Here is a 144,179-nt window from a genome sequence, read left to right as displayed (position 1 = left end):
CTGTTTTTACACAGCAATACCTGGTAATCAGACAATAAAGTATGGTGTATTTGTTCCCAGTTTTTTACACAATTGATAAATAGGCCCCATAGTGTATGAATAATACACAGATACTGTATTGTTACTGGTTCACGCTGTCAGCAGGTTCTATTGTAGAAGGTATGTCTGCAGCTTAATACTTGGAAGCTTGGGCCATAGCTGCTAAACCAATTGGAGGCAAATGTTTTCCTTTAGGTAGGTCACCTGTTATTTTCATTGGTGTACATTGGCTTGGGGTCTGCTCTTTTCTGGCAGAACATACTTCTGTCTCTCAGTTGCCTCAGATCTGCAGTTCTTTTGGGTTTGCAGCTTCTCACCTAGCTGTAAGCTAATATCTAACTTTTTATTTTTTTTGTCAGAGCTTTATATGGTTGATGTTCACACAGACCAGGATAGGATTAAGATTAATGTAGGATTAATAAGTGGGTTATATAACAGAAGACCTGTAGCCAGCTCGGGCTTGGGTCCCCACTTGCTGCTGATCGGTTTAAATTCCCTCCTTCAGTCATATGGCTACATCAGGCATAATGCTGAAATATTACTTCTTAATCGAGCTGTGGCCACAAATATATCAAACAAAATAGGTTGTTTTGTGCCTTTATTCCCACCTGAGACAACAAGAAAGCCTCACTTTTTGGTCAAACAGTTTAGTCAAGAAGAAAAAAACAGTGTCCCCTAATCATAAATTAATTACATGCAATTAAATAAAACATTTACTTCACATTAGTTAGACCTTAAAGGAACAGTAACACCAAAAAGCAAAAGCAAATCAAAGTAATTGATATATAATGTACTGCTGCCCTGCACTGGTTAAAGTTGTGTGTTTATATAAATACCCTACTGTGTAGCCACGGGGGCAGCCATTCAAACTGGAAAAAGGAGAAAAGGCACAGGTTACATAGCAGATAACAGATAAGCTGCATAGATTTCCATTGTATTATACACAGTTATGTTATCTGCTATGTAACCTGTGCCTTTTCTCCGTTTTCCAGCTTGAATGGCTGCCCCCATGGCTACACAGCAGGGTATATATATAAACTGTAGTAGTGTTTCTGAAGCAAACACACAACTTTTACCAGTGCAGGGCAGCAGCGCATTATATTTTAATTACTTTAAAACATTTGTATTTTTTGGTGTTACTGTTCCTTTAATGTCCCAAATATAAAGTATTAGACATTAAGAGACTTTCTTTAATACTTATATATTCTACAGTTTAATAAAATATGTATGCATAGAAATAAAATTAACACTTTCATTATATACATTTTCATATCCTAATCATCATGGTTTTTTCCTACAATGCAATGTTAGAAGCTGCAGGGTTGCCTAATGTTAATAGGTACACTTGCACAGCATAATCAAAGCAGCTTTTAAAATGTGCTTATTTTGCAACCAATCTGCGAGTAGTGATTCATTGCAGTTACAACTTTTATTACATTGTCCATATTTTTTCTGTAACAAAATGTCCAAAATTTTACCCAATAACTATAGCAGACAATTATCACAGCAACTGGTCACCTGTTCAGGAACCTACTACAAAAAATACTCTTGGATAACATAATAAATAATAATACCAAATTTATCTCCAGTACTAGTGTTTGTGAACATTTAGTAAACAGTGAACATAATATGGGCTTCTTTAAAAGTTTATGCAGAGACATCTGTTTAAAGGAGAAGGAAAGGTTCAGTCACGAGGAGGTGCCTTCTTATTAAAAGAGAAGGGAAGAAGAAGATTGCTCCATAATGCTTTGGAGAAGCACTCCAAGCTGGTGAGTTTTCTGCTAACAAAAGCACTATCATGGGTATCAAACAAAATCATTACCAACACCATTGTGTTACTCTTTAATTGAGAAGTTATGTTTTTTGTTGTGGGCAACAGACTGTGCAACTATATGCAGTGTTGGTCTTCATTTAGATCCCTGGTAAGGCCTTGCCTTAATTATACAGTGCAGTAGTAGGATCCAGTCTGTAAGAAGTATATTAATAAACTGGAAAGAGTGCAGACATGCAACAATATTGCTTAAGGGAATGAAACAATTAAAATATAAGCAAAAAATAAAAATGGGGAGACATTTTTGCTAGAATAAAAGGGGTATGCTTTGCTTTAGAAGTAATTAGGTGAGGAACAGAACTTTCACTTAACAACACAAATGGTTCTTCACAGCAAGGAAAATGAGGTTATGGAATACCCTGAGGGGCGAGGTTATAATGGCAGATTCTATTTACCATTTAATGAAGGCTGGTAAAGGTAATGTAGTAATAAACTATGAGCAATGACTATGAATGTTTGGGGTGTTTTCCCTATAGAAAAAGAGCTTTAGTTGGGTTTGAACTTGATGGCTGTTATCTTTTTTTTAACACAAATGAAATATGTAACTACTATATATATATATATATATCCAAAAAAGACCAGCAACACCGAGTTATGTTCCAAAAACAATCAATTGTGTATTAAAAACGCATGAACAGGCTGTTCATGCGTTTTTAATACACAATTGATTGTTTTTGGAACATAACTCGGTGTTGCTGGTCTTTTTTGGATATTTAAATCATTTACCTTGCACCCAAGCTAAGAGCTGAAGCAGAGTGCCACCCTGGGTTCGCTATATATATATATATATTTATATATATATATTTCCCTTTTCCCTTTTTTTTTTTTACCAAAAGCAACTACGATTAGATTTTATTTGGTACAGTTACAATAATAAGGCAAGGCAAGAATCTGACTGATGGGACTTTGTATATTATTACACAATCCCCCAAAATGGACATGTTTAACCAAATCAGGACAAAGTACAAAGCTACAATCTGAATACTGTGGATATAATATGCAAGAATGTGGCTCTCCGTCTGATGCCTAATGTAGTTCAGAAATGGCTGAACAGTACAGACTGCACATTCCTGCTCTGTGTACTGCATAGGGCACATTATTTCTTTTTGTTAAAGCAAAAATAGAAGTAATCATTCTCAAAATTAAGAGAGTAGAAACAATTGATTCTAACAGATACAAGATAATTACAAGATAATTACCCTGTATTTAACTCTATTCTCCTTTCTATGCTCTTTTTATTAGCTACATAATTTCCCGCATTAGCATTATTCTGAAACAAAATGGTACCCATGAAATAGTTCCCTTTTCACTGATGACAAGCTACAAAATGTCTGATTAGGGATCAATTTTCCAAGCAACGATTGCATGCAATCAAACAAATAGAGTTTTCCATTGTTAGATATTAAAAGAGCTGTTTCCTTTTGAGTGCTTAATGAAACTGTTTATACAGTATATTTTTTCAATGGAGTAATTTTTCATAGAATGGAAGTGTGCTATCTGGAGTAAAACTCAATTGAACTGCTGTAGAAAGACCAGAACAAAAATGTGCTTAAAAGTAAAAGGGAATTAGATGCAAGATACTGAGAGTGTTTCCTAACAAAGAAAATGGCAGCTGCAGTTTTTTTAATGAGTAATCTGCATGGGAAAAATAGGCAATCATTTTTTCCTTAACTGTAAAAAAAATTCAATTAGATTATTTCTTTCCACACTTCACAGCTGCACTATTTTATTTTATGTTGACTATCATTTATTTCTCATTTCTAATGTTGGAATATTTCTACCAGCTCTGGCCAATAATGATACTGTCATAACAACCAATCATCTCTTTTTTGTACATGTCAAAAGTTCTTGTGCGTGTCCTAAATAGCAAACTAGTAGAGTAAAATGCATTAAAATGATCAGAAACCAAGCTTGCTTGTTTGTCCTCCTCATTATATATATTTTACACCCAGCACACCTACCAATCAGTTTTTGCAGGTAATTCAGTATTTGTTGAGCAACAATATTTCTCATTATTGGAAAAAAACTCTATTGTTATTCCTGTGCACCTTATCACTAAAAAAATCTGGAACATGTATGCATCCATTCCACAAAAAAAATATGTATGAGTGCATATTTATTAGGATGATGTTTTGTTCTCCCTTTCTCATGACTTAAAAATAATATATATATATATATATATATATATATATATATACACAGTATATATATATATATAAATAAATGTATAAAGAAATACTGCACTCTCTGTGTTAAATAACAAAATGGCTTATTGATCTAATCCACTGTTTCCATCAGTCAATATCACCTCCCTTGAGGGCAATCAGACAATCCTGTGCCTGAGGAAGGTCACATTAAGTGACCAAAACTTGGAATTATATTAATTAAGCACTTTGTTACTTCACTAAATAAATACTAAGTATGTAGTACAGGTATGGGATCCATTATACGAAAAACTGTTATCCAGAAAGCTCTGAATTACTGGCCATCCCCCATAGATTCTAATATTAACCAATTTTTAAAAAAAAAAAAATGATTTCCTTTTTCTCTTTAATAATAAAACAGTACCTTGTACTTGATGGTAACTAAGCTACATGAATCCATATTAGTGGCAAAACAATCCTATTGGGTTTATTTAATGTTTAAATGATTTAAGATTAAAGGTATGGCGATCCAAATTGCAAAACAATCCTATTGGGTTTATTTAATGTTTAAATGATTTAAGATTAAAGGTATGGCGATCCAAATTGCAGGGAGATCCCTTATCTGGAAGACCCAAAAGTATTCTGAATAATATATCCTATAATTCTTCCTCTTTATCTTATCTTTATCTATTTGTTTTACAGGTATTAGATCTGTTACATGGAATGTTTGCAACTTAAAATTTTATGGATAAGGTTGGAATTTAGAATAATAAATCATATGTTATGTGACTTGAACCATAGATTTAAACTCAGACAACTTTTACATATATATATATATATATATATATATATATATATACATATATATACATATGTATATATAACACTGTTCTTGTTTTGGTTTGGAAGACTTTAGTAAATGCAGTAAGACTGCTCAGTGCAGTAATTGCTAATTGTTTTGCTTGTTATTTATTAACATAAACTGAAAGTTCAATATGTTTAACCTTTTCAGACTGTTCCTGACATTAAAGTTAATAGCATATGAACCCATTATTTATTAGCTGCAAACAAGATTTTTAAGCTCAGTTCTTTCATAGAGAAATTATGTGAACTGCATTCTGCCAGAGTTTAAGAGTAATTGCAGGCCTTGTACGATAATAACGGTGTTTAGCTGCTATAACCTACCAGTTAGTTATTCCTTCCTGTTTACTTTTTGCAAGTCTGAAAAGCAAAGAATTTGTCAAAATATCAAAATATTATTAAAAAATATTGTCATCTCTAATATTGAAAACCAATACAAATTGTTATAAAGAACACCACTATCCCTAATAAAGACCATAAATCGTTTTGAATTCAATTAATAGTATATCTAGCCCCCAAACTGTGCAAGTACTTCTTGCTTTGAAGAAAATTACTGTCAAGAATATCTTAATATAGATTTCTGGCGTGATTTATGGTGTTTATTTTGGCAATCCTAGAGGGATCATTTAATGACTAAGCCATGTCTGACAGTTTTCTGCTCTGCGTTTGCAATGTTTAAAAGCGATCTCACATTTTATGCAATGCATGAAAGGCATTAACAGCTTAACTGCTTAATGACTGTTTTGTGAAATATTGATAAAACACAATGGCTAGAACACACAGAGTGCTCCTAATGAGCCAGAATATGCCAGGGAGATAAGAAGTCACATAAGGAAAAGAGCAGTTGTTATAATGCCATCTGCAGTAGCTCATTAAAAAAGAAACCAAGAAAGAATTAGGTTAGAAAATACTGCTGATCAAGGTGTTCATTTTCATTGGTCATATGAATAATTTTAATAATAATAAATAATAATATTTGATGGAACTATACTTTAAGATTAGAGTATTAAAACAATACTACTAATACACTAAAATTGCCAGCACAGTGGTGCAGTGGTTCCCTCTGCACTCAAAATACATACAGATAGGTTGTATAGCTATAAAACTGACCATAGTGTGTTTTATGCAGTAGGGACCTAAGATAGTAAACTCCACTTGGGGAGAGACTGCTATGAGTGATGTGTAATCCTTGTAAAGCACCGCTCCTATTTTCCTGATAAAAAGAATAATAATAATATTCAACCATTTCTTTATTCTGACTGATTTATTAATATCATCTTCATTCCAATTAGCCTTCCAGATGAAATGGTCTGTGTTAGCCCTAGCTATTTATCAAAAACTGTTCCCACTCGTCTGTATGACATATATTATTTAAAAGACATGTTAAGTTTCACTGGGGGCTGCTAAAATGTTAGGCACCCCACAGTGAAACAGATTGCTAAACTTTGCCTTGGGCCGGTGCTCCTGCTAGGAGAAACTGTACCAGGCCATGGAAAAGCTACCTAAGTGCAGTGCTGGCATCTCTGCGCCTTCGATATTCTATTCTTTGGTGCTTGGCATCTGCAGTACAGATCTGCCGGGTTTACTCTACTGTGCATGCACGAACACAGATTTTCACAAGGGATGCCTAGGATGCTGGTGGAAAGGGTAAGTAAAATGGCAGCGCAATGCTTAGTGAGGTTTTTCCATATGCTGGTGCAGTTTTCTCCGAGCCAGGGGAAACAACTAAGCAATCTATTTCAATGGGCGGTGCCTAATATTTTTGGCACCCCCCCCCCCAGTCAAATACACTTTTCCTATTCTTAAACATCAGGCCCCTAGAGCAATAGACAACCCCAGTATACAAGGGACCTCGGCATTATATTTTTTAGTTGTTGAAGGGAAAGTATTTGCTGGAAAATCCATTTGGCCAATAATTTTATCTGTGTGTGTATCTATATAAAACTTCTGATCTGATTGATCTGGCCATGTATTGGTGACTTTGGCTACCATAGTGTGTAACAAAATGACTAGCGGTCAGCCTGTGCAGCTATTGGGTAAATTGGTAGAACTGCTGCATTATTTGCTGCCCTAATTGCCTTTTAAAGGAATTCTGTTTAAACAAGTTTAAAGTAATTTAATGGGTTCAGGCCTATGAACCCAAACTATATTTAACAACCAATATGTTTATAAGTACAGTTATAGGATGCATTATCCAGAATGCTCAGGACCTGAGGTTTTGGATTAGGGGTCTTTTCATAATTTGGATCACCATACCTTACGTCTACTAACAAATCATTTATTTATTAATTAAACCTAATAGGGTTGTTTTAGCACCAATATAAAGATATGTTGATACTGTTTTATTATTGCAGAAAAAAAAGAACATTTAAAAAAAAATTTTTAAATTATTTGTTTAAAAGGGATTCTATGTAATTTGACCGTCCTGTAACGTAAACCTTTTTTGTATTTTAGAATTCCATATAAGTGATCTCATACCTGTAGAAGCAGAGAAATGTCACATTTTTAGGAGTTTCAAAGTTGTTTTTGGGCATTAAAATGACCTTTTAAGGATAACAGACAGCACATATGCTTAGTAATGGTTTGCAAAACTAACCTAGTAACTCACTTCAAGCATTTATTAGTGTGTCAGGAGGGATTGAAGTGAGGTATGGTGTCAGAGAGAGGACACTGTCTTGTGGTATGCAATGATATAATGCATTTAAGCTTTTTGCTTGGATGTAATTTTCTGTGATTATTTGCATTAATAAATGCTTGAAGTGAGCTACATGTTATTGATTTGATTATTTGCTAAATGCTACTGGACCCAATGCTTAGTACTCACTTACAGACAGTATATATCCTATATATCTAACCTAGTATGCAATTTGCTATGTTAACTTATGACAAATATTTTTTTTTCCGCAAGCCGCTTGAATAATTTAATTCTGAAACCAAAACAAACTAGTACACTAGCAGTCTGAATTTCTAGGAAACCAGTTCTTTGAAAGGTGTGCAGTGCTTAGGCTCATACCTAGGCTGCCAGTTTCTCCATCACATGTTATGACAGCTTTATACAGGGCTTTTAACTAGAGAGAATCTGAATAAATGAATAATAAATAAATGTAACATAATATTAATACGTTTTCCTCCTTTCACAATATGAATATGATGTACAAGTGCAAATACAAGTTCCACAATTTGCACAGCTTATTCTATCAAAATATACACACCACAAATAGAAACAGGAGGAGCACACTCGTATAGTGTAAAACAATTCAAAGTGTATTTATAACAGACACTAATGGAGCTATGTAATAAAGTTTGGGTGCAGTAACCCATAGCAACCAATCAGCAGGTAGCATTAACCAGCCACCTGTTAAAACATAAACATCTTATTGGTTGCTATGGGTTAGTGCTCCTGGGCAAACTTAGTGCCATATATTACATATGGGGACAGTCCATATTAAGTTTTCACCAAACAATTCACCACTGTACATTTCACAAGATTTTAAACAGAGGACCTTAAATAAAATAAGACCAACTCTCTAAAGTGCTTACTTTGGAATTCTACACATTTCCTTGGTACTAGCTGACTTTATCAGGAAAATACAACAAATGTCTACTTTATTATTGCTGTGTTTATGTCTAATCTGTGCACATTGCATGGGGCCTCATTTACTAATAGCTGATAATGGCAAAGGATTGATTACATTTTCCATGTGTTTTAAAATATAAATACAGCATTGGACAATTGGCAAGGGTAAATTGCAGGGTTCCCCTGGGCCATAGGACACTGTATCATGTGCATACCCTGTAATAAATGCAATGGATCCAATAACAAAAAGGTGCAAATGCTTTCAGTACAGTGTTTACTAACAGGCTAGTGACTAGTTAAAGCAACTGCAACAAACAAATCAACAAAAATGATCTTTTATTAACTGTTAAAGTAAGGGTTGTATATTTCACTGTTGTGGTTTAACTTCTTCATAGATTTTGCTGTCTTAGCTGCTAAATAACAACATTTGGTAGGTTATAGGGCTTGCAGAAAGTTTTCAGAAGCTGCTGATCACTTGGCAAATTTCACTCAATTTGATGTGGGTGGGGTTTGATTAGTTGCGACTCTGTAAAAAGAACCCCTGGAACTTCTGTGGAGCTTGCTTATGGGTAACTGCTCTTTAGCAAGTAGTGATAATTAAATTTTTTCGCCAGGCATGGATTCACAGTGAAATTCCACATTTCACCTAGTTTCGCAAAACTTCTGTGAAATTTGACCACAAAAAATTCAGGGTTGTGTCAAAAAAAGGTGTAGTTGCGTCAAAAAGTGCCAGGTGATATTTTGGTGGCAGATTTTATTAATGCCTTAAAGAGACTGGCTTGGATGATTTCCTGAAAAAGCATAATATCCAAGGCTATTGCGATCTTAAGATCTACAATCAGTTAAATGTTATAGGTATTGGTATATATAGTTTATTTATGTGAGTGTATAGATAAGTCTGGATATGTACTGTATGTGTAAGTCTATATACTGTATATGTGTAAGCCTAGTATGTGTACTGTATAGAACTCCCTGCTCACCATATAAATGAACATGGAAATCTGGGATAGGCCCTTGCGGAGTTAGTGGAGTAAGTCTGTGTTGTTCTTAAAACAAATGATATCTCTTTATTAACAGAAAGAAGAACAACCTCTTGAAAGATAGTCACAAATGACGCAATACAATTATTTAACACAAAGTGCTTGAGAGTGAACTATTACAAGTATCCTCACACTAACTTCACCAACTGGGCCTACCTCCACTTAGGCTCTAAGTTCATCCACCTTCTCCAACACGTGGAATACAAAGCCGTGAAGCACATGTGACTTCCCCTTTTAAAGACTATAACGTTGACATCTCTTGGGCAGTTACTGAACTGCCAGGCAAATACTCAGCAGAGGGAAAGATCCCCTTTTCCCTACTGTAAAATAAGGCCACACTTAGTTGCCCCAAATCTAAGAGGACTGCCTGAACAAAGAGTGAGTAACTAAAACCATCAGTCACCTACATATGTGTTAACTGGGGTTCATTTACAGGTGTTGAACATGATGGTCTTTAGTATTTTTTCAACCCAACTTAACTATGTAACTATGACAGTTTGCACATGATTCATTATGTAAACAATAAATAAAAGTCATATGGTTTATCTCTAAACACTGGGCAAATTTGCAGTTGAACAGTAATATAGCAACCAATCACTGATTAGCTTAAAGGTCCCCATACACACTGAGATCCGCTCGCTTGGCGAGATCTCCAAGCGAGCGGATCTGCACCCGATATCCCCACCTACGGGGAACGTGTAGTTAAAAAAAAAATAATTCAATCGTTTGGCCCTGGGGCCAAACAATCGAATTAAACTGGAGGCAAGGGGCAGTCGGTTCGGGGGCCGCATCAACGAGCCGATGCGGTCCCTGATCTGACTGAATTTTCTAATGGCTGATCGAGATAACAGTTGGCCAGGCCCCTCGTTTCTGCCCCTACACAGGCAGAGAAGCTGCCGAATCGGTTCAAGGGACCGATATTGGCAGCTACAATCTGCCCGTGCATGGGGACCTTTAGTCAGCCAGCTGTTGGTAGAACAATGAAAGCAAACATCTAATTGGTTGTCATAGGTTACTACCTGACTGGAAATATGCCTAGTGTTTATAAATTACCCCCAATGCCCCTCTAACTACTGCCATGTCTTCCTCTTATCTCTTCAAAACTCCTAGAAACACCCCTTCTTTAGCGCCTACATACTAATAATAAACCAGGCCCACAATAGTCATGGTTGTTGTTTTCAATGCTTTTTGACACACTCTCATACACTAAAACTGGAACAAAATCTATTGTGTGACTAAGGCTTCTTTTCTGTTCTTTTTTCCTTTAATTTATTTTCTGCTTTTGATACTGTTCTCATTGCCCTTTTTTCTACCTTTAACCAGATCCATTTTAAGTCCCATTTACCATGGTATTCTTTAAGGCTCTGATTTAGTCCTGCTTTTTATATAATCCATTAGGCATAATGGAGTTGAAAAAATATCTCCAAACTTTCTCCCTTGTCACCTCATTAAAAAAGGACAGATTGAATGGATAATTAGCTATTAATTTAAATGCATTCTGCATGGCTGCACAGAAATCAATTCAGTCTGCAACTTCCATCTAATTTATTGTTAATTGGCAAGGCAGGGTGTGGATTAAATATGTGTCTGTCTTTTAAAGGGGATGCAGCGTCAATCTTACATGGCAGGTCAAATTCATCTAATGTAGGTCGTTTTTGCATTATTGCTATACCTGTAGAGTAGAAAAACTGCAAACTGCAACATTTTTACATGGCTCTTTTATATATAACATGGTCTATATATTTCATACACTGAAGTGATGTGAATGTAATTTTAGATGGAGCATTAATTAACTGGTTTGATTCATGCCTTTTCTATCCATGGCAATTACTTTATTACAGGTTTTGAATGAAACTGCCTGTTGATATCTCAACTCGTTAAACCTATCTATGTGAAAATACAATACTTTAAAATCTTTCCAAATTACACCAGTTTAATATAAATTTGACTTTACATAAGTTTTACATCTATCTCTCACAGCTATATTTTTTAAAACCTGTGGCAGTGACCATACACTGATTTCATTAGCTATTTTCAACTCATCAAGGGGGGGGGAGTTTTTATTTCAGTACACGTGTTTAAAAGCGATTATCTTATTGATTGCTATTGGTTACTGCTTCTGGGCTAACTTAGCACCTTTTATTACATATGGTGAATTTCAAGTACAGGTATGGGACCTGATATCCAGAACTCTTGGGACCTGGGCTTTTTCGGATAAGGGATCTTTTTGTAATGTACTCACTTGACAAAGAGCATCTAGCTGGAGAGCTAGTTCTGCTGTGGTCTTGTCTCCTCATTCATCTTTGTATCTATATATCTTTCTGTGATTTGGATCTCCATACCTTAAGTCTACTAAAAAATAATTGAAACATTGATTAAATCCAATAGAAAATAATTTTTAAAAATGCAAATTACAGGTAAGGGATCTGTTACCTAGAAACCCTTTATCCAGAAAGCTCTGAATTATGGGAAGGTCATCTCCCATAAATTCCATTATATTAAATAATTCTAATTTTTAAAAATGCTTTCCTTTTCCTCTGCAATAACAAAATAGTACCATGCACTTCATCCTAACTACACAGCATGAATCCATATTGGTGGCAAAACAATCCTATTGGATGCATTTAATGTTGAAATTATTTTTACCAAATTCAAGGTATGGAGATCCAATTTACAGAAAGAGCTTGAATACCCCAGGTCCCAATCATTCTGGATAACAGAGCAAAATGTGTGACTTGTGGCATTCAAAACCACCATCATGGGTGTATGTGTAGACCAGTCAGGAGCCCTATGGCAGAGGAAGCCCCCAAAAGATACAAGAGCCAATTCATTGGTCGTGAAAGGGGTGTGGAAGTATGGGTAAGGTTTAAGCAAATCAAAGGCATGTTCTGTGTGTAATGGGAGTAGTTGGGACAAGTTGGAATTTGTTGCCTAATTATTATTATTTATATTTATTATCAGAGGCCCCTTCAATTTAATTGAAAGCACCCAACCCATATTGGGACCAGGTGGGCAGTGGACTAATAACTGGGGCCTCCCAGGGGAAGGTTTAGATAAGTGTTATGAAAACCCATGATTTCTGATGGCGTCCCTGCTGGCATTATACAGATAGGGAACAAATTAATGGCAATGTCATAACACCCCTCACATGAAATCATGTGACATTTACTTTAAATATATTTACAATGTAATAGATGTAGGAACATGGGCCAGCTTAGTGCTAAATGTAGCAAAATGTGATTTTTTGTCCAATGGAGGAGACCATACCTCAGCAAACACAGATTTTTGATAATCTTAAACATTAAACTAGCACACGTATCTTTTTTTTTTGCCAATATGGATAGTGCCGAAGGAATATACAGACAAAACAGTTTTTCAACCTGGGGTCCGAGTTTGAGACCTATTAATTTTGCAGTCACACATATAAAACAGGTTAGGGGTTCCATAGCAATGGCAAATAACAGGGGTGACAAGGGGCACCAATGCCTAGTGCCCCTGGAGAGGGATAAGTCTGCAGATACAGTCTTAAGGTGTTCTATATAAAGCCTTTTTCCACTTCATAAAGTTTTCCTGGAGGCCAAGGTGTTGCATGGTGGACCAGAGATAAAGCCTAATGTTTTCTAAAGCTGCTATAACCCTTTCCCCTGAGCTATCATGTTTAACTGGCAGGTTGGTAAACAGGTTTACGTCTGTTGACATGCTTGGTGCATACCTGGGCAATAATGGAGGGGAGAACTCTGGATAGGCGTCTGGCCAGCACCTTGGCAAAGATTTTCGCATCACTATTTATGAGAGATATAGGCCTATATGAGGCGCACATGGGGTCCTTGCCCGGTCTCAGTATTTGAATTATAAATGATTTGTTGGCAGATAGAGGCAAGGAAGCACCATCACAGACTGGATTGAACATTTTAGTTAGACATGGAGCCATTGTACTTTTTGATCCACTTCATTGGAAGGCCATTGAGACCTGAGGTTTTCCCAGAAGGGCAGGAGTTTAAAGTATCTATCACTTCCTGGACAGAGATAGGGGTTTATAGTTGTTGGCTTACAGAAGCTTTGAGAAGGCATAGGTATACTATAGACATAGTTACAAACTGGCTCTTCATCTAAATTGGGTTTAGTATGGTATAGGTCAGAGTAGTACTGACCATTATTATTACAGATACCTGGTATGGTGGTGGACTGGCAAGGGTCCCTGGTCAATAGGGCAAGTAGTTTACCGGATTTATCTCCTATTTCTAGGAGGTTTGCCCTGAGGTATAGTATTGCTTTGTTAACCTCCTCTGTTTTAAAGACACTTTGAGGGGTGATCGCAATCTTTGCAAATAAGTTGTAAATCTTACCAATGGTAAAGATGGGTCCGGGTGCTCATGCCCCAGACCTTTCAGCTTAGGGAGCCATCATGGGAAAATCATATGAAGAAAAATGCAGGCAGGCACTCCGAATTCTCAAAAGATGTAGAGAGAAGCAGCCAAATCGTAATAAAAAGTATAACGTTTATTTAATCCATATGTAAAAAACAAAGGAAGCCTTACACGTTTCGTACCAAAGGGTACTTAATCATAGGCTACTCTGTTTATGCTATTAAAAGCTTGTTTAGGTGGAGTGAGTATTTTCATTGGGGTCCCCACTGTTGGTTTCTCAGAGTCCAGTACTGTTTGTGTACGAGTAGTTATCTTTAATTTATGCTAAAGATAGTTTTTTCCCTGATGTAGGTTTTTAAGTAGTCCCATACCACTGGTTACTCGGATAAGAACTCGTTGACTTCAATATTTTCCTTGGAATTCAGCCGTTTAGTGTGGTTTACCCAGCATTGGCTAAGCCTCTATATCTTGTGAGGCGTTTCTCAACCCAGGTGGATAATGACCAGAATTGGGGAATGTTCTGATATACCCCTTGTCAAATGCTGGATTTCTACCTCCACTTGGTTAATCCGTGGGGAGCCTAGGGCCATATCAATACACAATAGGGTCAAGTGAGCTTGGTTATAACAGGTGTATTGGGTAATACCCGGGTTCCTGTAGTGCCACAAGTCAACTAGACCAAATATCTCCAACCACGTAGGGAAAGAGCTCTCAGAGTGGGTAGGTGCGGGAAGCCCGGCAATAGATAAATCTGCCACTGCATTAAAATCACCCATAATAAGAACAGTAGGTAGGCCAGTGACTTTGTTCATTACTGTATAAGGTACTGTATCTGAGAATGGTAACGGCATATAAACATTGACAATACTAATTAAGGACTCCATAACTCGGGCTTGTAGAATAATGAATTTGCCCCCTGGGTCAGAGATCAGATGTTCCAGATTAAATGAACAAGATATAATTTTGCCATTCATTTGTCATTTACCTGTGCTGCTTTGCATTCATCCATGAAACATGAACGAGGCCTTTGTATAACTTTGAAAAACTCTCCACTACACAAACTTTGCTATTTTGTTGTACTCAGTCCCACTGGTAATTGAAAAGTAGAAGAGGGATAAATCATTAAGCAGGTGTTGAGGAGCACACTTGCTGCTGCTTCTCTTTTATCTTCTTTATAATCACTGCAACGCTATATCGCTCTTTTGAATTTTTAATGCACTAGTGAGTTGCTTAGTTGTTGCTTAGCCATATATTTAAATATAAAAGAGCTTTCAAATATTATGCAGGTTTCGGATCATTTATCTTGAAAACTGTTATACAGAAAGCTTTGAATTATGGGAAGGCCATCTCCCATTGAGTCCATTTTCAGGAATATTTCTAATTTTTAAAAATTATTTCCTTTTTCTCTTTAATAACAAAGTAGTACCTTGTACCTGATCATAATAGAGCTACATGAATCCATATTGATTGCAAAACAAACCTATTGGGTTTATTTAATGTTATTTTTAGTAGACTTATGCAAAGACCCCCTTATCCAGAAAACCCCAGGTCCCAAGCATTAGATAATAAATCCCATGCCTGTAGTATGGGATATAAAAGCATATATCTGTACATTTTGCCAACTGCGTAAATGTACTGTGTGATATAGTTACACAAATCATTTGCAGTTTAAAAATACAGTGATGTCCTATGGAGTCTCTCCCCCTAAAGTTCAATCAGATTAACTCCCCACTGTTCCAGTACTTGAGAAGTCTTCTTTTTACAGTACTTCTATGTTATTTCCCCTGTGCTTTCTAGCATCCTTTCATGAAAAATGGTAAAAAAGCCTTGGCAGAATCAAAGATGTTCATATCAGTATTCCCCAGAACAGAACAGAGTCGGTTATACTGGAAAGGCCCTGTATACAATAATTTAGTGCTACAACAAAATGAAACACCGACTTAGCAGCATGAAATTTTCATCATTCTGTCTATTTTTATTATTTCTAACTTCGATTAAATATATCATTGTGTTAACAATTCATAAAACAGCATGTTACAAATCATTTAGAGATACCAAAATCTTAAGGAACTTAAAAATTTGCATTTAGAATAATGTAGAAAACAGTATTCTAAGATCATTTGCAAATGGGCTTTATTTTTTTTTCTCTTTTTTTCTTGTGGCAACCAGGCTGCCATTTAATATTTAGAGTAGAAGATGGATAGGAGAGAGGTTTTACCAGAAGCATAAGCAATAAAATGTAAAAATAACAATCAAAGTAGCCTCTCAGAGAATCAGTTTTTTAATGCTGGAGTCAGTGACCTGTACAAACAGATATGGGGTATGTAATAAAACCAATCAGTAGGCAGAATTTACTAATCACCTGTTTAAAACAAAACATCTCATTGGTTTACTGCTACTGAGCAAACTTAGGGGGTGATGTAATAAAAGTTTGCGCAGGTGCAATAACCTATAGCACCCAATCGGCAGGTAGCATTTACTAGTCACCTGTTTAAAAGCAAACATCTTATTGGTTGCTATGGGCTACTGTGCCTGGGCATTTTTACATATGGGGATAAGTGCCTTTTATTACATATGGGGGATAGTATGTAAAACTCCATTCTCACATTTAATTTTTTTTTTTTAAACATAAGGACCAAATGAAAAGTTGATCAACAGAACAATCTATAACATACTAAAATTAATTTTAAAAGTCTTTACATTTAAAATGCCACTTAGAGCTGCAGAAACTGCAATAGATAGATATGCGATATACAGTATATAATATAGCAGATGTTATCTTGGGAAGGCTCCCTAAATCTTTATTATTCTCTGCCTATGCCTAGTAGGTATTAAATGATGTTGGGTTTAGTTCCTCTGTAACCCCTTTTAACTCTCAGGTACAGTGTTTAATCATACTAAGCTATACAAATTCCCATTGGTGTTAGTATTAGCTAAAGTGGAGCAACATTTACATGTTAAGTGAATCTTAACCCTAGCATTAGATGTTTATAATTATGCATAATATTTAAATTAAGAGAATTATTGAAATTCTATCCCCACAGTTCAATCTGAAAGTATATTTTCCACATGTAAAACATTAAATAACTCTTAATGCAATTATTTCTTTACATTTTAGAATATAAGCTCTTGTGAACAGAAACCTCTAATCTACGTTTTTTCTCTTTGTCACTAAATATAGAGAGCCTGTATACTAGGTGGATGGTGCTGCAGGTTAAGTTGTCTTTCTCTTTAACCCATGTACATTTACTTTAAGACCTCTATTTATTACATAATAATGATAAAGAGCAATATATAAATAAACGATGATGATTACAAGTTTATAACTAAGCCTTTGTTAATGTAAATGATTACTGCCACCTTCTGGAGCTTACTCTGCCTGTCTGCAGAATTACAAAAAATGTTAAGAAATGTCAGCAGTTCTATTGCATTTTTTCAGTTTACTCTGCAGATGTTCCTGTTTGCTGTGGCATAGAAAAATATGCCATGTGTATGATTTTGTTTATTTAAATATTAATGAGTTACAGATTTTTTTTTTCATATAGGCTATTCCAAACTTTATTTTTGCATATTCTATTGCCATCCTTATTTTACCAGTTTTAAATATTAAAATATTCAGTGATACATGAAAAACATTATTAGACATTACTTTAATATAACACCAATATTACCTTAATTATTATATCTGTGACAAGCATTTTGTATTTATTTAAAACCTGTACCGTATATACTCGAGTACAAGCCGATCCGAATATAAGCCGAGGTACCTAATTTTACCTAAGAAAACTGGAAAAACTTATTGACTCAAGTATAAGCCTAGGGTGGGAAATGCCGCAGCTACTGCTAAGTTTCTATAATCAAAATAAATACCAATAAAATTACATTAAATGAGGCATCATTGGGGTATACGTTTTTAAATATTTATTTCAAAGAAAAACAGTAAACTAGCTGTGTAAGTGGAGAAGAGGGTCAGCAAAAACCCCACGCTCAATGCGCATTGGCAAACTGGCATCAGACCCGGTCCCGAAGGACATGTAAGGGGAAATAAGTATTGCTACAGGGAGCGGGCCAGGGCACTGGAGGGTCTGGTTGCGGGTGGCCTAATTTGCACACAAAGGACAGAGGGTGCTAGTCTGGAAGGACCCATGGCACCCGACTCGAGTATAAGCCGAGGGTGACTTTTCAGCATATTTTGGGTGCTGAAAAACTAGGCTTATACTCGAGTATATACAGTAGTTAAAGACATTCCTTTTCTCCTCTGTGTAAACTCTGACTTGGTAAAAAACCTGGGTGATTTTTATCATTTGTTATCCAATTTGCTCCTGGATTCAGGATAACTGAAATTACAAGTAACAAATGAAAGAAACAAAATCGAAATCTGAAATCGGATCTTCTCTAAAGTTTTGTTTTATTAATGTGGAAAAATCTTTTATTTATTCAATTTACAAAATACTAATGTGTTGAAAAACATATATACACAAACATGGTTAAATATTAGCACAAAGGACTGGAAAGTATGCCCAGTCTTGAATAAGATAAACAGTTTACATAAAAAATCCTAATAGGGGTTATAAAAATGCACAACACATATATATTAGTTAGCAATATTGCAGTTTTGATGGCCCATGACAATATTGAAAACCAGAGTAAGTAATACTACTATCAATGTTCCCATACCATATACTGTAATGAAAGGTCTGTATAGGCTCCACTACTGAATAAATATCAGTTTAACATTAAACAGGATAAACCAAATCACTCAAGCTAGAAAATATATATATGAGCAGTGGAACAAATAACTCCACATCATTACATCATGACATAGCCAAAAAAAGTGTAATCAATGAAGTAACTATAGATTAACAATGTCCCTGGAGGTTCATGACCTGAATAAGTTCCTCATGCAGGCCATGATGCATGGGCGTCCGCAGAAAATTTTCCAAGGGGGGGCAAGTAAGCTAGCATCATCCTGCAACAGATAAATATATATATATATATATATAAATATATATAAATATATATATATATTTTTTTTTTTTGCAGGATGATACTAGGGGAGGCTAAATATGGCCCATACACAGACTGACCTACAGCTAATGTGACACTTAGTGGATTCGCTGCTGACGTAAAAAGTTAACCTCCCAACTACCTCTTGCCGTTCCCACTGACTTCCAGGGATACTGTACAAAAGTGCGGGTGGGGGTGCTTTTTTTTTTACCCTAAAATGTTTAGTATTAGTAGTAAAAGTATTCATACGCGCACTTCTGTTAGGGGATCTGCAAACATTTGTGTTTGTGATCAGTTAGCTTAAAGGGGTAGTTCGCATTCGAATTCACTTTTATTTTTAATGGTTTTTCAGTTATTTAGCTTTTTGTTCAGCAGCTCTCCATTTGGTATTTCAGCAGCTATCTGGTTGCTAGGGTCTTATTTACCCTAGCAACCAGGTAGTGATTTAAACAAGAGATGGGAATATGAATAGTTAAGGGGCCTACTTGGAAAAATAAGTAATACAAAATTATAATAATAATAAAATTGTAGCCTCACAGAGCAATATTTTTTGGCCCCCATTTGAAATCTGTATAGAGGCAGAAGAGAAAGGCAAATTATTCAAAAAAATTAATTAGGAAGACCAATTGCAAAGTTGCTAGGAATAGGCCATTTTATAACATACTAAAGGTTAACTTAAAAGTGAACCACCCCTTTAGATGTGTTTATGTTAGTTTTATAGCAAGAAAGGCAGTGGGTACTGACTCCCCATTATATACAGTGAGACGCAGTCCGTATTTACAAACCCAGCACATTATATACAGTGAGACGCAGTCCGTATTTACAAACCCAGCACATTATATACAGTGAGGAGCAGTGGGTACAGATGGCAGATATTCAGGCCCTGGCACTATAACACTGGCACTGATACACAACATTGGCCCCACTGTAACTTACTATAAATGAACAAAACAATGACAAAAAAAAATAAAAATAGTAAGTGCAAAAAACAACAACACATATATAAACACACAATGAGCTTTTTCAGAGGGAAAGAGTTAACTTACCCTCCATGTGTTAGGGTAGGGGATAGATTATAAATTATTATAGATGTCAGGTCAGGCAAAAAACAATTTAATGTCAGCTAGTGATTCTTTAGAACTGTATAGTACCTGGGTATAGTGCCTGGGTATAGTACCTGGGTATAGTACCTGGGTATAGTGCCTGGGTATAGTGCCTGGGTATAGTACCTGGGTATAGTGCCTGGGTATAGTGCCTGGGTATAGTGCCTGTGTATAGTGCCTGTGTATAGTACCTGGGTATAGTGCCTGTGTATAGTGCCTGGGTATAGTACCTGGGTATAGTACCTGGGTATAGTACCTGTGTATAGTGCCTGGGTATAGTACCTGTGGGATGAAAACTGCAGCAAAAGTTGAGAGTTGGTTCTTAGGTAAAGTTACAGGGGCAGATTCTTCTTTTCAGTCTTTATTTCTGTTTCCAGTTTGCAAAATCTCCCGATCCCTGTGTGCATGTGTGCTCTGATTGGTCAATTTTACTGTCTGTCAAGGAAGCTGTGCTCTGATTGGAGAATCCTCAAGAAGAAAGATCCAATCGGAGCACAGCAAAAACGGGCTTGAGGGGACTGCAGAAACGGAGTTAGGTTTTTGGTTTTTTTGCTACTTTTCCAGGGGGGGGCAAGTGCCCCCTCTTGCCCCCTTCTGTGGACGCCCATGCCATGATGGGTCACCGCCTAGACAGAAATGTCAAACACTGCCTGCTGAAGACGGCACCCCAGATTATACCCTTGGGGCAATATATAACTTGCTCTAGACCAACCTCTCATGAGATTCTCATTACTGGCATAGAACAAATGAAAATGCTTGGACAACAGTGAGTTATCTGCTTGTTATCATGACAAGGATGTTTTTCACAGTAGTTGTGGATATGCAGTGTTCTAATATGTGGATCCGCAACTCCTGAAAAGTCTGCCCAATTTACATCAAGTTGCATGGACACTTGCACCAGCACAACCCCCATGATTTAGCAGTTAATTTACAGGAATAAACTTACATCCCAAATCTAATCCCCCACCATATCTACAGACAAATGTTACATGTCCCAACATGCCTTTAAATGTAACACCACTTCCCAAAGTTACCTTGTGTTGTTCAAAGTGGCTATGCACTAGCATGGTTAAAAGAGTTTTGACCCTTCTCATCGTCAGTATGGGTGAGACTTAACTGTACCTGTGTGCTCTCTCCTTTGTTGTCACAGACACAATTATGATGTAGAAAATGGTCCCTGTTGGAATGAGCGCCTCTCCATATCGCTTTTTTTTTTTTGTCACAGAATTACTGTAACCTTGTACTCTCAAATGAACTACAGGTTCATTCTTATCTGGAAAACCAAGTAAGAGGGACAATTAAATATTACCAGTAGAAATTGGCCCACAGTGATGCTAGCTTTTAAATGGATTGTATGAGCACTTTGGAAATGGAAAGATAATTAGTAACTAAGTTGTGCTAAATTGTGAGAAACTGATAAGGTGATTCTGATCTGAAGTTGTTCTGATAGTTCTGATAACACTCTTCTGCACAATGCAAGGAGATTGAAATATCATCTATATACCTGCACCACCTAACAACATAATGAGTAAAGGCCAAAGTATCAGCATCAAACACCACCTCAGTGTGCATCTAACCCATTAACAGATTGGTGTAAGAGGGGACCCATTTAGTCCTCATGGCTGTCCAAGTCAATTCACTTTATGTCAAACACAAATTGTGTCACAAAGCAAAATCCAAGAGTCAAAATAAACAATACAAGAGGGTGTGAATAATTACTCGTCTGTTCTTAAAAAGAACAAATAGATCTAAATCCATGCTGTTAGTGAACTTGTCACTTTTGAAAGTAAATACAAAACCCATACACTTATGAAGTTCTGAAATTTGATGATCCTTGAGGACTACCTTACTCAAGTTTATTACCTATAAAGCATCATCAGATGCATGGGTCTGAGTGCCAACTACTGTTTCAGTTGACGGAATGCTCTCTGGCCATTCCGGAACTGATGTGGCTTTTGATATTGAAACCCTCAATGCAGTTGAGTCCCATTGCCTTAAAAAGTTAGATATCTTTCTGCATGTATCGTCTTAAATACATTGATATTTTGAAGATGGAATACATAAAGTATGTTAGCATATTTATAAAACCAAAGTTTTGGTAAAGTTTGAGGGGTTTGAGGGGTTTCCTTTCTTTATTTTGTTACTTCTTTGCATTATTTCCTCTCCAGGAGGTTCCTTCCCTTTTAATGGGTTATGGATGGTTTAGATTGGTATAACTTGGCACGCATCTTTTAGGTCAGGTGATTAATAAATGGTTTTTATAACTAAAATTACTCATAATGACAACCTAAACTATTTGTGAGTCAGCAAGGCCTGACTCTCCTCACTCATTCTTGGAGGTTTATAACGTATTCTTAAATCATATTATTTTTATATAAAATCTTTACCAATAAGGCTCCTGCAATGTTCCCCTTGATGGCCTAGACAGTGCACGGCTATAATTCTGATTTTAGAAAAAAGAAATTACTTTTATCTTTCATTCCCTCTGTTGCTCCTAAGGGCACTGGTACACAGGGAGATTAGTTGCCCACGATAAATCTTTGCTACAGCGGTAATCTCCTCAAAATGCCTTTCCACCGGCAAGAATGTGAATTGTGGTGCTTCGCTTTGGGTTTCCGAAGTCACCTGAAGTTGCCTTACGAGGAAACTTTGGGCAACTACGGAATACCGAATTAATATGTATGCCATCCCCATTTCAGGGAGATTAGTCTTCAGCGGTAGCAAAGATTTATCGCAGGCAACTAATGTCCCCGTGTGCAAATGCCCTAAATAGGTATTATCTAAATTTACAGCCCAGTCATGTGTTTTTTCATACCTCATCACACCTGTTCTCAGTAACCAACTGTATGATAAATCTCGGTTAATCTGTACTTGCATGTAAAGGCCATGAGCACACAGAGCATTTGTGTGCTTTTTTTCAGGCTGAGAGAAGTGGATCCACTTCCTTCTGCAGCTGATTCTGCACGCTGATGCTAGCTGCTAATGGGAAAACATGTTTTTTCAAACACATCAGTTAATAAAGCTTCTCTGGCAGAATACTGCATTGAAATCCATTTTTTAAAGCACAAACAGATTTTTTTTTATATTTAATTTTAAAATATTACATGGAGCTAGCCATATAAGTAATTTTCCAGGGTGCCTCAGCCATGTGACCTGTGCTCTAATAAACTTCAGTCACACTTTACTGCTGTGCTGCAAGTTGGAGTGATATCACCCCCCCCCCCCCAGCAGGCGATGAGCAGCACAAGGGAAGATAGCAAGATTGCAGTTCCCTGACACCTACATTGCTAAAAATGGGAGATATGGGAATAGCACTCGGTAATAAGAAATTCAGCTTGGGACTCCAGTTACATGGAAGTAGGAGAAACAATAGGTTATCTGAAAGCTGGCTCTTTCTGAAAGCTCAGAATCAAGCACAATGCACTTAGATGGCTGCCTACACACCAATATTGCAACAAAAATGTATACATTTGTTGGTTCTAGAATAAAATGTTAAATGATATAGTGAATTATTTGCTATGTAAACAGTGTAATTTAGAAATAAAAAGTTTTTATAGGCAGTTTTAGATGCTACGTAGGTGCTGTAGAGAAAAGAGAAAAATATTAACTTTGTAAGTTTAAATGTTGCAACAGTTCAAACATATAAGACCAATCTTATGGTCAAAGGCCTTCTCCGTGTCCAAGCTAAGTATAATAACTGGGTGGCCATGATCCGCATTAGTCAGTTGTGCTAATAATGAGGCAAGCTGATTTGCTAAAATTTTAGAGAAGATTTTAAGGTCTGAATTTAAAAGAGCAATCAGCCTGTAATTGTAATTTACCCTCTTTCGAGCTAAGAGATAGGTATTATGTAAGGTCTGAGGAAGGTATGGGTTTACCTTTCATGTACTTATTATAAAGTTTGATCAGGTATAGGGAAAGGATATGTTGATATAATTTGTAGTACTGGTATGGGTACCCATCCAGGGCCGGCACTGTTCCATTTAAATGTTTTAGTCATTTCTTGGTTCAGTATTTCGATGTCTCTATGTTGAAACTTGGGTAAATTAGCTTTCTTAAAAAAGGGATCTAAGTTGAGTGGAGTCATAGTGTTATCAAGTTGCAAATTATACAATGTTTAATAATTGCAAAATTGCTCAGCAATGAGATCCGGGTTGTATACTAATTGGCCCAAATTACTTCTAAAGGATCTTATAGTAGATTGTGATTTTTCATCTTTTAGATTCCTGGCAGGTATTGTGTGGTGCTTGTCACCTTTTTTGTATATCATTTGTTTGGTCCAAATCAGTGCCTTCTCAGTCTCTTTAAACTGAAGTGTTGGTTTTTGGTAAATGGTTTGGAATTGTTGCCTCTGTGCCCATTTTTTTGTGAGGCGATAGCAATAAGTGAGCCCCTTGGGTGGTCTATACGACATATATCTTATAGGGAAGCTTCATTTATTAAGTGGCGTGCCTCTCAAGATAAAGTGTGAGAACTAGAGTCTGGGGAGGGGTGTGATCATTGTGACAGCAGGACAATGAAATATACCTGATCATTTTGTAGGGTGTATTATAACTAGCTAATTTGTTAAGTACCTTTTTTAAAAATGTAATTTGCCCCTTATTTAAGGCATAGACATTTAATATTAGTAGGAATTGACCTGCTGAAGTGCCTTCCAACATAAGATAGTGGCCCTTCGGGTCACTTATTGTTTTTGTTACCTGTAGGGGGCAATCCTCTGATGAAGCACTCTGTGCGAAACGCGTTAGGAGAGGCACTAGGATGCACCTTGTCACTGTTTGGTATAGTATATATCTGAATTTGTTTTGTATTATGTTTTGAATGAATTTTTGAGCCATTAAAATGTGGTTTTATTTTCACTGAATCAATTGCTGTTACTTGTGTATAACAATAGCTACTCCTGCTTTCTTTAAGATGCATAATAACCCATGGGATAGTATTTAGAATACAATTTACCTAGGATGAACCTGGAGAAGTGGGTCTCCTGAAGTAGTGCAGCATCCACGTTTACATTTCTAAGTCCTTTGATTGTAAGATAGTGTTTTGTAATTGCGTTTAAAGCTTTACAACATTTATTATAGTCTAAAGACTAGTTTATTTTCTCTGATGGAAATGCACTACAAGGGACCCACTTGGAAACGCAAGTAGTACAGAGAAGATAAGAGCATATCATATTATGTGACATCCAGCAGTCAAAACATATTAGATATAACATAGTTTAAGGAGAAAGGTAAAAACTAAGTAAGCTCTATCAGAAAGGTCTATGTAAATACAGCCATAAGCACTCACAGAAACGCTGCACTGAGTTCTCTGAAAAAAGATTTGTGTCTGTAATTCCTGTGCCAGAGACACACAGCTTTCTGTTTTCTGCTCTTTCCTGCTCCCCCCTCCCTCAAGAATGCTAAGAAGTCACTCCCCCCCGTTAGGAATGTGGATCTGAGCCAATCAGCAGGATTCTGACTCATAGGGGCTGATTTACTAATCCACGAATCCGAATGGTAAAAAATCAAATTGGAAACGAACATTTTGCGACTTTTTCGTATTTTTTGCGATTTTTTTCGTCGTCGTCACGACTTTTTCATGAATTGTCGCGACTTTTTCGTAGCCGTTCCGACTTTTCGCGACAATTTACGAAAAAGTCTCGTCAATTTACGAAAAAATCGCAAAATACAGATCATTACGAAAAAAACGCATTCGGACGTTTTCTATCCGTTCGTGGATTAGTAAAAATTAGTAAAAATTTCCAAGGACATAATGTGCTCCACCTACCCTATATGCTATACTTAGGGGGCGATTTATTAACCTTTAAATTTAAGTTTTTACCACAATTTTAAATTTTTTTGTGATAAAACTCAAATTAGAATTTCAAAGACTCAGAAGTTCAAGATCAGGCATCTAAAATGTGATTTTTAGCTAAATTTAATAGTAGAATCATGAGTAGTATTGATTTTGCTGCTTTTTTTTAAATTATTATGTGTTCTGGAGTTGAGGTTTTTAATAAATAAGCACACATGCAGGTTTGGTGAGTTTTTTTTAAATAAATAAATAAATACATGTGCAAACTTAATTTTTTAAAAACTGTCTATTGTAACAATGATGTAATATTAAATAAAATAAAAATTAACAATCTGCCAGCTGAATGTGGCAAATATGTTCATAAAATGATTATTTCTTTAACATTCATGCTGCCTGCTTCCACATAGTTTCTACTGCACTATCATGTCTGGCTGTTAGAACCCTTTCCATGCTGTTGAACATGTTGTTTCCAGAGGACGTGAAACTGAATATCTGCAGCACAGACTGTGACCTGTGTGACTGCAGGGGGTGGGACAGATTAGTGCTTGAGTAGGGGAGAGGGAACAAAGTACAGGGAAGTGCAGAACACATTGTATAAATTCATGTGTACAATGAAAGGGGTGGGGCTTTGAAGGAGTTAAGGTCTGAGGGAAATTTTACAACCTAGTTTGCAGAAGAAAAATCTGCCTATTTTTCAGGGACTGCTACAGATATGCTGAAAGTTTGTGTTCTGTGCAAACAGCAAGGTGTGGCTTGATCTGTTACTTTCCTAAAGAATAAGTAAACTCTATATAAATCATGTGTAATCTTGATGTGTGGATTGCATGAGACACTAATTCAGCACAAGATGTTTGGATTGCAATTTAACACATTAGAACCTAGTACCAAGGGTCAGCGACAAGGTAGCCAGAGCAATGTGTAACAGGAATGCTGTCTCTCCCTTGCAGCTCAGAAATCTGGCTTCTGTATTTATTTTCCATCCCTGCCCCACCTCCACTCACACAGCTCTGAGGCACAGAGAAAAGTCTCTCCCAGCAGCTCCCAGCTATCACACCCAGTGAGTGTGCAAACACAGCAAAGCATTATCCTACTGGATCTTTCTCCATGGGTTTTTCAGGCAGAGAGGTCTGAGGGCACATCCACTACAGAGATAAAACTCCCTGCTAACACCTTGCAGTGTATATATAACTATATATATGTGTATTTTTGGTAGAAAACTTTCTCCACAAGTTGTCTCTCCCACAAACTCCAGCAACTCTACACCAGCCAATCGCTTCCTTTTTGTAGCTGCCAGTCCAACCTCTGTCCATAAGGAATGGGAGGGTTCTGGTTGCAAGCAAAAACAGGAGAAAGGTTGGGGACTGTAGAAAGAGGGAGGATCGGGGGAGGGCTTGGGTGCTGGGAGACTGGCCTCTCTAGCTCTTGCCATATGACTGACACTCACTGGCAGCACAGACCCAGCTGCAGCCTCTGCACCAAAGCAGCATTTAGGGAACCTACTACAAGGGGCAGCCATGGACAACAAGTATGATGTGATTGTCATCGGTGGGGGAATTTCAGGTTAGTTACACAATAAAAAATATACGTTTCAGCTTTAATTCTGTATATTAAACATTGTATCTTGATTTGGGCAAGTTTGCATTGGCTGCAAAACAATTCTAACATCAGCACAGAAATATGCTATCAAGCCAGAGCAGTGATACTGAACTTCCTTTCAGGCACATTTCAGTTATTTGTACATGTCTAATTCAACTTTATTTGCAGGGCAAGTTAATGAGAAAGAGTTGGAAAGGTTCCAGCTGAGCTGTCAAAAACAACACAGGATAACAAACAAGCAATGAAGAAGACTTTAGCAACTGTTATCATAAAAAAAAAACATTGGTGCTTGAAATCAATGCATTATGTTTAGCAAACCGGAGTAGTTTTAGTGAGAACATTTCTATTAATGTTAATAAAGTTATAATTGCATTATACTTGCATATAAAGGTGCAATAAAGTAGTTATAAATGAACCAGCTGGAATGAGAGAGGACATAGCATAGATCTGAACATATCCAAGATAGTAGAAAAGCATTCACCCTCAAGTTTCCTGATAACTGACCCTTCAGGCTTGGCTTCCCTTCTACTACTTTGGGCCCCCCACTGGGCTGCTCTATAGCTTGGATTCAAGCTATCGTTATACTTTGTACCAGAGCACTGTTTGAGCATCTTTAACAAAAGTTCCTGTTTACATCACTGTAGAATTTTGAGCCCTTAACAGTATTAGCACTGTGACTAAGATAAGAAAGCTTAGAAAGTCATAGGAAAAAAAAAAACAAAACAAACAGTAGATTTAAAGTGTATGAAATATGAATGTTTTGAAAACTGGATGTATGTTTTTACAGAAAACTGGCCAATAATAACTGCAAAAGTGAATAAAGAATAAAACAGTAATTTTGAGATAAATATGTATGCATATTTTTGCTATTTTGTTTTCATAATAGACAAAGTGAACAAACTCACAAATAACATTTACAATAACACTAGCATTTACAAAATGCTAACAATAAAAAAGTAATTCATAGCATATCTAATTATGAATAATTTAGCACACAATTCTTTGGTTCCCAGAACAGTGATAACGAGTATCTGGACTGCAGAACAGGGAATGGCACTTGTCCTTTGCAAGGTCTGACACTGTAATTAATTTACTTTGCACAATTACACTTAATAGTACACAGCCATAAAAGTGCATGATAATAAAAATGTTTTATGACATTTTGTTATTTGCTGTAACAATATTATGTGTACGGTAGGTAACTACTACTGTAAAATGTACTGTTTAAGTAGAACTGCTTATGACCAAGGCACAATATATAATTTCCTTATAAGACCCAGTCATTAACAGGAGAAGAATTAAAAATCAGATGTCCACAATGGCTGTGTGTTAACAATAATATTACTTGGCAGTTGGTACAGTGCATAGTAGCGGCAGTCTTTGAGAGTATGTACATACCAATGTATTGGAATTGTTAGCAAATATTCTCAGTTAAGTGGAATCTTGATTGTGGAAGACTGACTTTACTACCCTTAGTGATACCATTGTTCTTAAATTTGTTTTTGTTTCTAGCTTAGAAATCAGTGCCATGAAATACTTTATTTAACACTTCATAATAGTCCATACCTCTGTTGGGGGAGGGGGGTTATTGCTAATGAGCAAACTTAGAGGGGGTCATTTATAAAATTTGCACAACAGAGAATTATTTGGACAGTGAACATATTTGCCCTGCCTGTGTTTATATTTGTTAAGCTGGACAAGACTCGTGCATTTAATGTGCAAACATAATTGTGAAATTTTCATTCGCAGTGCAAATGTCCTTTAAGCTTATTAAATATGGCATGTTTACAAATTGCGAATATTTACGGTATGTGCACACTCTGCGTCCAACTTATGCAACAATTTTAGTGGAGGAAAAATATTTGCTAAAAGGTTTTCACAATTTGTACATTTCAATTCGCAAAAGAGGGCATGCTCATGCAAATCGTAATCTCATTCACAAATTTCTGTGCGCAATTTGCATTTCACTGTGATTCGCCAAAAAAGGAAAAATGGGCACAGCAGTGCAAAATGTAAGCGTTTAGGGAAAAACATGCCCAAATAACAATTTGCAAAAAAATATGGGCTGAGGTCAGGGCCCTGTGCAGGCCAGTGAGGTTCCATCACTTTAATCTCAGCAAACTAAACTAGTTCTGCATAAACCTTACTTTTTGCATGGGATTATTATAATCTCCTCTGCCATGCTGCTCTGCCAATCCCTGCACTCGCTTCTGCTACCATTTAGAATAAATTTCTAATGACCTTCACATTTAAATCAGTTCATAACTCTGCCCTATCCCACATCTCTGAACTTATCTCTAGATACCAACCAACTTGTTCCTCTACTGACCAGCTCCTCAACTCCTCTCTCATTATCTCCCTCTGCACGTGCATTCAAGACTTTGCAAGAGCTTCACCCCTTCTCTGGAATTTACTTCCATGCTCTGACATTCTCCCTTTTTGCCTTTTAAAAGCAATAGGGATTTTACCTCCACCTGGCCATTCAAGTGGAGGTTTTGTATGATAATATCGGTATGTGTATGGCCATCTTAAAGTGCTTCATAGAATTAAATGAAAATTAACATTGAATTAATAAGATTCATAAATCCACAATTTAAGCAAGAATTGTGAATCCATAAAATGACAGAATACATGCTTTTATTATTATTATCCCAATTAACTCCATAGGTATGTTTTATTGTGAGGTGCCTTGCTGAGTTTACAACCAAGCTTCAAAGACATCACAAATGGCTTAACACAGAAAAACAGACTAATTTGGGAAGATAGTTTATACAAACGTGTTGATATTTCCTTGCTAGAATCAGTACTGGCTTATATAAATGGTTTAATAAATGGTGAGAAGGGGGTAAATGCAATCATGTACCTTACTACTGTTGGGCAGTTTCGATGTGGACTCTGCACTAAACTAGTAAACTGTATGGACAGACAAAGAACAAAGGTCCTTGTTGACAAGATTTTACAGTTTATAAATGTAGAGCAAGGGTTCATTCTGTATCATAAAGTAGCAACATAGCAACTGCAATGGTATTTCTTCATATAATTAGGCTATGCTGCTGACCACACTGTCTATCTCTGAGGGCCTTACTGGGAATAGGTCAACTTTGTGTCTCTACACAGGAACCAGCTTTTGTAGACCTTTACCAGTCAACCCCTGCCCTTGATTTGAATGGATACATAAACCTGTGGTACAAACATTTGTGTTTTTATGAAGCTTTTGAATGGAGTGGGCAAGCTTAAACTATCTTGCCTTACAAAAAAAAAAGTAATGTCTTAAAGGAGAAGGAAAGGCTAATAAAGAGTTAATCTCAAGCTGCAGGTTTACCTTCAGTTCTCTCAATAGTGCCCTTAAGTCTCCCCATATTTCACCTGTTGAGATGATCAGAAGCCAAACAGAAAGAAAAAACGCTGAGCTGTGTAAAGAAAGTTCCCATAATGCCTCACTCCTGCACAGACACCCAGACCAAGTGAACATGCTCAGTTTTTAAGACTATGAGTCAGCTTCCTGCTGATTGGCTCAGATCCACATTCCTAAGGGGGGGAGTGAGTTCTTAGCATTCTTGAGGGAGGGGGGAGCAGGAGAGGGGAGAGAGCTGCGTGTCTCTGACACATGAATTACAGACACAATAAATCTTTTCACAGAGAAGTCAGTGCAGCGTTTCAGTGACCCGTAGAGAAGTGTAGGGAACATGGGGCATGACAGAGCCGTAGGGGTATAAGCCACGCCCAGCTGGTAAGGAATTGGTAATTTTTGAATGAGGCAGGCAAGGGGTATAAATAGGGGGGTTTGGAGTTTCCCCGCTCACTTTCATCTTAGGCAGTACATGAAAACGCCCACCCTCCCTCCGTCTGTGTAATTTATTTGGGATTCGAGGGATAGGTGGTGTGGTAGGTTGTTAAGGGGCAGGGCAAGTCCCAACGATGCGCCTGTCATGTGAGTGCTTATGGCTGTATTTACATAGACCTTTCTGATAAAGCTTACTTCGTTTTTACCTTTCTTTCTCCTTTAATTAAAAAGTAACAGAATCATAACAAATTTAGAGACTATGAGGTTTTGGTTTTATAAAAACCTTTACTAACCCTTGCATACTTGTAAAACAAGCATTGTTGACTTTTGTCACTTACCATCAGATAAAGTTGAAGATTATATGCAAATTAGAAACCTTGATGCCCCCAGTGGGACCGTCAGAACAACAGAGGTCATTTATGATGGGGAAAGCAGGGTGCTCAGTGCAAAAAAAAAAAGTGAATTCCACCATGTTTGTGCACTTGTGCTTGTTTTTGCACTTTGCCCCATCCATACAGGGCTTCCTGTATGCAATACATTAACACCCTTACTATGAGCATGTTTATGTGTGTGTATGTTGAACAAGGCTGGTTCAATGCAGGGGGCCAGTTCAGTACATACTGTATCTGTGTTTCAAATGAGGGGTGAAGCCAATCACAGCCCTGCCCTCAGACAAGCAAAGACAGGCTTCAGCCTAGCTGCTGATTGGTTCCTATTCTACAGTTCAGCATGCCGCTGGTTGCCTTCACAGCCTGGGAAAGGAGGCAGCAGGAAGTGAAACAGGTGGGTGGGACTAGTGGGGTTTTTGTAGAACTTTTGAATAAATCAGCACAATACAAATTTTCTCAGCACATTCCTTCTATAATTAGAGGAGTTTAATGCACTGGCATATTCTTGTTTTTCTCACAATATGTCTCCTTTAAGATGAGAGACGGGGAGCTCAGCTCTGCCTTCTACCAGGCCATCTCATTCCCTATTCTATATGTTTATTTATCTTTATACAGCATTCCCCTAATGTATCTGTTCTTCATCTGCCTGATGACTCCAGCACATACCAGTCATTCCATATATTAATTTTACATCTAAAACCCTCTATTCCAAGCTACATAACATGCTGATGATTTGTTCTCTTAATGTTTTTTCCACATTTCTACTTCTGTGATTTCTGCAGTTATGCAACAGCTTCAGTAGCAAGTATAGTGGTAAAACAACAAGAATGCAGAAAAGAAAGAAATGACAATATAGTAATATATCTATTGAAATTATATTAGAAAATCACTTCTTAATATTCACACCACTTATTTTTCATTTGCCACTGCATTCTTTCTAAACCAAGACCAAAATGCCTTGCTATATTCTCTTTAAGGGGACCTGTCACCTTAAGAAATAATTCCAAGTTGTTTTCTATTGTGTTTGTCAAGCAAAATAAACTTTACTTACACTATATAAATAATTGTAATCTTATTTTGTTCAGCCATGGAATTCACAATTGCAGCAAGCAGGCAGGGGGCATTTTGTGGACACTGTTATCAAAGCAGGCATTGCATCATGCCAAAATCTTGTTAATGTGCCAGTATGGGGGGACCTAATGCCCATGTCCATGCACTGGTTACACAATTAGATGGTGAGGAGGGAGGGGGACTGTGAGGAGCAACATCTAAGAAGTTCTGAATTGAAAGTGAAAGTAACTCTCTGCCCCACCTCTATGCTTAAGGCAGGCAATATATGACTGACAGCTGGGATTTTTAAATGCCTTTATAATGGGTATGGATGTGGTAATAAAAAAATGTTTTTGGGTTTCATGTTTAATTTGAAAATGGCTTTTATTATACAGCTTTTTATGGGTGACAGGTCCACTTTAAGGGTTTGAGGCCCATATTGGTGTTACAAATCTAATGAAGGAAGCTTCTGATATGTCAGACTTGTGCTGAGAGTATAATTTTTCTACTGTAAGTGTTTTGAACAGCTACAGTATATTTGCTTAAATTTATGTTCCAGCAACATCTTGGAGCTGAAAGTTAAGGACTTAAAATGCTTAACCAGATTTTCTGAATGACTTCAGCTAGAGTCTTTAGACAAAATTAACTTAATTATTATAGTTCCATTATTTTGTCTACTTACTCGCAATGACACTTTCCATGCCTGACATTAGAAATGACATGGCCTCAGATATAATGGACTAATGGAAATGTAATTCAAATAAAACAAATTATTAGCAGCAAGGTTAGAGGATAACATGTTCTCTTTTGCATTTAAACTAATATTGCTGTTTTGCATCATGGGCCCTGTCATTCAAATTGAATGAGTATGTGGAAGTTGTCTTCTTTACGTATTTACAAGGTTTGCATGTAATGGGGTAAGTGCAGAACCATTGCGTTAGATATTTTTATCTACTATCTATGTGGACTGGGCAATAGCTACTACATGAATGCACATGGCATGTTTCCTTCCCAACCCAAGGTAGGCAGTGGGGTTGTCAAATTTTTATCCTCTTGGAGGTTAAACATTTAGACAGGCGGAGTCACTGTTCAGGAGATTCAAGAGAGTCTTCCAAGAGTACATTATTGTGTCCAGATGGCATTGAAATGAATTATGTGCAATTTTAAGTGTTTGGCTCTTGTCTGCTGAGCTGGATATTTCCTTAATTGACAAAACACTATGCATTGCCTTGGGTACAAGGTGGCAATAATACATGGGCATGGGTAAGGATACACAGCTTAACATATCTCTAAAAAGTGTTTGAAGTCTTTGGTGTCTGTTAATGCTGCCTAGTTGCTGATCAGTGTGATTAGTGCTCATGAATTCATTTGTGATATTCTCAGTATGCCACTAGGTTTGGGCCATGTCACTGGCAGTAATTATAAGCTATGTAATATGCACTGAGGAATAGTTTGGGGCCCTAAATGAAATTTGTTGTGGGGCCCAGTAACATCTAGATAAGCCAATGATAATTATAGATGCAAATGCATCATTTTTTAACTTGCAGTACTGGAACACTTACATGCTCAGTAATATGCCACTTACATATTGTCCATTCATGTGCTGGAAGGGCTTTGGATTTCCCTATGCTAAATTTTCTAACTTGTTCCAAGATTACAGATGTCACTGTCTATTCCTGAGAGTGTGGTGGGGCCATTTATGTTTGTGCACTGTTTAAGAAGATATCACTGTATGAGACCAATGTTGTTAACTAACATATATATTTGTTTATAAACCATCAGCATTATCAGTAGGTGCCTCAGGTGTATTTGTACAGGTATGGCTCAGCCACATTATACACTGTATTCTAATAAGTTTAATAGTTTTGTTTGCCTATGTTAGATTTGAATGCAGTGCAGCAGTAACTTGCCTAAAGCTACAAGTTGCATGACGTCTGTGATGCCTCGTGACCAGCTAGTGTGATTTATGCTTAGAATCTTAACATTCCAATTCAATTATCCATAATACATTCTTGGAAAAGCTAATTTCCTGTAACAAGTCATGTAGTAAAATATGTATGCTATTAATATATTTTACAACATAAGTTTGAAAAATTTTTTACATTAAGTTCACATTAATTTTATCTTTTTTTAGTGATTTACCTTTTTATTGTTTTAACCAAAAATTATTTTATAGCTGCCTACATTTTTATTACAATGGAATCCTTTGCTGTCTCATTATACACTGACCCTGCTACCTGGAAGCCCATGCAACTCTAATGGATAACTACTCTAAACAAATGGGTATTCTGGCTTTCCTACAATTTCAGTGACTTGCACCTTGCTAGTGACTATAAGCAAATTGAAAAGAGAAAAAAAAAGGAATTTTTTTAATACCTTGCCGCACCTTTTCCTTCTTTGCCTCTACGATGAAGCTCATTACTGCAAAAAAAAAAAAAAAAAAACATCCCGCTTACTGCATGCATTGGTCACTTACTCAGCATCCCACTCACTGTGTGAGCCATAACTTGCTCAGCTATCTAATTTATGGTTAGCAGATCATAGCTTTGTAACTGAACAGAAATTGCAAAAGTCAAAAAACACCTTTAACCTGGGCTATAGTGAAGAATAAATATCTTAAAATTCAAGTAAGTAATTTATCAAACTATGATTATTTTAGTTATGTGTATTAAAGGTTTCATTGAGCTGCCACTGAGCCAGTGGTAATTAAAAGGTTTCTTGAAAAGAAAGTTTGCAAACGATAGCTTTAGTGCCCAGAAACACAGCTAGCCATAATTATTAGTTAGTGCTAAAATTAGGAAAATTAATATTATGATACCGTCTATACAACAAAACTTTGTTTTTTCTGCTATGTGTATCACGTGTTATTCCGCATGAAATATATAACTTATTAAACCTTTTTTCTAGGTCTCACAGCAGCTAAGTTACTTGTGGAGTCTGGACTTAACGTTATTGTGTTGGAAGCTCGTGACAGGGTTGGTGGAAGAACCCATACAATAAGGGTAGGTGTGGGGCTTTTGAATTTAATAGTACATGAACATAGAGTAGAATTGTGTTCATTAAAATCATAGCTTACATGTAAATAGACATTGGAAAACTATATAAAAAGATGGTTTGGCCCTAATACAGGAATTCCTGAAGCAGAGTGGCTTTAGTTGCAGCTTCTGAGTTCTGAGGCCCTAAAGTTGGGGGTGGTTTTTTATCTATTTTTTAACTGTGCTTCCCACTTGGATTTCATGTGTTTGTCATGGCAGAAACATCTACATCATCCTAACCTAAAATGTATAAAACTATTGTTGTTGTTGTTTGTATATTAATATGTATATTACTATTTTTCAACAGAAAAAAGAAGTTCAGTATGTGGATGTTGGTGGTGCATATGTTGGGCCAACACAGAATCGTATACTGCGTGTAGCCAAGGAACTGGGTATTAAGACCTATAAAGTAAACATATCTCAGCGCTTCATCCACCATGTTAAGGTTGGTTAAGGAGCAATTTGAGTCTGAACTAGGATGCATATTGGTGTTATACCCTGCCAAAATGTTTCATAAAGATATGTTAACAGGTGTTCATATGTTTTTAAGAAGAAATCTATTGGCAGCACGGTGTAGTAATGGTTAGCACCGTTGACTTGCAGTGTCGGAGTCCTAGCCACTATTTGCAAACAGTTTGTAGTTCTCTTCATGTCTGGGTGGCTTTCCTCAAATGAGATGGGGTAAGTGTAGAGGTTAAGTGATCAGTCATGCTAAAGGTTCGATTTCATGTGCCAACTACTTGCAACCATTAACCAGTCACTTATTGGTTAATTTACCTAACTGTTAAGTGCAAGAGTGTGCTGTTTAGTGCTTACTTAAAGGGGTGGTTCACCTTTAAGCTAACTTTTAATATACAGTGGAGGAAATAATTATTTGACCCCTCACTGATTTTGTAAGTTTGTCCAATGACAAAGAAATGAAAAGTCTCAGAACAGTATCATTTCAATGGTAGGTTTATTTTAACAGTGGCAGATAGCACATCAAAAGGAAAATTGAAAAAATAACTTTAAATAAAAGATAGCAACTGATTTGCATTTCATTGAGTGAAATAAGTTTTTGAACCCTCTAACAAAAAAACTTAATACTTAGTGGAAAAACCCTTGTTTGCAAGCACAGAGGTCAAACGTTTCTTGTAATTGATGACCAAGTTTGCGCACATTTTAGGAGGAATGTTGGTCCACTCCTCTTTGCAGATCATCTCTAAATCCCTAAGGTTTCGAGGCTGTCTCTGTGCAACTCTGAGCTTGAGCTCCCTCCATAGGTTTTCTATTGGATTAAGGTCCGGAGACTGACTAGGCCACTCCATGACCTTAATGTGCTTCTTCTTGAGCCACTCCTTTGTTGCCTTTGCTGTATGTTTTGGGTCATTGTCGTGCTGGAACACCCATCCACGACCCATTTTCAGTTTCCTGGCAGAGGGAAGGAGGTTGTCGTTCAGGATTTCACGATACATGGCTCCGTCCATTTTCCCGTTAATGCGAATAAGTTGTCCTGTGCCCTTAGCAGAAAAACACCCCCAAAGCAAAATGTTTCCATCCCCATGCTTGACGGTGGGGACGGTGTTTTGGGGGTCATAGGCAGCATTTTTCTTCCTCCAAACACAGCGAGTTGAGTTAATGCCAAAGAGCTCTATTTTGGTCTCATCAGACCACAGCACCTTCTCCCAGTCACTCACAGAATCATTCATTGGCAAACTTCAGACGGGCCTGCACATGTGCCTTCTTGAGCAGGGGGACCTTGCGAGCCCTGCAGGATTTTAATCCATTGCGGTGTAATGTGTTTCCAATGGTTTTCTTGGTGACTGTGGTCCCTGCTAATTTGAGGTCATTAACTAACTCCTCCCGTGTCGTTCTTCTCTCACGAGGTGAGATCTTGCGTGGAGCCCCAGAGCGAGGTCGATTGATGGTCATTTTGTGCTCCTTCCATTTTCGAACAATCGCACCAACAGTTGTCACCTTCTCTCCCAGCTTCTTGCTAATGGTTTTGTAGCCCATTCCAGCCTTGTGCAGGTCTACAATTTTGTCTCTGACATCCTTGGACAGCTCTTTGGTCTTTCCCATGTTGGAGAGTTTGGAGTCTGCTTGATTGATTGGTTCTGTGGACAGGTGTCTTTTATACAGGTGACTAGTTAAGACAGGTGTCCTTAATGAGGTTGACTAATTGAGTAGAAGTGTCTAACCACTCTGTGGGAGCCAGAACTCTTAATGGTTGGTAGGGGTTCAAAAACTTATTTCACTCAATGAAATGCAAATCAGTTGCTATCTTTTATTTAAAGTTATTTTTTCGATTTTCCTTTTGATGTGCTATCTGCCACTGTTAAAATAAACCTACCATTGAAATGATACTGTTCTGAGACTTTTCATTTCTTTGTCATTGGACAAACTTACAAAATCAGTGAGGGGTCAAATAATTATTTCCTCCACTGTATTATAGAATGACCTACTCTAAGTAACTTTTCAGTTGGACTTTTGGACAGTTTATGAATAATTTGTCTTCTCCTTCCAACTCTGCAGTTTTTAAATGGGGGTCACTGACTGAGCCAAAAACTGTTGCTCTATGAGGCTACAGTTTTATTGTTACTTTGTGTCACTTTCTTTTATATTCAGGTCCTCTCCTATTCGTATATCAGTTTCTCATCCAAACCACTATCTGGTTGCTAAGGTAACTTGGACACTAGCAACCAAATAACTGCTGAAACTTCAGACTGGAGAGCTTTTGAACTGAAAATGAAATAACTAAATAACTACAAATAATAAAAAATGAAGACCAATTGCAAATTGCCTCAGAATATTACTCTCTACATCATACTAAAAGCTAACTTAAAGGTGAACAACCCCTTTAATGCATGCTTGAAGCAGCATGGGGGCACAGGTTGGCCCTGCCCCTACTGCCTTCTATAGGGCAGGTGCAATGTTCCCCTCTAATTCCTTGCTGGCTTTGTACACAAAAAAATAATTTTGTACGCACATTTTAAACTTGTGTGTGCATTTTTAAGAACTGTGTGGTCAGGTCATAATAAATGCAAAATTAAAGGAAAACTATATCCCCAAACAATGTAGGTCTCTATAAAAATATATTGCATAATCCAGCTCACATGTAAAACCCTGCTTTATCTAAATAAACCATTTTCATAAAAAATATACTTTTTTAGTAGTATGTGCTATTGGATAATCCTAAATAGAAAATTGCCATTTTAAAGATTAACTCTTTTACTGCCAAGCACGTATGGCATACGTGCTGGCAGTAAAAGGGCTTAAACGCCAACGACGTGTCTCATACGTCGTTGGCGTTTAAGCGCTGCCCTCTGCAGCGGCGGCATGTGCCGCCGCTGCAGAGGGCTTCTAACAATGACAGCCCCCCTGGGCAATGTGCCAGGGGGGCTGTCATCAGGGTCCTGCGAGCCGATCGCTCGCAGGACCCTCCAGGAAGCAGCAGATGCGATCGCATCGCATCTGCTGCTTCCTGCTTCCTCCCTCTCCCCCAGCGCCGGCCCAAATGACGAAGGAGGCGATCGGTCTTCAGGAACAGGTAAGGACTTTTTTTTTTTATTGCATTTACACACTTTTACACACTTATACACACATTTACATACATTTATACACACTTACATACATTTACACACACTTACAGCACACATTTTAGCATTTTTTTATTTTATTTTATTTATTTTTTTTTTTTTCATTTTTCACACTTTTATACACTTATTTACACTCATATACACACTTACACACTATCACACAACTTTTACACATGTACACACATGTATACACAAACACTTTGGTTTTTTTTTGTTTTGCTTTTTTTTTTTTTTTTTTTTCATATTACCACTTTGTTTTTATTTTCTTTTACCTAAAAACTGTTTATTTTGACAGCGTAACTATTGGATCAGATATTCTGGCCACTAATTACACTGTCATGTAACTTATTTTGTTGTTTCACTGATTTGCACAATTTTTGTGGTTTTATCACATTTTATCCCTATATAAGTGTTCCTGATCTGTTTTTAGCGTAGCTTTGCCAGGTGTAACTTTGGTGTACAAAAATAACTTTACCTATTTTGAATTCATCAGAATGTGTACTTTCCAAAAATATATGGTTTTCTGGGGGTCACTGTATAGTTAGGGGGGGGTTACTGCACATAATACACTGACGGGGGGCTCTGTGTGCAAAAGCTGAGCTGGCAGGCGAGAAATCCTTATGCGCTATTTTCATTTTGGGTTCAGTACATACCGCAGACTTTGGTATATCTATGCATATTGGGCATCAAACTGTTCAGTAGGCCTCTGGTGTTCCTATTTGGGGTGACTTGCCTTTGTACGCAAGAAATTGTGTGAGATAAATGCGGCAAATTGCAACATTTTTAGGCGATTTTCTGAAATCTCATAAAAACCGATAACTTTAGGAAAGCTTTGCGGCTTGGTACTTTGGTGTAGAAAGGACTCTTTACCCTTGTTGGATTTGTCAGAATGTGTACTTTCCAAAAATATATGGTTTTGTGGGGGTCTCTGTATAGTTAGGGGAAGTTTTGGCACATAATACACTGACAGGGGGCTCTGTGTGCAAAAGCTGAGCTGGCAGGCGAGAAATCCTTATGCGCTATTTTCATTTAGGGTTCAGTACATACTGCAGACTTTGGTATATCTATGCATATTGGGCATCAAACTGTTCAGTAGGCCTCTGGTGTTCCTATTTGGGGTGACTTGCCTTTGTACGCAAGAAATTGTGTGAGATAAATACGACAAATTGCAACATTTTTAGGCAATTTTCTGAAATGTCATAAAAACCAATAACTTTAGGAAAGCTCTGCAGATTGGTACTTTGGTGTAGAAAGGACTCTTTACCCTTGTTGGATTTGTCAGAATGTGTACTTTCCAAAAATATATGGTTTTGTGGGGGATCTGTATAGTTAGGGGAAGTTTTGGCACATAATACACTGACAGGGGGCTCTGTGTGCAAAAGCTGAGCTGGCAGGCGAGAAATCCTTATGCGCTATTTTCATTTAGGGTTCAGTACATACCGCAGACTTTGGTATATCTATGCATATTGGGCATCAAACTGTTCAGTAGGCCTCTGGTGTTCCTATTTGGGGTGACTTGCCTTTGTACGCAAGAAATTGTGTGAGATAAATGTGACAAATTGCAACATTTTTAGGCAATTTTCTGAAATGTCATAAAAACCAATAACTTTAGGAAAGCTCTGCAGATTGGTACTTTGGTGTAGAAAGGACTCTTTACCCTTGTTGGATTTGTCAGAATGTGTACTTTCCAAAAATATATGGTTTTGTGGGGGATCTGTATAGTTAGGGGAAGTTTTGGCACATAATACACTGACAGGGGGCTCTGTGTGCAAAAGCTGAGCTGGCAGGCGAGAAATCCTTATGCGCTATTTTCATTTAGGGTTCAGTACATACCGCAGACTTTGGTATATCTATGCATATTGGGCATCAAACTGTTCAGTAGGCCTCTGGTGTTCCTATTTGGGGTGACTTGCCTTTGTACGCAAGAAATTGTGTGAGATAAATGCGGCAAATTGCAACATTTTTAGGCGATTTTCTGAAATGTCATAAAAACCGATAACTTTAGGAAAGCTTTGCGGCTTGTTACTTTGGTGTAGAAAGGACTCTTTACCTTTGTTGGATTTGTCAGAATGTGTACTTTCCAAAAATATATGGTTTTGTGGGGGTCTCTGTATAGTTAGGGGAAGTTTTGGCACATAATACACTGACAGGGGGCTCTGTGTGCAAAAGCTGAGCTGGCAGGCGAGAAATCCTTATGCGCTATTTTCATTTAGGGTTCAGTACATACTGCAGACTTTGGTATATCTATGCATATTGGGCATCAAACTGTTCAGTAGGCCTCTGGTGTTCCTATTTGGGGTGACTTGCCTTTGTACGCAAGAAATTGTGTGAGATAAATGCGACAAATTGCAACATTTTTAGGCGATTTTCTGAAATGTCATAAAAACCAATAACTTTAGGAAAGCTCTGCAGATTGGTACTTTGGTGTAGAAAGGACTCTTTACCCTTGTTGGATTTGTCAGAATGTGTACTTTCCAAAAATATATGGTTTTGTGGGGGTCACTGTATGGTTAGGGGAAGTTTTGGCACATAATACACTGACAGGGGGCTCTGTGTGCAAAAGCTGAGCTGGCAGGCGAGAAATCCTTATGCGCTATTTTCATTTAGGGTTCAGTACATACCGCAGACTTTGGTATATCTATGCATATTGGGCATCAAACTGTTCAGTAGACCTCCGGTGTTCCTTTTTGGGGTGATTTGTCTTTATCTGATCTTTATCAAGAAATTGTGAGAGATAAATGCGGCAAATTGCAACATTTTTATGCGATTTTCGAAAATGTCATATAAATCTGCAAACTTAGGAAAGCTTTACAGCTTGGTACTTTGTAGCAATAAGAAATATTTACCCATTATAGATTCGGGGGGATGTGTATTTTCCAAAAATATATGGCTTTCTGGGGTGAATGTACTTTTTTTGTAGCAATATCCCACATAAAGGATGTAAATGTGTTGATTTTGCAGGAGCTGAAATGATAGATCATATGGGGGTATGTTCCCATTGGGGCCCCTACATGCCACATACTTAGGTAAACCTATACATATTGGGCATCAAACTGTTCAGTGGACCCCTGGCGTTCAAATTTAGGGTGTTTTATCTTGGTACCTAACACTATGTGGGAGATAAGATGCTGCAAAGAGAAAGCTTTGAGGGGATTTTTGGAAATGTCATCAAAATTGCTAACTTTAGAAAAGCTGTGCGGCTTGGTACTTTGGAGTAGAAAGACATGGGTACCCATTTTAGATTCGGGGGAATGTGTACTTTCCAAAAATATATGACTTTCTGGGGTGAGCGTACTTTTTTGTAGCTTTATCCCACATATAATGATGTAAATGTGTTGATTTTGCATGAGCTGAAATGACAGAAATGACAGTATATATGGGGGTATGTTCACATTGGGGCCCCTACATGCCACATACTTAGGTAAACCTATACATATTGGGCATCAAACTGTTCAGTGGACCCCTGGCGTTCAAATTCAGGGTGTTTTATCTTGGTACCTAATGCTATGTGGGAGATAAGATGCTTCAAAATGGAAGCTTTGAGGGGATTTTTGGAAATGTCATCAAAATTGCTAACTTTAGAAAAGCTGTGCGGCTTGGTACTTTGGAGTAGAAAGACATGGGTACCCATTTTAGATTCGGGGGAATGTGTACTTTCCAAAAATATATGGCTTTCTGGGGTGAGCGTACTTTTTTGTAGCTTTATCTCACATATAATGATGTAAATGTGTTGATTTTGCAGGAGCTGAAATGACAGAAATGACAGTATATATGGGGGTATGTTCACATTCGGGCCCCTACATGCCACATACTTGAGTAAACCTATACATATTGGGCATCAAACTGTTCAGTGGACCCCTGGTGTTCAAATTCAGGGTGTTTTATCTTGGTACCTAATGCTATGTGGGAGATAAGATGCTGCAAAGTGGAAGCTTTGAGGGGATTTTTGGAAATGTCATCAAAATTGCTAACTTTAGAAAAGCTGTGCGGCTTGGTACTTTGGAGTAGAAAGACATGGGTACCCATTTTAGATTCGGGGGAATGTGTACTTTCCAAAAATATATGACTTTCTGGGGTGAGCGTACTTTTTTGTAGCTTTATCCCACATATAATGATGTAAATGTGTTGATTTTGCACGAGCTGAAATGACAGAAATGACAGTATATATGGGGGTATGTTCACATTGGGGCCCCTACATGCCACATACTTAGGTAAACCTATACATATTGGGCATCAAACTGTTCAGTGGACCCCTGGCGTTCAAATTCAGGGTGCTTTATCTTGGTACCTAATGCTATGTGGGAGATAAGATGCTTCAAAATGGAAGCTTTGAGGGGATTTTTGGAAATGTCATCAAAATTGCTAACTTTAGAAAAGCTGTGCGGCTTGGTACTTTGGAGTAGAAAGACATGGGTACCCATTTTAGATTCGGGGGAATGTGTACTTTCCAAAAATATATGGCTTTCTGGGGTGAGCGTACTTTTTTGTAGCTTTATCTCACATATAATGATGTAAATGTGTTGATTTTGCAGGAGCTGAAATGACAGAAATGACAGTATATATGGGGGTATGTTCACATTCGGGCCCCTACATGCCACATACTTGGGTAAACCTATACATATTGGGCATCAAACTGTTCAGTGGACCCCTGGTGTTCAAATTCAGGGTGTTTTATCTTGGTACCTAATGCTATGTGGGAGATAAGATGCTTCAAAGTGGAAGCTTTGAGGGGATTTTTGGAAATGTCATCAAAATTGCTAACTTTAGAAAAGCTGTGCGGCTTGGTACTTTGGAGTAGAAAGACATGGGTACCCATTTTAGATTCGGGGGAATGTGTACTTTCCAAAAATATATGACTTTCTGGGGTGAGCGTACTTTTTACTAGCTTCATCCCACATATAATGATGTAAATGTGTTGATTTTGCAGAAGCTGAAATGACAGAAATGACAGTTCATATGGGGTATGTTCACATTGGGGCCCCTACATGCCACATACTTAGGTAAACCTATACATATTGGGCATCAAACTGTTCAGTGGACCCCAGGCATTCATATTTAGGGTGTTTTATTTGGTTACTTTATGACCTGTAGGAGATAAGATACTATAGACTAGAAGCTTTGAAGCGATTTTTAAAAAAAATCACAAATTTTGATAAAAACCAATAACTTTAGGAAAGCATTGCGACTTGATAGTTTGGAGTAGACAGACAGTTGTGCCTATTCTGTATTCCCCAGAATCTGTTCTTTCCAAAAATGTACAATTTTCTGGGATAAACCTTCTGTTAGTGGAATTTTGGCCTTGAAATCCAAAGTATGCAGTTTTTTTGGAGCAGTGCTTTGGGAATTTGGTAGTGTACTGCTGGGAGTTTTTGACCTATACAAGTGAGAAATCTCCATAAAACTATATATATTTGGTATTGGCACGTTCAGGAGACATGGGACTTTCCAAATCAGTTGTATATTCGTGCATAAAATAATTTTTGTTTCTAGTATGTGTGATTATATTATGGAAAATTTGATTTTTTTTGCATTTTTAGACATTTAGAAGCCTATATCTTGTTACAGAATTGGAATTACACAAAAATTCTACCATATTTTGAAAGCTTAGGTTGTTCTGAAAAAAACGATATATTGTTTTCCTTGGTAAACTAAAAGTCCCCCCGAGGAAAGGCCCCTAAAGTGAAACAGTGCAAAATGTTCAAAAACTGTCTGGCAATACAAGTTCCGCTTTGACCAAAATGGCTGGCAGTAAAAGGGTTAAGGGCCACCTCCTGGGATCATAGGATTCACAGTGCACACAAACAAGCCAAGGCACACATACATGCTAGGCCACATTAGCCAATGAATGGACAGAATTCTGCCTTTTGCTTCCACACTACTTCCTGTTACAGTTAGAGCTGCATTATTTCTGGTCAGGTGATCTCTGAGGGAGCACACACCATCACTAAATGGTGGCTCAAGGGAAAGGATGTAAAAGGGCAATATTTACTGATATTTGTCTTACTGTCATTTGTCTTAAATGTGCACTGAAACATATGAGGATCGGTTTGATCAGAAGCCTTTAATGTAGCAGTATGTTTTGGTATGAAACTCTTTTGGTATGAAACTCTTTTGGTAATATACCAGTATGTTTTGGAAAGAAATTAGGACTCCTGGTGTAAGCCTGTGTGATCCCGTGTACAACATACGTACAGTACATAATCCATGCAGTTTGTTCCAATCAAACCCAAACTCCAAGGTCCATAATGAAGTGATTTTAACCAACTAACTATAGAACTGCCTGGATGTGCCACTTTACATATAAGAATCTGTTAATTTTAGGTTGCTGAAAGTCTGATGAACATGTATCTCTCTGAGCAGCTATTAAAAATGCAACTAACCATAACAAATTGTAAATTATATGGCTGTATGAATATAACTCAACAACAGTGCACAGCAAGAACCATGTTGGCCTGTTACATAGATGGAAAAAGTAAAACACCAGCAGGCAGGAGGGTGTCCAGTCAGGAAGGACTCTTTTCATCAAGTGGGTGAGAGGGAGGCCCTGATCATGCAAGCCAAGAATGCCTCTGGGAATACAAGAAGAATGAAGGAGAGGGTGGGGTGCAAGGACACAAATTAGAACTGTACTGTTACCATTTTGAACCAAAAAGAGCCTCTTGGGGAGCTGCATCCAGTTCTTCTGGTTGGACAGCTTTCCCCACTACAGCACTAAACTTCAAATTATTGGAAATTATAAACTGCTAAATGGCTTTTGTCTACGATTAATAACAACATACTGCATTAATTGTACTGTAGCCAATCCATTTTGTTAAGAATTATTTTTAACATTTCAAACCTTTTTCTAAGCATGTGTCAAATTATTATCACCACAGTGCATATCAGCATTCTGGCTTTGGAGTGTTGCCTTAAAAAATGATCTATTCTCTTAGCTTGGGAAAAGCTTGTACATTCTTTGTTAATTTATGGAAAGAAAAACAAAGGGTGGAAATGGTAATATCCTTTGCTTAGCTAAAAGATTCGGAACACCAAATGTTTATACATACAGTTTATCAACTCATTTCCTATAATAAATATCTTGGGGAAAATACATTTAATTCTATAACTTTTTGTTTACATACTGAAAATGTGATAGCTGATAAAGTTGTATATCTGCAGCCTAAATTAATTCATGAAGGGATCTGGTGCACTGGAGTCACTAAATTACTGATTAATCTCACTTATTGGCTCTCATTTACTGATATGTTCAAGTCTGCACCAATGCAAGTTTTAACATAAATATAGACATTTGCTTTCATTGCATTGTTACTGTCCTGGTGCAATTTTGTTGTTGAGGGAAAGGACCATTTTATTTCAAGAATCAGATACAGTAGCCATAAGGAGACAGTATATACCTAAAACACCTCATATAAAACAAGTATATTAAATAGGACTTAAATAGGTGTTGAATTTACATTTTGCCTATTGTTTTAATTTAAAAAAACCCAATATTTTTCTATTTTTGTCATTATAAAGCACTTATTTGAAAGTTTGCCTATGTTCACTGAACTCATCACTCCCTTGCTTTTTAAACAGGGCAATTTGTTCAGCGCTCCCTATCTACCTAAAGGATATATAAAGTCATCCCATTAAGTAGAATCCCTAAAAACATGCAACTTTCCAATATACATGTTTGTGAAGATAAACTTGGTGTATTTTGCTCTAAGGCAGTGATCCCCAACCAGTGGCTCACGAGCAACATGTTGCTCCCCAACCCCTTGGATGTTGCTCCCAGTGGCCTCAAAGCAGGTGCTTATTTTTTATTTTCTTGCTTGGAGGCAAGTTTTGGTTGCATAAATACCCAGTATAATGCCAGACAGGGCCTTCTGTAGGCTGCCAGTCCACATTGGGGCTATTAAATAGCCAATTATTGCTCTTATTGGCACCCCTAGGAACTATTTTCATGCTTGTGTTGCTCACCAATGCTTTTTCCCATTTGAATGTGGCTCACAGGTATAAAAGGTTGGGGATCCCTGCTCTAAGGGCTCAACCTCATGGGCATTTCTCCCTGCAGTGGAAAGCAAAAAACATGGGCAGTTGCCAGCTGTTCTTCTCTCTCGGTGCAGCCAGACCCAATGGGAAGAGAGTATACACAGAAGCAAACAAGCATTCTTCCCTCTGATTGGCTCCTGTTGCACACAGAAGAACATACTTGCCTCTAATTGGCTCCTGCTACACACAGAGGACTGCGCAGTATGAGAAGGATTGGATTACAGCAGAAAAAAAGCAAGGGGCTGAACAAAAACTTACTGGGATGACTTTACATCCCCTTTAAACAAACAAACCTTTCCTTTCTCAAAGCAGCAGCCTTTGAGTTGCTCATTATCAGGGGCTCCTCTGTGAACTGGTAATTGGTTTTATCAGTTCCTTTAAAGTTCTTTGGGACCAGAAGTTAAACAAAGTACTAAAGTGAAACTGGCTTCATATGCTTGTTTAGTGCAAGAAAAAACTGAAACCATAAATATTTATTAATTAAAACAATAGGCAAAAAGTATGCTCACAAGCCATATTTATTCAATTAATTTTGAAAAGGGGTGTATACTGTCCCTTTAACACAGAACCACTATTAAAATAGCTGTGTTTTACTGGCCAGCGGTAGGTTTTATCATATGATGTGCATGCACTTTTCAGAGACTGTATTTCAGATATTTCAGTTCCTGTTTGTACTTCTCATTCAGTTCTTATGTACCACAAATGTATGTATTGGCAAAGATGTTTGCTTCAGTTGATCTTTTTACACAGTGTCAGCAAAATAAAGGGCAGACCTTTTTACAGGGCTGTGGAGTGTTTTGTAATTATGGGTCTGGGCAATAATTAACTAAGATTTCTCAAGGGATATCTGAAAATACTCTGTCTGTGGTTAAAGTCTCTTCAGTTTATAGCAGATTTGTGCTGTAGCATGTACTAGTAAAGCAATAAAAAATGGGATACTTTCCTTTATGGCAGCACTATTCTATAGAAAAACAAGTGTCATCCTTTGCTGACTTAATTACTCAGTTGGTTGAAGGAGAGCTGCTATCAATTCTGTTTTTAAAAAGGGTGATGATGGAACACATTTTTCAGTGTTTTTGTGTTTTTTTTTATATTAATAAAACAATACATTATACTTGATCTTAGTTAGCCTGCATGAATCCATATTGGTAGCAAATATCCTATTGGGTTTAGTTAATGTTTAAATAATTTTAACCAATTTAAGCATGATGATAAGCTGATCCTAAGCATTCTGTATAATACGTATACCTATATTATAATTCCTTTAAAATAAAACTGCTTATGGTGTGATATAAAACCCAAGGTAATGTGAGTTGAAATAATTATTCTTGTAGTCAGGAAAAGCATAGTCCAAACATAGCATTAACAGGAGCAATTGTGTCATCACAAATATTCAACAGTATTAGACACAAGTCTTAGTAAATTTAACTTGCCCACCTTTTTTCTGGTCATCAGAGCTTTCGCAGCATAAATTGCCTCCTGATAATCTGCTTTATAGGAATTTATTGCATGGGCCTCATTTACAAATGGAGCATTAAGGAGTTTCAGTTCGTAATTACACAGAAATCCCCATCTCAGCATGCTGGTCAGATTCATGTGGGGGTGTATTTAGCATGGCTAGCTGTGCTATGCTGGGTGACAAAGGGCTAAGAAAAAATGTGTAATTAAAGATCTTCTTTGTTGGGTAACTCTGCATTTGCCTTGGGCTTGATTCCTGGCTCAAGGCCAGATACACATTGCTTTCTCCAGACATGGAACATTTAATTCATCGCCTGCCATAAGGACAGTTTGTATTTAAAAAGTTTTGCTAACAACAAGCCTGCATCTATGTGGGACACAAGTTTAAAGGTGCCATGTTACCCTAAGATGTAATTCCAAGTCCTTTTCTATTGTGTTAGTCAAGCAAAATAAACTTTACATAAGCTAAATAAATTATTTAAACCTTGTTTTCTTTAGTCCTGGAAGTCACAATCACAGAAAGCAGTCAGTTGCCATTTTGTGAACACTGTTATTAAGTCAAGCTTTGCATCATTCTAAAATCTTATTTATATGCCAGAATGGAGGATCTGATGCCTAGGACCATGCACTGGCTACACAGTTATAGTAGGGGGGGGGGAAGAATGTGAGGAGTGCAGTAACATCTAGGAAGTGCAGAAATTAAAGTGAAAGTAACTGCCTGCCCTGCCAGTATGTCTGAGGCATAAAAGTAGGGGCAGGCAATATATATGATTGACAGCTAAGATTTTTAAATGCAGCTATGGAGGTTTTAATAAACATGGAATTTGGGCTTCATGTTTGAAAAGTATTTTTATTATATAGCTTTTATGTCTGGGTGACAGGTCCCCTTTAAAAAATGACCTGCAAAGGCAAAATGGATGCAACAGTGCAGCAACAGTACTTTACTAATGGTAGAGAAAAAAAATATGCCACTATAATTCAAGATACAACTACAAAAAAAAATCAGTGGTTATTTAAATACACAAAAAATGGTAAAATTTTAAACTTTGTATTTATTGATTGTTTTATGACAGATTCTTTTACATACAAACCATGTAGGGGGGGAAATTAGAAAGAAAGAAAGGAGTTGAAAATCCATTTTTAGAGGGTATCATGGGGAAAAGTAGGGTGGGGAAAGGAGGGGGGTGGTTTGACTCTGGCCTGTTTATTATAGCAAATATAGATTTTCTTTATTTCTTGAGTATGTTTTCTGAGTTTATCCAATATTGGGCAAAATCGTCTTCTGGTTAATTAGTGCATTTCTTAGGTGGTGTGGTGGGTTAGTCTCTGGGTATGCTGGCTTTCAGTCCATACGGTCCATGGGGACCATATCTCTTTGTATGCCTCCATTTTTTGGTGAATGAGTGCTGTCAGTTTTTCAGACACAAATATCCACCAGATTTTGGCTATTATTTCGGAAGTTTGTGGTGGAGCCGACTTCCATTTTTTGGCTATTCCACATCTGGTTGCTAAGCAAATTTGGGCGCAGAGTTTAAATTCTGTTTTAGTTAAGCATTCTGGTTTATGGAATAGTAGCGCAAGCTGAGGGTCTGGCTAGATTTCCTTATTGTATTATTATGAAGATGTCCTTCCAAAGTCCTGTTATTTGGTGAGAATAAGATTATTTAATGAATTAAATAGCCTAGCATCATCAAAGGCTAGAAAATGTGTGTTTTTGGCTTCTGTCCCAGCCCAAGGTCCCCTCATTCCTTTAGGGTTACTAAAGTAAGTTTATTTAATAAAATATAGCATTTTTAGCCATAGTCTTTTAAGGGGTTAGCTTTCCTTTAAATATAAGGTGCATTTCAGGACCATGGGTATGCAGCAAATGTATAACATCAAAAAAATAATTTTTGGAAGAACAGTCTCTGGGATCTCAGCTACATGTTATTTATTTTCAATATAGTATTATTGTCACAGAGTGAGTAGCTGCATGTGGGGACGTATGATTTGATTATTGCTGTTGCTATTAGCCAAAGGGTTTTTGGCATGGAACTGCGATTAGATAGTAGGCACTGGAGAGGATAGCATCTGGTTGCTTCTTTTGATGGCAGAGACTGTTGGACATTGTTTTATAGTGGATGATTGTGGTCTAACAGCTCCGTGTAGCATAATTGACTACAGGGCTGTTAATAAATGGGCAAAAGGGGCATTTGCCCAGGGCCCACAAGGATAGGGTGCCCATCAGCACACCTTTCATCTGGGATAACTTTTGGCAGAAGAATCATGCCAAAACTGAAAGAGCTCTACAGTATGGTTATTTTTATTTTTTGTCTTTTTTCTTGTGGCATCACCATTATGTCATTTTTCTGCTCCCAGGGCTGTTGGTCCAGGGAGGCACATCTGTAGATCAAGTCTGCTTTATTAAGCACAGACCATTTCTTTACTGCCCACCTTACTATTACTGTGCTTGAGGGTTATTCTATCACAAATACCTTGGGACAGTTGGCCCAACATTAAAATTTTGCCCAGACCCCATTGGTACCTTAAAGCCACCTTGATTGGTTATAAAGGCTGGCTTACAGGCTGAATGGTGCAGTTTGTTTTTACATGTGGATAGTCAAATTTTACTGAGAGACTGGCCTGCAGTCCAGGATATACCTTGATGGACAATCCTGAAAAAGAAGGAGCATTTAAACTAGCATTCACATTTGTTACTCCTAGTTTGATTATTTTTACCTGGTAAAATCAACCTTTAGTGAATAGACCCCTTGCAGTTCTGTTGTGTGTGGGATTTTGTGTGCTAAGCAGTATTTGCTACCTATAGCAAATAGTGTGTGAAAGTAACATGTGACCTATTTACCAAACTAACCTTGGAGAATATAATGGATTACTTTCATCATTCAAAAAGATAAAAGAGACCAAAGGACAGATATATTTCTACTGTGCTGAAGGTCCCTGTACTTTACAATATGCTTTAGAAGTGTGTCACTTCTAAGCTACAAAAACTGCACTCTGTATATGTAGAATTCAACAATCTCTAAAATGCAATAATATGGATGTAGAGCCTCTGTGTTTACACAGTAAATATAGAGAATGCAGTAGTATTAGAACTAAGCCTTTTATGGGCCTGTGTGCATAATGATTTCTTGGAACATTATTCTCTTGGACGCAACTCAAAATTCTGTTTTGAATCACTGTTGTCTTCTCTTGCTGAGTTTGATTAAATCCCTGTCATATGTTATTTAAATAATTCTCACAAATACACCATAATGTTATGATTTCACATAACTGTTTTTCAAATAATCAGCCTGGCTCAATTGATTTGGTGAGGTTTTTTTTGCAATTGTAATTAACAGTTGATATTCAAAGGGATGGAAACGTATTGAGGTCTGCTGACAGCAAAGCCAAATAATGGCCTAAAAGTACTTTGCTTATCTACACTGCACAATTTAACCTAATCATTACTATTCACTTGCAGGACCAATATGAAATTCTGGCTATATCCTCCATATTCTGGAAAATAGCCCTGAATGTCCAGTTTACTATTCTGGCAGTTATTATTAGGCAGTAAATGGACTAAATATGCAAGTGTATGATTTTCCATTCATCTGTGGATTAATGCTACAAAGTCTACAAAGTGTGGTTGTCCAGCTCTTGAAACCCCCTAGACCCATTTAACAAATAGGTCACTATTGCTAGCATAGAGCTATTATTTCATTACAGTTCAAGAGCTTTGGAAGCACAATGTAAACAGTTGAAAGACATGCTACTATATTATTTTTTTCAATTACTGACCAGCATATATAAATTAATTTGGCGTGCTGCTAATATAAAGATTAGTGGACATTCCCATAATATATGTATATGATGCAAAAGGTTCTAGAATTAAGACTGTGCTTGTAGAATGTATGTAGACTCATGCAGATGGATCATGCTAACTGCTCAGCTACAGAGAGCAACAGCACAGCCAGTGACTCTTGCAGAAAGGCTTCATTGTTTCAGGGCCATTCACAACTACTTGCTAATTGGAAGGCCAGATTTTGAAAGGTGACAGTTAAATGGAGCATGGTCTGTCATCTGATCCAGGGTCTCCAAAGGTACATGATCCAGATTATGCTACTGACTATACAGTACAGTATATACAAATACGAGAAGCAAGGAAGTAGAAAATGCTTGTGTGCATGTTCAGGGCAAATCCTATATAGTGTGCTCAGTTACAGGCAGTTGCTATTAATGTCAATTGCAATTTCTTTCAAGTATTAAAAGGTTTTATAGTTTGTATATAATAGATGTGTACCTTAATTTAATATATGCTCAATGATATTTTGTAGGGCAGGACCACTGCATTTCATGGCTCATTTCCACCTGATTGGAATCCCTTTGTTCTTCTGGATTATAATCATTTGTGGCGTACTATTGACGAATGGGGGAAAGAGGTAAAAGTACTTTTACAAATGTACACTATGAAAAGTTTGTATAAAAGTTTGATATTTGCGAGTGTGTGAATTTTAAGCCTTTGTTTTCAATACTGAATCATAGTTGGTTCCCTAAGAAATATAGGCTAAATATCTGGAAGCATATAAAAATATTCCATAGTGCATCTTTTAATTATTATGGCTCAGTGGATAACACTTCATGCCTTCAGCACTGGGGTCCTGTGTTCAACTTCCATATGAGCACTATCTGCAAGTGGTTTGTATGGTCTCTTTTTTTGTGCTTGGGCTCTGGAACAACCTCTATATAATCTGTGAATAATAATAATATTGTGATTAGCTGATGTTTGAGAGTTATTATGTATAAGCATTTAAATATTGAAACATAATGAAGAAGATGAGAAGGCGGCTCCAAAGGGAGTATTCTCATTAGAATCAGGTTATGTAGTAATTTAATTTAGGCTTGCCCAGTTTGAGCAGGTTCATTAACCAAAGTAAACATCTAATGTACTCTCTGAGTAACTGGAACATGGCACACTTCTCATGTCACTTTATAATTAATGTCAAAATTAGGTTAGATAGAGTTTGTTACTGTTATGTGGAATGTACCTTTTAGCTAGTAGGGGATTTTGCTATGCAGTCTTCATTACCTGAACAACTACTGCATGCTGTCTTGAAAGTGACAGCTCATTATTTCGCAGAATGCAAAATATGCATTGTTTAAGACAATAGGACACTGGATCTAATTTCAGATTCCTGAAGATGCTCCATGGAAGGCTCCTCATGCTGCAGAGTGGGACAAAATGACAATGAAGGAATTCATAGAAAAAACATGCTGGACAAAGTAAGAAGTAATTTGAGTAACTTTGTATTATGTCACTTTTTTAAAAGCCATCCAATCCTTTCTTAAAACTATCTAATGTATTTGGCAGTACAACAGTTTAGGGCAAAGAATTCTTTCACTGTAAGTACTCTTTCTTCTAATCTGAATTAGAACACAGGGGTTTGCTGGAAGGACCTGCTGGTGAATAAATCACCAGAAGGTTTATTTTATGGTCCCCTTGTATATTTATACAAAGCAATTATATACCCCCCGGTGAGCACCTCTTATACAGCATAAACAACCACAACATTACCTTTATCAGCTTAGTAGCTTTTCTTTGGACTTTCTATATTCCATTAATATCCTTTTAAGGACTAGGAATAAAAAACTGCCCTTTATATTCTAGATGGGGATTTATCAGTACGTTGTAAAGTGGGGAAATTACCATCTCCTCCCTTGAATCTATACCCCTTTAAATACAGGACATTATATTGCTACCCCTTACTTAATCCCATTTTGGGTATAGGAGACTTGCACAATATTGAGTCCCAAATTTACAACCTTAAACTTATTAACATTTAGGGGGCCATTTACTAACGCTCAGATTTGTTTCTTTTTTCCCGATACGGATTTTTTTAATACTAAAATTCGGTGAAAAAAGATGCAACTTTTTCGTGATTTACTATGTGACAAACCAGCTAAAAATCTGAATCCGACAATTTGTCAGCTAAAATTTGTCAAGATTGTGTAGAAGTCAATGGCAGAAGTTTGCTTTGAAACTTTAGAGGTTTTCAGATTTTTGACACTGGTTTTTGTGTGTGCAACAGTTCAAAAAAGTAGAGGGTTCAGTGCTACAATTTGAAAAAGAAATTGACTTTTCTGCGACTTTTTCCCGCGTGTACTTTTTCAGTTCAGACTTTTTAGTAAATGTCAGACATTGGTGGAAAATAGTTCATTCAAATTTTTAAAAAGTAAAAACGAGAAATGTTAGAGTTTTAGTAAATTTGCCCCTAAATGTTATCTGCCACGTACCTGCACAGTCTAAGGGGCAGATTTATCAAGATGTGAGTTCAGAGCTTAATACATAAAAACTCACTTACGCTCTATTCATTCCTATGGGATTTTAAGAAGTACAGTATATTTATCAATGGGTGAAAGTTAGAACTCACTTTTTGATAAATACACTTCTAAAAAATCCATAGGAATGAATAGAACATGGGTGAGTTTTTATGTATTAAGCTCTGAGCTCACATCTTGATAAATCTGCCCCTAACAGTTTGTCAAGGATGCCACATCCTGGATGGAATTAAATAGCTTGTATATGTTTGTGGCATCAGAAAACACAGATACACTGCTTACAATGCCCTCCCCAGTTATTAATGAACAAATTAAATATAAATGGACCCAATAAAGTACCCTCAAGCACCCTACTAAGAACCCCAACTCTGTTTAAAATGCTTGTTGCTCTTTAAAGGTGTAGTTTGCTGCCCCCTCTATGTAGCAAACAAATCCAGGCATTTTCTTGTCCTGGCTTTTATCTGGAAACTCCCCGTATCCACCGGAATCCTTCTGCACTCTATGTGGTACCATGCCGCTGGCTAGCTAATTAGCCAGCCAGTGCCTTGTTTGCAAAATGATATGTATTAAATAAGGAAATATTTTATTTTTACCTTTGTGACGCAGTCTCAATGGGTCTCTTAATGGGTTACCAGTTATGTTTTTATTTAAATATGAATTGTTTGCTTAGCAGCTGGGTGGAGTAATGAGAAAGTTTGTGAACACAGGAAAAGGAAGTGAGGTAGAGGAGCAGACAGTGTAGCGAGAACAGCCAGGAACCAAGTTCTACCCTGCAGTCTAGCATCTCTATGTGGATTTTTCTAGTTCTGCTACACCCTGCAGTAGGTCATTGCTAGTCTGTTAGTGCTCTTTATGCAATACCAAAATTGTAAATTAATTTTAAATGTATTTGTGACCATGGAAGAAGCCTTAAAAATGTTCATGAGCTGGTCTGTTCACTTGATAATATTAATAATGTGTTTTTATTTTAACAGGAAAGCTAAAAAATTTGCTCAGCTTTTTGTGAATGTGAATGTCACCTCGGAAACCCAGCAGGTGTCCTTACTCTGGTTCCTGTGGTATATAAAGCTTTGTGGTGGTACATCAAGAATTTTTTCTGTAACCAATGGAGGCCAGGTACTATAAAAATCTGTTCATTTTATTTGCCTACTGTTAGGGGTGCATACATGTATTGTCATTTGTTGTGGAATTACAAATGATTCTTATCTTTCTTCTATTAATATTTACAAATGGGCATGTTAAAACAGAAAATCATTTTTAAGGAACTTAATACTGTACTAGTTTTTTTGTAGAATTTATAACCTACTGCAATGCAGTGCACAAGTGCACAAGTTTTAGCCATTCAATTCTGCCTTATGTATGTTGATTTGCTTCCCAAACTTTACTATGGGTGAATTACACTGATAGTGTGGCAGGCCTTTGCAGGACTACAAATATGTATGCAAAGTAGTGATGAGCGAATTTTTTTTGCCAGGCATGGCAGTGAAATTCCGCATTTTGCTATTGGCAAACTGTTTCGTGAAAATTTGCTGCAAAATAATTTGGTGCACATCAAAAAAAAAATATGCCATCGCTTCAAAATAGGCGTGGTCGTGTCGAATTGGGTGCAGGCACATCAAATCGGGTGTGGTTGCATCAAAAAGTTGCGCAACACCCATGTTTCGCAAATTTTTCAACAAAGTGAAATGGGACAGATTCGCTCACCACTAATGCAAAGTTTTTTCTTCCCCTTTATAAAAATACACAATCTGACATATGCTCCATTTATAGATTAAAATATATAGGGATCAGTGATCAAACTTTGGCTCTGGCTGGTTGCTGCAGGGCTCCCTTGTAACCTCTGCTGCCCCCCCCCCCACCTTGTTTTAGCTCCAAAGCAGTGCACTTCCCGGGTCCTCCTCTTTTCCCAGAAGTGCCCTGGGGCTCCCAGGCAATTGGATTTCTCTACAGTCTGTAACTGGGCTGGATGATGTCACAGACAGCAAAACAGGGGAAAGAGTTCTCTTACAGCTAAGACTTCAATTGTCAGAATGTCTTGCCTGTTCTGTTAAAGGAGAACAAAAAGCTTTCCCGATCCACTGGAACATTAGGTTGGCCATTGGGACCCTTGTCAAAGGGTTTTCAATGCATTTTGCTTGTGCTAAAGTTTGAATGTCTAGAGCAGGGGGCTCAAACTCAATTTACCTGGGGGCCGCAGGAGGCAAAGTCAGGATGAGGCTGGGCCGCATAAGGGATTTCACAAAAAATTGGCTTTCAAGGGATAATGCAAGGCACGGCGGGTGGGAGCTGCTGATTGTGGAAATGACGTTATGCCATCATAACAGTTATTATGGGAAGACGTTCTGTGTGCACAATTAGCTCCTTAGCATCTAATTGTGCACACAGAACGTCTTCCCATAATAACTGTTATGATGGCATAAAGTCATTTCCGCAATCAGCAGCTCCCGCCCACCGTGCCTTGCATTATCCCTTGAATCGCAATAAAAATCGCGATCCATTCATTGCTTTTGAGAAGGCGTTGGTGCGGGCCACAAAATATTGTACCGAGGGCCGCAAATGGCCCGCGGGCCGCGAGTTTGAGACCCCTGGTCTAGAGAGTAGGAATACCTCCTCTCATCCTTTTTAGTGTTTAGTGATCCACACATGCAGAAAACACATTTTATTACATTGTATTACTTATTATTCTATTCAGGCCTTTCCTATTCATATTTCAGTCTTTCATTCAAACCACTGCCTGGTTGCTATGGTAATTTGGACCCTAGCAACCAGCTGGCTGCTGAAATCCCAAACTGTAGAGTTGCTGAAATTGTCCTAATATTATTCCCTTTTAAAATGTGTGGGTATGCAGGGGAGGGGTTGTGCACGCAGGGAGGGTACACTAAAGTTGCCAGACTCTGGACAGGATGTCTGGAAATCTAAACATGTTCTGAATACTTGCGGTACTGTGTGTTTTTTTTTTCCACTTTAGGAGAGGAAGTTTGTTGGCGGTGCTGGCCAGATAAGTGAGAAATTAATGGAACGTTTAAAAGGTCGAGTAAAGCTACAAAGCCCTGTGGTCAGACTTGATCAGTCGGGTGACAGTGTTACAGTTGAAACCCTAGCACATGATTTATATCAGGTAATTAAATGACTATGCTCATCTAAATTTCTTTGAAACCTCCTTATGTAAGCTATCCAATATCATCCAGAAACCTGCAGAAATTCTTTTCTGTGTTGCTAAGAGTGTACTTTTGTGCATTTTTGCCTATTGTCTACCTGGTATGAACTGAAACCCTGTTCACAGCTATAACTGTTACTAATGCTGTAAATGTGTTTTATAGTAGTATTTTGTACCCCCAACTACCCTAGATATACAGTATATGTCAAACTGCAAGTAACATCTTTGCCTAAATATTTGAATTGTACATTTCTCTACTGTGATTAGAAATTTTCAAAATTTCAAAATTCTGCATTCAGTAAAAGAAAAAATATATAGTGTCCACTACTCCTACCATGTATTTTCAGCCATTACATTCCCTGCTAGTGCATAGAAAAAGTGCCAGGGACGTAGCCGGAAGCAGCAGGCGGGTGATGGGGGGAGCCGCAGGAAACAGGGGGACACTGGGGAGGACGTTGCGGGTGAGCTGAAGGATGTTGGGGAGGACGCTGGGGGGAGCTGGCAGATACTAGGGGGGCTGGAGAATGCTGGGGAGGACGCTGGGAGGGAGCTAGAGGATGCTAGGGGGGAGCTGGAAGAAGTTAAGAGGGAGCTGGGGGATGCTAGGGAGGATGCTGGGGGGAGCTGGAGGATGTTGGGGAGGATGCTGGGGGGAGCTGGAGGATACTAGGGGGGAGCTGGAGGATGCTGGGAGGAGCTGGAGGATACTAGGGGGGAGCTGTAGGATGCTAGGGGGGAGCTGGAGGATGCTAAGGGGGAGCTGGAGGATGCTGAGGAGGATGCTGGGATGGAGCTAGAGGACGCTGGGATGGAGCTGGAGGATGCTGCAGTGGGTAGCGGCTCATAGTATGGGGACACTGGGGGAGGCCCTGGGCTGGCTAGCAATGTTTTTGGGGGTCCCTGCCCTGGCACCAATAATGCAAAACGTAACACCTGGCTACCAATGTTTTAGGGGGGCCCTGGCTACCAATGTTTTAGGGGGCCCTGGCTACCAGTGGCTGTGTGTCCTTTGTACTGATGGGACTTCATACAGCTCTGGTGATTTTCTGAGTTTTGAATTGTTTAGAAATGGGTATTAGAGATGCTGAGGGTCAATATGTAGCATGGGATGCTTGTGCTACACTGAGTCCGTCATGATATACAGGTGGCACAGTGCGTAATGAAATCCTTAGGGCCACCGTGACTGGCTTCTGGTGCACTTTGTGCGTGTTATGCTTTTCAGGTATGGTTTTGTAAAATGGACCTGTTTTTGGGGCGTGGCCATAAAGTGGACGTGGTCAGAAAATTTTTTGCCGCGCTATGCACGCCAGATATTCTTGTCCCTTCTTCTACTTTTCAAATGATGGGAGGTATGATAAACTACATTAAAACTTATGTAATTTACGTGACTTCTGCAAAAACTTCCATTACTTACCTAGCAACATAACTTACATAAAAGTAATGACAATGAAGAGAAGCTTAAAGGAATGAGCCATGTGAACTGTGCTCTGGTAAACTTCAGTCACACATTACTGCTGAGTTGCAAGTTAAAGTGATATCACCCCCCTCCTTTTTCCCTCCAGCAGCCGATCAGAAGAACAATGGGAAGGTATCAAGATAGCAGCTCCCAGTAGATATCAGAACTCAATAGTAAGAAATCCAAGTCTGGCTTGGGACCCCTCCAGTTACATGGGGGTAGAAGAAATAATAGATTACCTGAAAGCAGTTCTAATGTGTAGCGCTGGCTCCTTCTGAAAGCTCAGACTCAGGCACAATGCACTGAGATGGCTGCCTACACACCTATATTACAGCTAAACAAATACAATTGTTGGTTCAAGAATAACATTTTAAATGGTAGAGTGAATTATTTGCTATGAACACAGTGTAATTTAGAAATAAAAAGTATACCATAAAAATCATGACAGTATCCCTTTAACAGGGGAAGGCACCAATAAATTAAAAAACTCAAGGAAAATTCCACTGACCCCCAATTAACTGACTGATTTTTAGCACATTAATCATTTTAACTATTTATATGATCTGTTTAATATAGAGTAACATCAGCTGTTTATATTTAGGATCTATTTACTGAATCATATGAGCTGTTACCTAAATTAAAATGTTAGCAGTGGAAAGACTAATGAAAGCAAGATCATTGGGACCCCAAGACAAGTTACATAACTTCTGCAAAATCTTACCTTACTTTCTTTAAATACCAAGCAATGACAGCACAGAGCAGCATGACAGGGGCAGGTAGGTAGGGGTTAACTTAGGGAAAACTCCCCTGACCCCCAATAAATTAAAAACTTAAGGTCAATTTAATTGCCCCCCAATAAATTGACTGAATAGTAATTATTGAAGAAATATTGCACTATTTATATGAACTACTATTGGCTAGTTATTGGGCCCCACAGCAAGATCATTAGTCCCCTAAATGTTGGGAACAAGACATTTTCAATAAACATATATTGTAGTTATTTATCAGTCTCAAGGCCCCCTATAGTTTCTGACCCCCCCAGCAGTTGCATGGTCTCTTTTTTCTATAGTTGTACCCCTGCTTTTCAGCCGGATGATTGCTGAGTTTGTATCATAATAACTGTGGTTGAAAAATATACATACAACAACTTTTTGTCCTAGCAAAACCTACCTACCTGCTAGTTGACTGTTTGTGTAGCGTACACAATGGGCGTGGCCAAAGATTTTTCGGACTGTGTAGTTGCGTTCATGGGGCCTCACATATAAATAACCTAAATGCATAAACCAGTATATTGACAGTTTTGGTGCTGTTAACTGCATAGAGGTTTGTCCTATCCTCCTTTAAAATAACGCCCAAAGGTTCACAATTGTTCTAGGACCTCATATTAGGTAAGGGGCAAATTTGTCCAAATATTTGGACAAATATTGCAAAATGCTTATCAACATGAATTTGTAAAGTGTATTATAAATAATTGTATTCTCTACAAGTGCATTCATTTTAAACACGTTTCCAATAGAATTTAAAGGGCCACCAAAGCCCCAAAATTTGTATTTTCTAGCTATACATCTACTCAGAAGGATGTGGCACATATGTACTCACATTTAATGTTTTAAAGGGGTTTCTGTTCTAGACCCTTTAATGCCCAAAAGTACAGCCTTTCTGTCACATTTGCATTTAGGTTTGGTGCCCTGCAGTTGCATCAGCATGTGTAGGGCACCAACCCAAATCCAGGACACAAGCATGATCAGCTGGCAGCAATCCCTACAGAAGTATATAATTTAGCCATAAGGAGACCACTTTGGTTAAAAACCAGTTGCCAAAGTTGTAATAGGAAAATCTAGAATAGCCTTAAAGGACAAGGAAAAGTGCAATCAAGGGGTGGTGTCAAAATGTTAGGCAACCCCAGTGATTGTAATCACTAACCCGATACCCCAGACCTGTTAGGAGAAAACTACACCAGCCTGGCGAGGAAGAGGATCTTACACAGGTACCCTAGGCCGGTGCAGATTTCTGCTAACAGGAGCACCAGCCCGGGGTATTAGGTAAGTGATCACAATCACTGGGGGTACCCCCCCCCCCCCCAGTGATTGTACCTTTCCTTCTCCTTTAACTGTGAGTTTGAATCTGATAAGGCACTGTGAAAACTTTTTTTCTTGTCTGTTAATACATTTATGGTAATTATTACATTAATGAAATGGTAAACCACTAAGACTCAGTTCAATTTTCAGTATATCCATCTGCGCACTGGGTAATCTCAGCTGATCCTTTAGTTTATGAAAAATAGATCATGTGTAACAGAGACAATAAACTCAAACCCATCTCAGGGACAAAAACAGAAAACAACATAGATCAACACAGCTTAAGATAAAACCCTATGATAACAGAATAACCCTGGCTGCATTGCTGTCTCCTATTACTTAAACTACAGCTTGGATTTGTAACAAGCCTCTAATATCTTTCTATTCTAGTACAACAAACACTGATAAAACGTGTGCACATAAAATATCAAAGCAGTTCTGCATATCTAGTATGAAACCGGCTGCATGGAGATTACTCTTCAGGATAATGTGGAGACAAAAGCACAAACAAACTTTTGTGACACAGCAGTGGTAAAATGTAATAGCGGACAGACAGATGGGATAGTGATTGGTTAGCTTCTTTGAATGCTTAATAGTATATAGGCAGTGATTAGAATGAGAAGGCAGAGGCAATAGAAAATGTCTTAGCATAAAAATAAATAATTACAATTCTTTAGTAACATGTTACATTGTGCCGACATTGTTGTTAATTTTTATTTTTATATTGTGTTACGTTTGTAACATCAGTGTGGGAAGAGGGGTGATTAAAGAAGCATTTTGTACAATAAGATAGTAGAGTGCAATTATGTTATTACCATAGACAATAATATACAAAAAAACTGTATACAAAAGAAAATAGAACATTTGATTGGCTGCCCCTATGGCTACACAACAGCTAATGCATATAAACTATAGTATCATTTCTGTAGCAAACAAACCAGTTATACCAGTGCAGGGCAACAGTACATTATATTTTGATTACTTTAAAACACTTTGGTGTTACTGTTCCTTTAAGGATGTACACTTCAGCCAAAAGCATTTTAACATACTGTACATTAAAATGGAGAAACTCTTTTTCACTATTCAGGAGTATGCTCCTTTAATAAAGTTGTTTTTTTGTTTTTTAAATTGTAATCATTTTGTTTATAATTTGGTCATTTCTGTACCTGAAACCTTACCATTTTGGAAAAGGAAGTCACACAATGAAAGATGACTGAATTGTATTCATTACATGTTGGACAGTTTACTATTAAAAAGATTTGCAGGGTTACAAGCCAAATTAATTAGAACATTCTGTTGAAAGATTTGAAAAAACTTATTATAATTGTTAACGGAATAAGATAAAAAATATCTTGTACTAAGTGCCTTTGTAAAGAATAGCCACCCATAAATCTAGAAGATGCAAATCACCAAACTGACCTGTAAATCTCTGTGTCTAAAGACACAGGGGGCACCAGCTTGCCATCTCTCCAATGGGGGAATGTAATAGAAGTTGTAAACGAAAAAAAAAAAATGCACACAAATAAGAATAAAAATTTGCATTTCGTCATTTTCATCGCAATTTCATGGAATTTTCATTTTATTTAATGTTGCAGTGGTGTAATAAAGAATGTCTTTATATTTTTAAACTGGCCTGATTCATACTTTTATGAAACCATGCAGGGGTTAAAGGAGAAGGAAAGGCTAATAAAGAGTTAATCTCAAGCTGCAGGCATACCTTCAGTTCTTTCAATAGTGCCCTTAAGTCTCCCCATATTTCTCCTGTTCAGATGATCAGAAGCCTCATAGGAAAAAAAACGCTGAGCTGTGTAAAGAAAGTTCCCATAATGCCTCGCTCCTGCACCAAGACCAAGACCCGTGTACATGCTCAGTCCTCACTATGAGGAGGCTTCCTGCTGATTGGCTCAGATCCACATTCCTAAGGGGGGGGTGAGTTCTTAGCATTCTTGAGGGAGGGGGGAGCAGAGAGAGGAGAGAGCTGCGTGTCTCTGGCACAGGCAACAGACAACAAATCTTTTGACAGAGGACTCAGTGCTTATGGCTGTATTTACATAGACATTTCTGATAAAGCTTACTCAGTTTTTACCTTTCCTTCTCCTTTACGTCCAATTTGAAGTTTGGTATAATAATATATATAGACACAGGACACCCTGCAGGTGAAACCTTGTATTATTTGTGTTCACTATCCAATAGCAATTTTTGGATATAATTGTAAACAATAGAACTCCAGGGGCAGTAGACCTTGAGGTTTTAGAGTTGAATTTTCTTTTAAAGCATAAAAATGCTGTGGGCCATACCAATAAAAAACTTTTAACGAATCATATTAATTAGAAATGTACAGCGCACTCAAAATATATTTAAAAGAGAAAAAAACTACCAATAAAGATGCATATTATACTATCCCAAATAGCTGATTACATAGTAAAGTTGAATTGAAAAGTCCATCAAATTCAACCTTTCCAAGTACATATATGTACCTATGCAGATTTAGCTATACATTCACACATATATATATATATATATATATATATATATACACACCATATACACACCATCACTCTTAAAGGCATTAGAGAGGAAGTGAACAAATTGCTAACCAGACAATTCTGCATAAAAATGTTTAACATCTTACAAATATTACAAATGGTGTGTCAACAAAATTGTGTATATTTTCATTGTAAAGATTGTTAGCAGAACAAATTCATTATTATAATTCTTTAACTATGATTAGTAAAGCACATTTTTGTGTTTTTGTTGGCATTGTATGTTTTGTCATTACTTGAACATGCTGGTAATAACACACTTTAAAGCAGTTTTCTGTTCTTTATTTCAGGCCAAGTATGTAATCAGTGCTATACCACCTGGCCTCACTACAAAGATTCACTTTAATCCAGAGCTGCCACCAACAAGGAATCAGTTAATTCAACGCCTTCCAATGGGTTCTGTTATAAAATGCATGATGTACTACAAAGAAGCATTTTGGAGGAAAATGGGTCAGTAACTCAACAAACTTTGCATTCTAAACTCTTCTCTTCTTAAAGGCCACGTAATACCAGAAAATAAAATTCATTTATGGTTCTTATTGCGGTACCTTCTTCTTTCAAAACACAGGGGCCCATTCATTAATCTACGAATCCAAATCACGAAATACGATAATTTCTGACGATCGAAAATGTCACAAAAATTATTTTCGTTGATGTACGAGAATTTTGTACTAACGATTCAAAAGTTCTGAAATTTTCATATCCCAACGATCATAAATGGCGCGAAACCCTTTCTGACTTAAAACCCTTTCTGAAACTTCAGTGCATGCTTTGGGAAGCCTCCCATAGGACTCAATGGCACTCTGTAGCTCCAACCTGGCCAAAAGATAGTCACGATACCGAAGCTTGAATGAATTCCTAAACTTTCATACTCGTTGCGACAAATACAATTTTGTTGCACAAATTGTTGCAAAGCACAAAAAAGACGTGGAAATTAATGAAAAAATCTTTGAAAATACGCAAAGTTCTAAAAGTTAGGAAAAATTTGAATTCTTTGTAATCGTAATCAAATGTACATTGATAAATGGGCCCCACCAGGTTGTTCTTAATATGATTGATGATTTTACCCTTGATGATAGCAATAGAGATGGAACAAATTCTGATTGTTTAAAGTTTATTTATTTGGAAATATTCTAGAAAAGTTGCTGCTTTACAACAATAAAATATAATCAAGATATGTTTACCCTGTGCAAACACAAAAAAGAAAAGGAACAATAATGTCAAAAACAGATCTTATCTGAATTAGCTTCTTTACAAAACCTCAGTCGCTCAGCTCTGAAACAGCTTTCCACCGGCAACAATAGGAGTCGCCAGTAGAAAACCCTTCGCATTGCTTCAGTCTTCTGAAGTCCTGTGAAGTTGCCTGCAGGAGAAAACTTTGCGCGACTTCGGAATACAAAATCAATGCAAATGGGTTTCCACTGGTGACTTTTATTGTTGCTGGTGGAAAGCCATTTCGGAGCGGTTAGTCACCCATGATAGCAAAGATCTAAAGATCCTTGGGTCCTTCCACACTGTAGGTCTCAGATTACCATCACAGGTATATTGCAGACAAACGTTTTAGGGTTGTATTGTGAATTCTGTGAGCATCAGCATAGACCATCAGGTTTGGATATGCTCCTGAGTTTCTGAGTAACAGTTATGACCCCATGGACCAGATGCAAAAAATGCATATACTGAAAAAATGCTAGTGCCGTGTATACAAAAGCTCTCCCACACTTTGTTTGTGCACGAGCCAAACTTGTTTGAAAATTCTAGCAATGTTAATTCAATTGGGATGTTTGAATAATATAATGTAATTGATTAAAGAAACTGTTCATTTAATTAAAACAAAAACACTTAAAGACCTGTTCATTTCTAATAAGATTATTGTGGAGCAATGTATATTGACAACGACAACGCACCAGTTGAGATCACATTAGATGACACCAAGCCAGATGGTTCATTTCCAGCTATTATGGGGTAAGGCAAATTTTTTTTGTCAGCAGTGCTCAGTACATAATTCAGTATAGCTCTTTAATTTCATTTTAGGCGCTTGTTTTTTTAGTTCTGGAATTTTTTAACAAAATGCATATTTTTTCTTATCTTATAGTTTTATTCTGTCCCGAAAAGCAACAGCACTAACACATCTTAGCAAGGAAGAGAGGTATGATTATAATTAATTATATATTAATTACATGGTAAATTTAATGTTTACAGCAACAGTTACATCTATTCCTATAAAACAAAGTCTAATGTTTGTATTGTATGACATGTATTGTCTCTACACATTATTTTACATTTAAATTCAAGGCCTTGTAAAGACACAGACCCTACATCCTCTGCCTATTAGAGATACAGGCTATAGAATATAAGCAAAGCATAAGGGTCAAAAAGACATTTATAAAATAACACAAAAATACACCTATATTCTAATCTAAGGTTACAATATTTACATAAATAAAGCAGAGAGTGACCAGTCTACCATTTTTATTTTATAAGCAATAATGAGCCTGGGAGCATTAAAGGACTCATGTACTGATTCTATATGATAATGCATAATTAAATGCATGCATATTTTAATAGCCCCACTGCAAGCCTTTTAAAGGAGAAAGAAAGGTCTAATAACTGGGGTTGGTGCCAAAATATTAGGCACCCTCCAATGACTGTAATCAGTTAAAGGAGAAGAAAGTCATTTTGGCATTTTACTGCCAATAGATTAGCCACATTAGTGCCACCTAGAACAATATATTTATTTAGCAAAAAGCATTACCATATCTGAGTAATGAGCCCTAGAAGCTTTCTCTGTTTGTTTAAGATAGCAGCTGACATTTTGGCTTGGTCTTCCTGACTTCCTGCTGCAGTTATAGCCATTGGAAGCTCAGATCACACATTCCTAAAGGAGGGGGTGAGTGCATTCTTATGAATTCCTATGGGAGGGGGAGCAGGAGAAGGGAGAGAGGAGAGAACTGAGCAGACTTGTGCCCCATATACAGCATTTAACCCCCTCTATTTACACTTAGGGGCATATTTACTAAGGTTCGTATTTTGTTTGTTTTGATGAATTGTACTGCTAAAAAGTGCTAAAAATTGTGTATTGTACTTATAACTTGAAAACACGTTTTTTCACAATTTATCAAGTGTAAAAACCACGAAAAACACTAATAGAAAACTATGAGGTCCATTTATGAGTATTCTGATTTTTTTGGTTTTAGAGATTTTTGAAACCATAAATAAACTCTTTTCTGCTAAAACCATGAATGTCTAGTCATTTATTATTTTTAAAACTAAAAAAACCCTTAAAACCTCTAAAACCACATATTAAATAAAGATTGTTACGATTTGCCTGGGACAGCTCCAATTAACTTCTACATGACCTGGACTGCTTTAAGATGGCAAAGTTTTGCATTTGTGTTTTTCGTGGCTTTGTCATATAATAAATGATGAAAATTTGGCATTTTTTACACCAAAAATACAAGTTTTAGTGCAAAAAAACATGAATCATGAAAAAACACCAAATGATATTAAATGGCCCCCCCATGCCATCTAAAAGCTGTCAAGGTCATGTGGAAGTCAGTTGCAGCTGTCCTAGGCAAATTATAACATTCTTTATTTAATTTGTGGTTTTAGAGCTTTTCGTGATTTTTTTCATTAGTATGGGCATCAAAATCCTTTTTCCGGGTTTTAGTGAAAATTATTTTCAAAACCCACTAAAATCAGAATGCTGATATATGGGTATCCCCAGGGCAGGTTTATCAAAGTGTGAAATTAGAGCTCACCACAGTAACATTCCCTTGCTCTCTATTTATTCTATGGGATGTTAGAAGTTTGCTTATTAATAGGTGAAAGTAAATTCACCATTTGATAAATACTCCACAGAAAACCCCATAGAAATAGAGAATGGGAGAATTTTACTGTGTTGAGCTCTAATTTTACACTTTGATAAATCTGCCCTGGGGATCCCCATATATCAGCATTCTGATTTTATTGGGTTTTGAAGTCTGCCACCTGTTGTTTCCCTTGCAGAATTACAGTGAATCACTAGTTCCATTGCAGGACAGAAGTTTTTTGACCTACCGAGTCTATCCATGCTTACCTGTATAAAGCAGTGTTGCCCAATTTATGTTTTGGGCTTTGTGCAGTATAAAGAATCTTTTGCTCAATAGTGCACATGCTCATTAAAATATATTCTTAGATATTCCCTTAGGTGTAGGTTGTAAAGAAGCAGCAAAATGAAATTTTATGGTAAAAATGTATTAAACCATTGTGTATTTAGCAGGAATAGATTACTCTGAATAAAGATAGCGGAAGTGAAAGATTTTACAATCCAAGTGTAAATGGTAGAAAACAATTATTGCAGAAAAATCATTTGTATTTACTTCATGTGTAGGAAAGTGTATTTGTCCACAAAGAAGAAAGAGCCAATAAAGAGCCAGTGACTAAAAACTACATTTATCAAGTTATTCATACTGTGCAGTTAAAATCATACACATATTAAGCTATACTGTAATCTACACTGGATTGATATCCTTACTGCTATCCTGATTGTTAAACAATTTATTTAAAATTAATGTCGTTTTTTTTATTGCTTTGTGTAGGAAGAGGCGTATATGTGAATACTATGCCAAAGCCCTGGGTACAAAAGAAGCACTGAATGTAAGATACTGCTTTCTGTGATATATATTTTTAATGTAACAAACCAAATTCCTTTTTTGTGAGGTTCGCTATATCTCTATTTAACATAACATAGTGACCAATTCTATAATGCTGCTGTTCTGGAGCATTGGGTATACATACTCTGATAAACTGTTCTGCATCTAATTTTATAGTTGCTTTACAGTGTTTATTCTCCTTTAAAATTGTTCTTTTTTTTTAGTTTAGTTATCACTTTTGTCACCCTAGTCCACATAGTTACGTAGTTAAATTGGGCTTAAAAAACGTCATCAAGTTCAGCCTCTCCAAGTGAACACCACTGCACACATAAACCTATCCTGAACTATCTATACACTTATATACTGTGCATAAACTATATATGCCAATGTCAATACTAATTGTAGATTTCAGTATCCCAGTAGCCTTAAATCATCACTTTTAAAGACATTAAGGCAAAGGCATTAAGACACAGTTTGGCTTTCCCCTCCTTAGAAAAAAAAGCAGTTTACTACAGGGTGCCTTAATGGCAGTGCTAATTCTCTCCAAATGGCCTTCAAAACATCATTACAGAACCTGTAGGTACAATTTTATAAAGGACAAAATATACATTTTCCACAAAAATTAACAAAAATGTTTTTTTAAGTAGATGATTACAGCATATAAGAACATTCAGTGGGAAGAAATGCCTTGACTATTTCAGAGATTAAAGTTAAAGTCACTCAAGTGATCATCATGCTATGCACACATACAAGCAAAATCCTGCTTATCGGATGTCTGATTTCATGATTGTAATTTCACTAGACCAGCAGATGTGCAGATTTGTATCTGTGGCCTACAGGGACTAAAACCTTGCCAGTATTGGCAACAGTGATTACTACTATCAGTAGGGGGAAAGATATATAATTAACCCTTGGTGACAAGATATAATAAGCCTACTTTAGAGGTGGTATAGTTTTTAACAGGTACCCACTTAAAGGAAAAGGAAAGGTTATTAAAGATATTAAGTTGTAATACAGGCATACCTGTAATGTGTTCTGCAGTGCTGTACAATCTGTTGAATGTCAATCCATTCAGCCGTGTAAACCCCGTAGTTCAGAAAAGACTGGCAACTACTTTTAAAAAAAGTGCGTCTCTCCTGCATCAAGACCAAGACCGGGCGCTTGCGCGGTTCCTTGTGTATAAGATTGGCGCATGCAAATTACCCATGATCGGGAGCGAGTATCTGTCTCCATGAACGGCAGCACTAAGGTGAGCAGGCTGAGAGAAGTTCATACATGCGCAGTAGATATGCGGTGGCCATCTTAATGATGTCATGGGAGCTACTCCGGAGCTGTCTAAGGGTAACTATTGAAATGTAACTGTGGGCAAAATAATAGTTTTTAAGCAAATAAAATGTAGCTGGTACAGCAGGGGGCATTGAATAATATGCTTAAAACTTGTACAGGTAGTAAAGACTTTCCTTGTCTTGTTTGGGAAAACTATACCGCCAAACAATGTAGGTCTCTGTAAAAATATATTGCATAAACAGGTTCATATGTAAAACCCTGCTTCATCTAAATAAACCAATTTCATAAAAGTATTTTTTTTTAGCAGTATGTGCTATTGGGTAATCCTAAACAGAAAAATGCCATTTTAAGTAAGGGCTGTCCCCTGGGATCATACGATTCACATGTCAGGTCACATCAGCCAATTACTGGACAAAGTTCTGTCTTTTACTACCACACTTCTTCCTGTTACAATTAGATCTGCACTATTTCCTGTCAGGTGATCACTGAGGGAGCACACAGCCCATCACAAAATGGTGGCTTAAGGGAAAGGATGTAAAAGGGCAGGATTTACTGATTTATATATTCCAGTTGGGTGAGATTCTTTATTAGGTCACTTAATATGATATAAGCTATCTTTTGGTTAAAGGAGAAGGATAGGTTGAAACTAAGTAAGCTTTATCAGAAAGGTCTATGTAAATACAGCCATAAGCACTCACAGAAAAAGCTGCACTGAGTCCTTTATCAAAAGAAACACAGGATTTCTTGTCTCCTTTTTTGTAAACATGTTCTGACTTCCTCTCTCAGAAAAATCCTTCATTCCCAGGGCCAGAGTCTGCCGAGTTCTCTCCTCTCCCCCCTCCCATAAGAATTCACAAAACTCACTCCCCCCACCCTTAGGAATGTGTGATCTGAGCTATAAAGGCTAAGCTGCAAGCAGGAAGCTATGAATACCAGGCTAAAATGGCACCTGCAATCTTAAACAGAGAAAGCTTCTAAGGCTGTTTACTCAGGTATGATAAAGTTTTCTTCTGAATAAATATAGCATCATAGGTGGCACTAATGTGGCAAATCTATTGGCAGTAAAATGCCAAAATTACTTTCTTCCGCCTAGTTTTCCTTTAAGACGGCTATTTTAAATCAACACAGGTGATTATAAAAGCTAAGGTAAAAATATTGTTTGTCTTTCTAATGAGCTCACTATTGAGCACCAGCTTGATCTCATTTAGGTTAACGGTAATGACTAACACAATTCCCTGCTGATCGGAGGTGTGTATGCCTGCTTCTACATTCATAACCATATATATAATAGGTATTACACTGCTAATACCATCTATATCTGTAGTAATAACTCATATCAACTGGACTTGCTGTGTTTTTTCTTGAAAAAGTTTTAACAATAATCCAACTGACTTTCTCAGTTAAAAATTCTAAATTAAGAAAGCCACTTGGATGACTGGTGAAATGTCTTCCAGAAAAGCACAGTCCACTTGATCTGACTTATTACTGCAGATATAACATGACCTGGTGAATGAAAACCTTCACAGACAATGCCATCTATATATATCTATGTCTGTCTTCTGCCTGTCTGTCCATCTGTTTGTTTATCTGTGTATGTAGTTAAGGACAATGAAAATATTCTAATAAACACACTTTATGAAGTCAGAATAATAGGTGACTTTCGTTCTTGTCAGTTACCCTTTAGCAATGTATTGCAGTTTCAATGCACTTTGGTAACACTGCCTAAATGATTTACTGTAAAGGTCTTTGTGCCAGTGAGGCAGCATCACATAATAAGTTATATCTCCCAAATTATTAAAGCACTGTACTGCATTCTCCCAGCAGGAGCAACATTAACTTTGCTAGGAAAGAAACACAATCCTCCTGAGTCCAATTCAGTCATTTTTCTCAAAGCGACTAAAGCAAAATAACACAAACAACACTGAAGATATTACGCTTTCAGAGTAAATTAAGCAGAACTTACATTCAGTTTTTAATTTGTTCCTAAAGCTACAGACCTCTGTTCCCTTGAATGACAAAACTCAGATTGCATTTTTCCTATAAGAGCTTATTAAACTTACAAAAATTGCTCTTTAAAAGCTTTGACCTTTTAACAGAAATGTATACTGCCCTGTAATGTTGCTGAGTAAGTAAAAATTAATGTTCTAATTAGTGTACATGCTGTAACCTTAGCACATATTTTCAACAATTTTTCCGTAAAGGTCAAATAAAGCCAATGATATTGGTGGTATTCACAGAGTAACAATGTATCTGGGTGAAAAAAGAAGCTGTTGTATTTTCTTGTCCCAATGCAGATTTTTTCAAAGGCTTTAATTTAGATTTTGCAGTATTAGAGCAATGCCTGCTTGAATGGGTATAATAATAAATAAGTACAAACATACAAAGACTAAGGGGCAGATTTACCAAAACATGAATTCGAATCCCGAATGGGAAAAATTCGGATTGGAAACGAAAATATAGCAACTTTTTCGTCACCATCGCAATGTTTCGTATTTTTCACGACTTTTTCGTTGCCGCCGCGACTTTTTCGTATTGAACGATCGTAAACGGCGTGAAAACCTTACCGACTTTGCATGCTTTTGGAAGCCTCCCATAGGAATAAATGGCACTCTGCAGCTTCAACCTGGCCCAAGGAAAGTCACGATACCAAAGCTTGAATGAATCCGAAACTTTCGTACTCAGCGCAACAATACGATTTTATCACGACGGCGATGAAAAAGTCGCAAAAAATACGGAAAAGTCACGACGGCAACGAAAAAGTCGCAAAAATACAGATTTTTACGAAAAAAACTCATTCGAACGCATTTGGAGCGTTTGTGGATTAGTAAATGTGCCCCTAAGTGTCATGTGGTTAGAGACATAAAGGGTCATCTACCTTCCCCGAGGGAGCAAGTGCTACCCCTGGGTTGCTGGTCTCTGCACTGAGCTCTGGATTAAAAACCTGCGGCTCCATTCAGAGAGCAGCAACCGGAGGCACAGCTCATTCCCTTCCTTACCGCCTGCCTTGGGGCAGCCTGATGCGTGCTGCACCTCCAGCCTGCAAGTTATAAACGGGTAAGGGGATGCCTATGTGCCTCCCCCCGTCTGCCTTTCTGGGTTCCTGCACTGACTAATGCAGTGCTGTCAGTTCTGTATGTAAAGGCTGTGCCCTTTTCTGAATGAAATATAAATGCTAATAGCATGGCTTCCCCTTTCCTCCCACTTTTTCATAAGAGTTTATTGTCTGAAGGTTTTCCTTATTTGATCCTTGTTCCTGTGGGACCCCAGCCAAGTGTACACTAATGACTACAGTTGACTAGAAGTGCTCAGCAGCACACACCACTGAGGTTAAATCTAATTATAAGGAAGTACTGTGTGTCATTAGACTAGTGGTTTGAACTGTAGGGCTTGTTTGGCTAGGGCAGTTTGGGCAGTGGCCAGACAGATGGACAGTTTTAGGCAAAATGTCAGGGGGGAAACATGTAGAGGTATATACAGTATATTTTTGACAGCTTAGATCTGGTTTATGTAAGCATAAACCCATTAAGCAAAACCTAAGCTACGTTACCATACGTAATAAAAGGCACTGAGTTTGCCCAGGAGCAGTGACCCGTAGCAATAAGATGTTTGCTTTTAAACAGGTGACCTGTAAATCCTGCCTGCTGATTAGTTGCTATGGGTTACTGCTCCAGGGCAAACTTAGTGACATTTATTACATAACTCTTCAAGTTGTGTTATGTAAAAACATTGTTATGCTCCATTGGGTAATCCTAATGTGTATAGTAGATAAACATATTGCGAAAAAAAACAACAAACTTGAGCAGCTGTACAACTAGTGCTGCTCAACTTGTGGCTCTCCAGCGTTTTTTTTTTTATTACACACAGCATGTTCAAGATCTAAAGAGACCTCTTTGTATGACATCAGCTTTATACCAATCCATTCCCCAAATATGTGAAATAGCAGCATGGAAAATCTTGAATAGCCCTGCTCTGGGGCAATGGGTTTACACAAAAAGGTCAAAACTAACAAAACTAAATATATTTTTAAATAGAAATTTTATGTGTTCTAGTACTGGAGCAACATTTGTAAAAATCCAACAGGAATGAACAGTGGCCAATTTTGTTAAGGGGCATTATTTGTAAAAGCATTTAGGGAATTTTAGTTCTTACCTTACAAAATTGTACATCGTGTTATCATATGAAATATATAACACGTGGCACTTTATTGATTAACAGCCAGTGCACTATGAAGAGAAAAACTGGTGTGAGGAACAGTATTCTGGTGGCTGCTACACAGCGTATTTCCCACCAGGCATCATGACCCAGTATGGAAGGTAAGAGATTAATTTAGCTCTGTGTATTCTTATGCTTATTGCCTCCTCCCCTTTCCCTAAACAAAATGTGACACAAATTTTCTAGAGAATTATTTGATTTAACTAATTTTTTGTTCATAAGATTATTATGTCTTTAGTGTTATTAGGCAGCCTGTTGGGAGGATTTACTTTGCCGGCACAGAAACAGCTACACAGTGGAGTGGATACATGGAAGGTGCTGTTCAAGCAGGAGAGAGAGCTGCTAGAGAGGTACAGTGTGCCTGTATAGTATTTTTTTTTATAGTGCAAGCAGGCATATTACTAATCTCATCACTGCATGGTAAACAATAAATGTATATTGTACTTTGGGTATATATAACAGTAAATGTTAAATGGTGTTAAGAAAAACTGTAGCTAAGAAAAAAGATAGTAAGCAGGAAAAAAGGTTGTGTGTAGGTAAATGGTATTTCACAAAGAAAACACTCAAGCTCACTGATAAACTGGCATAAACTTTGATCCAGGTGCAATAACATTACTTCGTCCCAAGCCTGAGAGGTATGAACCATTCCCTATGCAGCACTTTTTATAACTGTCATAGGTATTGTTTTTTTAGAGTGAACCCATTGTGCTGGGGCCACCTTTTTGGCTGTTTTATTAATAACTCTCTCAGTATCTGTATTATTGCAGTATATCTTGCCAAGTGCCTTTTACAGATAACACAGAACAGGTCTGATACAGCCCTGATATTAAGCTGGATGCCATCAGAGCCATATTTTCAATAGAGCCACACACAAAAGTTTGTGCTTATGTCAGTAGCTTCAGGGCAGCCTATATATTAAAAAATCCCCTATTTTTTTTAAATCCTTCAGCCCATTTCTGAGCCAAGAGTGTAGGAGAGAGGGCAGGCTAGGGGTCCTGCCCCAAAGAGCTCCAGATATAAATCTGGCCATGGGTGCCTTTGGCATATCATTTGATATTAAAGAAGAAAAGTCAACCATTCAGTATAAAGTGCAAAATGAAAATTGCCATTTTTTTTCCACAATGCTGCATTTTCCCTCAGAATTATAGCTCTATTGCAAGAGCAGCAACTCACACGTGATGCACAAATATGAGTGCAAAGTAGTGACCATTTTGGTAAATTGTATACAACCTGTGGCGCCCGCAAAATAGTCGGCATATGTAATAATGCTAAAATTCTGAGGGGAAATTTTAGTTAAAAACTATTTGCTTTGCAAATAAGGCCCAGTGTTATTTAGAAATTGCCACACATACTGCATATTGCTTTTTGAAGTCTCTCCGATGGTTCATCTTTGAATGTAACCATTTCCCGACATTCTGTTTCTACTTAAGCCAGATGTTTTGGGTGGAATTACAGATGCTTTTATCAAAAAGTTCTGAAGCCTGTCCTTAAGTCACACTGAACATGCATATTTTCTGCATCACTACAGAGGATCAGTCAGTATCCCAGATGGACCTGTCAGAATTTCCCAGAATATACATATTATCAATATGGTGGAACTGATCTGTTGCATTGAAAGGTTATAATCTAAATATTTGAAGGCAATCTTCTGAAGTCACCCTCAGCTAGCAGCCGGAAAATCTTATTTCCTTTGCATTATGTTACTGTTCCCTTTAAACATAAAAAATGTGTTTTGTAATGACATGACCACTTGCATTATTTGCCCTTGTAGGTATTATGCACGATGGGCCACATATCAAAGGAAGAGATATGGATGCCTGAGCCAGAATCTGAGGTATGTTAATAAGTCAAGTCAGAAAAAATGCCAGATAACATCTTGGACCTTCTTTATGATGATTGAGAAAGGGTGCAAAGTGTAAAAATGCATGCCCAATGTGTGTTTATTATGGATCACAAAGGCTTCTGTGTATGAAACAAATAGTCCATATTTTGTGAACATTTTTTAACTGAATGAAGAAATATCAGATGTTATTCAGTTTAGCCTAGAAAGGGCTATATCAAATATTCTTTTAAGATCTAGGTCATTCCATGTAATATTACTTTTCAGGTTAATGCTTTCAGGAACATTCAGCCTCACAAAAACAGAGCTTACCAGAGCAAACCGCTTTAACAAAATAATCCCATTAGAACAATGATGTTGCGTTTAAAAATAACATTTTGGTCCTTACAACTGGCTGTGCTGCCAATTGATGAATACAAACTGGCCTAGGAGTCAAATGATTGCATTAGAAAAGGGTTCAGTTTTAAACGGTTCCTGTCATAAGGGAACTAAATGTTATCACTTAATTTTACAACACTGCTAAATGTACCTAGTTAGCAAACACTAAAACCTGTTCAAAATTATTTGTAACAAAAAGGGCCTGAGCTATAAATTTCTTCACAAATACCCGATGTTTATACTGAATTTATACCATCTTAGATTTATGATATCTCTTATTATAGGCTAAGACAATCTAGGGAGTTAAAATGGATAGTGACATTCATTTATGACTCCATTCCACTGGCCACTCCTCAAAGGCATCATAGCCTATAGACTGCTAAACCAGGTTCCATGCTGGTTCCTTGTAAATGGTTTAAAAAAATAGGGACATGGGAGGTAATAGGGATCTTGTGGCCAGCCAAGGTTAAATCTACAAGCAGAGTTGGTAATTAGAGATGTAGCGAACTGTTCGCCGGCGAACTAATTCGCGCGAACATCGGGTGTTCGCAAGTCCGCAAATTCGCGAATTTTTCGTGATGTTCGCAATTTGGGTTCGCCGGCACCGAAAAAATCGCAAAACTTACGATAACGTTACGAATGCTCCGAAAAAGTCGCAAAACTTACGATAACGTTACGAATGCTCCGAAAAAGTCGCAAAACTTACGATAACGTTACGAATGCTCCGAAAAAGTCGCAAAACTTACGATAACGTTACGAATGCTCCGAAAAAGTCGCAAAACTTACGATAACTTTACGAAAGCGCCGGAAATTACGAAAAAGTCGCAAAATTACCAATCATTTCGAAAAACAGCGTGTGTCAATTTTTCAGAGAAATTTTTGCTTGATCCCCCTCCTGCATGCCACTGTCCAGGTCGTGGCACCCTTTAAACAACTTTAAAATCAGTTTTCTGGCCAGAAATGGCTTTTCTAGGTTTTAAAGTTCGCCTTCCCATTGAAGTCTATGGGGTTCGCAAAGTTCGCGAATATTCGCAATTTTCGGCGGAAGTTCGCGAACAGGTTCGCGAACTTTTTTTTTGAGGTTCGCTACATCCCTATTGGTAATATATTCATAGAAACTTAAGAAAAAGGGAAACAAATAAATGTGTCTCATTACTACATGTCAATAGCCCATTACAGTGAAATTTCTATATGCACAGCCATATGTTTGTCTGCACTGTATCACTCAACTTGTAGCAGGCTACTAGAAGAAGGCTGGAAATAAGCTTTATTGTTTTCTACTGGACAAGTCACAAATTAAAAGGTCCCTTTTGTAAGTCATCTGGTTTAGCTTACAATAAATGGAAGATGCTACATGCAATAATAATAGATCTGCTTGCCTCATCACAACACCCTAAGTCTGCAGTTTGTGGACTTTTTGACTTTAAGCCCTGTTTTAAGGTTCATCAATTGGTCAGGGCTCCCCTTGGCTGATAACAAGGTTACAGATAAATGTAGCAGTAGTTCCAAAAAAAATTTGGCAGAATATAAGTGTTTATCCCAAATCTCCTCCTATTGAACCTTAGATTTTGCAATTTCCTCTTCTGCTTTACATGTACCAATAGTTAAATTAATTTGGGTTGAAAAAGATGTAAACCAAATATAACCAATATATACACATATACCTTACTGATATTTTGCTTGTTCAAAAAATCATCCAAACCACTCTTAAAGGTATTAATACAATATCACCATGCAGGGCATTGCACAACCTCACTGTGAAGAACCACTTCTTCAAATGAAGGGTCAGTTCCTTGAATCTAAAGGGCCTCTTGTTCTTTGTTTTCTATGTGAAAAAGAGCCCCACTATCTGTCTATTATACCCTATGAGCAGATAACATATAAACCCTGAAGAATACAATGGTGTTTTATCTGCTACGTAACCTGTAACTTGTGCCTTTTCTAATTTTTTCCAGCTTGAATGGCTGCCCCCATGGCTACACAGCAGCTTATTTATATTAGCTATAGTAGGGTTTCTGAAGCAAACATACCAGTGTTACCAGTGCAGGACAACAGTACATTCAATTTGAATTAAAAATGTAAAACACTTTTATTTTTTGGTCTTAGTGTTCCTTTAAAGACTGGGCCCAAAACTACACTACATACTCAAGGTGACCTTACCAGGGATCTATAAAAAATATGATTTCATTGCTGAAGTTAATTACTTTTCTTATGAAAGACAGTACATCATTTGCTTTAGTTGCCCCTGACTGACTGACTATGTCTGGAGTTACACAGTTTGTTTTCTGCAAAAATCCCCAAAGCCTTTCAATTATATCCATTTATTTTTACCTCAACCCTTGCCTCATTTTTTGTTCCTTCTTATTTTTTCTTATTGTCTTAAGGCATGTGCCTTGAATAGGTGTTACTTCCAAGGCTCCCTTGTGTTGCGCCTACACATGCAAGTGACTTGCACCTAATAAATTACATGCTAAATGCTTTTCTGGAAGGGTTTTGTTCATCGCTACTTGTAACTGTTCTCAAAATGCTGATATATACTATACGTTTGCTTCTTATTGATGTGAATAGAAAGCAGCTTGGGTTGCTTTTGATGGGTAGCTATTGTTTCTGCAGAGTAAGCCACAGCTCTTCCCATATACTCCAATGGGGACTGAGCACTGTTAGCAGTGGACATTTTGACCCTTACTGTAATACAAAGATTTCAATAACTAATATTGTAAACTTGTGTTGAATAAACTATAGGAACAGAAATGTTACTTTATAGAATTTTAGTGAATTGGCTATGTTGAGCTTTTTGAGCTATATTGTGTATTTCTAAGTAAATAATTGATATTTGTATTTCAGGACGTACCAGCACTGCCATTTCCTACTACATTTTTGGAAAGAAACTTGCCTTCTGCCCAAGGATTTGCTCGATTCCTCTGCTGTTCCACATTTTTAGCTTCTGCTGCAGCTCTTGGGTTCTTGGCGTACAAAAAGGGTTTTATTATTAGAGTGTGATTTACAGGCTGTATAGTTTGCTTGTGTAATGCTGGATAATTGTACCATACCAACTATATACTCAAGTTATTCACGTCTGACTGTAATTTGTATTGACTGTGAATCTCATTGTGGGTTTTTATAAAGGCATGTGCTGCATAAAACTCCTGTGACCCCTTAGATTTTTGCAGGTTGCAGGACAGGCTACTAAAGACTGAGCCTGATCAGGTGCACTTTGGTAATTTGTTTGCCACCTGCAGCAGGTAAAATGCCAGTTAAAGAGCTTTTTTTGTCAGTATTTTTATGCGAAGCATAGCATGGTAGGGTAGGCCAATAGGACTATATATAACACTCCTTTTTATCTCCCAATATTGCTTACTCACATATTACACCCATTATATTTGGGTGAAGGTGTCTAAGGGGCTTATCTGCCATACTAAGCCATAGCAGGCAGTAGGGAAATTTTCAACACTGCTTAATGGCTTAAGCAAAAACCCTAACATTTTTCTGACATGTATTATGCAGTTCATCTAAAATTACTCACTGCTGGACCAAATGAAATTACACTAGGTTATTACTTCAACAGTTTTTCTATAAACACAGGGGAGATTATAGTAATGATTAGAGTAGGCGCAGATCTATAATGTTCTCCTGTGTGTTTTTTATATTAAACCAAACTGTAGGGGAGATTTAGACATCTTTCCCACAGCCACTGCTGGGCTGATTAATTTCCTGTGTGATTGGTGCCCACTGCCCATTTATCAGCCTTTCACAAAGACTGCCATGCAGTAGTCATTCTAGCTATGTCCCTAGGAAATACTTGTCCACATATTTCTAAAAATCACGCAGGAAAATGAAAATATAGTTCTCGGCAATGACACTTTCCAAACCTCTAAAAACACATTTGCACTTAATGCAAGCCTCATTCCAAATGGGATTATGTATTTAAGTCTGGCATTTATCAGCAGTATCAGGTAATCTTTTTATACTGCACTGCATTCAGTGTACAACAGAGAATTAGAAAAATGTGGGTGTTTTGTCTGGATTCTGTGCTCTCCTTATCAAAAAGCACCAGTTATGATCAAATAAATGACTTAGTCCTCTACAACTATCCACGTTTCCTCCCCTTACATCATTAGTGTCTTAATCAAGACTATTGCTTTTATACTCTTGTGTTAAAAATGTGCCTCTTTTAGGTCAAATTTATCTACATTGTTATGCCCTCAGGTAACTCCAAATAAGCAGTGTCTCAGTATGCTTAAACTTAGACAGATGAGCATTCTGTCTGCAGACCTTAGGGAGATTTGGAATCACTGGAAAAAAGAGAAGAATTCTGGAAAAAACCATGGCAAGAAGCATCTGAGCCATAATGTCATTTTTAAAATTGTATATATTTCTTTAGAATAGAGCCAGTGGTTTGTCCTGATTGCAATTAGTGGTTAACATCAGTAGCTGAACTTCAGTAAATATACCTGTCCTTTAAGTTCAACCTTTCGCACAGTTCCCAGACTAGGCTGGGTGTTATTTTATTAAACATGATATTTTTGTTGAATTTTCTTGTCCAGGTATGGAACCCTGGAAGTACTGCCAGCTTGGATGTGGTGGTATTTCCAGGGTTACACTCGCAGTCGTGGCTACTGACTTAACAAGAAAATGATTAAGCATTATTAATGCCAGGCACATTGGTGTGGAAGTATTGCGTCACCACCACTTTAGAAATATTAATTGTGGGTAAAAAAACATTATTTATGCTATGCTCTGTGTTTGTAAATGAGTAAACAGAGATCAATCTGTATGCAGTTTTTATGACTCGAACATTTCCCATGGATGAAGGAATTTGCTGTTTTAAAATTCACAAATTAGCCTAAAACAAGGAAATACATGAAGAAAAACTCATTTGATTTATTGATGCCAGGCCTTTATTGCACAAAATAATTATTGATTCAGCCGGCAACTCATCATAGTGATGCCTTTTCTGATTTCTTTGTTTAATTGATGCCTGTGCCATGTATCCATCCCCGGTTTTAAAAGCAGATCCTCTCTGGTCTTGTTTCTGGTCTAAATCCTTGTGACAAATCATGCACATCGAATATCATATGAGCACTTTTACAATTAACACCTTACTGGCCCAAACCCCACCCACCCTGACCCTGATATTACAGGCACAGCATCTGTTATTCAGAATACCTGTGACCTAGAGTTTTTCTGATAAAGAAGGTATTTCTATAATGTGGATCAGCATTCCTTGAGGCTATAAAAAACATGTTAACGTAAAAAAACCCAGTAGGATTGCTCTTCTGAGAGCATGGATTTATGCAGCTTAGTTACCATCAAGTACCAACTGCTGTCTTTTTATTACAGAGAAATATATATATATATATATATATATTATATAAATATTACAGAGCTTTCTGGATAACAAGCTTCTGGGCAGAAGAGCAGTAAAGAAAGCATGTTTGATTGATGTGCCACGGTTGTACAGTAACTTGAGTTGACATTAGACCAACACTTTTTAAACTTCATAGGTTTAAGCCCACGCACACAGACAAGTGCAGTGCAAGGTTTCATCAGGTTCTGACAATGATACAGTTATGTAAAACAAAAAGCTTGCAGCCCACACTGAGCAAATGACCCAATAAAAAGAACCAACATAAGCTTTCAATTATTTATTTAGGCTCCTTTTAACTGATAATAAAGTAAAAGGTGTATATCTGTGTATATAAGCATTAACCCCAAATCTCAGTTATACTGCCTCCAAACTACCCCCTTCTAACTCTTTTCACTGGTTTGCCACCCATATGCCCCTGAGGAGGAAAAACTAAATTTTACTCAAAGGGGTTGCTTTTTCATTCACAAATGGCAGTGAGATCTGAATATCAACATAAAATAGCTAAGCCTAATGGAGCTATGGCTGAAATATGTTCCATGTGCCATCAGCCTAACATTGCCTTTAACAAACCTAGGTATGAAGCTTTGAAGAGGGGGCAATCTGTTTTACTTTAGTCTCCATTGTTAATATCTCCAATATCCATACCTCTTTAAAAGCATTTAAGGGGCAAGATATGCTCGGCAATGCATGTATACATTTGGTTTATATCTAATTAATTTGTCAAATTTATTATAATGTCATAATGTAATCAAAATATACAATAAATTGTACATTTAAAAAAAGTCAATAAAACATTAGGTAAATGTTACTGATAAATGAACTGTTTGTTTCAGTTATTTAATTGGGAAATGTCATGCCTTTAATTCAAAAAACGATAAGCTTGAGCAGATTTACATCTGAACCAAGGTCGCCGGGTGCTTGTAATTGCCATCAAGCTTCCTATTGCAAAGTGTCTGAGCTGTTTAATGAATAGTCCTTGTTCTTTTCTGGGACATTACATGTTTCTTGATTTTCTTCATTTAATGGGAATTGATCTGTGCTAATTGTAAGGCAATATGCCACCATCTTCCTGTCTCCTCAGCTGTACTGTTTGCATGGTTGTGTAGATCATCTCCAGCTAATGTCACACATCAGTACTGACCAAAACCACCTGTATGTAGTCATATCACTGGCATCTGCCTGCAAGTACACACACATACAGTATGTCCAGAAAAGTGTGAAGGGAGCGCATGTATAAAGTGAAACAAAACAACTGATAGTGTGATAACGTTTTGAAACTTTGTTCAAATAACTAAACCAATCACCTTATTGTGTGTGAAACAAATGACTATATCCACCACTGTGTATAGTGACTCAAAAGGCTCACCAGAGGGCGATGAAGTCAAGCTCAACAGTGGGAGACCAGGTTAGATGTAGGCAAATCCCCAGTTCAAACGGAAAGAGGAAAAAACGCCAAAAAGTGTAAAATCATTTAATATAAAATTTCTGCTAAAAATAAAACTACTTACAGACTGTAGAAAGTAATCAGGCAAATAAAACTCAACGCGTTTCGCGTACCGCGGTACGCTTCATCAGGAGTAAGGTGTGGCTGAGTCCTTTGGTGACTCTTTAAATAGTGTGATAAATGTAGGAAAGATTTATCACACTATTTAAAGAGTCACCAAAGGACTCAGCCACGTCTTACTCCTGATGAAGCGTACCGCGAAAACGCGTTGAGTTTTATTTGCCTGATCAATTTGGGGAGTTGCAATCAAGTTGTTACACCACAATACAGTGCTGAATGAACTTTCTTTTGCTTTTTAACTATGAGTTTGCCAAGAGAGGGAGTATAGATAGAAAATAATAAGGGGCCCTGGACAGAGTTTTGAGGAACCCCAACAGAAAGAGGAAAGGGAGAAGGTGATGCTCTGTTGAAGGTGACACTAAAAGAGCGATTTGAGAGGCAGTGTCACCAAGGCAAAGCGAATGGAGGGACTGAAGTCAAGAGACCAAGAAGTATTAATAGTGAGAAGTGGCTTTTGGATTTAGCCACAAAGAAGTCATTAGTTAGCCAGGTTAGAGCAGCTGGGCCTATATGATCACTAAGTTAAGTATCTGAAAGGGAATAAATGGAGCAACTATGTAATAAATATAGATCACTTGCATTGTATCTTTGTATCAGGCCTGTTATCCCACTGGTACAGCATCTGTCATATATTCTAAATATTAAAAGCATAAAAATCAAAATGTTTGCTAAGGATATGTCCTTTAAAATTACCTTGAATTTAATGATGTTAAAAATTACTGTGGAATAGTACTTATTTCAAAAAGGCTTTTGTGACATGGCAGTCTGAAATGCATTTCTCTAAATTGCATACAGAAGCCCATGTTTCTCCTCATCTACACTTCTGGGAAATATTCACTTGTAACAGAGAATTGCTTCTTTCTGTCTTTGTTAACACTTTATTTGGCAGATATGACAGGTAAACCATTTTTAAGACAGTGTCATTTATGGGTGGGGGGTGTTATTACAGTACATGATACTGCTGTTATTCTAAAGCAACTATTAACAAGGCATAGCACTTACATACTCTTCCCCAAAGTGTGTCAGATTCAAGCTGCCAATCATTTCCCAGCCCTGTAATTGAACCAGGCCTATTATTTGAACATTGCAATAGCAGTCCAATTCAGTACAGTGGTCTCATACGGAGCTAAACTGTCACTGCTTATCATCCTAGTAAAAACACATTTTTTTTATGATTTTCGGTGTTATGTTGGATTGACTTGTTTCCATGGCAACATGTGACCTAAAGGTTATTTCTCTGCTTTCAATTATTCACTTTTGTTCATATGCATCAGTATATAGGTGAAAGTCTGATCAGGGTTGCTAAAGCAACAGCACTTTTGAAAAGATGCCGCTGATGTATGAATATATAAGGATAGGGTATCCTTATCTACTGTATACTACTTGCATCTCTTCTTATATTCCCTTATCATTATCTGATCTGATTTCTTTCACTTCTAATACTTCAATAAAAGGCAATTATGGAAGAACCTTCTATTTTTCAAATTACTAGGAACTCTAATTGCATGGCCATAAAGATCATTTACATTATAATGGTATTTGAAATAAATTCACTAATCTGTAATGATCACTGTTAGCCAACTGTAAATTCTAATTGGTGACCAGTGACCAGTGATTTTCTGGGGAAATATTTATCAAAGGGTGAATGGATGGCTTGTCACAGTTTGCCTGAGGATAGCATCTCTATATATTTATTCTACACACAAACGGCAATTTAGAAACCAATCATACATAGGCATATTATAAAACTTGCCTGAGGTGCTTGGGGTAGTGGTACAATAGGGCTGGGGACCTTAGGCACTCAATTCCATACTGGATGGGGTGGGGGGGTACACACATAGCGCTCAAAGCCCCACTGCTCCCAGTCTCTCCCCACTGATTGTAGATTTTTTCCATAATATAATTCTAAGAAACATTCCAATATACATTTACTAAAAATGTTTATTGGTTTTGTTATTTGTAAATATAAATCTAGGTAAAAGCTTTGTTTGCCCCCTTTCTTCTCTATGGGCTTGACTCTGAGTTAAGTTTCCTCCCGGTCCTCCTTTCAGGAGTCAGAGCCACGAGTGCAGAAAATGAAAACAGCCAGGAAAATGAAAGGCTTGGAATTTTTTCATTTTTTTTTCACTATGCAAAAAACAGTGAGCACTTACAGGTTCTAAAGATCTCATTGGAAAGGCCCTTTAGTAATGTGTCTGCCATCTACAAACAAGGAGGCAGATGAAGATGAAGAAGGAGAATATGTGAGTCCAAAGAACTGCTTGTGTATACACAAGGGGTCATTTAAGGATTCCTGGGGTGCAAGTGCTAGTGCACTATGGGAGGCAAGATAGTACAACTTAGTGCTCACTAACAAGCACTTGCTTATCAAGGGAAGCTGCACTCAATCTAGTTCAATCTAGTGCAACGAGCAGAGCTCAGCCATAACCTCCCAACTGTCCCGATTTTTAAGGGACAGTCCCTCTTTTGACAGCTCAACCCACAGTCCCGGATTCTTACTGAAAAGTCCCTCATTTCCCTTTGATCTCCTGCACTGAAGCTAAAAAAGATACAAGTTTAATCAAAAGGTTTGAGACTCACAGCTTAAAGGGAAATTTCACCTTTTTCAGCAAAACTGTAATAACACCTAAAACAGCCATAATAACACCCAAAACCCCCAGCAATGTGTTCAAACTTTAAATAACCTGCCAGATTTAGTCAAATGGGAGTGGTATTTAGGGGCCGTGGTTGCAAAAACGGGCATGCGTGTCATTTATTTTTGTCTTTCCATTTTCAAAATTTTGGGTGGTATGGCTCAGCATCGGGATGGGCAGACAAGCCCTGGCCTTACCACCTGTCATAATGGCAAGGACAGGACTTGTTCCTCCTGCCACTCCCTAACTTATACATCTGAAGGATGGTATAAGGGGATTAGGATATGGCAGTTACAGACATCCAGAATTTCTCTAACTAAATATGGAATGTCACGAATACATGACTTTTACAGCATTTGCACCCATTTATCTTTTTGATTCATCCAGCGATTGACAATGTATTTAGGCTATGGTTGTATAAATAATTAAACAATGATAAAATGGTGAAGTGCAAAGGTGGAACCCCCCCCTCCCCCTTGTAAAGTATAAAAGCAAATAACTGGTGTCATGTCTATAGTTTTCCAATAGATGGCACTAACTTATAACAAATAGACACTTGTGCAACATACCCTAGACTGCAGTGCTAAAATATTATTCAGGGAAGAGAGTGACTGGATTTCATCCCTTCTCATCAAAGTGTTCCTGCAGATTATGTATGTATGTATGTACTGCATGTATATTTCTATCTATACAGGGCTGATGGTATAAGCATAATAATATAATAAAAATTAATTCCTTTTCTATTGGTGGTGCTGGAATTTTTACCCAACTCTGTAAGTGGGTGGGTAACTTACAGACACAAATAGGATTGTAATAAGTGCTCCCACATACAATGGTATTGCTTCAAAGGGCATGACCGCAAAAGTGCCCCACCATAATGCTCATTCCTAAAGCACTTGCGCCCCCCTGTGCACTACCCTCTGTGACACGTTGTTTCTGCCTTCTAGAAGACAGGGCCCTGATGCAGGCTACACCTCCTGCCACTTCGCACCTTGAGCAGCTGAACCGCATGCAAGGTACTGGCCGGTTGGGGGTACATCTACCTACCTACCTACCTCCCCTTCTCTCTTGAATTAAGCTGCGCCTTGATTCAAAGCACAGTCTGCACAATGCACACAGTGGGACATGGCATTGTATATGAGGTCTATACCCTTCACCTCCCCCTATGCTCGATCCACAAGTACCCCCTACCTAGTGCATATTCAGTTTGTGGACAGCGCTGAAGTGACTAAGGAAAGCGCTGAGGGACTGAGGAGATAGCAAGGGGCCAAAATTCCCTCCAGTACTCAAGGGGTTAAGGTTCCTGTTATAGGCGGGAAAGAATGGTAAACGCCTACTGCTCCCCCTCCCCTGCTCTACCTTTCACCCTGCAGAGCCTCACTCACCAGCAGCAGCTGCAGCTTGTAGGATCATCTCCCTCCCACCCACCCTATTTTAGCGCATCTAGTTAGCGTATCAGTAGGCCAGTATTTTGCTTAATTCGCATGTTCATGCTTTGCTTTTCAGGTTGTGTTGTAAAAAAAAAATATATATATATATATATTATATGTATGTAGATCGGTATATGATTGAAAAATCGTAATATGTCACAGCAAAGGCTGGGATAGTCCTTGGCCATTTCAAGTCCGGTTGGTTTGGTGTTTTCCACATGCCCACTGCGTTTGCAGTGGCCGGCATCCGTTATAATAACAATTAAGTTTCTTGTGAAGTTGAAAAGTTTTTGAAATACATGGCGAGGACTATTTTGCGGTTGTATCTCTTTTTAATAAAGCTGTGGCCGAACCCTACCCACAGTGTACTTCTTCCTGTGTCAAGTGTCTGCATAAGGGTAATAGGTCGGTAAGGGAGGGAACAAGTCTCCGCAGTCACAGTCACCCAGGGCACACAAGCACTTCATCCTCCTGCACCCAACTGATGATCCGTCCCTGACAATTGCTTCTCCCCCTACTGCACCACTTGCCTAAGTTGCCTGCCTGCCTTTTGTTCTGTCCCTGAGTGGGTGACTGAGCTGTTGCTGTGGGTGACTAGATATGGAAAGGTTTAATTAGGGTGACTCCTGAAAAATGTGGTGTGAGTTAACATGTTTGTTTTTTGGTTGCTGGACCCAGTGCAAGTTTACTTGATGTTACTGAATGTTTTCCAGCAATGTGCACATTCAACCTGACCAACCAAGTCTAAAAACAACTTTACAGGCAGAGTAGCATGTATTACTTTAAGGGTGCCCTGTGTCCTGATACAAGTCCCTGTCTCCCTCTCTATTATGTACCAGCTGTCTGGATCACCACACAGCATGCAGTACCTCAGGTTCTCCACACTAACATGACTACTACACTTATAGGTAGCACGTAACCGGTAAGTAATGAATTTTTATTACTCAAGGGGTATAGGATGAGGACATGGATAAGTGACACATCTGTTGCTTGGTGTTGACATGATCACAGCAGGGGGTGAAGAATCAACGATTACTTCCAGATACTGCACTAAATTAATATTGTGCTTGACAGTGATAATGATAATTAATTTCTGTAAAAAGCTGTATAATTATAACCAAGCCCCCATTTAGTCCAAGTTATTCTGGTGATATGGACCTTTGGATTTTTAATTCCTTGCAAATATCCATCTTAGTTTTAGCATGGGAGGCTTTGTATTTTTTAATTTTTCTTCAAAAATCTAATTTCTCAAATGATCTCTCCTTTAGAACCTGCTAGTTTGTTCAGACACACAATTTACATAAGTGGAACAAAAGATAGGTAATTCTTTCAGTACTTGCTACCTTTCTACCTTCTGTCCTCTAACTCTTTCCTTGAGTTTTACCAAATTGGAGCACAGAGACCAGTGGCAATTTTTTTTAACACTTGGCTACTGACGAGTTTGGGTAAATGTAGAAGCCATAAGGCTAATCTTAGCTTGCGGATAAATACAAGCCAAGAATCAGACTCTCTGCTCGCATTAGCCCCTCCCACTTACATCAGCCCTCCAGATGCAGACACATGAAAGGGCTGATGCGAGCAGAGTAGCTTGCATTTATCCACGGGCCAAGAATCAGCCTGAATTTGCTTTAGACTTAAATCAGAGATAAATCTGTAGGCTTTAATAGATGGTGGGGCACAGCCAGTTCAGTACATGAACATGACAATTAGCTTAGAACATGCTCCATCCTATCACAAGAATTGTAGGCAGACATTTTACATACAAGCTACAAAGGGTCATATGCCTGATATGTATGCAAGCATAATGTTAAAAACTAAAGTGCACGCCTAACATTTGGATGAAAACCAAAATGCTAAAATGTGTGATCAAATGAAAAAACAAGTAAGGTAAACTGTAAATGGCTAAAGTAATTTATTTACATTATAAGATAATGCACTACAAATAAGTGCTGGGTAAAACGTTACAGAAAAAACACCAGTGTCAATAAAATGTGTAAATTATTAAAAATCAATTTGCATATGGCAATGAATAGTCTGCCTTGTGGACATCTGTGTGTTTTCAGTTATTCCACTTTAAAGGGGCAGTATACAGCTAAATACTGAAGGTAAGTAGGTACATTGTTACCGTATTTTTCGGACCATAAGACGCACTTTTTTTCCCCCAGAAGTGGGGGGAAAAAGTCCCTGCGTCTTATGGTCCGAATATAGCCTACCGATATACTTAAAAAAAATGTTTTTACTTGACCGTGTGGTCTCCGCAGGGCCCTCCTCTATTTGCCGGCGCTTAGCTATGGCGCTGTGCGCATGCACAATGACGCGCATGCCCATACGCATGCGCGTCATTGTGCATGCGCCAGAGCTAAGCGCCGGTAAATAGAGGAGGGCCCTGCGGAGACCACACGGGCAAGTAAAAACATTTTTTTTAAGTATATCGTTAGGCTATATGCTGGTACAGATGGGGGCAATATGTTGGGTGAAATATGTTGGGTGCTGCTGGTACAGGTGGGTGAAATATGTTGGGTGCTGCTGGTACAGGTTGGGTTTTAATGCACATAAAATATTTTAGGACACTTTGTTTCAGAATCTTTTTTTCTTCATTTCCCTTCCCAAAAAATTGGTGCGTCTTATGGTCCGGTGCGTCTTATGGTCCGAAAAATACGGTAAATAAAATTGCTTGATTTATTATATTTTCAAATGTGTCTCACATCAATATACAATGGAGGTTTCTGATAATTACTTCATAGGTTATTCTTGACACAGTTGTCAGCAATAGTGTGCAAATATCCAAGGGAATACACACTCTACACTCCAGTTCACTGACGCTGGTTTGGCTAGAGGAAATAACCCCATACTGCCCACCCAAGCTGGAGCACAGAACTGCTCATTCTAGCTGGTTCTGTAACATTTGCTATTCTATACCTCACTGCAAATCCTCATTCATTTTCACTGGCTCCCAGTAAAGTGTACTTTAGGGTCCAGGCTTCTTCTTTACTGAGACCTCCTACCTTAGTAATTGGTGCTTTTGTTCAATGAGGCAAGCTGGCACTTTACCAGGTATGGAAAAAAAGCTGCTCTGGTAAGTCTGAGAGCTTATTTTCCAATTTCATCTCTTTGGGGTACAAAGTCCAAATGTGCTCTTAGCACATTTCTAGGCAGCACTAGAGTCAGATGCACCCATGCCTGCACATCTCACCCCCTCCATAAGGTGAAGTCCAAAGAAAATATGACTGCTACTCCATTTAAATACCAATGATTACAGTGTTGTCCAACTGGCGGCCCTCAGATTCAGGCTGTAATCTCCCTGTATTGTTTAAACATGTAATCCCCTGTGTTGTTCACACCTTTTAGTTTCTGCATTGTTCGCCCCCTGCAGTGTTCACACCTCAGGCTGTAATCACACACATTGTTTGCCTGTTCACACCTCTGTAGAAGCAGTGCCAGCATTGTGTGTACTACCTGCCCTACACTGCCTGTGTGTATGGCACATGCAGGCAGATAAGGGCAGGCAGAGTATGGCACACACAGACAGCATAGGGCAGGGAGAGTATGGCACACACAGGCATCATAGGGCAGGCAGATTATGCACACACAGGCAGCATAGGGCAGGCAGAGTATGGCACACACAGGCAGCATAGGGCAGGGAGAGTATGGCACACACAGGCATCATAGGGCAGGCAGAGTATGGCACACACAGGCAGCATAGGGCAGACAGAGTATGGCACACACAGGTGGAGTAGGGCAGGCAGAGTATGGCACACACAGGCAGCATAGGGCAGAGAGAGTATGGCACACACAGGTGGAGTAGGGCAGGCAGAGTATGGCACACACAGGTGGAGTAGGGCAGGAAGAGTATGGCACACACAGGCAGGGTAGGGCATGCAGAGTATGGCACACACAGGTAGCATAGGGCATGCAGAGTATGGCACACACAGGCAGCATAGTGCAGTAAGAGTACTGCCTGTGTGTGCCATACTCTGCCTGCCCTATGCTGCCTGTGTGTGCCAAACTCTGCCTGCCCTATGCTGTGTGTGGGAGGTGAACCTGGCAGGGGTGTGTTCTGGGGGTTTGTTAGCAGTTGGATATAGCCATTAAATGGTCCCTAAGGTGTGTAAGTATGAGCTGGGGGTTGCTGTGCTATCCACAGGGGAGTAGGAGGCATATAGATGTAAGGGTGTGTCTTAATATGACATAATATAATTTCTTCACATATGAATGATGCGTAATATCCCTACAGTGAGCACCAACCATTTGGGTTTATGCTGCACTACTACCGTTAATGTGGGCATAGTCTTAAAAGCTCTTGTGATAACATGGGTGTGGTTTAAAGTGGGTGTAGTTTAAAAAGGGGAGTGGTCAAACTGACTTCCATTAGCGGCCCTCCACTATGTATGCTAGAGAAATTCCGGCCCTCTGCACCACAGAAGTTGGACAGCACTGATCTATAATATCCCTGGGCCAATATGAACACATTCTTCCCATAGGGCAAAGGTTACACTACACATTTGTTCAACGGATCTCTTCCCATTGTGACAGAACGCTCTGTTAGGTTAATGACACATGGGGAGATTTGTGGCCCAAAGTTAAATCTGGGCTACCGCAAGCGACTAATCTCCTCTAAAAGTGAATCGCCAGTGTCAAAACAAATACATTGCTTAATTTTCAAAGTTGTCTGGACTTCGGTAAACGAAACGATGCACATGTTTTCTCACCAGCATTTCCCTTTATTGCCGGTAGGCAAGCATTTCGGAGAAATTAGTCACCGCGATACTGGAGATTTAACTGAGGGCAACTAATCTCCCCTTATGTGCCAACAGCCAGCCACTGTGGAATTAACATTGGATTGTACCCACTGTGATGTATTGCTTAGTGATGAGCAAATTTTTTCGTCAGTCATGGATTCACAGCGAATTTCAGTGAAAATTTGACGCAGAAAAATTTGCCAGGCATCAAAAAAAGTCGCTGTTGAGTCAAAATAGGCATGGTCGCATAAAAAAAGATGGGAACGACAAAAAAAGACAATGGTGACAAAAAAGTAGTGCGACAACGCGTTTTGCGGGTTGTTCGCCATTTCACCATTTATCTTGTTTTTTTGTGACTTTTAAGGCAAACCAAAACGGGACAGATTCGCTCATCACTAGTATTACTCTTTGATTAAGATAGCTAGAGTATTTCCTGCTAAGCAAAATTTCCAAAAATCTCCCCCAATTCCTTAGCCCTTCCTTCTCCCTTCTTTAATTTTTCTGACCCCCAGAACAGGCTATATATCTCTGTCAGATATACAGAAAATGTATTTTTTCCATCAGAAACTTGCAGAAAGGTCTGAGGAACAGTACAAGTTAATGGCAGAGTTTACTGAGCAGGGAGATATCTGACAATAAGCAGACGCCAATGGCAGAGTTCACAGCTCATGTGATAGCACCAAAATAAAACAAACAGGGCTGCACTGCTCATGAACCTTTCTGCACAGAAAACAAATAGGAATAGTGTAGTTACAGTTACTAAACATCTCTCTCTCTTACTGTGAACTGAATGACTGTGCTGCATATTTGTATAGCTGTCACGCTGACTTTTGGGCATATTGCTAACCTAAAACGCAGTCAGAGTAAACCACACCTAGAAGGCTGTACCAATCATGTAATCGCCCTTAATAAGATATATGCCAGGCTGCTGCCACTAGACCATAACACCTTGCCGCACACAAGCACGGGATTGCTAGAAGCTCTCAGCCCTCACCCTGGCAACATCTCTTCAGAGACAGGACTGCCGGAACTCAGAAGCCACAGCCATGAGCAACACATATGATGTCGTAGTCGTTGGTGGAGGCATCTCAGGTTATTATTTGTTATTATGTGTAACATTTAGTTCCACGAGATTCTTTGTCTAGAAATGCCATATTTTATATACTGAACTTGTTGCACCTGCTCAAAGATTCAGTATCAATGATCCGGGTCTTCGAAGTTGTCACAGGAGCTCCCCATATTGGATTCTGTTAGAAGTGTCAGTGACACTTGCGCACTCAGTGTGCCCAGGGCAGCTGTTGAGAAGCTAAGTTTAGGGGTTGTTGAAAGTTTGGAGAGCACTGAAATGCCTAATGAAAGCTCGGAGGGACTGTGGAGCCAAGCTGCCTGCAATTCCCTCCGTGCACAAAAGTGTTAACTTACCCAATCCTGTTCCCGTGCAAAAGGAGCCTCCTCGCTCACCCCTGGCATCTCCAGAGCAGCACTCCCCCTTGTTCTGCCTCTGCGTCCAGGGCTCCATCTCCCTCACTCCCTGTTCAGGCACATTTGCCTTATGATATTTATGTTCCGTTAGCTACACAAGTAAGTTTCAATTTCAAGCACTGTTTACTCTTTACTTATTGTTAAAAAATTCTGAAACAGCAAATAGCGAGTGATAGTCCTTGGCCATTCAATCTCTGGTGTTATTTGATGTCTTCCACATATCCACTGCATTCAGTTATAAAACAGCTTTAAAGTATCTATGATGCATTCTCTAATAAAGCTGTGGCCGAACTCCACCCACATAACTGCACCCCTGTCCTTTTTGTCAGCTGAGGTACATCGGTTTAAGGTTAGGAAGGGAGGGAATAAATCTCCACAGTCATCAGGCAAAAAGTGAGGTTTGCCTGTCATAGAAGCTCATGCTACAGGGCTGATTATTACATTCTAATGTGAATTGCATTGGTGTCAGAGCTGCCATGTACTAATAATCTAAATTAATTAATCAGCTTTTTATTGCAACATTCATATTTTCTATATACAGTATATTGTGAGTTGGTCCCTAAGCTCAGTAAGTGACAGCAGCACAGAGCATGTTCATTGAATCAACAGAAATCAGCATCTTTGGAGGCACAGATCTGTGGTTTCCCTGAGCTGGTACATAACCCCAAAATGTAATGTACAACATTTCTGCCCTACTTCTTTAGTTAAATTTAGTTCTGCTTTACATTTACTCAGATCACATGGAATTGCGGCATATTTGGCTTTCCATAAAGGGATATAAGTTGTAATAATGTAAATGGAGATTAAAATGCTTAGTATGTATGGTATGTATAAGCAAATGTATTAGAAGCTGTGCCTGTTTTGTCTCTGGTTAACAACCTTGGATTTACATCATTCTATAGGCTGTCTCTATAAAAAGCAACACAGTTATACTGTGAATACAATTGTATTTCTGTATTCCTAAACTGGCCTGAGTATTGTGCAACAGAAACAATCAACAGAGGTCTCAGGCCAAAGCCTCTTGTGATCTGATTTGTACCAGATTAGAGCAGGATCAAATGTTTCGAGACAATTATATGCCCTTAATCAAGTAATCATGGCAATCCCATGGGAACCAGTTAGACTGTTGCATTCATTATTCTACCTGCAGCTGGCTGAAAAAAGCTGATTGGTTGCTATGGGTTACTACCCATGGGTAATTTTGCCTAGTGCTGATAAATGAGTCCCAGTGGTTACATAGCAACATATAATAGCAGTGGGAGACTTGAATAGGATATTAGCATGACCTGCAAACCTTTCTAAGAAGCTTTCTGGTTTTTAGGGCCAATGACTGGGCAAAAAAAGGCAGAAAAGACATAAAACAGTATAATATCTAACTGCAGCTCAATTACTTTTTTGTTACCTTTAGTGATGAGTGAAACCAGTCCATTTTTACTGTAAAATTTGTGAAATCATGGAAATATCTGCAAAATTGATTCTACTGCATTCTGCCTGTTTGTACATGAGCGTTCAGAATTGTGTTTTATTGCATTCGTTTTTCATTGCATTTTTTTCAGTGCAACATGCTGCATTTTTTGCACTTGACACACGTTCAGTAGACATGCACTAGAGGGTTGCATTTGGACCTCACAAAAATGCAATTTCACTCAGTTTATAAATGGGTAGGGGAGAAAACAAAGTTTTCACCCCCCATTCACTCGCATGTCAGTCTCCTGCAAGCACAGCTACACTTACTTGTCTAATAATATTTGTTTTGTTGTACATTTTCATGCAACAGTTGCACTTGCAGATTGTTACCCTTAAAGTGAGTGGAGAATGATTCTGAGAGTTTTATACCTAATTACTGCAAAGACAGAATGCTCATAATCTGCCTCTGTCCTGTTGCTCTACAAATCAAGGCCAATTGTAATTTTACTACTCACACCTATTCTACCACGGCTGTTTATACGTTTAAGATACCTGACCTCTTCTTTTCTACTTTAAATGCTAAAGCAGTTGTATTATACAATTTTTCTAACAACTCATGTGTTATAAGCTATTTTGCAACTGGATGTTAAAGATCAGCCCCATGGTTACTATATTAGAGTTTCTGAACTACTGTATTTTTATCGGTACATTGTTTATAAATGCATACAAACACCTTTTCATTTTCAAGTTAATGGCCTTTAATAAACATTTCTAAAGTCTAAATGAATCCCATGCTGCAACTACACTCACTGTAAAGATGCAATTGTAAATATAGGTATGGGATCAGTTATTCGGAAACCCATTATCCAGCCCTGAATTACAGGAAGGCCATCTCCCATAGACTCCATTATAAGCAAATAATTCTAATTTTTAAAATTGACCCCTTATCCAGAAAGACCCAGGTCCCCCCTAGGTCCCATAGTTGTAGCATGTTTATGGGGCTGCAAAATCATTGCTCACGAGTTCAATTCAACTATGCATTATGCTTTTTTATTCTGCAATTCTGAACTGCTGTAAAGAGAAGTGTCTTGTGACTAAATACCTAAATAAAACAAACCATGCCCACAATACTCATAGTTGCAACTTATTAAACAAAAAAGCTACTGTATATCTACTCTTTAAATAAGGAAGGGAATACAGTGCTAGTAGTTCATCAAATGTAATAAATCATCCAAACAATTCATAGCAGCATACTGTACATGAATTAAATAAATAAATAGCTGTTGCCAACAAGGTCTAATTAAAGGGCATGGAAAAGGCAATCTTAAAGGGATACTGTCATGAATTTTATGGTATAATTTTTTATTTCTAAATAACACTGTTTACATAGCAAATAATTCACTCTGCCATTTTAAATTGTATTCTTGAACAAATAAATGTATATTTTCTGGCTATAATTTTGGTGTGTAGGTGCCATTCTAGTGCCTAGTGCATTGTGCCTGAGTCTGAGCTTTCAGAAGGAGCTAGCACTACACATTAGAACTGCTTTCAGGTAACTTATTATTTCTCCTACTCCCATGTAACTGGAGGAGTCCCAAGCCGGACTTGGATTTCTTACTATTGAGTGCTATTCTGATATCTACTGGGAGCTGCTATCTTGCTACCTTCCCATTGTTCTTCTGATCGGCTGCTGGGGGAAAGGAAGGGGGGAGATATCACTCCAACTTGCAGCTCAGCAGTAAAGTGTGACTGAAATTTATCAGAGTACAGGTCACATGGTTGTGGCACCTTGGAAAATAAAGAATATGGCTAGCCCCATGTGAATTTTCAAAATTAAATATAAAAAAAGTCTGTTTGTGTTTTAAAAAAAAAACAGATTTCAGTGCAGGATTCTGCTGGAGAATATCTATTAACATTATTTATTATTATTATTTATTTATAAAGCACCAACATATTCCGCAGCACTGTACAATAAGTGAGTTTCATACACTGGACATACAGAGTAACTTATAAATCATAATATCGTGTTTGTAATCTAGTCCCACTGGGGCTGCCGCCTGGAGGCCCCCCACCCAAGTCCGCACACTGCATGCTGCACCTCCTGGCAGTTCCAGACAGGTAAAGAGGGGGAGCACAGGCTAACAGGGCCTCCTCCTCATAAATTGTAAGTTCTTTTGGGCAGGGCCCTCCTTACCTCTTGTATCAGTTATTGGTTGCTTTGTATGTTAATTTGTATATAATTCTGTATGTATAAACCATCTTATTGTACTTAGGGTGAAGACACATGGGGCTACAAGTAGCAGCTACTTGTCGTGGCTACTAAAATAGACAATGCTGATCATTTACTGATAATTGTCTCTACATGTGTTTTAGCAGAGTCAGTTCTCAGTATTGTCTATGGCAGGGTATTTTCTGGAGTTTAGTAGCAGTGAAAAAGTAGCTGCTTCTAGTAGCTCAGTGTGTCTTCACCCTTACTGTGTGCTGCAAAATATGTTGGGACATTATAAATACATGTTAATAAATAATGATAATAAAGAGTGGGAGTAGAGACAGACTGGAGTATGATGGACTGGGCAGAGCAGTAAGCCAGAAGAAGCTAGAGCTAGGCACAAGCTTCTGTACTGAAGCAACAACAATACTAATACTAGGGCCATAACATGATGAGAAATAAGGTTTAAAATAGGGGCACCACCAACTGTCACCCTCACCCCTAAATAACCAATACGGCTAAAGGGAGACCTTAGGTATGTACCTGCCTCTGTGCCTGATCCAGTCTGTTCTGTTTATACAGCAGCTTCATCCTGTCCTGTTCCAGATCTTAACCCTTACACCTTATCTAGTCCCTTACTGATCCTGGACCACTTCTTGCCTGGAGGAATTACCACCCTGCTATCAAATGAGATATAGCCCAAATCACTGAATGAACAGCATTAAATAGCAAACCCTGAATTGGCTTGGCTGACAGAAAGTGAATGGGCTTGTCTTTGACCTAAATTGTTCTACTTTTTAATATTTAATATTAGGAGATAGTTTTTGGAATTAAAAATATATTGCCTTTTTAATTATTTACAGGCCTTTCAGCTGCAAAACTTCTGTCTGAGTCAGGAATTAGTGTTGTGGTGTTGGAAGCTCGGGACCGAGTTGGAGGAAGAACTCATACAGTGCGAGTAAGTGTCATATTGTAATACTATTGTGCCCATCAATTCTATTTAAGTTTAAGGCATTTTAGGTTCAAGTCCCATTGTTTTCCACCTACATAGATTACACTGATTTTACAAACAGTGTTTGGATTACTCCCTGTTTATGAGTGCCAGGCTCATGGTCCCATGCCACATATGCTGGAATTAGTTTAGGGCTTTAGGCTATACCAAGGCCAGTGGGATGAAAGGGATTGGGTATATTATTAACTATTGCTCTGTGAGGTTACAAAACTATTGCTCTGTGAGGTTACAATTTTTTTGTTATTGTTACTTTTTATTCCTTATATTCTTGCCCTGTGCCTGCCTGCTAGGTAAATAAGACCCTAGCAACAAGATAGCAGCTGGAATTTCAAAATTAAAAGTGCAAAAATACCAATTGGTAACTGTCTCATGCTTGTCTATATCATACTACTTACTTTAAAGGGGAAGTACCCGCTTATTACCAGCCATGGGAAGCAGCACAGAAGCCCTTTACTATTTAATTTTGTTTTGTAAGATAGCCCAAAATGGCTAGGGATTTAGTTGGTCTTTCTACCCTTTAACTTACCCTGGCATCATATTAATTTCTTCTTGCATATTTCTCTTTTTTAAAAGAATAAACAGGTTAAGTATGTAGATCTTGGAGGTGCATATGTGGGACCAACCCAAAATCGCTTATTACGGATGGCAAAGGATCTAGGTCTTGAAACATACAAAGTAAATCTCAATGGCCGTCTCATTCAGCATACAAAGGTGAGTTTTAGAAAAATGAGACAAAAGCAAAACAGTGGTTACTAAGGTACCATTTTGCATATAAATAATGGTTTTGACCTTGATTAGAATATTACTTTAAATTGGAATAATTTATTTGAATAAAGTACATGAACACAAAGTAGGTTTCTGATCACTTACATGTAAAAGTCCATGCTTATACTTTGTTTATTTAATCTGTATGTCTATTTCATAGATAATAAATTCATGTCTATTTCACACCCTGTTCAGTATTAGAGGCTGGACTTCTTTAACTGTTTGCCTGCCATAACTGTCAGGGACCTGACTGCTGACACCATAGAGTTTATGTTTCCTTGTTACACGCTTATGCAATGGAAAGAGTTTAAGCACTGGTAGGCCCCAGGGCAAAGATTCCATTTGTGGGTTATCTGTTATCTAGATAATCTGATTAAATCATTGTAACAAAAGAAGTAGGGTTACGCCAGCAGTTTCCATCTCTCATTACTGAACCCCGGGCCAGCACTGGCACAAGCAAAACATTCCAAACCTCTCTAATTTAATCAATATTTATTCTACCTGTAATTTTATGACACCATTCACACGAAGAATATATCTGGGTTACCCCTAAATAAGGTGTTGCGTTAAGGATGTGCTGTTAACTTGTGTTTTCCAGGGCAAATCATACACATTTTGTGGAGCATTCCCACCTGCGTATAATCCTTTTGTATATTTGGATTATAACAATGTCATGAGAACAATGGACCAATGGGCAAAAGAGGTATGTGCGACAATCATTTTACAATTACGTAATATTCGCAGGGTGGCCAAGCGCCAAAATGCTCATAATCGATTATCGCTTATGAAGTACAGTCACTTACAGAAGGTTGGGTGTCACAACATGCCCTAGCAGCTGAAAATAATATTTTTAAATTTTAATGTTTACAACTTTATTATTATGCAATAATACATTTGCATTCTTAGTGAGGATATATTTAGCCTATTAGCGCATCATTTGTTTAATTATAAATGATAGTTACCCTAGCAGTGTTGGACTGGGACCCCAGGGGCCCAACAGAAAACCTTATACCATAGGCCCCCTCTCCAAACTATTTTTCCTCCTTTCCTCACCGAACCTCTTTTTCTCCTAGTCTCTTTTATTTACTGTACATGCTAGCATCTATTCTTCCATCTATTTCTCCTCTTCATTTCCATTTAGAAATAGGGAATGACCATATAGCAGGCCATTTGGTAAAGGGCAGGAGGGCCCACTTACACCTGGGCCCACCGGGAGATTTCCTGGTCTCCTGGTGGGCCAGTCCGACACTGAGTAGGTGAAATTCATCAGAGCTCATTTACAAAGGATGCACACAAGTACTAGACCCTAAGGGCCCAGCTGCTGCTTAGAAAAATGAGCACAGCTTTTATAACTTCATTCCATAGACAGAGTTTCGCCAGTGGGTGTCAGGTGCAACTTCAAGAAGGGCAAGGTGCAATGTGCAAAAACTAAGGTGCTCTACTTGATTTTCTTGCTTTAAACGCCCTGTCATTCCATTTTGTAAATGAGCCCTATGATATTTGTCCTCTCCTACCGACAAGCCTAACCCCCTTATATCCCTCCCAACTTATTTTAATTTGTCCCGTTCTTAAGGACCTTTTACATGGGTAAAGTTTTAATGACATACTTGTCAATATTATAACCATAAAACCTAAATAATGTACTGCCTATATTTTGTTGAAAAAATAAGTTTTTTTATTTCAGATTTTTAAAAATGTTATACCATCCTATCCCAGATAGTGTAGCGGGTAAAATAATGCATTTGCCATTTAGTCTGCCAAATACCTTTATGCCTTAACCTCCATTGCACTTTTGCTATAGACAGTAAGATATAGTAGAAATCATACAGAAACATATGTTGGTTACCGACATGTATGTATTTTAGATCCCTGCAGAAGCTCCATGGAAAGCACCTCATGCTGCAGAATGGGACAGAATGTCAATGATGGAATTTATAAATAATACTTGTTGGACACAGTGAGTGCAATTATTAAATGTAAACAAAACACACTTAGGGGGAGATTTATCAACTTTCAAGTTTGATTTTTTGTTCACAGTTCGAGTTTTTCACAGTTCGAATGTCTGGTATTTAATAAATGCAAAAAACCTGAAAACTCCAGTGTAAAACTTCGCCATCTAAAAGCTTCCAAGTTTATATAAAAGTCAATGGGAGTTGTCCTAGGCAAAGTCAAAGTCATATTTTTAATTCGAAAATTCAAGATATTAAAGTTTTATTATCCAAACCAGTTTTCCTTATTAATACATAAGTAAGCATTCAAGTTTTAGAAAAACTCTCAAATTCACAAACTCAAAAACTGATAAATAAGCCCATTAATATACACCAACAAATTTAAATGGTTCTTTATAGCACATATTGTTATGAGTGTTATCACTGGTGTAAATTAAAGTTACTGAGGTCAACTGCATAATTAGTTAGTGGTCCACTGGGCTCCCTATATCTCCTATAGCCCCCCAGTAGTTGCAGGGTCTGCTTGCTCCAGACTTGCACCCCTGGGTATAGTAACACTGCTTCTAACGACTCACAACCTAGCACAATGTCTCCAGCTAGTGGAATCCAAGGGGTATATTTATTATGCTGTGTAAAAAGTGGAATGAAGCATTACCGGTGATGTTGCCCAGGGCAACCAATCAGTAATTAGATTTCAACAGAAAACCAAAACAAAGCATCTGATTGGCTGCTATGAGCAACATCACCGGTGATGTTTTACTCCACTTTTTACACAGCATGATAAATATACCCCCAAGTGTACACCAACAGTTGTAAGCTCTAGGAAAAAGGATGGACATACTCAATACAGTCAGGCTTCTCTACGCTCTCACTTAGCCCCTGTGGCACCTTAGGTCCTGGCACTCTCCTGAGCTGCTGCCTGGGCTTTTTAGCAGGTTTTCCACACCCATTAGACTCACAAAGGCTGTCATTGGCTTTACAGAAAGCTGAGGATTGGGATTCGGTAATCACAGAAAGCAAACATGGTTTTAAATTGAACCATCTCACACAAGTGACGGGGAGGTTAAATGTGGAGCGTGTGTTGGCATAGAAAGTGAATATTGGCAAATCAAAGTAGTATTTTCTAAGACACTTGGGGTACAGCATTTCTGAATCAGATCAGATCAGAATTTCTCTTTATTCGAATAAGAATATGATTAACCACTTACATACTACTTTGCTCCCCATGCAAGCACAAAAGTAACTATACATTTTTCAAAACATTTTTTCTCAGATCTATTCTACTTTACTAAATAGTACACATTACAGTTCATTTATGAACCCAAGTGCTTCTTTATTAGTATACAGGGGCAGAACTAGGAAGAAGAGGCATGTGTCTAGGGTGCAACTGTGAGAGGGGGGCTCAAATTAAAAAAAAACCCACTACATGCATGTATTTTAACTGGCTTGTGGTAGCTACACAATGTAGATAAATACAGTTCCATGAAATAAAATATCAGTATTTTTTACTGAGCATTAATAAAAGGAAGATACCATGAATACTAAACATACTTATAAATAGGTTATCTTTTTCCTCTATTCAGCAGTATGATATTTTGTTTAACAGGACAGGAAGGCGTTTTGCAACCATTTTTGTGAATTTAATTGTTACTGCAGAAACCCATCAAATTTCTACACTTTGGTTCTTGTGGTATATAAAGCTCTGCGGGGGAACAACAAGAGCTTTTTCTACAGAAAATGGAGGTCAGGTAATGTAAACTAGTTTCTGCCTATGCTTTATCTTACTAAAAACAGCTATTTAAATTACTTTATACCAGCATTGGATCTGTTACCTACAATGCTTGGGACCTGGGGTTTTTCCGGATAAGGAATTTTTCCAGGGCTGGAACTAGGAATAGGCACAAGAGGCACGTGCCTAGGGCACAACGGTAGGAGGATGCTAGGCATATACCCCTTCTGTCTGCCCTACCCCTAATCCGGGCTCTCAAGTCTCTCTGGCTCCATGTTTTTCACTCCTGTCCCTCCCCTGTTGCCACCACGCTTGCAAGGGGGGGGGGGGAGGTGAGGGGGCAGACTAGGTAGCCTTGAGCACCCAGCCAAATTTGCCCACAGCTGTTTCCATAGATTTCCAAAGCTTAAGTGTGCTATAAATAATTTAAACATGAAATTAGCCCAGTAATATTGTTTTGCCACCAATATGGATTCATGCAGCTTAGATAAATCAAGTACAAGGTATTATTATTGTTTTATTATTATAGAGATAAAGGAAATCTTTTTTAAAATTAGCTTTATTTGCTTAAAATGGAGTCTATGGGAGATAGCCTTCCTGTAATTATGAGCTTTCTGGATAATGGATACCTTACATGAAATATTAATTTAATGATGATAAACATAAAATTGTAAGGGTATTAATGAATACTTGTGCATTGGGCTTGCACTCATATCGCAAAAATCTTGCAAATATTAGTGATGCGCCAGTTTCCAGATTAAGGCAAATCCCAGCAATTTTTGCTAAATCCTTAACATTCAGCTGAACATAAACTGACACCATAATGAGAATTAAAGATAGAAATCATTGTGGGCAGTGGTGATCCTGGGGCTGTTGCCACCTGAGGCAGCAGCCCCTATGCCATCTCCTCTCTTGCGCACCACACTTACAATTTTAGCGTCGGAGCGGGTCCAGAGGGGGCCACATCGCTAGTGCAGAGATTGTTCTCCACATACGCAGATCTGAATGTTTTTTTCAAAAAATTTAAATTTGGTTCTTAAAGTTACCAAAGGTGCCTTTTTGTCGCCCCTGGTAACTGGCCGCTCACTGCTGCCTGAGCCAAAGTTCTCACCTTTCCTCATGACAGGAGCAGCCCTGATTGTGGGGTGCCAAGTTGTAAGGTATCCAACAATCGTTTAAGAAAAAAAAATGACTAGAATTACTGTGGGGTACCTAACAACTAGGCAGCCCACAATGATTCTACCTTTAGTTCTACTTATGATTTTTGCACTTCTCTTCTCTGCTGGGAAGCTGGAATAATATGGTGGTGTAAATCCCCAGATATGGGCAGGGCTGTCAAACCCCCCTATTTGTTCAGAAATTACCAGATCCCCCAGCCTCCCATCCCCCAGCAGCATTCTCCTGATTCTTCCGAAATCTCCCTACAGCGAATTCTTGGCATGCATGCGCAGTAAGGGTAAGTAATGATGTCATTTGGTGCATTTGCACATGTGCGTGACATCACTTCCAGGTATCGGAAAAACATTTGCAGTCCCCCTCGGCCACCCCACATGAAAAGTTGACAGCTCTGCATGGGTAGAAATAAGTATCAAGAATTACTGGGAGCTGCCTACCAACATTTCTTCCCACAGTCATTCAACTTTTATTCTCTTTTAATCATGTGCTTAAAGGAGAACTAAACCCTAAAAATGAATATGCCTTGAAGATTCATATTTTAAATACTGAACTCACTGCACCAGAATAAAGGTTTAGAATCTCTATAGTAGTAAAGAGCCAGGCCTTTAAAGTTGTCAGAGGAGCTCCTCGTCTTGGATTTTGTAAGTGACATTTACATGCTCTGAGCGCTCTGAGCAGCTGTTGAGGAGCTAAACTTAGGTTGTCACAAATTATCAGGCAAAAATTTAGCTTGGCCTCTTACAGGGCTGATAATTAAATTCTGATGCTAATTGCACTGGTTTATGAGCTATACTAGTAATCTGAATTAAATACTAATCAGTTTTATATTGTGACATTTATATTCTATATATACAGTATATTGTGAGTCGATCCCTAAGGTCAGTAACTGACAGTAGCACAGAGAATGTGCAGGGAATCAGCAGAAAAGAAGATGGGGGCTACTGGGGCATCTTTAGAGGCACAAATCTTCCCTGCTAAGGGGCTGTGGTTGCCTTGGGCTGGTACTTAATCACAAAAGATAATGTACAGCATTTCTGCCCTACTTCTTTAGTTAAGCAGCTCCACTTTAAAGTACTGAAGAAATCTTTGCAGATTTGGGGGTATTGTCTGCCAGCTGAAAAAGCAAAGTAAGCTTCGATCAGTGGATTCAGTGCATCTCTAGTAAATACACATGCTAGTATATTATCATTTGAGTTTGGCTATTTAACTAACCACAGGTATAATTTACTGCAGTCTTGTAAGGGGGGGTAAATAAATATTTTCTACTAACCATTATTACGCCCAGTTATTAGATGGTGGTATGAGAAAGTGCGGTACTGAGAAAGTTCTAGAGTAGTTCTCCTTTAGTTTCACTCAGGAGGAAAGGGGGGGATGCTCTAGGTCGGCTATATAAGGTGGAGTGCAATGAGCCACTTCCTCTTTGACTGATGCAAAGGATAAGAGTGGATGATGCCAGAGCCTGAATTACGCTACTTCAGAGAAGTGCCAAGGCAACTCTCCCGGATTTACCCAGAGTTAAATGATTTTGCCACACTTCATTATAGTCGTTCTCCTGTTTTTTTTATTAACAATTTTCTCTTGGGAACATATTTACTAAAACTCTAACTAAACTTTTTTTTTTTAAAATTCGAATAATGTACTTTCACTTGCGTCTGACATTTACTAAAAAGTCTGAACTGAAAAACTATGTGCAGAAAAAAATTGTGATTATGTGACTTTTTCAAATTGTCACACCAAAACCTCTACTTTCCCAAATTGTTGCATAGAAACCAGCATCAAAAATCTGAAAACCTCCTACATGATCTCAACAAGTTCTACACAATCTCAACAAGTTTTAGATTCTGAATTTTCCCAGTATCGTTGCATATTAAATCTTGGAAAATCTGCAACTTTTTTCTGCGATTTTTAGCGCTAAAAAAAATCCAAATCAGAAAAAAAAAATCCAACCATTAGTAAATAGCCCCTTCATGTTCTATGGGCAATTTTTTTGTAATGTACACATGTGCAGCAAATAAATTCTGGCATCACGATGGGCCACCATCGTAAGTGGATTAGGCCATGCCCCTTTACCCTGGTGGGCTAAGAGTGCCAAAGACTTTAAGGCATCTTTATTCACTGGGTTGACATCTCTTCCAATGGGAGCCAAAACGTTAGGTTAACTAGTGTTAGACCAGACTTGTGGTGTTGATGGTTAGAGATGGGCGAGCAAATTGAGCACTAAGGCTCCACCTTACCAGTCATGTAGTAAATACTGGCTAAAGAGTTAGCGAACAGAGGTTAGAGAGGTCTTTTAGATACAGAGGAGGCACCTCTTAACCCTGTCTTGTGCTTGAGAACTTGGGAGCCAGTAGTGCACTCTGATCTGTAAGGAATGTATTAGGAGGGAGGGCTGCAGGAAGAGCTACGTGGCCTGAGAATCCTTGTACAGGTGTGGGATCTGTTATCCAGAATGCTTGAAACCTGAGGTTTTCCGGATAAGGGATCTTGCCGTGATTTGGATCTCCATACCTTATGTCTACTAAAAATATTTTAAACATTAATTAAACCCAATAGGATTGTTTTGCCTCCAGTAAGGATTAATTATATCTTAGTTGGGATCAAGTACAAGGTACTGTTTATTACTTATTGCTTATGATGAAGTCTATGGGAGATTCACGTAATTTAGAACTTTCTGGATAACGGGTTTCCATACCTGCACTGTTTTCTCTTTATGATACTGGACATCTTTATTGCCTTTCTGTCCAGACTAAGGCAAAATCAGTGCTCCTTTGCTACATGGTACATGTAATTTCATGTGACAGTTATCTTTATCCTTATAGTTACTGAGTTCATTATTAAGGCCATTAACCTTTGTTCAGGAATTTGTGTTGTGTAAAAAAAACAAATATGCCGCCAGAGTACAATTAATGACATGGCAGGATTGCACATTCTCTTTACGTCGTATGTGAATTATCAACATCTTTTGGCATCTTTTCAATGCTACCTAACTCATGAGCGTAGGCAACCCTGATCCAAAGGGTCACATGCTTATTTTAACTTCAGTAATGCACTGAATCCATTCTAAATACCAAAAAATAAATAATTAAACATATATGGACTTGACCAGATGCTGAATCTATAAAAAAAAAATTTGTAAGCTCAGATTTTGGAGCAATGATCAAAATAGGGAAGCTGTCACCAGTTGTTTGATAGCAGGGGCCCAGCCCCCCAGCAAAAAATCCCAAATGACCAAAATATGCACAAAATTCCCTCTTTGTGGTGTCTCCTTCCTCTATAGTTACACCACTTGCTTTATATATATACAATATCTGCTATTCTCCCAATGTCTCTACAGATTTCCTCTGGGTACTTTATTTTTCTCCCACACTCCAAAAATATATAGAAGCAGGTTATTGGTTTCTCTTAAAATTGATCTTAGTGTGTGTAAATGCGGTAAGGACCTTAGATTGTAAGCTCCACTGGGGCAGGGACTAAACCTTATATAATGATCTTTGTAAATCGCTGCATAATAGGTCATCACTACATACATAAAAATAATTGCTGCTTCTGCAAGTTAACACATGATGGAGATGAGTGAGGTGAATTTTACAAAAAAACACGGTCTTGTAATATTTACGCATTTTCATTTCATATCTTGTCAAATATTGGGAAAACTGTGGAGAAAACTGATGTCATTGGGCCAACATGGTAAACATTCAGTAATCAAGATGCCTCCATCAAGATTTCTCTTGATTGTTTTTATTTTGTAAGATACACTATATTACACTATAGTATCAATAGAGTATTCTGGGGCTAAATTACTAAAACTAGGCAGTATAACATTACAACTAATGAGAAGTTAACTCTAAGGCAAGTTATGGAATGAAAAGTGCTAAATGTTTTTGATGATGTGCTTAAGAAACATTGCAAATTGTTTTCAGGAGAGAAAATTTGTTGGAGGCTCTGGCCAGATAAGTGAAAGAATCATGGAACGTCTGCAAGGTCGAGTGATGTTGGAGAGTCCAGTGATCAAAATTGACCAGTCTGGGCCGTGTGTTATCGTGGAAACTCTAAACCATGAAACCTTTGAGGTACATGAATAACTTTCTGTTACTGATTGGAAGCCACTAAGTGTTAGAATGTGACAATCAGGCCTATAATCTGTAGGTAGAGTTGCTATTTTGCATTAATCCATAGCTTTAGCAGTCCTGCTTTTTGCTTTTTTACAGTATTACACTATAACACTTTATTTATTATGTATACATTTGTATATTTTTTCAGGCCAAATACATCATCAGTGCCATTCCACCAGTTTTGACTACAAAGATTCATTTTGAACCAGAACTGCCAGCAATAAGGAACCAGTTGATTCAACGTCTACCAATGGGGTCTGTCATCAAGTGCATGGTATACTACAAGGAAGCCTTCTGGAGGAAAATGGGTATATAATCCTAATTGTGAAAAAGAAATGATTACTTCTAAGCATTTACTTGCATAGCACCAAGTGCACCAGCAGATATGGGGTTACCCCTGCCTGTGCCCCAAGATTTTGCCAGTAGCATGTGCCAAGCGTTTTTGTGCTAATGTCTTCCAGTTCCTTTAAATCGTTCTTTTACAGTACTTTTAATATTGTGTACTGGTCTGGTAGATCTTTCCCACCTAAAAATGCTACAGCACTGGAGAGGCTAACCTGCAAGACTAGAATATTTGTCTGAAAGTCATTATTCATGAGAAAACGCTATAAAAAAGGGGAGTTAGAATAAGGAGTGGGTACATTGGTAAATTTATGGGACATCACATTCAGAATTATTGTGATGTGCTGGGTGTTGCTTAGGGTTGCCACCTGCCTGGTATTTCACTGGCCTAGTCGGTAAAGTACCAGCCAAGGCTGGGGCCGGTATTACAAAATTTGAAAAAAGGCAGGCACTGTCATTCAGAAGCAATTATAAGCAGGGCAAGCCCTTGCAAGTTTATTGCGAATGTTCGCAATAAATGTGCAAGGGTTTTCAGACTATTTGGGTGGGTGCCAATCCCTCCAGCATCTGTGCACCAAGCTTCGCTGTTCGGCCAGGTTAAAAGATTTTGATCGGGCGCTGTAGAAGGCGCCTGATCAAAATCTGCCTTCAGGGCTTAATCGGCAGAAGGAGGTAGAAATCCTATTGTTTCTACCTCCTTATCTGCCGTTTCAGCCCTGAACAGTTAGTGGCCGATTGTACGATCTTTCGTGTGACCGATGGTCGCACGAAAGATCGGAAATCGCCACGTGTGTGGCCACCTTAACAATGTGAAAAAGGGGAAGATTGTAAGTGAGCCAGGGGCAAACACTTCACAATTCCACAGTTGTCGGCTTAGCTCTGCCCCTGCCAGTTTTATTTCACTAAGAAGTTGGCAGGTCTAGTATTGCTATTTCTAACCCAGTACAAGTATCTTCTAACCCAGTACAAGTAACTTCTAAGTATCTAAAATTCTAAAAGCATATGTATTGGAATATTATGAGTATTGGTAGTATGTTTGGCTTGATCCTTTTATTCCTTCCCATTCACTACAGATATTTGTGGATGCATGATCATGGAAGATGATGACACGCCAATTGGATTTACATTAGATGATACCAAACCAGATGGTACTGAACCTGCTATAATAGGGTAGGGAAAGGGAAATTTATATTATTTATCAACAAGCATATTTTTACAGCAACATATTTTGATAGAACCTTACAGAAATGCCTAGCTTATTTATTTGGTAATGAAATAATATCATTGGCAAAATGTTTTCTCCAGCAGTCACAGCTTCTACTATTCTCCTAATATTCTCAGACATATCTGATCAGAAACAGTGGGATGGATTCTAGCTGGATATACAGAAGCTGCATTTCATTTGAATTAGTATATTTATTTATTTATTTACTACTATTTACAGAGGACCAATACATTTCTACAGCACTTTACACAGATTAAACATTATTTCCAGTGTTTTGACATGTATGCCCTATTCTTTTGCCCCTCTTGTGCTGCTCCTATTGACACAATGCACTAATGGAACTCTGGAGCTACCACCTAGTCCAGAGGTGGCAGTAGCACCAGGGTTCCTCTGCATCAATAGGCACAGCAGCACCTCATTAGGAACGGAAGGCAGGAAGGACTGCACGCATCTAAAGGAAATGTAAAGAGCAATGCATCTGAAGTGAAAAATAAACACCCATTAACTATTGTATTTGGATTGAGAAACAACACCCATTGACTTTAATGCATTTGGAGTGAGATAAAAGAAAGTTGCGCAAGTAAAAAAAAAGTTGTTCGAAAAATCACCTATTGACTTACAGTAAATGCAGTTTTGCTCATCGCTAGTTTTAGGTTCAACTCACTGTGGGGAAACACACAACGCCCTTTCATGCTTTGGGCTTCACAAGCCCTTTGTGAAGTGTGAATTTCATGCCCACCAGATCATCTTTGGTCCATGTACCCTGCATGATTTATAAACATAAACTGTTTTCTCTATTACTGGCCACAATATCTACAATATATGCACAGGCACGCAAGGCATGTAAACAACATTTTATTTCATTTCAGGTTCATTCTATCTAGAAAAGCAACTCTAATGACAAATCTAACCAAGGAAGAGAGGTAATAAAATTGCTAACCTTTTTTTACCAGCTTAAAGAAACAGTAACACTAAAAATTGTTTTAAAGAAATTTAAATATAATGTGCTGTTGCCTTGTATTGCTAGAAGTTGTGTGTTTGCTTTAAAGACTTCTATAGTTTATATAACTAAGCTACTGTGTAGCCATAGGGGCAGCCATTCAAGCTGGAAAAAGGAGAAAAGGCACAGGTTACATAGCTCTGTAGAATCCAATTCTAACCTACACAGCAGCTTTGTTTTTATAAACTATGTAAGTGTTTCTGAAGCAAACACCCAACTTTTACCAGTAAAGAGCAACAGTATATTAGTATATAACAGTGTATTTTAACGGTGTTACTGTTCCTTTACCACTACATTACCACACTGGCCTTATAATATAGCATTATCATATAATCTAATAAGTAACACATTTAGCACTTTCTGAGGCTTTTTCTAACATCGCTAGAATATAGATATAACTTAATACTGCTAACTATTTGTTATGTTTGAATATATGTATTTTAGTATTTACTAGTTCATACCTTATTCGGAATGTTTCCAGGTAACAACAATAAAAGATCTAAAATTGATAAATAAGTCTCAACAGAGTGAGAAAGACCTAACTCTCTTATATTTTCTTTTATAATGTTTTTTTCGGTATACTTAAATAATTATGCAACAATTTTTTTTTATCCAGAAAAAGAAAAATATGTGAATACTATGCCAAAGTCATGGGCACTGATGAAGCATTACATGTAAGTTACTATTACTATTCTGCTAACATTATTTGCATTAATAAGTGTAATTGTTGTTTCAAAGCCACATAATAAGACAAACTGCTTTTTTTAAAAAAAAATACCCCTATTTCTTGATTTCAGAAGGCTGGCACTCCAGTTCCATATTCTCTGTCCCTTAGATCGTGGGTCAGATAACACTGCAGTATGACCCTCCCTATCATTACTACTGCAGCTTTCTGTATATATATATATATATATATATATATATAATAGAAAGAGTGCCGCAACACATAGGGACTTGATACTCTGTATCAAGTCCCTATGTGTGCGGCACTCTTTCTATTATATTTTTGTTTTTGACCTGCACCAAGGGCATTTGGACTTGTATAGGGTGTGCTCCTCCCTGTATACTATATATATATATATATATATATATATATATATATATATCACAGGTATGGGACCTATCCAAAATGCTGGGGTTTTCTGAAAAGGGTTTTTCCATAATTTGGATCACCATGCTTTAGGACTACTAAAAAAATCATTTAAACATTAAATAAACCCAACAGGATTATTTTGCCTCCACTAAGGATTAATTATATCTTAGTTAGGATCAAGTACAAGGTTCTGTTTTATTATTGCAGAGAAAAAAGATATTATTTTGAAAATTCTTAACTATTTGATTATAATGGAGTCTGTGGGAGATAACCTTCCCATAGTTCAGAGCTTTCTGAAAAAGGGGTTTCCAGATAATGGGTCCTATTGCTGTTTATATCATAAAGTGTTTTGACACTGTTTTGCTGTATGTTATTAGCCTTCACTGGTACACAAGCTGTACCATGCTGCTCTATAAGTTTTAATTAAATTACTAAACATAATCTGTGACATAAGCATACAGGGAATATTTATCTATTTATGAAATTGCAGCAGAAACCGCTTTTAGGGCTCTTAATTAAGCCCTTTGTTTTCGGTGTGCCATTTTCCATGTAATTGCCTGTAGGGCAGAACAAGCCTTTGCAAACAGTTCTAAAATTATTCTTAAGCAGCATAATGGTCAACTCTAACAAAGGCTGATTTTTGAATCTTATCCATAAATTAGCTTGTATTGTAAATGGGCACTATGAGAAAACATGACTAGACTGTTTATGCTGCTTTCTAGCCTGTGCACTATGAAGAGAAGGACTGGTCTAAAGAGCAGTACTCTGGTGGCTGTTACACTGCATATTTCCCTCCTGGAATTATGACTCAGTATGGAAGGTAAGGCAGGAATATGAAAGACGGTCTGTATTTTTAGAGACGTTAGTCTGTTCTTAGATTCTCACTAAAGGTGCCCATACACCTTAAGATCCGCTCGCTTGGCGATGTCACCAAGCGAGCGGATCTTCTCCCGATATCCCCCACCTACGGGTGGGTGATATCGGGAGAATACAGGCTAATTCGATCATTTGGCCCTGGTGCCAAATGATCGAATTATAATGACGGGCATAGGCAAAGTCGGTCTGGAAACCGCATCAACGAGCTGATGCGGTCCCCGATCCGACTAGATTTTCTAACCTGCCAAATCGAGATCTGGCCGATTTCAAGCCAGATATCGGTCGGGCAGGCCCGTCGGCAGTCCCCATACACGGGCCGATTAGCTGCCGAATCGGTCTAAGGGACAGATATCGGCAGCTAGAATCAGCCCGTGTATGGGGACCTTAACAGATATCTTCAGGAAGGATAACTTTCTCTTGTCTTATCTAGGATAAATAAATCTAAAGCAACTGGACTTGTTAAGTAATCAAGATGAAGATAGATTTATTTATACTAGATATACCATGACCTGGATGAATGAAAAACTTCATAGTCATTTCTCTTTTCTTCTGGCTGCAGTGAGGCAGATGGTAATTCAAGGGCAAATTTTGTTCCATGTTGCAAATACAAATGTGCTTTGTGCTTGTGCCACACACATGGGAGTTCTATACAGCACATGTTAATCTATCAGAAATCACTATCTATATAGCAGACTTTGTGGAAAACAGAAACACATTAAGGAATATATTTAGTAGTGGTGCTAGTGAGGCCATTTATTCATGACTTGCTACACCCCCTGAAAATAAATGTCTTCTACGGTTCTAACCAAAGTCCAGCGCTGAGTATTAGTCCACTTTGCTACATTTTTTGTAAACCAAACCAAATTTCTAAATCAGAAGTTAATAAATAATTTGAATTACCTAACTAACCCTGCTGATCATATGGCAAGCTAAATCAGCATTTGTATCTGCTGGATGAATCCCATCTGGCTTGGGAAATACTGTATATATACTTTTCCAATCTCTGGCAGGCCCTCCAACCTGTGTCATTACCCTTTGTACAAGAATCTTACAAACCTGTATTTGCTGATGTAAAATATGTGTTACGTTTACCTGACAAATGACCCCTGATCCATATTTGATCATTTGATACAAAAAAACCTTTGCTGATGGTGTCATTAGTGCCAAGATCCTTAAAGGGGACCTGTCACCGTAAGAAATAATTACAAATTGTTTTCTATTGTGTTTGTCAAGCAAATTAAACTTTACTTACACCAAATAAATTTTAATCTTATATTCTTCAGCCTTGGAATTCACAGTTTATATGTGTGTTTGTGGTGTTTTTTGGATGGGGAAAATCTCCATTAAGCACTTTTCTGAGTATCATATGAGATACTTTTTAGGGCTCTGGCACACGGGGATATTAGTCGCCCGCGGCAAAACCCCCTGTTCACGGGTGACTAATCTCCCCGAGTTGCCTACCCCTGCCATCCCACCGGCGAACATGTAAGTCGCCGGTGGGATGGCAGACGCGGCGGCGCGATTTCGTGCAAATCGCCGAATCACGTCTGCCATCCCGCCGGCGACTTACATGTTCGCCGGTGAGATGGCAGGGGTAGGCAACTCGGGAAGATTAGTCGCCCGCGAACAGGGAGTTTTGCCGCGGGCGACTAATCTCCCCGTGTGCCAGAGCCCTTAGAAGCAACTTGAGGCAAGATCTCTTCAGATTGGGAATCTCAGCTGAGATGTGTTTGTTTTTACAGTGTTATTCGGAAACCAGTTGGAAAAATGTATTTTGCTGGCACAGAGACAGCCACTGAATGGAGTGGGTATATGGAAGGGGCTATACAAGCTGGAGAAAGAGCTGCAAGAGAGGTATGATATTTATTTTTTCTATAGAAGGGACAGTAATACTAAATTATTAGAAGCCTTTCACCTAATGCAAGTAAGCAGGCTCAGTTGTTGGCAACTGCAGGTCAAGGAATTGTTATATGATCAGGCCCGGATTTGTGGCAAGGCCACGAAGGCCCGGGCCTAGGGTGGCACAAATTTAGGGGCGCTGCACTGAAATTTTGCTCCCATACATAGCAATGGAGACCTCTCCCCACTGCTCTGTATTTGAGTTTAATTGTGCACTTGCGTGAATGCGCATGCACATGCGCTTGAGGGGGGGATGTTCACGCATGTGCGGGGTGGGGTAGGGGGCGGTGAATGGGGTACCAGATCCCTAATTTTATATATACATTCATTTATGAATGATTTATCTTTTAATTTGGCAGCTCTCCAGTTTGTAATATCAACTATCTGGTGGTTATGGTCCCATTTACCCTAGCAACCAGGCAGTGATTTGAATGAGAGACTACAATATAAATAGACGAGGGCCTGAATAGAAAAATAAGTAATACAAATTAATAATAATAAAGTAATAATAATAATAATAAAATTGTAGCCTCACTGACCAACAATTTTTTGGCTGCCAGGGTCAGTGATCCCCAACAACCAGATAGCATCTTAAATTGTACTTAGAAAAAAAGGCAGAAAAAAAGAGAGAGAATTATTCAAAAACTTTGAAGAAAGTTAACTTCCCCTTTCTTTATCTATCTTTGAAATGATAAGACTGGCATTATTTATTATAATGATTTTTTATCACTATATGATTTATACCCTTAATTATTTCCTGAAAGTCTGCTAAAAACCATTTCAAACTTTAAAGGGGTGGATCACCTTCAGGTTAACTTTTAGTATGTTATAGAATGTCCTGTTCCCAGCAATTTTTAAATTGGTCTTCATTATTTGCCTTCTTCTTCTCACTCTCTCCAGCTTTCAAATGGGCAGATCCGGATTTGTGGTGAGGCCACAAAGGCCTGGGCCTAGGGTGGCATAAATTTTGAGGCAGCAGGCCGCCCAGCCTCATGTGGAATTTGCTCCTATATGGAGCACTGGGGACAGGACACACAGAAAACTTCAGCTAGTATGCTAGGATGTGCATGCAACTGGGGTTGCAAATGGGCAAAATACTGGACCATAGCAACAAGATAGCTTCTGAAATTCCCAACTGGAGAGCTGCTGAACAGAAAACATAATAATTACCAATTGCAACATGTCTCAGAATAGCACTCTCTACATTATACTAAAAGTTCATTTAAAGGTGAACTACTCCTTTAAAAAAACCCAGTAGGTCCATATTGCTACTATTATGGATTGGTGGCGCTTAGGTACCATCAGGTACCAGGCACTGCTTTATTATTACAGAGAAAAAGGAAATAATTTTTAAACATTCGAACTATCTGCTTAATATGGGCTCTGTGGGAAGTGTATTTCCTGTAATTTAAAGCTTTTGGGGATAAAGGGTCTCCGGATAATGGATACCATACCTGTACCAATATTTACATGCAGAATAATTAACAGTAAAACTTTAATCCCTTTCAGATAATGTTCCAGATGGGACTTATCAAAGAAGATAAGATATGGCAGACTGAGCCTGAATCTGTGGTTTGTTTTATCTATTTCTCTCTGTATTTGGACAATGATTAGCTGTGCTACCTTTAAAGTAGAATGATGAGTGATGTTTTATCAGACTACACATCGTGATCTCAAAAGTGAAAAGTTAGTTGCAGGTTTAGCAACCTACAGCAACCAATCAGCAGGTAGCATTTATTGGTTACCTGTTTGAAATCTGGTTACAATGGTACCTGGACCTGAGCAAATTTGGCCTTTTATTAGATTACATATGTGCCAAATCAGTAGCTGAGCAAACAATGTAAATGTTCTCTATCAAAAACAGAATAAATACTGTATTTTTTACACTAGACAGGGACAAGGAAAGGCTAATTCACCGGGGTGCACTTCCCATTGTACCAGCACTAATTTAAAAAAAAAAATGCAAATATTATTTCTGTTCCAAGGAATCCATTTTGCAGATTTGGGCATGCTCAGTATAGTACTACAATTTTCAGATTCATTTCACATTCACAAAAGATGCAAGGAATACATGCTGCACTTCTTAGAAAGACCCCCTTCTGAAGAGAAGCACATTTTGACACCATTACCCATGCAACTGACTGTGTAAAAATTTGCGGCAACTGAACTTACAGACGTAAATCTGTTTAGGGGATGCCCTAAATCCATAATTACTGGATTAGGCCAAATACTAAATCATATACAAAAAAAGATGTCTAAATAATGACCTGAATCTGAATTCTAATGTGTATATAAAAATTTAAGAACAACCAAATATTTTTATCATGGTAAAACACTATGGATTTGGTTAAACCCGCACCCTGCAAAAGTGAACTAAACACGGCATTCAGAGCACCCCTTATACAGTATAAACTGTTTTACACTTTATAAACTACCGTATAACATTTCTTTCATTCAGGTAACTACATATATTACATTATTTTTTAATCTTCATAGGGTGTTTAAAAATAAAATCTAAAGTAATTTGACATTTAAAATGTGTTCAGCTCAAAAGAGCAATCCCAGTATTCTATATAAGCCATGGTACCAAAGAGAGAAAGGAAGACATATTAAAAACATTACAACCACACCTGTAGACAGACGATGTACAGAAATTGTATTCAGTTCATTAATTGTAACCAAACTACTTTCTTTATGTAGGATGTTCCCGCAATACCAATCACTACAACATTTTGGGAGCGTAACCTGCCATCTGCTCATGGATTAATTAGGTTTATTGGCTATTCTACATTCTTTGGAATGGCTGCTGCTGTTGGAGCTTTTGCTTACAAAAAAGGCTTTATGACGCGAGTGTGAAGAAGCTACGGGATCACAATTAAGCCCCCAAGCCTGTCTGAGCTTTGCATTGGACTGAGAATTGTGTCAACTAAATGTAAATGTCTTTTTTAGGGGATGGGGGAGAAATGTTTTTTAACTGAATTTATAAAGCTTTTCCTGAAATATTCAAGACCACACAATACATTTATATGTTTGGATGAGAAAGTGGAATATGAATAGGAGGGGACCTGAATAGAAATATAAGTAATAAAAAGTAACAATAACAATGAAATTGCCTCTTTTTTTTTAGCTGCCGGGGTCAGTGACCCCCATTTGAAAGTTGGAAATATGAAGGCAAATCACTAAAAACTATTTGTAAAACATTATGAAGACCAATTGCAAAGTTGCTAGGAATAGGACATTCTATTATATATTAAAAGTTAACTTAAAGGTGAACAACCCCTTTAACAGCTTATAAAACAACAGGTTTAAAGTGGACCTGTCACCCAGACATAAAACGCACCATAATCAAAGTGAAATTAAACATGAAACCCAAATTATTATTCATCCATTCCTCGTTTAAAAACTGAGCTGTCAATTATATTTTGCCCTCCCAACCTCAATGCCTCAGACATAGAGCCATGACAGGCAGTTACTTTCACTTTTTATTCATCACTTCCTAGATGTCACTGCACTTCTCTCATTCCTCCTCCCTCCTTATGGTCTTTATTTGTGTACCCTGTGCATGAACATGGGCATTAGATCCCTCATTCTGTAAAATCCAACACGCTGCAGCGAACCAAATCATGTGTTAAAGTGTTTATTGTGCCAACAGAACAGGCAACATTTTGGGCTTCAGCCCTTTCTCAACACTCCATTAAATACAGGTGTGGAGAGGGAGTGGTTGGTCAGCCCCACCCTCCAACTAAGGTACAAATCCCATCATGCTCATTGAAAAAAGTGAGACAAATTTGAGTTGCATCATCCCAAAATCTTGTTTTGGTGCCAAAATGGGGGACCTATATAATCTGGTAATGCTCACCTATATTGCCGTAAAAACCTTCCCCCCAGCTCCACCACTGGATTTGGCTGGCAGTGGTGGCCGATGAGGGTCTTAATTTAAAAAAAATATATATTGATTATATAGGCACCTGAGGGCTGCCCCTGTAAGACTGCTGCCCTAGGCCCTGCCATGTGCGAGTCACATGGGAGCTTCCCCCCCTGCTCTCCCCTCCCTCCCCAAACATTCATAGCAGAAGATAGCAGCAGCAGATCATGTTATGTCCTGATAACTTTAGCAGCCAATCAGAGGAGAGACGCGAAGAAAGAGACAGGAAGCAGACATGCGCAGTAGCTTTATAAGCTCCTACTGCCAGTACTCAGTGTTACACAGAGCTTTAGCATGCTGACACAGGCTTGTTCAGAAAGTGGTCAGTGACCCCCTCCCCTGGTGCACCCACTGACTCCTGTTCTATACAGAAACACTATCTTCAGAGGTAATTTTCTCTAAAACCGTAGGCATTCTCTTAAAGAGATACATTACATTTCATCACTACTCTTTAAAATGAGCTATTTCATATCTTGCAGCTTTTTTTTTTATTGTGCTCATACAAGTCAGGAAGTGTCATGTGACTATAGTAAAAGCTAGTCATGTGACTAGCTTTTACATAAATTTTGCAGTCCAAAACTTTTCTATAAATGTAAAATTACAACCCTTAACAAACTGGGTAATGGCCCTCAATGTAAGAAAAACTAGAGAAGAAAAAACATAACCCATAGTATCCTACGTAATAACATGAACTGAAAGTAGATAAATAAGGGTCTCCAATTTTTGTTTCTCACACCAAGTGCAATTAAAGTCAATGGGTGTTTTTTTCTAGTGAAAACATTCTCTCATCCTTATTGTTAATCAGTCTCAGGGGGTCCATACAAACCCACAAGAATGCATGACAAAGCTATATAGCACTAAGAGCAAAAACCAGATGATTAACAATCTGTAACATAGAGATAAGCAAACTGGGGACATTTTGTTTTGCATCAAAGTTTGTGAAACGGTTAAATATTTTGCCAAAATACATTGGATCCAATAGCAATAATTATATTGTGTATTAATTTTTTTCTCTGAAATAGCATATACATTGTCCTACAATGTCACCTTGTAACAGAACCAATTTTACTATGCTATTCTATGCTGTGTGACCACAATGTTATCCCATGTAATGTTTGCTGTAGGCAACAAAGACTTTCAAAAAAGCTAATTTTTTTATACTTAAGGGCTGTCCTTCAGAGCATAGATTGTGGCATTATGTATTCTGATAAAAACACAGAGCAGAAATGGTTGCTCACCAACCCCTTGGATGTTGCTCTCAGTGCCCCCAAACCAGGTAGTTATGTTTGAATTCCTGACTTGGTGGCAAGTTTTGGTTGAATAAAAACAAGATTTACTACCAAATAAAGCCTCCTGTAAGCTGATAGTGTGCATAGAGGCTGCCTAATAGCCAATCTTAGCCCTTATTTGGCTCCTCCATGAACTTTTATGGTGCTTGTGTTGCTCTCCAAGACTTTTTACATTTGACTGTGGCTCACGAGTAAGAAAGGTTGGGGACCCCTGGCTTAACAAGTAAGTTAAGAAGTTAGTAGGGAAAAAAAGAAGGGATTTAAAAACTACAATGCAGGGGGTTAAAAGTAGCATATAAAGTATATAAACACAACAACAAATGTTGTAAAATGGCTGTCAGGAAGGCAAAGATAGAAAATGAGGAGCACATTGCGGCTGAGGAGAGGATATTTGGGCATGTCTTGCATCTTTTCCTGCAACATGGGTGGGTTCCTGAAACATGGGTGGAGGTTATTAAAATCCCAGAAGAGGTGCATCTGAATATATATTTGTTTTAGCCTTTAATCTTTTTGTAGTGTGCCTTGTAACAAGTGGTACCTGATTTGTCTCTCTTTTCCTTTTGTATTTAAGCAGTTGGTTTCTGGTGAACTTGGTGGCACTGTATATATGGTGGTCGACAATCCTTGGTAGTCGTTTCTAAGAGTTGCAAGGTACTGATCTGTTACGAGGTACTTTCTGAGGTGTCAGAACAGATTTTGTTGTGGCATAGGGCTTGGTAATAGATGATGATGTTTAGTGTGGTGCAGGTAGAAGCTGTCATACATCAGGTAAGGCGGTTTGTCTGTGGGTTCCCGATATATGGTGGTATGTAAAATATTGTCTTTGATATAAATAGTTGTGTCCAGAAAGTGGATGTGGGATGAGGAGTAGCCTAATTTAAAGTTGATGATGGGGTGAAAGCTATTAAACATCCGTGGAACTGGATGAGTTTTTGCTCAGTATCTGTCCAAATGATAAGGATGTCATAGATATAGCTTAGGTATGCTACAGGGGGAGAGAAAATTCTGTTCTAACTTAGCAACACATACAAACCTATTAGACTTGGTGCCAGAATCCTACCTCCCCATATGTCTGATGTTACTTGCGATCCAAATTATGCTCACAGGGTATGTGTTTTTCCTCTTGTTTCTCACTGGGTTTTTTTTTGTATAAAAAATTCTGTTTGTTTGTCAGAGCCAACATAACTTCTTTGTAATCAGCTTTGAAAAATTAACTCAAGTGTTCTGAAAGCTTGCTGTAGTTACATTCCTGGTTAGCCAATAAAGGTATCACCTTTACACCACACTTTTGTTACGCTTCATATTAAAAGTTCTGCCCTATAGCCTTTTCTACTAGCTAAAACAGTACAAAAAACTTACTATCTAGAGCACCACTAAACTATACTCTGTGTAGCATTTTTTTTTACTGTTATCTGTATACTATATCCATTGTGTTACAGTATTACCTTTACACCACACTTTTCTTATGCTTCATGGCAAAAGTTCTGACCTATAACTTAGTTCATGTTCCAGATTTTAATAATATAATGATTAAGGAGGCAGGCATGCCAGCAAAATGCATGAAGTTAAGGGCTTTTTTTCTAACCTTGAACGGCAAATACCCAGTGACTTTTATATTTAAACTGATGCCATTATGAAAGTTTAACAACCCTGGAATTAATACTTACATAATGGCATCTGTTTAAATATAAATCAATTAAATTTAATGGGGGAAATGGATTGGCTGTTAGTGGCTCCGTCCTCTTTTTCTAACCCTGAATAAGTAGTCAGTCAGTGACTGAGAAAACAGTGAGAAAAAAATGTGTGAGAAAACAGTGTAGCTTGAGCGGCATGCCACCCCTAAACTTGTGCCGCCCTAGGCCTGGGCCTTTGTGGCCTTGCCACAAATCCGGGCCTGTGTAGAGAGTAATATTCTGAGACAATTTGCAATTGGTTTTCATTTTTTATTATTTGTAGTTTTTTTTAGTTATTTCACTTTTTTGTTCAGCAGCTTTTCAGTTTGGAGTTTTACCAGCTATCTGTTTGCTAGGGTCCAAATTACCTTAGCAACCAGGTGGTTTCAAATAGAGGCTGGTATATGAATAGGAGAGGGCCTGAATATAAAAATAAGTCAGTGACCCCCCCCCATTTGAAACTTGAAAAGAGTCAGAAGAAGAAACCAAATAATTTAAAAATCTAGTAAAAAAAGCCCAAAAAGCCACAATCTGGCCGCAGCCTTTACTCTCCATTTCAGAGTGCCTGCAGACAGCCATTTGAACAGAGCTCCCTTTCACTGTGCCCCAAGTTGTTGAAGTACCTGGCAGTTGTAACCAAATAGTTGTCAACTATCCCTGCCCATCCCTGCATCTGTGCATCACTGTATCAAGAGAGTCATTTAATGGAGAACTAAAGAAGTAGGGCAGAAATGTTGTACATTATGTTTTGGGCTCCTGTACCAGCCCAAGGCAACCTCAGCCCTTTATCAGGAAAGATCTGTGACTCTGAATATGCCCCCAGTAGCCCCCATTTTCTTTTCTGCTGATTCGCTGCACATGTTCTATGCTGCTGTCTTGATCTTAGGCAAGCCCGGATATGTTGCAAGGCCACAAAGGCCTGGGCCTAGGGAGGCATAAATTTTGGGGCGTCATGCCGCCCAGCTGCAGGTAAAGTGTGCTCACATACAGAGCACTGGGGATGGGACACAGAGATAATTAGAGCGTCCTGTCCCCAGTGCTTGTATGTGACCTGCAAGGATGTGCATGCACGTGATCCTGAGGGGGAAGGGGGCGGAGAAGGGGGGCGGCCCTTGGGCACCTGAGAATGATGTTAGGGACTGACTTACAATATACCGTATTTACAGAATATAAATGTCACAATATAAGTCTGATTAGTAATTAATTCAGGTTATTAATACATATGCATATGGTTCTAAAACCAGTTAGCATCAGAATGTAATAATCAGCCCTGTAGCATCAGCTTATATTGCAAGCAAATCTAATTTTGTGGTTGATAATTAGTGATGAGGGAATTTTTTCACCAGGCATGGATATGCTGTGAATTTTGGCATTAGCAAATTGTTTTGCAAAACTTCCATTAAAATTAATTGCAAAACAACTTCACTAAAGTCGCTTATATTTTGCTGTTTTCACAAATTTTTCTGTTGTTTCTCAAATTTTTAGCCAAAGCAAAATGGGACAGATTGGCTTATCGCTATTGATCATTTGTGACAACCCCTAAGCTTAGCTTCTCAACAGCTGCCCAGAGCACACTGAGCATGTGAGTGTCACTGACACTTCTAACAGAATCCCAGATGGGGAGCTCCTGTGACAGCTTTAGAGGCCTGGCTCATTGCTGCTATAGAGATGCTGAACCATTAGGCAGGTGCAGTTAGTTCAGTATATTAAATATGGCATTTCTAGCCATATTCATTTTTAGGGTTTAGTTCTCCTTTAAGTAATACAGGTACCACATCTGTTTGGAATTTTCTGTGACCAATATTCTTTCTACGTGTAATTTTATGAAGTAGTGTGCCTTCATATTTGTAGTTATATGGTAAAGAACCATATCCAAAATCATCACCCCACCCATCAACGATCATGACTTTTAGTTGGAATAGGCACAGAAAGGTGTCGCATTAGGGCTCTGGCACACGGGGAGATTAGTCGCCCGCAGCAAAACTCCCTGTTGCCTACCCCTGCCATCCGACCGGTGAACATGTAAGTCACCGGCGGGATGGCAGACGCGGCGGGGCGATTTCAGGAAATCGCCGAAAAAGACTCGCGAGTCTTTTTCGGCGATTTGCGCGAAATCGCGCCGCCGCGGGCGACTAAACTCGGGGAGATTAGTCGCCCACGAACAGGGAGTTTTGCCGTGGGCGACTAATCTCCCCGTGTGCCAGAGCCCTTATGGATGTGCTCTTAACTCGTGATTTCCAGGGTAAATATTATACATTCCTTGGAGCATTTCCACGTGTGGTACATGTCACACTCATTTTATAATTGTGTAATGTTGGTACAGTGGACAGGCGCCAAAATGCACATAATCATTTATCTCTTATGAAGGTCAGTCACTTACAGTAGCTTGTGTTTCAGACAAATGCTGCTTGCAAACGCTACACAGACATTCTCTTCTGGCTATATAATATCCTGAGTGACAGAACACCTGAATCACAAAATGCACCAGCAGCCGAAAATTATATTTTTTAAGTTACAATTTTATAATTTGTGCACTTAGTGAGGCTATATTTAGCCTATTATAAAAGCGCATCATTTGTTTTATGATAAAAGATAATGTTACCCTAGAGTAGGTGAAATCCATCATTTACAATGGGTGCACACAAGTGCTAGACCCTAAGGGCCCAGCTGCTGCATAGAAAAATGAGCAGAGCTTTTATAGCTTCATTCCATGGACACAGAGTTTTGCCAGGTGCAACTTCAAGGAGGGCAAGGTGCAATGTGCAAAAACTAGGGTGCTCTGCTTGACACCTTGTCATTGCCATTTCTAAATGAGCCCTATTATATTTGTCCTCTCCTACCAACAAACCTTACTCCCTTGTATCCCCCACAGCATACTCTAACTCTTCCCTTTCTTAAGGACCTTTCCATAAGTAAGTTTTAATCACATAATTCTCAAAAATATCTTTATTATATGATATTTTATGATATATCTTTATGGTTACGACACACAGATCATTGACAGATCATTGACTGAATGTAAATGCAATGGGCAGGTGTTACTTCCAGGGCTTTGCTGCTTCTTTGGACTCTATACTACTGTGTTGCCCTACACTGGTAAAAATTGTGTGTTTGCTTCAAAATCGCTACAATCACTAGTATATACACAATGTTGTGTAGCCACTGGGGTAGCCATTCACTCTAAGAAAAGAATCAGGTTACATAGCATATAGGCATACTACTGTATGTGTAGAATACAATGGTCCTCTGCCTATATGTTTTTAACCTCCATTTCACTTTTGCTATAGACAGATATAGTATAAATACGTGGGTTACCGACATGTATGTATTTTAGATTCCTGCGGAAAGCACCTCATGCAGCAGAATGGGACAGAATGTCAATTATGGAATTTATAAATAATACCTGTTGGACACAGTGAGTGCAATCATTTAAAGCAGACGATACACACTTAGGGGGAGATTTATCAACATTCAAGTTTGATATCAAGTTTAATTATTCAAGTATTTTAGCGGTAAAATGTGCACAATACGAAATATGGTTCAATAACTCAATGTCTGGTATTTATTAAGTACAAAAAACCTGAAAACTCAAATGTAAAACTTCACCATCTAAAAGTTTGCAAGTTTATATAGAAGTCGATGGGAGTTGTCCTAGGTAAAGTCAAGCCATATTTTCAATTCGAGAAATTCAAGTTTTTCAAGCCTTATTCGAGTTTGCAAACAAAGAAATTTGAGGTATTTGAGTTTTTTATTCAAAGTTTATTTGAAATAGAAAACTCTAGAATTCAAACTCGAAAATTTAAAAATAAGCCCATTAATATACACTAACATATTTAAATGGTTCTTTATAGACCAAATTGTTATGAGTGTTATTGGTGGTGTAAAGTAAAGTACTGAGGGCAACTACATAATGTTTTAAGGTCCAGCATAATTACTGCTACACTGGGCTCCCTTTATGTGCTTGCTCCATACTTGCACCCCTGGGTATAGTAACACTGCTAATGACTCACAACCTAGCACAATGTCTCCACCTAGTGGAATTCAAGTATACACCAACAGTTGTAAACATCAGCAAAATGTGTGGACATGCCCAACACAATCAGGCTTCTCTATGCTATCAATTAACAGCCCCTGAACTGGGTTCCTTTCTATAAACCCCCCCCCTTATGGTATCACAGATACCCAGGCTTTAGAACCTATGCCCTCAATACCAATCAACTACACAAAAGACTGCCTTTGTCGGCCCTTGTGTCACTCTAGGAATCCACCAAGTCATGGCTCTCTCCTGAGCTGCTGCCTGGGCTTTTTGGCAGGTTTTTTCATACCCATTGACCCCCCAAAGGCTTCCACTGGATTAAGTGAAAGCTGGGGATTGGGATTCAGTAATCACAGAACATAAACATAGGTCTAAATGGAACCAACTCACACAGAAGACAGGGATGTTAAATGTGTGGGTATAGACAGTGAATATTTGCAAATCAAAGTGCTATTTTCTAAAACACTGGGGGTACAGCAATTCTCTTTATTAGAATAAGAATATGATTAACCACTTATATACTACTTTGTTCCCCATGCAAGCACAAAAGTAACTATACATTTTATAAAACATTTTTTTATAATCGGACTGGGCCGCTGTGACACCCGGAAAAAACCCGGTGGGCCCTGGCAGCCCACATCCGATGCCTGTTGCTGCTTCCCCCGGTCACCAATGTCCTCCCCTGATGCGTTTCACTTACGCATGCTCAGGGGAGGACATCGGGCAGGTGGCAGGAGCCCTTGCAGGGGGTTAGGGGGGCACGGTGGAGTGCAGGGGATGCAGCCAGGGGAACCTTGGGGGGTGCGGGGCCCCTGGGGTAGCAGCCCCGGTGGGCCCTGCACCTCCAGTCTGACCCTATCTGGAATGCTTGGGACTTTCTGGATAAGGGATCTTTCCAAAATTTAGATCCAGGGCCAGAACTAGGGGAAGGCAGAAGAGGCACGAGCCTAAGGCACAACTGTAGGGAGGCACTAGACACGTACCTCTTCTCTCTGCCCTACCCATAACTTGTGCACTCAAGTCTCTCTGACTCTCGAGTCCTGCACACACGGCCCAATGGAGTCTATTCTGAGCTTTCTTTATAATGGATACCATACCTATGATATTGAAAAATGAATGTGCCTTGAAATATTTTGAATACTAAACTCACTGCACCAGCGTAAAGGTTTAGAATCTCTATAGTAGTTGTCAGCGGAACTATCTATCTTGGATTTTGTTAGAAATGTCAGTGACACTGCATATGCTTAATGCGCTCTGAGCAGCTGTTGAGAAGTTAAGTTACATAGTAACAGTAAGTTAGGCTGAAAAAAGACATACGTCCATCACGTTCAACCATAATGCCTATATATATAACCTGTCTAACTTTTAGGTGATCCAGAGGAAGGCAAAAAAAAAAAACATTGTAAACCTCTCTTTGCCGCAGAGGGGAAAAAGTTCCTTCCTGACTCCAAGATGGCAATCGGACCTGTCCCTGGATCAGTTTAGGGGTTGCTGCAAATTATTAAGCAGAAAATGAGGTTTTCCTGTCATATAAACTAATGCTACAGGTCTGATTATTACATTCTGATGCTAATTGCACTGGTTACTGAGCTGCTATACTAGTAATCTGAATTAATTACTAATGTAATGACAATTATATTGTATGTATACAGTATACTGTGAGTCAATCCCTAGGCTCAGGTAATTGACTGAATCAGCAGAAAAGACGATAGGGAGCTTCGGGCGACTGCGTATGCCATCCCAGCAGACCATGGATGCTTTGGGCTGGTAGAGAATCTTAGAACATAATGTACCACATTTCTGCTCTTTCTTTGTTAAGCAGCTTCACTTTAAGGTACTGATAACATTTTTGCAGATATAAAAATTTTGGGGCATTTTGTACCAGTCTAAATCAGCAAAGTAAGGTTCAACCAGTGGTGCCAGGGCATGATGCTAAATCCTGAATTACGCTACTTCAGAGAAGTGCCAAGGCAACTCTCCCAGATTTACCAAGAGTTACATGATTTTGCCACAATTCAGGACAGGTATTCCCCTGTGTTTTAACAATTTCCTCTTAGGGGCGGATTTACCAAAACTCTGTTTTCTCATTTTTTTGTTTTTGAAATTGGAATAAACTAATTTCCACAAAGGTCTGACATTTTCTTAAAAGTCTGAACTGAAAAAGTAGTGTGAAACTTTGGCTTTTTTGCATTGTAGCACCAAACCCTCTACTAATCCAGCCTCAAAAATCCTAAAACCTCTAAAGTTTTGAAGCAAAAAAAGATCGGAAAAGGAAGGGACATCTGCCATTGACTTCTACATGATCTCGACAAGTTTTTGATGGTGAATTTTCCTAGTATTGTTGCATAGTAAATCTCGGAAAAGTCTCAACTTTTTTCGGTGACTTTTAGAGTTAAAATGAATAGAATCTGAAAAAAATCCAACCGTTAGTAAATGGCCCCCTTAGAGTTTTATGGACAAATGGGAAATTCTGATGTCATGATGGGCCACCATCGTAAGTGGATTAGGCCATGCCCCTTTACCCTGATAGCTAAGCGTGCCAAAGACCTACAGGCATCTTTATTCACAGGGTTGACATCTCTTCCAATGTGAGCCAAAAAGAAGTTAGGTCAACTAGTGTTAGGCCAGACTTGTGGCGCTCACTCTTGGTGCTGAGAGATGGGCAAGCAAATTGAGCAGCTAAGGCTCCACCTTACCAGTCATGAATAGTGGCTAAAGAGTTAATGAATAGAGGTTAGAATGGGCCTTTAGCTACAGAGGAGGCACCTCTCTTGTCTTGTGCCTAAGAACTTGGGAGCCAGTAGTGCACTCTGATCTGTAAGGAATGTATTAGGAGGGAGGGCAGCAGGAAGAGCTACGTGGCCTGAGAATCCTTGTACTCTTTTCTATTTAAAATACTGGACATCTTCTATTGCCTTTCTGTCCAGACTAATGCAAAATCAGTGCTCCTTTGCTACATAGTACATGTACTTTTATGTGACAGTTATCTTTATCCTTATAGTTACTGAGTTCATTATTAAGGCCATTAACCTTTGTTCAAGAACTTGTGTTGTGTAAAAAAAACAAATGTGCTGCGAGAGGGCAAACCTAACTCATGTGCGTAGGCAACCCTGATCCAAAGGGTCAAATGCTTCTTTTAACTTCAGTAATGCACTGAATCCATTCTAAATACCCAAAACCAAATAATTAAACATATATGGTCTTGGTCAGATACTAAATCCCCACATAAAACTAAGGGAAAATATATAAAATGAATCCCGCTCTTTATTTGTAAGCTCAGATTTTAGAGCAATGATCAAAATAGGGCAGCTATCACCGTAAATGCGGTAAGGACCTTAGATTGTAAGCTCCACTGGGGCAGGGACTAAACCTTATATAATGATCTTTGTAAAATACTGCATAATAGGTCATCACTACATACATAACAATAATTGCTGCTTCTGTAAGTTAAAAATATTTATTTCTCAGTTATCTGTGTGTCCCTAGCACACAATGGAGATGAGTGAGGTGAAAAATGTGGAAGTCATATTTAAGCATTTTCATTTTATTTTGTGTCAAATATTGGAAAAGCTTCAGAATGTACTGATATCTTTGGGTCAACACAGTAAACTTTCGTTAATCAAGATGCCTCCTTCAAGATTTCTCCTTAACCTAATTTTTTTTCAAGTGATGTTAACCCAAAAATCTTTTCTGTGTTGGGTTGTGTGATATAATGTGCAAAGTTTGCTCCAGTTCTTATCATGTATAGCAACCAATCATGAGGTAACATTTACTGGGCTCCTGCAGACATCTTATTGGTTGCTTTAGGTTACTGCATCTGGACAGGGGCACTGCTGCCATAAGGCGAGTTGAGAATCTCACCTCATGTGGCAATGCCATGCAAGTTACCAGGGGCGGCTAAAAGCCGTTCCTACTAACCTCAAGAGCCCAAAATTATTTATCTCCAATGGTTATTTGTCTCAGCTGTCACCTGGTTTCGCAGGAGACTATGTAATGACCAAAACACAAATGAATAATTAAAATCCAGCCTGGTACTTTGTTTGTTAGGACTGTGGCATCTGCAGCGTTGTACCTGCTGCTTCATGCAGTGGCTATTAAATTACTTGTACCTGAAATGGATTTCTTTCCAATTACTTCGATAGCAAGAGCTGTAAGCTGCCCAGCAGGGGTAAATGATGCTCAAAATACAAAATACAAGTATCAGGAGAACTCTGGATTTCTAATTCGCTAAATCCAGGAAGGGTATCTGCATAGTGAGCACTGCGAAAAGTAGCAACAAAAACACAAGTTTTAGTAATATGATCAGTGATAGACACCCAACCCAGGATGAAGCTGGCAGCATGGAAAGAAAACAAAATAAGAAAAAAATGTCAACATTCTTCTAAAGGTGAAGCTGTTAGCTTACTGTGCAATCATTTGCTGAATGACTTTATATCTCAGGGTAAGACTTACTGAGGATGATAGCCTTATATTATGCCCTGCCAAAATACTAATTGTTTTAAATGCTATGCTTAAGAAGCATTGCAAATAGTTTTCATCATGGAACATCTGCAAGGTTAAGTGATGTTGGAGAGTCCAGTGGTCAAGAGTGACCAGTCTGGGCCGTGTGTTATTGTGGAAACTCGAAACCATAAAATCTACGAGGTACATGAATAACTTTCTGTTACTGATTGGAAGCCATTAAGTGTTAGGATGTGACCATCAGGCCTATAATGACAATCTGTAGAGTCTGGCAAATGCCAGTAATATGCCACAGACAGTTACTATGTATTTGGAAGGGGGGGGGGCTGTTTGGGCCTCTGTACACTTGAAATTCCAAGGCCATTTTTAAATCCCAGTCTGAACCTAATGACCATAAATCAATTCATGCAATATGTAATAATTCTTTTGCAGCCACTATTTTAGAAACTAATTTAGAAACCATCTAACTAACAGCTATGCCAGTTTTATATAAAGATACAGTAAAAATTATAATGAAAAACAAACTTGGAATTTTCTGAAGAAAATTTGACATAGTCCATTGTAGACACTGAGAGCAGCCTCACCTCTAGAAATGTGGCTTAATGCAAGGAATGCATTATATCCTTAATTAATTCAAGTAAAAAATGTTAATAATAATGTGTTAATGATGAAGTTTTTTGTTAGAAGCTTGGAGAATTAGAGAGTTGTTGTTCTTACATTATTCCATAGCTTTAGCAGTCCTGCTTTTTTTACAGTATTACACTATAACACTTTATTTATTATGTATACATTTGCTAATTTTTTTCAGGTACATCATCAGTGCCATTCCACCAGTTTTGACCACAAAGATTCATTTTGAACCAGAACTGCCAGCAATAAGGAACCAGTTTATCCATCGTCTACCAATGGGGTCTGTCATCAAGTGCATGGTATACTACAAGGAAGCCTTCTGGGGGAAAATGGGTATGTAATTCTAATGGCCAAAAAGAGATTATCACTTCTAAGCATATACAGTATTTGTATGGCACCAAGTGCACCAGCAGATATGGGGTTACCCATGCCTGCCTGTGTCCCAGAATTTTGCCAGGATGATGTGCCAAGCTTTCTAGTGCTAATGTCTTCCAGTTCTTTTAAATGGTTCTCGTACAGTACTTTTAAAAATTGCTACAGCATTGGAGAGGCTAACCTGCAAGACCATAATATTTGTCTGAAAGATTATTCATAAAAACACTATAGTAAAAAAGAGGGTTAGAATTTGGAGCAGGTACATGGGTAAATGGAAGGGGCATCACATCCAGAATTATTTTGATGTGCTGGGTGCTGCCACCTGGCTGGTATTTCAGTGGCCTAGCCGGTAAAGTATCAGCCAAGGCTGGGGCAGTATTATAACAAGGAAATCTGCCTCTGGCCCATTTCCAATCCTCCCCTTTCTCCCATTGCTAGCTAGGATACTTACCAAACACTTCATAATCCCACAGTTGTTGGCATAGCTCTGCCCCTGCTCAGGCCAGTTTTGTTTCACTAAGAAGTTGGTATCCCTAGTGTTGCTATTTCTATTTCTAGCCTTTTTGCAGGTAGAGACATTGTGCCTGCCTATTTATATTAAGCTCTACCTGAGCAGCCATCCCTACTACTCAGCACTCCTGTTATTGATAACACAGCCCACAGTCCCAGATCACTGGTTAAATGTCCTGCAACCTCATTTATACCCAGAGCTCTTTGGCTCCTGCCGGACATCTCTCCCATAATTTCCTCAGTAATGCGAGATTAGACTATGACATGTTACTACAGAGTACAAAACGTAGTGACGCAGATGTACAACGTAACCACCTGATGAGTACTATCTTTATCCTGGGGCCCCTAAATGCCACATACTTATGGAAACCTATACCCATGGGGCATTAAACTGTTCAGTCGGCCCCTGGGGAACGATTTATCTTGGTACCTAATAGCTTTGAGGTGATTTTGGAAATGTCATCAAAATTGCCAACTTTAGGAAAGCTTTATGGTTTGGTAGTTTGGAGTACAAAGACATGTAAGGGGTTGTCTCCATCAATTAATACAAATGCACCTGAAATATTGAATAGAGTACAGATATCAATAGCAAACACTTGGGCAGTAGGAATAAGCACATTTTTTCACCAGGCATTGATTCACAGCAAAATTTCACCATCTGAGAATTTTTTCCTGAAACTGCAGCAAAAATTTGCAGAGACAAAAAAGTCATTGAGATAAAAAATTTCCAGAGAAAAAATGTTGATGAAACAAAAAAGTTGCCACTAAAAAAAAAGACGCCCATTGACTATTGCATTTGGAGTGAGAATAAACACCCACTGACTTTAATGCATCTGGAGTAAGAAAAAACCCCCATTGGCTTTAATGCATTTGGAGTAAGAGAAAACGACCACTGACTTTAATACATTTGGAGTAAGAAAAAAGTTGTGCGTAAAAAAATGTTGCACATGTAAAAATGTTTTGCATAAAAATTGTGCATAAAAGAAGTTGCCTATTGACTTGAATGCATTTAGCAAATTTTTCACCACTTCACAAATTTTTAAGCAGTTTCACCTATCACTTTTGAGCAGCCCTAAAAGAGAAACTGCTCAACTGCAAAAGTACTCTCTCATCTTTAGGGCTGTGGCAGACAGGGAGACTAGTCACCCGCGACAAATCTCCCTTGTCACAGGCGACTAGTCTCCCTGTCTGCCACAGCCCTTAGGGCTTAGCAGGTACCTGACTTCTGTGCCACAAGTCAGATTGATATCTCTGACCTTCATGAATCTCATGGTATTTTTCTTCCATAATGGAATATATATTACTTTAATATGTTTGTAGATTGTAAGCTCTTTTTTATTGGTTATTGATTGCATTATATGTTACTCTGTATTTGTCCAATGTATGAAACCCACTTATTGTACAGAGCTGCGGAATATGTTGGCGCTTTATAAATAAATGTTAATAATAATAATAATAGTATGTAGCTTACAGGCTTTGGAATGTTACCTGCTCCAGGGTGAGCTGGGGAAAGCTGTTCTTCTTAATGTTTAGCTGTTCATAAATAAACACACAATAGTGAGTTATTTTCCACTCAGATTGTAAGCTCTACGGGGCAGGGACCTCCTTCCTACTGTGTCTCATACCACATGGCACTTATATATATATATACATATATGTATTTATTGTATTTATTTATTATATCACTCATCCTCCCTGTGTGTAATTTTGTATTCTGTAAGACTGTACAGCGCTGCGTACCCTTGTGGCGCTTTATAAATAAAGTTATACATACATACATACTTTACCTTTGGTTGCTCACATTTCTGTCTCTTACATGCCACTGCCTGATGTTCATGTCGGGTGCCTTCTGCCGCTATTGTGCATTTTCGATATCATTTGACAGGAACCCTTTAGGTCAACACTTTGTCAACAGACCTCTCACAAAAACCTTGCAGTTAATTGCCAGTTCTCTTGCGGAAGTAGATTTATTTTATTAGATATAATTTCTTATAACCTGCTTACTGACATTGGGTAATGTTGCAAAATAATTCTGCTAAAGGGTAAATATTGTGAATTTACATTTTTGTACAGGTATTGGATCCATTATCTAGAAACCCATTATCCAGAAAGTTTGGAATTACGGAAAGGCCATCTTTACATATTGTACAGGTATGGGATTCATTATCTGGAAACCCATTATCCAGAAAGTTCGGAATTACAGAAGGCCATCTCCCATAGACTCCATTATAAGCAAATAATTCTGATTTTTAGAGATGATTTCATTTTTCTCTGTAATTATAAAACAGTACTTTGTACTTGATCCCAACTAAGATCCAGTATAATTAATCCTTTCTGGAGGCAAAACAATCCTATTGGGTTTATTTAATGTTTAAATGACCTGGATGAATGAGAATCTTCATAGACATAATATTTGTCTGAAAGATAATTCATAAAAACACTATAGTAAAAAAGAGGGTTAGAATTTGGAGTAGGTACATGGGTAAATGGAAGGGGCATCACATCCAGAATTATTTTGATGTGCTGGGTGCTGCCACCTGGCTGGTATTTCAGCAGCCTAGTATCAGCCAAGGCTGGGGCAGTATTATAACAAGGAAATCTGCCTCTGGCCCATTTCCTATCCTCCCCTTTCTCCCATTCCTAGCTAGGATACTTACCAAACACTTCATAATTCCACAGTTGTTGGCATAGCTCTGCCCCTGCCCTGGCCAGTTTTGTTTCACTAAGAAGTTGGTATCCCTAGTGTTGCTATTTCTATTTCTAGCCTTTTTTGCAGGTAGAGACATTGTGCCTGCCTATTTATATTAAGCTCTACCTGAGCAGCCATCCCTACTACTCAGCACTCCTGTTATTGATAACACAGCCCACAGTCCCAGATCACTGGTTAAATGTCCTGCAACCCCATTTATACCCAGAGCTCTTTGGCTCCTGCCGGACATCTCTCCCATAATTTCCTCAGTAATGCGAGATTAGACTATGGCATGTTACTACAGAGTACAAAACGTAGTGACGCAGATGTACAACGTAACCACCTGATGAGTACTTCATCACCATGAACTATATATTTATCCTGGGGCCCCTAAATGCTACATACTTATGGAAACCTATACCCATGGGGCATTAAACTGTTCAGTCGGCCCCTGGGGAACGATTTATCTTGGTACCTAATAGCTTTGAGGTGATTTTGGAAATGTCATCAAAATTGCCAACTTTAGGAAAGCTTTATGGTTTGGTAGTTTGGAGTACAAAGACATGTAAGGGGTTGTCTCCATCAATTAATACAAATGCACCTGAAATATTGAATAGAGTACAGATATCAATAGCAAACACTTGGGCAGTAGGAATAAGCACATTTTTTCACCAGGCATTGATTCACAGCAAAATTTCACCATCTGAGAATTTTTTCCTGAAACTGCAGCAAAAATTTGCAGAGACAAAAAAGTAATTGAGACAAAAAATTTCCAGAGAAAAAATGTTGATGAAACAAAAAAGTTGCCACAAAAAAAAAAGACGCCCATTGACTATTGCATTTGGAGTGAGAATAAACACCCACTGACTTTAATGCATCTGGAGTAAGAAAAAAACCCCATTGGCTTTAATGCATTTGGAGTAAGAGAAAACGACCACTGACTTTAATACATTTGGAGTAAGAAAAAAGTTGTGCGTAAAAAAATGTTGCACATGTAAAAATGTTTTGCATAAAAATTGTGCATAAAAGAAGTTGCCTATTGACTTGAATGCATTTAGCAAATTTTTCACCACTTTTTTTTTTCACCAAATTTTTAAGCAGTTTCACCTATCACTTTTGAGCAGCCCTAAAAGAGAAACTGCTCAACTGCAAAAGTACTCTCTCATCTTTAGGGCTGTGGCAGACAGGGAGACTAGTCACCCGCGACAAATCTCCCTTGTCACAGGCGACTAGTCTCCCTGTCTGCCACAGCCCTTAGGGCTTAGCAGGTACCTGACTTCTGTGCCACAAGTCAGATTGATATCTCTGACCTTCATGAATCTCATGGTATTTTTCTTCCATAATGGAATATATATTACTTTAATATGTTTGTAGATTGTAAGCTCTTTTTTATTGGTTATTGATTGCTTTATATGTTACTCTGTATTTGTCCAATGTATGAAACCCACTTATTGTACAGCACTGCGGAATATGTTGGCGCTTTATAAATAAATGTTAATAATAATAATAATAGTATGTAGCTTACAGGCTTTGGAATGTTACCTGCTCCAGGGTGAGCTGGGGAAAGCTGTTCTTCTTAATGTTTAGCTGTTCATAAATAAACACACAATGGTGAGTTATTTTCCACTCAGATTGTAAGCTCTACGGGGCAGGGACCTCCTTCCTACTGTGTCTCATACCACATGGCACTTATATATATATATACATATATGTATTTATTGTATTTATTTATTATATCACTCATCCTCCCTGTGTGTAATTTTGTATTCTGTAAGACTGTACAGCGCTGCGTACCCTTGTGGCGCTTTATAAATAAAGTTATACATACATACATACTTTACCTTTGGTTGCTCACATTTCTGTCTCTTACATGCCACTGCCTGATGTTCATGTCGGGTGCCTTCTGCCGCTATTGTGCATTTTCGATATCATTTGACAGGAACCCTTTAGGTCAACACTTTGTCAACAGACCTCTCACAAAAACCTTGCAGTTAATTGCCAGTTCTCTTGCGGAAGTAGATTTATTTTATTAGATATAATTTCTTATAACCTGCTTACTGACATTGGGTAATGTTGCAAAATAATTCTGCTAAAGGGTAAATATTGTGAATTTACATTTTTGTACAGGTATTGGATCCATTATCTAGAAACCCATTATCCAGAAAGTTTGGAATTACGGAAAGGCCATCTTTACATATTGTACAGGTATGGGATCCATTATCTGGAAACCCATTATCCAGAAAGTTCGGAATTACAGAAGGCCATCTCCCATAGACTCCATTATAAGCAAATAATTCTGATTTTTAGAGATGATTTCATTTTTCTCTGTAATTATAAAACAGTACTTTGTACTTGATCCCAACTAAGATCCAGTATAATTAATTCTTTCTGGAGGCAAAACAATCCTATTGGGTTTATTTAATGTTTAAATGATTTTTTAGCAGACTTAAGAAATGGAGATCCAAACTATGGAAAGGCCCCTTATGCAAGCTGGAAGTGACAATATCAGAAGTGGGTGAGGGTAGAAATAAAGTTTAAAGAAATAAAATATAGATAATATAATATAAGATATAAAGACCAACATGCAGACCTGCATTTATACCTGCACCTGGAAATCCATCCTGCAACCCGCAGAGTACCTGCTTTTCTTGCAGGTAACCTGCAGGTACCCACGGGTACTTGACCTGCTGCAGAACTCTACTATAGAGTACAGTATATAGTACTAGGTAGGGTTACCAGTTCACTTGATCCAATTGGAGCGGTTGCATTACTGTCAATTTAAATCAAATGTAACCCGTGCCTAGGGTTGCCAACTTGCCTGCCTCCGGGACTCCAGATAGGGAGATGGGGCTTGCTGTCATGGGGTGGGGCTATGAGGTGGTGATCGGTGATTGGTCAATTGCCGTGTCAGTCTTCAACAATCCTGCCACGTTATCTAAATTGAGAACATCGCGCAGACAGCCCTTACCGAATAGCGGGCTGTTGGCAGGTGGCAATCTTACCAGTGCCCAGCAACATGCATTTATTAGATGTGTTCCTGAATTTTCAAGTGATTTGGAAGCCCTAGTATGAAATCCACAGAGCTTAACTGTTTGGTGGCATACTTCATAAGTGTCAATTTTCTCCTTGTCCATCATAGTTTATGTTAAAGCATAGTGTGTATTTTCACATTACATATAAAAGGATATAAACCCTACATTATCCTACCATCTATATAAGATGTGCACATCTGCCTCACCCAAAAAAACCATTTGTATTGCATATATTCCCTCCTTTACAATTTTTACAATCAAATTTACATCTGCAAACAGCACATGTGCACTGTAAACTTAATGCAGTGAAAAATACAGGCTTACACAGGCAGAACTTACAGTACTTAAAAACTCCTGCTTGTAACTGTACTGTATTGTACTGTATTGTAGCACTGTAATAGTTATGCTGAGCTCAGAGGAGGAGGTTAGGAAAAAAACATGTTTCACCAGCAGAGTGCTCAGCTAGAGCAGAGTTTTTATGGAAACAAGCACTTCCATCTCTTTATTGGCTGCTAGACTGGAGGGTGTGTTTGATAACCTCAGTTGGCAAGAACTGAGCAAGCTCAGGAAGCCAAGAGCCAAAGTCAGTTCCTGAAGGAGCAGGCTTACTATTAACCTTTGAACAACAGGAATGGCAGGTATTTAAAGATTTCAAAAAGGCTGTTCACTGATTATATTTGTTGTGAGGGTTTTACATGTCCTTTAAACCTTTAATTATGTCATTGCTAGCATAATGTGCCAAAAGTTTGCTGGCATAAATACTTTGTGTAATTCACCAGCATATTTTCCCCCATACAATTGTAATTTTACACTTTAGTAAATATGCCCCAATGGGTCAAAGGCTAATGCCACACAGAGCATTTTCTCGGCAAGCTGAAAAACGTTTGCTGAAAATATGTGCCTACACTTGAAAATTCTCTTACCTGTGTCTGCACCAAAAAGCATTGAATACGCTTGGGTGCAGGCACAAAGTCTTGCATGTATGCTTTCGGGTGCAGGCCCAGGTAGGAGGATTCTCGGCAAGCATTTTTCTAGCAGAGCGAGAGCAAACCTTCTAAATATGCAGGATTACATGCAATTTGTGTTAATTATTATACTTCTGATTTATATTTTTGGGTATATATTTCTTTCTCATTGGTTAAAACTTCTACATATATGTAATTTGGAGAATTCTGCATAGCCCTGAGAATCATGTATATTTATATAAAAAGCTTTAGCTTTGTGTATTGTGTATATTTACCAAACAAAGACACACAGTATTTGCAAATATTTATTAATGCCAGATCAGTGAAAATTTGTTCACATAGTAGAATTAAAAATAGCTAGTCACACAATAATTTCAATAGTGAATCAGTTATGGACACATCCAAAACAGGCACTTCAAGAAAACACAGTCCATAAGGCACGAGCTACTATAATTACAAATATCTCATACACGCACAAATACTTTGGTATAAGGGCAAAAGTCTTACAGTCCTGGGGCAAAATCTGAATCATGAGCCTAAAAGAGCAGATATTCATGAAAGAAAATAATTCACTAGAATGACACCCACCTACCCCATAGCTATTCATGCTCCATCATTTATTGAGGTAATTGGTGTATTAAATTCACATAAAGAGGTAGTATAACACTTATGTTTACTGGCATGCAGGATAACAATGCCCTTGCATTTTTTTTTTATAATTTTTTATCCTATCGAAATCCAGGACATAGTGTAGGTGTTATCCAACTGCGTTGGCTTGCCCAATTGTAACTGGGCATGGACTGGGCTGGTAACTGGGCTGGTAAATGAAGTTATTATACTGTTCTTTACCTTCATGTTTTTATGTAGAGCTAAATATATTCTGGCAACAGTTTCACTGGCACCCTTTTTGCAGTAAAAGCATGTACCAGATAGACATGCTGTACCAATTCACCATATTTGTTTTAAAAGGTAAGAATAAGACTGAGTGGTTACAGCAGTTCCTGTGTTTGTCTTAATTTCCACTACAGTTTATAGGTTTAACATTTAGTTTATTTCCTAAATGAAATGCAGGCTGCAAACCTAAAATAGTGAGCAGTCTACTATGATTGTGTACTTTGAACCCTGTCTTTCACCTTAGATAAATTTCTGCAGGTCTCTGTAATCCAAAATGGAGTGCAAAGACCTGCAGTCAACCCCATGGGCCCCCTTTCACTCCTTAACTTGTGCAATATTCAGATGCAAAAGTTAGGGCATGACGGTGGACACAGGCTGCAACAAGGCCCATGCTACACAACGGGGTTTTAGAAACTTTAGCTTTAGCTCTTTTAATGTAGGTTACCATGGTCTACCCTAAATACAGTGACATTTTTTCTACTAAAACAGAAAACAATAAAATAAGGTGCCTATTGAGCAAAAATATAAAAATCACTGTTTAGAAGCTGGTTGCCCTCTTTGTGGCCAAGTTTCAATAATCTACTTGATTGGCCCTGGAGCCAAATAATATTGCTAAGTAAGCTTAACGCGAAGTGAGGCCCCTGTGACTCTTGACCAGCTGATGATCTCCACCACTAGGAAGGCATCAGCAGCATGTGGAAGGATCAGTCTATCGACAAACAGACAGGACAGTCAATGTTGCTTCCTGGTGAGCAACTACATTTAAGCAAACTGGCCAAATGTAACCTCTTTTCCTGAACATATCAGGCTTTATATTGTACCTTGTACTGTATGTATCGTATGTGTATTGACCAATGGTGGAGAAAAAAAAATGTAATCTACTGACTAAAAAAAGAGGATTAATTTTCCCTTTTGCCCCAGACTTGAAAAACCTCTTTCTTAGAACCTTGCCTTCTACATATTAAATATGTTTTGCTAGGTGGCAAAGAAATTCAGCCACAGATTCACATTAATGCTTAATTGCCACTATAAACATTATAATTATTCCTATATTTTCTGTTTTTGTCACATTTTATATTATGTCATCATTAGGTACAACACATACATTTTACAGTCATACAAACGCCATTATACAAATTACACATTTAAAATGATACCATTCAATATGCACTGATGTCACTCATAATAGAAATCAGTACCTGTTAGGCATACTGGGGTCAAAAAGTGTCTACTTTTCCTGAACAGTAGGCCATTTTTTTTTCTCTATGCTGGAATTATTTAATAATTATTTTAACATCACAGAGCAAGGATCTGGACAGGTGATAGCCTCAGCACTGCCACCAAACACTACTACTCTATAGGGCAGAAAAGATTTCAACAAAAATAAGTTACTGTAAATATTCTTTAATAACCAGAACATTTTTTTTTATAAAAATAGATTGTCCTGTTGGCAATCCTTCTAGATTTCCCAATTCAATCTATAATAAATCTGCCCTATTTTGGATACTGTGCTAAGTAGTATAGTTTTGGAATATTTAAACGGAACAAATCAACAACATATTGTTTCCACACTCTGGAAGAGCAAAACAATGGTATTTTCTGAATATTCCCCGATCATGTGTTGTGCCCCCCTCTACCAGGAGCCCACAACCAATGAAGGTGGCCATGCTGGGACACATGCATGCACAAAATGAGGGAATGTCCAGGCTTGCTCGATATTGCCATGCATATGACGTAATATTATAGTAATAGGGGGTTATTGTGTGACAATAGTAACCTGTCACCCAGATATAAAAAGCTGTAGAGTAAAAGTTTCAAATTTATATTTTAAAAATCTCAGCTGTCAATCATATATTGGCTCCCTGCTTCTACGCCATAGGGCTTACTTTCTATTCAGAACTTCCTAGCTATCACTGCACTCCTTACAACCCCTCCCTCCGCATTGTTTATAATGTGTATCTTCTATACTGTTTTGTATCTTGTGCATGGGCATCAGGCCCGCATTCTGGCTCATACACAAGATCTTGGGATGATGCAAAGCTTCCCTTAATAACAGTGGTTACAAAATGGTGCCTGCCTCATTGCTATGATTGTGAATTCCAAGACTAAAGGAAACAAGATTTATATACTGTAATGTATGTAGTTTAAGTAACGTTTATATTGCCTGACTAGCACAATAGAAGATAAATTGCAATTATTTTTTTCGTGTAACAGGTGCATATTAAGGGCTCTGGCACATGGGGAGATTTGTCGCAGACGACTAATCTCCCCGTGTGCCAGAGCCCTAATAGGTGGAATAAGAGAGAATAAGATCCTGCTGTTAAGTTATGGGAGGGCAGACTGCTGATGTTCTTGAATTATTTGTAATATCATTACCTCCCCAAACTACCATCCGGTGGGATGGCACACGCTGCGCAGGCGATTTCGGGAAATCGCCGGAATTGCCTCACGAGGCAACTTCAGCGATTTGCCAAAATTGCATGCGCAGCGCGTGCCATCCCACCGGCGACTTACATTTTTGCCGGTGGGATGGTAGTTCGGGGAGATTAGTCGCCCGTGACAAGGGAGATTTGTCGCGGGCGACTAATCTCCCCCTGTGCCAGAGCCCTAATAGGTGGAATAAGAGCATATTTGTATCTCACCCCTTACATTGGATTTTGCTAGGGCCATCTCGTAATGGTGCAATTTAGAGGTTGAATTTCTACTCCTTAGCTACTGAGTTAGGAAAAAAAAAAATCTTATATAAGAGTAAGACATTGGAAATGATTATAGGCAATGACAAATTGTGAGAGATCTAATGTAATCACAGTAGTTAGCCTTTGCAATATCAGCAGCTATCATTTTCTAGCCTGCTGCTTGAAAAACTTGTAATTATTTGCAAATATTGATAGAAACTTAATGCTCGTGTACATTGGAATAGAACTGAATAACTAGAAATTTTCCATATAGAACTAAAAAAAATAGATAAAATGATTTTGGTAGAGGAAAATATTTAAACGCCTATTCATAATTTTTTTTGTCTAAATGAATCATTACATTAATCATGGGGGGAGGGGCGTATTTATCAATTTGAATTAGTGAGTTTTATTCTTTATAAATTCTAATAAACTCAAAATTTTACCAAACTTCAATGTTTACTTATCAACCTTTACAAAATAAAATAAAATAAAATTTTGAAAAAAACTTGAATGCATCAAATTCATATTCTACTCATTATTTTTAATGGGCCTACACATTCTCAAAAAAATTAAAACATTGAAATCGGAAAAATTGCTTGCATTTTGCCTGGGTCAAGTCCCATTGACTTCTACATGAACTCGCAAGCTTTTAGATGCTCTATGAAGTTCTATATTCACATTTTTCTGTTTTTTTTTGCCTTTGATAAATTTCAAGCATTTGAGTGTTTGAAGCTCTAATTCAAGGGGGGGGGGGGGTGAGTTTCTGCTCACAAAATGTGAAATCTCTGCAAAAATTTCAAAAATCTGCCCGATTATGTTGGCCTGACAAATATATAAATCCTATAAATGTCAGTCGTGAAGCATGTATTTTCATTTGGCATGGACAAATGGTCCCCGAGAAGGTAATTATGTACTAAATAAAATATGGGGGGGGGGATGTAATCACATTTTATGTAGAGTTTCTGAACTTTTGCCAAATTTGCACTAGAAAATATAAAAAAGAGATCATATTCAAGAAGGTACAGGTACAATTAGAAATGGAAAAAAGGATTAGGTAATTGCCATGCATGTTTTCATTATCATATATTGTTAAAAGGTCCATATTAAGGAAAGGTTGTATTTTTTTAATGTATTGGTCCTCTAGAAGAAAATATAAAATCCAGTCAATAGTTAACTTAAAATTGCATTATGAATATACAGTACATAAACACAGTGAATGTAAAGATCTTCTGAGAGATTAATAGTCACATTCCCTAGAAAAATTTTACTCAGGGCAAAATGGGAGCAGCTTGACGCACCACAGGCATGACTGAATCTAAGCCATAAAATATACAGATCTGCTTGTTGGACAAACTGGCTCCTTGGCATATGGATGAGCCAATGAACATTCCCGCGTGATGATGCAGTTAATGAATTAATTAGTAATTAAAATTTCAGACCTGTCTGGAAAGCTTTTGATAGCCCAGTTCAGTGGTTTTAGGTTCACTAATAGACTAAACAGGATGAGAATTTGCCTCCAAAACCATTAATTCAATACTGTTATGCACAAATACATGAATGGTTTGTTATAGTTCAGTAACCCAATTATAGTAAGTCATGGATTTCAGCAGGTTTGGATCAGGTGAGAGGTATGGGTAAGTTCATATGTTGGGCCTGGGCTAGAAAGTAAGGGGGTGGAGCAGGGGTAAATGAATGCTTAGGAAGGGTTAGTTCTACACTATTTTAGATTAGATTAGATTTAATGTTATTGTTATTACACAGGTATAATACAGGGTTGGTGAGGGATAAGCAAATATCCCTATCTTCCCTTCCTAGGAGGGGAATGATGGTTATTGTTTAGCTTGTTGTTGGCATATCCTCTGAGCTAGGTTAAATGATCCTGCTGTTTAGTTATCGGAGGGCAGACTGTTGATGTTCTTGAATTATTTGTAATATCATTACCATTATTATCATTATATGTTATAATTTCCAAATGGTAATTTCTCATACATTCTAATTTGGTAGTTAGTTTAGCTGAGTGAATGTTGGGTGGGGTGGTTCACCTTTAAGGTAACTTTTAATATGTTATAGAATGGCCCATTCTAAGCAACTTTTCCATTGGTCTTAATTATTTATTTTTTTATCATTTGTTAATTATTTGCCTTCTTATTCTAAGTCTTCAAATGGGGGTCACTGACCCTAGAAGCCAACAAAAACATTCCTTTGTGAGGCTACAATTTTACTGTTATTGTTTCTTTTAAAAATGTATATTTCTGTTCAGTTCCTCTCCTATTCATAGTTACATAGTTACATAGGGTTGAAAAAAGACCAGTGTCCATCAAGTTCAACCCATCCAAGTAAACCCAGCACACCTAACCCACACCTACCAATCTATACACTCACATACATAAACTATAAATACAACCACTAATACTAACTGTAGATATTAG

At 38.1% G+C, this 144,179-nt stretch overlaps 2 protein-coding genes across 3 annotated transcripts; both read left to right on the top strand.

Moving 5' to 3' along the window:
* Positions 1-27,178: 27,178 nt before the first annotated feature.
* On the top strand, positions 27,179-82,767 carry LOC100495198 (amine oxidase [flavin-containing] A). Its single transcript, XM_002932798.5, has 15 exons — positions 27,179-27,325; positions 35,492-35,586; positions 35,927-36,064; positions 53,000-53,104; positions 53,854-53,945; positions 55,976-56,117; positions 57,970-58,119; positions 64,526-64,685; positions 66,101-66,197; positions 66,328-66,381; positions 68,813-68,870; positions 74,369-74,466; positions 74,604-74,715; positions 76,137-76,199; positions 79,428-82,767. Exons 1-15 carry the CDS (start codon positions 27,280-27,282, stop codon positions 79,581-79,583), a joined length of 1,566 nt encoding a protein of 521 aa, XP_002932844.2. The 5' UTR covers positions 27,179-27,279; the 3' UTR covers positions 79,584-82,767.
* Positions 82,768-93,242: 10,475 nt separating this feature from the next.
* On the top strand, positions 93,243-117,702 carry maoa (monoamine oxidase A). 2 transcript variants are annotated; one of them, XM_012956498.3, is made up of 15 exons: positions 93,243-93,409; positions 98,279-98,373; positions 99,001-99,138; positions 99,791-99,895; positions 101,058-101,149; positions 102,748-102,889; positions 107,967-108,116; positions 108,307-108,466; positions 109,574-109,670; positions 110,595-110,648; positions 111,342-111,399; positions 112,541-112,638; positions 114,437-114,548; positions 116,103-116,165; positions 117,294-117,697. In XM_012956498.3, exons 1-15 carry the CDS (start codon positions 93,364-93,366, stop codon positions 117,447-117,449), a joined length of 1,566 nt encoding a protein of 521 aa, XP_012811952.1. In that variant the 5' UTR covers positions 93,243-93,363; the 3' UTR covers positions 117,450-117,697. The 2 variants fall into 2 exon arrangements, with proteins under 2 accessions (XP_012811952.1, NP_001120572.1); NM_001127100.1 differs by lacking the exon at positions 93,243-93,409 and adding an exon at positions 93,813-93,898 and having other exon boundaries at positions 117,294-117,702.
* Positions 117,703-144,179: the final 26,477 nt, after the last annotated feature.

Source organism: Xenopus tropicalis, chromosome 2, assembly GCF_000004195.4.
Source record: "Xenopus tropicalis strain Nigerian chromosome 2, UCB_Xtro_10.0, whole genome shotgun sequence".
Classification (NCBI taxonomy): Eukaryota; Metazoa; Chordata; class Amphibia; order Anura; family Pipidae; genus Xenopus; species Xenopus tropicalis.
The sequence above is the reverse complement of the archived record's forward strand: the minus strand, read 5'-3'. Positions and strand labels throughout refer to the sequence as shown.

Excerpts from the sequence above, each read along its gene's own strand:
- LOC100495198 (XM_002932798.5), top strand. The coding sequence starts at position 27,280 with ATGGACAACAAGTATGATGTGATTGTCATCGGTGGGGGAATTTCAG. Across the intron at positions 58,120-64,525 it reads TAGCACATGATTTATATCAG|GCCAAGTATGTAATCAGTGC; the intron begins GTAATTAAATGA and ends TCTTTATTTCAG. Across the intron at positions 68,871-74,368 it reads GTACAAAAGAAGCACTGAAT|CCAGTGCACTATGAAGAGAA; the intron begins GTAAGATACTGC and ends ATTGATTAACAG.
- maoa (XM_012956498.3), top strand. The coding sequence starts at position 93,364 with ATGAGCAACACATATGATGTCGTAGTCGTTGGTGGAGGCATCTCAG. Across the intron at positions 99,139-99,790 it reads GTCTCATTCAGCATACAAAG|GGCAAATCATACACATTTTG; the intron begins GTGAGTTTTAGA and ends TGTGTTTTCCAG. Across the intron at positions 116,166-117,293 it reads AGACTGAGCCTGAATCTGTG|GATGTTCCCGCAATACCAAT; the intron begins GTTTGTTTTATC and ends TTCTTTATGTAG.